Raw genomic sequence first — 132,500 nt, forward strand, 5'->3', positions numbered from 1 at the left:
CACCGGGCGAGTCATCAGTGCGACAGGGCGGTGCAGTTGTATTTAAAGGATATCAAAGTAAAGATACATTGTTGTTTTTTTCTCCGCAGAATGCATAAATTGATGAATGACGATGAAACCGGGCTGTTTGTGTTTATCTAACATCTGTGGTGTGGAGACTCAGTGGGGGAGCTGTTAGAGAGCTCCCATGGTGTGAATGTGCGTGTGTGTGTTTGCGTGCTGTACACTTCCTGGAGCAATGTTGGGTGTTGCCTTGGTTACCATTGCCAGTCAAAACCCAGGACGCCCATCACGGCCCTTTAGGAGTCACACTCACTCACACTCACACACACACACTTTCACGGTAACGCAGATCGGTTTCCTGTCCTGTCGTCGCCATGGTTACACCAGGCCATGCTACTCGAAAGCGCCTCAATAGTTATGTTGACAAGTTGGCACAAATAGGATGGAGTTGCTCATGTCTGATGTTGTATGAACTCTGGAGAGACTCTAGAGCCGTACTTGTGTGTGTGTCTGTGTGTGTGTGTGTGTGTATTAGCAGGATGACATTGTACATAATAGTAGATTTTGAGTCAAAGCTGCATTATGGCTTTGAAGTTATAGAAAAAAAGTCCATAGACAACCACTCAGACTGCTTCATCCTGTGTTAACACTGCATCACCACTAGATGGCAGCAAAGGTTACAGACGATACAGCCACCATTTGTCTCCTTACTTCTTCCTCTCTCTGTTTTTATACCTACAGAGCCTGCATCATCCTGGGTGTGGTTTTTATCCTGTCCTCCTTGTGCATTGTGGGTAAAGCGATCCATGACCTGGCCACCAAGCTGTTACCTGAAGTGGTAAGAAAAACACGATTTGGAGAAATTAAAATACAGCACAAGTGGCCCGATTATTGGGCAGGCTCACTAGTTTTGTGTCTTCAGTGCTGTTAAATGGCAGAAAAGTCAGATATTATCACACCAGATTAGCCTAGATTATGTCAGATTAGTATTTATTACGCCATGTTCTGTCTTCCACATGCAGCTGTCACCAGTTCTGACATCAAACTGTCACGTGTTATTACATTTGTAGCTTCCTGGCCAAAGTTGATAGTCAGATTCTGGAACGTTCCACTGTTTCATCTTGGACAGATAATAAACTTTTGTCCAGCTGGGACCCTGCTGTCCCTGTTGTGATGCCAGAACTGAGGATTTTCATTTAAGATGCATAAAATAAATAAAAGGCCCCTCCTGACCTCCTGCCAGCGTCTAATAATATCTGCTCATGTACGATCCAGGCTGTAGACTCAGATGTCAAATCTGTGACCGTGCCCACAAGGGAGCGTGTTTTCAGTTTCTGCTTGTCTTGGTCGCCGGCATGGTCGGTGGTTCAAGCTCAGCAGTGTGTGTGTGTGTGTGTCTGTGTGTGTGTGTGTACACAGCTCAGCATTACACTGAACAGGTGGGGGGTGTTGGACCTCTGTTCTTTGTTCTCAGCCAAAGGAAGATGCATTTTTAATTTTATGGTAATTTCATGGTAACTAATGTGGTTTGGTCTCAAGGAAAACTTCAGCTGCTTGCAAACGTGTCTAATCGTCTAATCCCCTTACAAACCCATGTTCATACTCCATTATGTATGGAATGGATCATGTTTAACCCTCATAATTCATCTCAATACCACATCTAGAGTCTGTTTTGTTGTTGTTATTAATAAATGGGTTATTTGCTCTTTAACATCGTTTGCTTTTCCTAGATTAAGTCGATATAGGTCTTAAAATCAGATTGCAGTGATTGTTAGGAAGCCAGAGTAAAGCCTTGTTAGAGTGAAGTGAAGTGGAAACATTTTATTTTTACTCCTGTCAGACGCAGTGACACAGTTTGTGGAGGTGGTGATGATCCATGTTAGATGCTGAGCGAGACGGCGCGGGAAGCTTATCTGCCGCGAGCAAAATCTCTTTCTCAGGGAGTGAACATTGAGTCTGAGCGTTTGCTGAAATATCTTTGCACAAAGTGAGACAGTATTCAGTCGCACAACAAACAATACAGCTCGTTTGTGACACTATCTGAAAACTGTGATCTGTTAGCAGCTCTCGGGTGTGTGTGTGTGTGTGTGTGTGTGTGTGAGTGTTGTTGCAGGATGATACATGTCACAGAACTCAGGTGTGAAGATCTGGTTGCCTGGCAATAGCCATCTCTGTAGAAATGCTTCAGAGGATTTGAACATAATGATGCTGATGATGCTGATGATGCTGATGAGTTAATATGGGAACAGGAGATTGCCGCTCTCGTTAGTTTTTTATTTCTTTATAAGCACAACTCTATAAGTACAGCTCTCTCTCTCTATATATACACATATATACTTCAATATACACTAAATATATTCACTTCATTCTACTTGTTGCTGTGAGAGGAGCATAAGTAGGTCACTGCCTGATTGGTAATTAGCTGCAGCTGTGGCAATTAGACACAGCTGCATCCAATAATCAATTTCACTGCAGTCCCACGTGACACACTGTTTTCTGTCCAAACACACACCAAACCATCCCTCACTGTCACAGGGACTACTTCCACTACGACTACTACGACTATTTCAGTGTATGAACTCCTCCCTTGTATCTTACTCTGTTATTTATCTGCCAACTGTTGCTCCAAGATGTGACCAAGGACAGACAGGAAAGATGCCTTGAAGTACTATTGCTCTATTTGGATACTTGAGTAGATTGTATGAATTCCCAACCAAAAAATGGATTTTTGGTGAAGCTGCCAAAAAAAAAGGAGGCTGAGAGTTTCCCATAACCTCTGCAACTCGCACAGGGTTTGAATTCAATTTGTTTTCCAATCCTTTATTGATGTATCAGTCCAACAAGTCTTCCATCTCGGGCTGCGGTGAGGCAGGACCGAGCAGCAAACAAAGCCGAGGTGAGGGAGCGGATTGTTGTTTTCCTGAGCCTCACCTGCTCCCCAGCTGTCACACACTCGGGTCAGGCCGTCGGTGCATCCGAGTCGCTGATATTTATAACCTCCCTCCTCTGTGCCGATGTTGAAAATCAGGCTTGTTTCCACCTCTTTTCTTCCCCCTCTTCCTCCTTGTCGCTATGAAATGTTAATAAGGTGCCAGCTGCTTAGGTATGCAGCGGCAAGAGAGGAAGAGGAGGGTGAGGAGGAAACGTGTGGAGGCGGATGGTTTGGTTTTGAGTTTGGTTTTCGAGTGTTCCTGCTCAGTTTGTCCTCAGAATACTAAAGCCACCGCATAACCTCAGCAAGTTTCCTTGGTGTATTTGGACATTTGTCCTCGATTTGTGGCTTGGTTAAATGATAAAAAAAAGCTAAATGTAGCCCCTTCCACAATTATTACCCATACATCCATTAAACATGAATGGTTTCTCCACGTGTAAGTGATTATAGTATATTCACATATAAACAGTCACGGACGATATTCTATACCGGATCCTAGTATTATTTCCTTGTCAAACTGTATGCCAGGCAGTGTGTTCAACTTCTCTCTCTCTCGTGTGTTTGTGTGTCTGTGTCTCTGTGGGCCGAAATGCCAGCCTGCCCAGCGTCTAGCAGAAGGTCAGGGGAGGGATTTCCCCTGATAACAGCCTGTGATTCAGAGCACGTGCTCCTTCCTTTCTACTCTGACACAGGAAGCTGAACTTTCCCAAAAAATTAAGAAATGCAATCTGCTTTGTGTTCTCACTAAAGGCCACTCTAAAGTGTTATAACAACCAAAAGCTGACTCCTTGACCTTGACAACCTCCCATAGTAACTTCAGTAACCTCCATGTCAGCTTGTAGCCCTGCTCCGCTCTCGCCTTTGCCTGAATACATGTAGCTCCTATCTGAAGATGACTTTCTGTCCACTAGATCCAGATCCTACTGTTCCAGATCATTGGCCCAAGAACACACACACACACACACACACACACACACACACACACACACACACACACACACAAAACATCCAAGGCTGAGGTAAATAATAGTAAAGTAAACACCTTATTGCCTTATTACACCTTTCTATTAGAATATAATCTATTTTTAGAGAATGTCTATTAAAGACTTTTCTGCACCTGCATTTCAAACTCGAAATCACATTTGGTTTAATAATATATATTTATAATAACAGGAATCTCAAGAGGTGTTTCACTTTAAACCATAAGCACAAGAGTGTTTCCTACATACAACCTTGGTTGGTGCTGCGTCTTTATTCCCGTTCCTGAGTGTGTGTCCTTTGCATAACATTTTGAGTGTGTGTGTGTTTGCTCAGGTAAACAGTGACTCAGGGCTGTGCATCACATTGAGATCATCTCCCTTTGATTCCTGTTACCTCGTCAAAAACAGCTTTTCATGCCTTCAAGGCTGTAGTGCAATATTAATGCTGCTGCAGAGGTGCTGAGTGCTCTGCAGCTCCCTCTCTCTCCTCCTCTATACTGACTCTGTACTTTTACCTTCTAGGCATTTAGCTGACTGACTAAACTGAGCTTAGTACGTACAGATTCACTTTACAACTTTGGTATACTCTGGTATATTAGATATTAATTATATGATCAGCTTACCTCATTAGTGGAGAAAGGACAGAGGATCCAGAATTGAACCCTGAGGAACACCGGGTCCAAGGTTTCATAGCTACAATTGGTGGCAGTTTTGTCTTAACAACCATTTATCTCAGTGAATACTTGTGATTTCAGTACTTTTTGGATACAAGACAAGCAAATCACATGACTCACATGAATGTCTCTCTCTGTCCCTCTCTCGCTCCCAGGACGACTTCCTGTTCACCGTTTCGATCGCCAGCGGTTTGTTGTGCATCCTCCTGGCGGTGATCAAGTTCATGCTGGGGAGAGTGCTCACGAGCCGAGCCCTCATCACTGATGGTGGGTACACACACACACACACACACACACACACACACACACACTTTCCATTCACCTCTAAGTGATGCTGTATAATTACTGGAAGGGTTTTTGTTGCAGGCGTCATTTCCCAGTAAGAGCAGCAAAGTGTGACTTCCAATGTGACACATGAATTTTTACGCTGCTCACATGTTTCTCGGACGGTCACGCTAACAGACAATGGCCTTAATGCGTTGCCATGGTGAAATGCTGACCTTCCAATATGTGACAGACATTAGAGGCATTTCAGGAATCCGTCGCGCCGATAGATAGACTTTTCGCGGGCTGGTGAGGAAGACCTCCACGCAAAATTAACACTAACGCTACAAAACCCTCAATAGCTGACTGCGATTTAGCAATCTGATGCTACTGTGGCCTTGTTTCTCTTTGCAGCATTTAATTCCTTGGTTGGTGGAATTATGGGCTTCTCCATTCTTGTCAGCGCCGAAGTATTCAAGCACCAACCCGATGTGTGGTACCTGGACGGGACAATAGGCGTCCTCATAGGCCTCATCATCCTCGCCTATGGAATCAAGTAAGCAATTTCGATCACATGATGCTTGAGAATATCCGAAACGTGACACCTGTAGGTTAATTTAAGTGTGTTGTACCTTCTTCATCCACAGACTGTTGGCGGACATGGTCCCGCGAATCCGCCAAACAAGAAACTACGAGCGTTTTGAGTGAGACACCTCAACTTCAGGATGAAGAACAAGAAAGGGAGAGGAGGGTTGGGGTTAGGGCATAACATGGGAGGGGGGACAGGGATTTCTGCTCCCTACAGTCTCCCCATTGACAATCACAGTGCACCCGGTCCTCAAGGTGCCGCTCAGTGTGTGTATGTGTTCGTCCCATTCACCTGCGTAGAGGAGGATTCTGGGATATTTTTCAGTGAGGGAAGACGGATATCGGCACAGATAAATGTCTTGGCACTTTCTCATTGTATTTTGGTGTATATAAAATCTTTATCTGTCTTTTCACTGTAGATGGGGCTGTGTGCTTGTTTCCATATTGTACCAAGGGAAACTGACTTCTAAAACGGTAGAGAGAATCGAGCACAGCAGGATTCTGGGTAATTGCTTCCTGGCTCCGTTAGAGGATAGGAAAATGTCCAAACAGGAGTGAGACAGGCTGGCCAGGCGACGTGTGGACACCTTTGAGAGGATCTAGAACTCCATCAAAGAGACACAAAGTCTGATGTATGATACCTCAGTTGCACATCATCGCTCTGGCACAACGCGGAGATTATTTTCCCATGGTTCCTTAAGGCTTTTGCTTCAGCCGTGCTCTTAAGTTTTGCAGCTTGACAAATCAAAAATGATTGATATATAGCTGCGCAATATTAAGAGTGCCATTCTGTATTTGTGGTGATTTAAGTAGTATGAGATGCTATCTACAATATTCTGCTGCAGGGAAAGGAGAGGAGTGAAATTCGTCACATTTTTCCCGTCACAAAAGGAAAACAGGTTAAACTGGTTAAATTGGAGGAATCCAAGGTGAGCAATATGACTCAGATTGAAGCCTACCTCTTCAAATGGAGTAATTCTTAGTATCTGGCGCCACCTGCCGGCTAGTAGAGGCACAAGGCGTTCTGCAGCACTGTCTAAATGACATGGAAAACTATTTTAAACTGGGATTCACCAATATCCTGCGTTTTCTTTTTTACCTTTTCATACAGCAAATTTAGTGCTCACGTTATGAAAGCCGAGCTGGTTTCCGAAAAAGGGAATCATGCTTATTTTCCGGCTGGAACTCCTGGGAGAATGATGGGACATCATCTCTTAATTCGTTTATGTTTACCTCTATGAAACCGGTCGTAGTTTACACACACAGTCAGGTACAACTGATCTCATTGCCAACCTTCTCATCTCAGATCTCGGTCTAAGGAGATGGAACTATCCCAAAAATTAGGATAATTAATTTTGGTGGACAGTAGATTTGTTTGTCTTTCCAGTATAATGTCTGGAGCTGCTGTTTGTTTTGGAGATATTAAACAAGGTAATGGCGACAATCTATAATATTGGGTACACTAACATGTGAATTGATGTTTTTAAATGCTGTGAAGATTTTTCCTCGTGTTTATACGCAGTGGAATCCCTGAGAAAGAACCTACGGAAGCTATTTTTACTTAAAAGCGATGTGCAAAAGTAGCCTGTTCGTGTGTGAACTATCACAAAAAGCAACTTTTATCTCTGAAGCCTTAATCTTACTGAGCAGTGTTTAGTGGCTGTGGAGCGTAAATGTGATTATCAGGTGGCGCTTTCCAGGACAGTGTTCATGTATTTTTCTGTTTTGCTGTACACACACACACATGTGTTACAGCGTTGTCATATTAAAGGGTTTTTTCTTCACGTTTTAAGGGGAACAACGGCGCATGCGCACACACATACAAAACATCAACGCACAAATAACGTGCTTTGGTACTTTCATCAGCTCAGTATTGCATTAAGTACATGAACAGACACACACACACACACAGATACAGTAGATTTCTGTTGTAAATCCTCCAATGTGTATTTGCTGTGATGTGTGAATTGTACACAGACTTTAATGAGTCAGGAGCCTTCTGTCACAGAAAAAAAGGTTTATTTAAAAATAAAGTTATATCCCTCTTGTCAAAGACTGAAAACAAAACATGATGTCGTTGCCTCTCATTGCTTGGAGCAATTCAAAACAACTGTTCCTCTTGAATGAAAACGGGACGGATTGCAAAGCAAATCAAGAGTCTGATATCGTATCGGGTTGTTTTGTTTTTTTAGTTTTTGTTTTTTTACAGTGGAGACATTCGAAGCTTAAGTTCACAAAGACGGATATGGTGAGGACACTTTGGACGGAAACGAGACGGAGCAGCCGATTCTTCACTCTCGTTACGCTCCAAGCACCAATAACAAAAACGACAGAAGCACAGCAGGCTTTCTTTCATCATCAATTCCAAATAAGTCCATTGTTACTTTGATGCGCCTCACTCCAACTATTTTACTATGTGTGTATAGTTGTCGGCTAATCGCATTCACCTGTGCATATTTTGAAAATATGTCAAATGAAATCAATCACAGGGGTAGCAGGGTAGCAGTCCACACAGAATAATGCTCCCAAAAACACAACTTAAGCTCAATTTTCCTCCATGATGCATTGAGCAGCTTCAGAGAGGATCTACAGCTGTAATATCCTTGTTTATTGACTTCTTTTCCTTCTTGTACCACGTGATGCAGCCCTGTATTCCTGGGAGGATATGACAGTGCGTGGACCCATTTTTCCCTGATTTTGTTCTGCACCCGATCCCAACTCCCGACTGGCTGTGCACACCAGCGAGTTTCTGGATTGAATAATATCTCATTCCGTTTACACTCGATTACACTACGCTCTTTACATTATTATTTTTGAAAGGATCATACCAGTGTGTTTGTCTTCCTGTGGTCGCTTCAAACACCAGGAGGTTATAGGCTCACGTTAAACCACAGTGATCCATCGCGTTTTCCCGCGGCGCATTGATTAAGCGGATCCATCTCGGGGAAAATCTATGAAACAGCCACACAGGAGAACTATCTCTGTTTACACGGCTGTTTGAGAAATCAGATTGTTTCCTTTAATGGAGAATAACTGATTATTATAACTGGTTTCTAGTCATGATCACTCTCTGCATTGACACACTGACACTGGTATAATCCTTTCTCAGATCTGAATGATTGATTTTAAGTTTCGATTAAAGGCGATCAATTAAAGAAAACCCAGATTACAAGAAAAGCTGATTTAGGAGAAAGATGTTGGCAAATCACATTACCTATGGAGACGAATCCGGAGATGAAGGCTGTGTTACGAGTGCTTGAACTACAATTTCAGCTGAACACATCGATCCATGACTTGCCAAAGCCGTGATATCTTCGCGCGACAGCACAGCGATGCTTTGTGGACACGTGCGAGTGAAGTGGAACAAACATAACCACATAAAAGGCACATCATAACTTGGCAGCAGATCAGCGACCTGCAAAGTAAACAAACAAACTGAAGGCAGGACGAGGAGGTGGTTCGAAAGTGATTCAGTCTGTGTTGACGCAAAAAGTGAAGAGCGGGAAACCAAAGTGCTCCTGCTGGCTTTCACCTCGAAACAAAGAGCGTTGATCAATAACTGATCGACTTATCGGCAGTGACGTGATGGGAAAGTTGGACTTTTGACGTTGACTTGCGGCTCAATAAACCGCTGGTGTGTAAAATGTCAGATTAAAGGCGCTGCTTGTTCAAAGCTTATCAGGAATTTGATCACCGCTATCTCGAAAAACCTTGAAGTCGAAAATCAATCACCCTTTTTTCAGATCACTGCTGAGAGACGAATCAGGAACGGACAGAGCTTCATTTTTTTTCTCCTTAGCCTTTTTTTTTTTTTTAAATTACTCTCGATAAATAAAAATCTATAAAAAGGAAAGAAAGAGAAAAGGACACCCCCTCCTATAAATAAAAAAGAAAACAGAGATATTTTTTTTCCAGCGAAACACGGAGATAAAGATCTGTGTACAAAATAAATAAAAAAGGAAAACCAAAGTCCATATGAACAATATACAGTGTTACTAATGTTAAACCTCTGCAGACAGACTAACGTAGTGCATTTGCTCCATTCAACACAACAAGACTACTAAATTTCATTTAACCGTAAAACATTTTTTTCTTCTTCCCCGCAGGCAAATTAACATCCAAAACGATTATCCGGACGAAGCGAAGGGATGGAGCTCGGTGCCATTCGTTAGCGCGTGGTGTTGCGTTGCGATACAGAAAGGAGCTAACGACGAACAAACGTCTCCGCGGGCTCGTCGGGGGGAGGGGCTCGTCGCTACCTGTCTAACACGAAAGCACAACATCCTACAACGTGCCGACGCCCTACGCGGCGCCCTGAGCTACAGAATGACCCCTGACCCCCCATCGCTTCATGTGCGGCGTGAGACAAAAACGAGCAAAAAGCTGCCCTCTACTGGCCTTTTGAGATGGACGCTCCCGCCTCCTGACAGCTTTAAAGCAGCACTATGGAACACCGTGACTCACATACATCATATTAATGTGCCAGTCAGATTATGGCAAGTTGGATATTACGTATTGCTTTGCGGCGTAAACAAAAGTGCCTATTTTGTCGCTCGGGGTGTCTGCAACTGAAAACGTGACGGTAAACAAATGCCGCTAACACACTGCTCCAGGGCGCCAAATTACAACGACATAATGCTACTTTAAATTAAACCTCTCCACGTGCAACTCAAACGTGAACGTACATAAGTCAGCCAAAGTATCGTGCCGGCATCGTGATATTTAGCTGTTTTTAAGGGAATGGCGACGCTAAAACTTCCAGGATAAAAATCTAGACGTCTTCATTGCGCGTTCGCTCTCGCCCAACCTGCTTCCAGAGGAGAGGAGCGGGTTGGTTACAGTGTAAAACTGGTTTCTTCTTCAGTCGCCGTCTGTTAGGCCTGTGACAGCCCCGGTGTGTGTGTGTGCGTGTGCGTGTGCGTGTGTGTGTGTGTGTGTGTGTGTGCGCGTGTGTTTGGTGGGGACTCGGGCCTTCAGACGTGCTAGTCCAGTGCAAACCTACCTAAGATTACAGAATAAACAGTTCTAAATTGAACCAGTAGTTGATGGGGGGAGGGTTGGGTGACGGGTGGGGTGCGCCCCAAACCGTTAGGTCTTGCAGTACCACATGTGGCCACGAGACTGCGTGGCTGCAGCAGAGAGCTCGGTTAAAGTCTGACCGCTCCACGCGTTGATTCAAGTAATCCAGAGTCTGGATAAATGTCCTCAGGGCCCACAGCGCCCCCTGCTGGTGAATCTTTGTGGTGACGAATGCTCAGGTTAACTGCAGCTGGAGGAAACAAACGGCGATAAATATGACAAAAACACACGGTCCCACAAAACAGTCCGGTTGTGGGTGTGTAAGCATGTTACAGGAGTGTGTGAGTGTTGTTTGCGTGAGTGTGTATCATGGAGTTTCAGCTGCTTGACTGCGGGGCCCTGGCATCATCTGCACAAGTGTGTGTCCAGACACCATTCCTTCAACCGAGCTCCCTCCAGTCCCCCTCCTGTCAGCCTGCGCGTGTGTGTGTGCGTGCTATAGGCAGTCCTTGCACAGCGCCACCTGGCCCTTCATGTAGTCGCGGCACGGGCAGATGCGCTGCATCGACTGGTGAGCGCCGGCGCAGCTGAACAGCAGCAGGTCAGACTGGAAGATGCAGTGGCGACGCGGCTCACTGTAGGCCGGGACGAGCGTGTCTGCGCTCGACTCCACTGTCTGACAGTCGATCCCAAACCTGACAGAGCGAGGACACACACACACAGACATAATGAGCCTTTAATGCATCCCAGTAGCTAAATAGTGGTACTGGTATTGTGTGTGGTTGTGTAGTTGTGTGTGTGTGTGTGTGTGTGTGTTTTGTCCCACCTGGCCAGGTCCTTGTCCTTGTTGAGATGTTGGAAGAAGGAGGGCTCACAGATGAGCTGGGCCTCCTGACAAACCTGCTTACAGGAGCGACCCGGCTCGGCCATCTTGACCTGCAGGGTGCTGAGCGGCGGCCACATCACCTGACCGTGGCAGAAGTCCTGACAACAACAAGACCGGAGTCACGACAGGGTTTGTAAAATGGGAAACGGGACGACAGTAAACAGAGCGCTGGTGTCTACAGGCGTACCTGGTTCTCAATGAAAGCGTTGACCCTCTGCAGCATCCCCTCACAGGTGAACTCATAGGGCAGGTAGGGCTCAATCTGAAGGGACGCACACACACACACAAATACAAAGACGTCAAACAAACACCAGGAGAAGCCAGAGTGTGTGTGTTTCTCAGCCTGGTGAAATATTATCCCGCCGTCTGCCCTTTGTACCGGCGTCTTTAGAGTCTCATCTACTCCACGCGCTCTCGTTTGAAGAAGGAAACCTCAATCGGGCCTATTGTTGTGTGTCAAGTCGGTTTGCCGCTCTCTGAAACCTTCTCTGAGGAGGAGGAGGAGGAGGAGGAGGGGGAGCGAGCCAAGCCGGAGCCTGGTAGGCTGCAGCCTGACACGGCTCACAAAGCATATGAGGCTCAGCGGGCTCGTCTGGATGAACAAAGCCATTGTTCCGAGCGGCTCGGCGGCGCACAACACAACACGAGGTCCGGGGCCTTTAAATATGCATGGGGACTCGGGACACGGAGACGGAAAAAGGATCCCGCGCTCTGTCCTTTCACTTTTTCAGGTTTCCACCCAAGCGGGTTTAGTGAATAAAGCTTCTGTTGTGTCAGATTTCCGGCTCTTCTGTCAGATGTTCTGTCTTTTGTGGCGACGTAAAGCTTTAAAGTGACATTAAGAGACTTTCTTAACTTATAGAAAGTGTCTCAACGCGTCTTAATGGTTGCACCTCCTCTATATAAACATAGGCTGACGTGTTGGGAGGATTTAAAGGAATAATCAGGGATCTTGTGGAGGAGTCTATAAATCAGCTTATATGTTGCGGCTTCATTGTTGAGCTGAATGCTAAGCGTTACCTTCTGGCTGAGGATGGAGCTGATGGCTTTCTCAACCTCCACCGGGTTATCGATGTCCACCGTCCACACGTGGGGCTGCCCGATGTACACCTCGGCGTACGGATGCTGGGAGCTGAGCTGCGGGAGGGAGGGAGGGAGAGCGAGAGAGAGAGCGAGAGAGCGAGAGAGCGAGAGAGAGAGAGAGAGAGGAGAGGTGAGTGAGCGACCTTTTAAGAAAAGCAGCAGAGTGGAAGCTTCTCCTGCGCCTCCTCGCCCCTCACCTCTCTCAGAGTGGGTTTGCCCTTGAAGAAGTCGGTGTTCTTGCTGCTCTTGGGCGGGGTGAACTTGGGGTTGAGGAACGCGCAGCCGTTGGCGATGGCCTCCAGGGGGGCGGGGCCCTCGTAGGGGAAGGACAGACCCACGAAGAGCTGAGGTGGAGAGGAAACACGGACACAAAGACACAAAAACACACATTAGACTCAGCAGGCCTGTTGGTATCATTGCCTCTCTGAGCGTTTCTCCTTCTCGTGATCGTCCTGGACGCTCACTAGTGGCTGCTCGTGACACTGAATCACTATCAAGCTTAACTACCGACTGAACACACACACCACACACACACCATCACCACAAATCCAAACACAGGTTGTGAAAAGGAAACTGCAGCGCTCGCTCTCGCTGCATTTACTGCTTTAATTGTGAGATATTTGTGTCTGGACGCGTCGCTTTGCTCGCCACGCGGCCACAGAAACCAATTAAACGGCTCGCGCTTCTCTGTTGTTTTCATACCGCCTCTCTCTCAACACCTCTTTAACAAAGGCGGACAGACGGGGAGGTTTAGACGCGGGCGGCTGGCTAAGGAACCAGAAGAACAGAAGAAGACGAGGCGGTGTGGGAGAGTGGAGTTTGTGCTTTTTTTGCTGATAGCAGCTGTTCGTCCTTGTTGAAACAAAACTCCCCTGTGTTATCGCCGCCTTTTCTCTATTAAAAAAAAGAGGCTTGTAAGAAAACAAACAGGTTTAATAGGACGACGCCCCTCGCCGCTCCACATCACAACCTCGGCTTGTTGGTGTTTAATTATCCCGCAGACTTGTAAAGCTTTGGTTAGGAGGAGTTTCTTTACAAAGTGCCTCTGTAACTTATCAGCTCTTTGGTCTGGTGCCTGCGTCTGCTGCGCTACGAATGAAACGCACCCAAAGTCCCCCTCGCACGCTTACAGGTTGCACCGTACGGGGGGCTCTGATAACACACACCGCCTCTCACAGACGGACAGAGCAAATATTTGCGAGGCTGCTGCAGCGTGCCGTGACCAGACGCAGCTCGTCCGCAGGAGTGTGAGACAGCAATCCAGAAAGAGAGAGAGAGAGAGAGAGCGAGAGAGAGAGAGGGAGAGAGGGGTGAGGAGGGTCGATGAGGGCGAGTGCTCGTTCTGTGGAGAGCCGAAGCTCGTTACAATGAGGAGTCTGTGTGTGTGTGAGTGTGTTTGTGTTTACTGGTGTGTGTGTTGCTGACCCATAGGAAGAGAGGAGGAACAGAAAGCCTCTTCAGGTCCTTCTCCTCATGCTGGAGTCTCACACACACACACACACAGTCTCATGTTCTCTTCAGGCTTTTAGAGAGAGGAATTCCCCCAAAAAGCCTCCATCTGACCTCATGTGGCTCACATGTGAAGGTAAACTGCACACTCATGACCGCTCAGTGCCAACAGGTGGCAGCAAAGCACAACTCTTCAGATGTATGTGTGTGTGTAAAAGCTCCTGGATGCTGAAGAACAGTCAACGACTCTTTGAGGAAGAACGGAGGAGGAGGAGAGCAATATCATAAATCTGGTTGGATAGCAGCAAATTTAATAAGGGAATCAATTACAATCACAGCTTAACACAGCTTATTATATCGCGTCATGGTGTGTGTGTGTGTGTGTGTGTGTCCTTGGGGTTTTTGTTTTTTTTGCTGCTCATATTCACGTGAAAGCACAAACTGAGAACAGAGCTGGAGGATTGAGTATCAAGGACGCCTCGCCCGCCCCCCATCCTCCCATCGATCCGCTTCTCCTCCAATCCCGCTGAAACCTCCTGGCTTTGTGTAAATTTATAGCCCGACCTTAAACCTTCCTCTCTCCGCCCGGCCGTAATCTGTCCCCCCCCCGGGAAGGACAAGTTGATAAGGAGGAGGAATATTAGACCGAGTGTCAATGAGACGTCACAGAGACCGACATCGATCCACGTCCGGTTGTTTGGGTTCAGAGTGAGGAGGTGAACCTGTGTGACATCCATCAACGGCCCGTAACAGCCAGGGTGTGTGTGTGTGTGTGTGTGTGTGTGTGTGTGTGTGTGTGTGTGTGTGTGTGTGTGTGTTAAAGAGGCACTTGGAGATGTGGAGAGGGAGCCGAGCTCAGTGGAGCAGCGCCGCCGCTTGAGCCGTTTGATCATCGGCGATATTCCCCTGATAATGCGGCGAAACGCGTCACCGTTTATTTCTGGAACTTTTGTCTTGAGAGGGAAATCAAAAATGTCAGACACGCAGCAGAGAACTCCACACGGCGCCCATTATGTTCCACTGTACCCAGAGTCCATACCTCCCTCAGGGCCAATTATGAGCCCGCTTGCAGGTACAGTAAGCGTGCGATCAGAGACGGAGACGCTTCATTAAAGAGAAGAAGCGTCTGGTCCGGCGCGTTTCACTTCCTCCCGTCTCCGACTTGTGTTCAACTTGGTGGCTTTCGACTCAGCAATCAGGTTTCCGAGTGGCTTCTGTTGTCTTTCCTGTCTGGGCTGAATGAGTTTGACTCATTAGTGATCCCACCCTGCAGCCTGTAGGGTGTTTCCTCTTCTTCCTCCCTTCCACCACACGCACCCTCAGGAACAAAGCGGGACTATCCGGTGCTGGAATGTTCCTCCGCTTCCCCTCCGAGTCTACGCTGCAGAACAATAACCAGGGTTTCACTTTCAAACCTGAAGTCTCAGTGAGGGCTGCGATCTTCCCTCCAACCCGGCATTGGTTTCCCCCCGAAGCGGTCCAACATCCGGACATATCTTGAGAAAGGCGTTGTTTGTTGGTGAAATCCAGCCTCGCCAACGTGTGAGAGAAGCTGATCTCTCTCCAATGTCTTTGGTTCCTTGGTTGAAGGTGCCAGCGCAGAGCCAAATTTCACAGCCTGAAGAAGAAAACCTATTTCTGGGCTGCAGAAACACTCGGTGCGATCCAAGAGTGGAAGTGAAGACCGGATTTCCAGCCTCCTCGTCTGTCTCCATCCTTCTTGCGTTTCCGCCCTCCCGACTCTTGTCTGATGTCTGCTCTCTCCTCTCAACGTCTGCCTGGGTTTGGCTTTCAAAGCTTGGAGCAGGTTTGGAGCAGCGCAGCAGGCTGGCGTCCAAACCCTCTCCTCCGTCTTTCCATCCGTCTTTCGCACCGGATCAAGAAAGACTCGGAACTCCCAAGATGTCAGTAGAAACGTAAATCGCATTTATGCTCAAAGTTCCCATATGCTTCAATTATTCACGCGCGTTCTAATGACCTTCCTGCTGCCTTCTGAGGTCTGTGAGGCCTCCACTATTTTTCCAAGCAAGCCAATTAATTCTTCTAGGACCCAGACGGCACGTGGATTCGTGAGACAGACGGACCTTGGTGGACGGACTGTCACATTGAACGGCACGTCGATATGACCGGACGCTACCTTGGATCCGGATCGTAGATTTGAACGACCTGCTGCTGAGGAGGACTCACCTTGGTTTCCCTCAGGAGGAACTGCAGGTCTCTCCCGCTCAGGATGCCGTGGTTCCGGACGTAGCTGGGCAGGTGCACGGTGCTGGTGCCGTGCACGGTGCCGTGGACCTCCGTGTAGCTGTGGATGATGTCCAGGTACTGCTTCTTGTCCTGAAAAGAAACGGAGAGAGAGAGAGAGAGAGAGAGAGAGAGATTGCGTGAGTGGATCACCTCGGAAACCTGCTGATCTTTTGTGTGAGTGACCTCTGGCTACAATGGCAGGCGGAGCTGAAAATAACTTGAATCAGTGCTTTGGTCATCAAAGTCCACCTGGACAAAGCATTCAGTGGATCCCTCAGCACCTTTACTTCCTTTTATCCTAACATACTTCCTAAATGGACTTCCTGACGAGAGTAAAACAGACAAAGAGGAGAAGCGACGGCCACTTTCCAACAAAATGAAACCCTGTGATGTCTGTAAACGATGACAAAATGGAAACCGGTTTAAAGTCCTCCTCCGGTTAAGACGCGAGAGAGAGAGAGAGAGAGGTCGACATCAGAGAAGATGAAGGTCAATTCTACCCCGTGTCCGCTCTGCTCGCAGGTAGGAGCGCCGGAGCGTTCATCAGCCGATCAAACCCAGAGCCTTTTCCCTTTCAGATCAGTCGCTCTGATCGCCACAAAAGCAGCTTTTTACTCAAACCCCTTTCTAAGCTGGGAGGGAAGCGTGTTCGCTCGGCTCAGTCAGGGCTTTGATCATGAACGCTGCAGGACGCTGTGATGTCATGGAGCTGAGGCGTTCAGGACTGAAGCAGGTTACTGCCTCAGTAAGGACGGGATGACGCACACGTGTACATTAGTGGGGATGTTATTGATCCCCGACACTCACACCATTAGTTCTTCTGTGTGTGTGTTTGCAGAGATACACATGCAAACAAACAACGCCCCCACACACACACACACAATCCTGCTGCTGAAACATTTCTGCCTCTCTCCTCTGCCACTCTGCTGGCATTTCCGGAAAAGTTAACCCCACCCCACCCTCTCTCTCTCTGTGTGTGTGTGTGTGTGTGTGTATGTGGGTGTGTGTGTGTGTGTATGCCTCAGTGCTTCCTCTAGGAGCTTAAATTCCAGGTAGCCGCTCGCCAGGATCCCTGGAGGCTCAGCTATCAGATGCCTCCAGCCAGCCTGCTGTAACTAAAGCAGTCCTCTGTGTGTGTGTGTGTGTGTGTGTGTGTCTCTGTGTGTGTGAGGGAAAGAGGAGAGAGAGAGAGCGAGAGATGAAGTCCTAATTAGAAGGTGAAATCTCTACCCTGTAATCTTCTCACTGAGCGCACAACCTGTTTGTGAACGCGGACAAAGCAATTGTGAAAGTAATGTTACTGTACATCTTTAAACAGACACACACACACACGCGCACACACACACACACACACACACACACACCTAAATCTATAGGCGTTTACACAGGGGGCCAGAACCTGCTGACGAAAAAGAGGAACGAGGCAAAAACACTACCAAGGACTTCATAAGGCCTCTCAGGGCAACAGGATGTGTGTGTGTGTGTGTTTTACTGGCTGCTTTGCACATGCACGTGTGTGTGCGTCTGTGTGTAAGGCTCAGGCTGTCCACACTCAAAGGCGTCCACACGGTCTATGGAGCACAGCTTGCTTCGCTAACTTTCCCTCACTCTAAACACACACACACACACACACACACACACACACACACACACACACACACACACACACACACACACACACACACACACACACACACACACACACACACACACACACACACACACACACACACACACACACACACACAGGCAGGAGAAACACCAGAACCAGTTCACGCGAGCGTCATACGTGACAAGAATCACAACGGCCTATCGATGGGGGCAGCACACGGGGTTCTGGAGGAGGTATCAAATCAGTGCTGCTGTCGGGGGTTTGATTGAAGCAGGAGAGGAGGAAGAGGAGGAGGAGGAAGAGGAGAGTTTTATGACCTTGTAAATCAGAGGGAATTTGTAAACCCCGTGGCGGAGAGAGGAAACAGGAGAGGCGGCGGCTGCTTTCTGTCGCCCGTGGGAGAACTGAGCGATGAGCACCCGGGGAGGAAGACTTACTGACTCAGACCTGAAGCGAGGCAGGGGAGGGGGGGGCTGCGGAAATGACACTTCTTCAAGGGACGCGGTTCTTTGAGGGTCAGAGTACTGATTTGGACCATGAAGGGGAAGAAAGTGCAGCTTAAAGAGAACAAACAGGACGGTAATCAGAGCATTCAGCACCGCTCTTCTGTTCTTTGGGGCTGAGAGCAGATTTTGACGTTTCAGCACTTTGGCTTGACAGGTAATGATGTCACCGCACTGGAGCAGGGAACAGAGGAATCTTGCTCCGTTGCACATTTCAAGCTCAAACTGTCAAAGTTCCCTTTTTCACTTCCAGCCCCGGTGCAGTTGACTTGCTGGGCTGTCGTGCTTTGATTCTTTGTGTTCTAAGGTGGATTTGATTGTGTTTCTGCGTTTGTACATCGCAGCATATTGGAATCCTTGACAGTCTTGTTCATATCCGGGCCTCCGGTGAGAAGAGATCCTTAACCTCAGACTGAATAAGAGCTACAGTATGGTACGATTCTACTGCAGCCACCTGGAGGAGACGGAAACCTCCTCAGAATGTAGACGGGTCCCGATCGGTTCCCCCCTCGACATCAAGCGCTCCTCAGATCCTCCTCCCATCTCAAACGATCCCCGATCGCCAAGACTGCGGAGCACAGAAACTGGAAGTGCGACAGATATTGACTTTGAGGGAAAAAACGGAAGAAAAAAATCTGTGTCCCCAGCGACCTCTGACACCTAATTACCGCACACGCAGGCCAACGAGCTGACTGGCCGACTCCACACACTGCGGCGAGCTGAGGGAGCACATTAGGGGCCGAGTCAGGGAAGCCTGGACTCAATGCGTGGACACTTTTCCAGCTTAATGACTTCAGGAGTGACTGGCGTGTCTGGAACCTGAAGTTAAACAAAAAAAGCAACGTCACGGCAGATATCATCATCGCGTCACCGACGGCTACGGACGCAAGGAACAGAAGACTGACAGACGGAGCGCCTAGCGGAACCAGCAGATCGTGATTGATGCACAGTTTAGTGAATGTAAATCTCATTAGACGGCCAAATTAACAGAAGCTTAATTAGCCCCAGAGGGCACGGGGGCGGTTGAACAGCATCTATGAGTGTTTAGGAGTGCAGTCAGGTGACGTTATGTGCTCCGGCGCCCTCGGCCCATTAGCTGTAATGGTGTAGAACATATTGGTGATTGGTGGCTGGCCAGAGAACGTTCTTGGCTGTCAGACTGGGATGGTTGCAAAAACGAGCCCTCCCTGCTGTGTGTGTGTGTGTGTGTGTACACGTGCTGGCCTCGCTCCTCCCCTCAGGGATTTCATAAACACGTCTGATCCAGATGTGACTTTCCCCCCCTGTCCTGTCAGCAGCCTCAGCTCTGTGCCATGAGTCCGGCTGCTAATGACACCAGGGGGTTCTTTAAAGCCATTTCCATGCAGCCAAGACTCTACTTAGTGGGACGTGTTGTGAAGGAAACGGCACATCTGGGAGGAGAAAGTGTGATTTCAGGCCTAATTATCCCAAAGCACAAACCCACACAGGAGCACTGCAGGTTCTGGGCTGATGCGGTATCAGCAGAGTTTGGTTCCTTATAATAACTATAAGTTGAAATACAAATTATTCATTACTAAAGCAACTTGGCTTACTTTTCCCAACTGTATCTATCAGCTCCTAGGAGCAGCGGGTTTATAAGAGCAGTGTAACGTGTGTGTGTGTCTAATGTGCCTTGTCCTCCTCCTCCTTAATCACAGCAGAGGATGTCCCATGATTATTAAATTCAATCCCATCTTAATCTAATACTGAGACGGGGCTCCGACAAATTAATAACCAACGTTTGATGGGCAGACATCAGATCGTCTGGTCTGAGTCTGATAGTGGATAAAGCCTGAGCGTGCTGCACCTGCTGGACGAGCCCCCGGCCTGATTCAATCAAACATCTGCCGTGGGAGGAGTCTCAACGCCGCCGCCACGTCTCCTGGAGCAGACGGTTTAATGTTCAACTCCATTCCGTTGACCATCATAAAAACAAATGAAAAGAGATGAAACGCAGCGTTGTGAAGCTTTGTTTGTGAGTGTGAGAGAGTGGGAGGGAGGGAGGGTTGGTTCAGTGTGCATGTGTGTGTGTGTGTGCCATTTGTCTTTCTCCAACACATCCTCTGATCTGTTGCCAGGGGCCTGAAGCTCTCCGTCCCTTTCTGCATCTCTCCTCACATCCTTCTGCACGCTCCCTGCTATTCCACGGTCCGTCTAGACAATAGCCACGGCCCCTTATCCACCTCACCAAACCATTACAATCGCAACAGAGATGCAGATAACCACCAGACCGCACGTGAGACGGGCTTAAGGTGAAACAACAGAGATGTCAGGATTATATAACACTGTCACGGTTAATTTTAGTATCTTCAGACACGGGCTGACACATTTAAGGTTTTCTGTATTGTTCGCTTGTGTGCGTGTGTGTGTGTGTGTGTGTGTGTGTGTGTGTGTGTGTGTGTGTGAGTGTGTGTATGGAGAGGAGGATGGAGCGAGGTAGAGAGAGAAGACAGGCAGTCTCCAGTGCTCCGTCTTCCTAGTGCTCCCAAATGGGTTGCTATGGAAACAGCTCCCAGAGACGGTGGTCTGGCCATTTTTATTTTGGGTCTCGCCGCCGACACCGCCTCCTCTTCAGACCAGCCGATAAGTCACAGGCGACCTCCGCCTCTGTCGTCCCCAGACCTCGTCGTGCGTCTCGCTCACTGTTCCTCCGACATCACATGTGGCTTCGTTAATTCGGCCCGGAACGATCCAGGATTTGAATCGCAGGAGGCTTCACACACTCGCCCATCGGAAGGGAGACACCGCTGTCAATATTTCATCTCCTCGCCTTTTTTTAACGGCCGCGACTCCGCCCTCGTGACTCAGATTTATATCTCACGCCCTCTTCCTGACACCAAAGTTAAACCCCCACTCTCTGTTTTTTACAACCCAATAAAAAACAAATGAGATAAGACTCGTTGGGGAAGATACGGCTTCCCCTTTTCCCAAAGTTCGGCCCCGCCCCCTTGATCCAACCAAATATTTTGATAAGGTTTTATGAAAATACTAATAAAAACCACAATGAGAAAATGAGGCAGGATTTTATGGGGACAGAAGAAGAAGAAGAGAGCGAGTGTCGACTTAAGGTGAAGGCAGCTTTACCGCAATGTTATGCAGAAGGTAAGAAGACATCACTCCTCGTTAACTCAACATTAGGACAGGCTCAATTTCACCTAGATACCAGTTTGCGGCAGTGTGAATGTTTGGGCGGTCTCGGGGAACATCGATCACGGGGAGAAGACTTGTAGGCCGCATCATCGCATTAAACCACCATTTAGAAATGAAACCCCCTCACGGAAGCTGAAGGACGGGGCGATGTACGTGAGAGGGGAAGGAGGCTCGGCGGAGAGAATGAGTAAGCTTCGCCCGTCAGTCCGCGCCAAAATAGCCCTTTAATTAAAAGCAGGGCGGTAATGAACACGTTTGGGAGTGTGATTAGCAGCTAATGCCCCTTGCTGTGATGGGCTGATGGGCTCTCCCAGCATGCCCTATTCTTTTACTGCTAAATGGAACATGCGACCGCAGCAACGCGCCAGTTAAGTCGCAGGGTTATAAAATGGAAAACGACTCGGCGCGGCCGGCGCTGCAGCGGAGGGCTGGCTGCGTTTGCGTAGCTTCTTGACGGGAGCAGTGTTCCGCGGTTCTTCCTTTTGTCCTTTGGTGTCGAGTTGCTTTGTCAGACATCCAAGTTAAGAAGCCCCGTTGGATCTGAGGAGACCTGTTCTCAAACACATTAGGTGTCTGTTGAAAGCTCATCAAGCAGCGCGGGCAGGAATCCAAACATCTGCCCTTTGCCAAAATGACGTTCAAACCTCTCCAAGTCCCCGAGTCGCGTTTTGTGTGTGTGTGTGTCTGAGATACAGTAATCCCCCTGTGGTCTGAGGGAGAATCTGAATGCGTTAGTGAGTCCACAGAGGAAGAGGAGATATGCTTGCATCTGAGTTGCGAAATCAGAGCCCTTTAAGTTCCCACTCAAACTTTTACCCAAGGTTGTTCAAAGAGTTTCACTGCAGAACTCTGGGCGGTAGGAATATGGGTTATCTTCAGTGTGCCGCTGAAGAGAAGAGAGAGCGAAGAGACGTCCCGCACACTCATCTTCAAGAACCCCTCACGAGTGTGTTAGAAAAGCACTCCAGTGTTTGTTTGGGCCGAGCGGATACATCTGAGGGCTTTTGTGTGGATTTTCCTCTTAAACTATTGAGAGCTGTGTGGCGCTGTTCCTTCGGCAGCATTGCCAAAGGTGTGTGTGTGTGTGCGCTTGAGAAGGATTGCCGTACCTTCCAGAAGTTGTCGACCTTGCCGTAGACGAGCGACTGATTCTGCCGCTTGATGTCATCGATGTGCCTGATGTCGCTGGCGTTCAGGTGCTGCTCCACCACAAAGCCCAGGAAACTGTTGTCTGGAGTGTGAGCTGCAGTGGGAACAATGGACACACACACACACACACACACACAAAGCAGAGATTAATATCACTCTTAGGGATTAAAAAGAACACGTTACACACTCTCTAAGGCCTCACTTCACTCTGGACCCGAGAGGAAACCGAACACTCGAACGAGTCAACGAGCAGTTTGGGAGCAAAAGAAAGGAAATGAATGAAACCAATTACATCACAGGAAATGCAGTTCTGTTTAAAACATCAAATTGCAGCATTAAGCATTGTTCAGTGCTCGCAAAAGAGGAACAGGAACAGTTGCGCAACCAAGAGGATTGTTGTTTTTCCTTCTTTGTTTTTTCTGTATTGCCCAACGATGGCTGGTTACTATAGGAACCACCAGACGAGTAGGTGAAATCTGCAGAAACTGGCTGCTTTCTACTTCACAAAACAAACCTAAGGATGTAGATTCCGGGCTGAGGGGGCGGGGGGGGGGGGGTGCGGTTGGTGAGGCTCGGGTTGCAAATCTACAGAGGCTTTGATTCTCCGTGATCTAATTAATTCTTAAAAGTAGCCGCGGGGCGTGAGCGCGACCACACGAGCGAGAGTGAAGAGCGAGGTCGCACGGGAGCAGGAGGTGTTTCGGTTCAGAGCTGTGGTTTTGTAGTGTCGGAGCCCCGGGGAGCCGCTGCGGTCAGCCATCCCCGATTATACCAGAGGAGAGGAGAGGAGAGGAGAGGAGGAACCAGAGCCAAACAATCAGTAACTAATGTTGATTTGAGGAATTACGGGCAGGAGCCATAAAACTCCGCCACAGTTGTCTCGTTTCCTCGCGCTGACATCAAACAGTAACGCCCGCTGTGTAAATGTCAGAGGGATCAAACAGAGAACGTCCCTTTTTCTAACAGATATAAAACCTGACAGGTAATGAGTTAGGGGCGTATTTACCGAGGTGTGGACAGTTGGGGCTGTCTAATTATCTTACAAACTCAATAAAGCGGTGGGTGAACAGCTGTGTTATCCACGTAGGTGCGCTGTTATCCCAACGGTTCATATTCAACCGCCACAAACACCCTGTGGACTGATGTGACCCCACGGAGGTTTAGAGAGTGTGAATGAAAGCCTGAAGACAATGGTAGAAGGACGCAGCGTGAAAGTGTGAGTGTGTTTGTGCTGAACGCTGTGTTTTGAAGGGGTGTTGGCTGGAATGTGATCTTTCCCACCCAACCAACAACACAATGTTTGTTCTCTCTTCACTTACTCTACCAGCTCGGCATACAAATCCTTAGGCAAACAGAGATATTGATCAGGGAAAGAGGGAATTCTACACCTTATAGCGATCCTAATTCAGACGAGAGAGAAAAGGTGAATAAATGAGAAATGTATGGGCTTCTATCTCTAATCGCGTTAATGGAATGTTCTTCACCCAACTTATCAGATAAGAGGCAAAGTATCTTCAGATGAGACTGAATGAACTTCGCACCCCGGGAGCGAAAACAATCTCCATGTCTTGCACTCAAATCCACTCTGTGCCTTTGACTTCTTCCCTCTGAACAATATAAAGTGGGACCTTTCACCCACTGAGCGCCGTTCACTCGGTGGTACACACACACACACACACACACACACACACACACACACACACACACACACACACACACACACACACACACACACACACACACACACACACACACACACACACACACACACACACACACACACACACACACACACACGTGGGGCAAAGCAATGGAATGTGGGTGTAGGTGTTTGTGAAGACGTCGCAAGAACTGCGTTGAGTGTGGGTGTTGACAGAACACACACACAAAAGAGAGGGAATAACGTTTCAAAGGATTGCAAAATGAATCAATATTGACCGGAGCTCCTTCAGACCGCATCCTGAAGTGCTAACGTGACGATCCCAGGCGCCGGGACCAGGATGTAGGACACTTCAACTGACAAGACTAACCGGCCGTTAGTTAGTTTGCCTTGGTCGTTCGCGGAAAAACACACGGACCGGGACGAGGTTTGCTTTGCAGAGGCGACCGGATCGACTTTGTTTGGATGGGAGTCGATACGGTGTGGAAGAGGATTCAGGCTGGGTTCTTTCTTTCTTTTTTTTTTAACTCTTTCTCTGCCCCGGCCATCCTAAGCAAACCTTTAAAGATCGACTCTTCCGGCCTTGAAGGTTCTTACGTGGCACAAACAGATCTCACACACACACATGGATTAAACTACAGGATTGTGTCTCTGATATTATCAATCAAACCTTAACGGGCGACGTGAAGGATGGAGAGGTCAACAGCGTGCTTGGCGAGGCTTCACAGATAAAGATAAACCGTATCTGCTGCCATGTTCAACCTCTGACCGGCATTAATCATCATTTCATGTCAGGGATTGAGGATTAAGATGCACGGCCACACACGCAGGGAATTATACAAACAAAGACAGCAAGATAACATCTAGTATACTGGATGGTGTATAAGCCGCACGTCCTGTCACCTTATATTCAAACGTAACAGAAGGAGGAAGAAGATAAGAGGAAGTAGGATAGTTCACTTTACATCATCATTCCTTTTTTTGAGCATTTTTCAGTTTGAAATTCTGTAGTCTGGTCTCACAGCTCCTTAGGTCTTCACGGCTTCCTTATTTTCAGTGACTTGTGGTGGGAAACAGAGCCGACACACACTGAGATACACATCACACTCAGACACAAATAGCCCAGAGAGCCCAGAAAACACACCCTGCTCTGCGCTGAATGAAATAGATTAATGTGGTCAATTTGGGCCGTGTCTCGTCTTATTTGCCAGAAGCCACGCGCTCTCCGTTCCCCAAACCAATGATTTATGGAGCTCTGCCTAATCGTAACAAACGGACCAATCTGAGTTGAGGATGAATTAGTCACTGCCGCCTGGTTTGTCCATCCTTACGTTGGACACTCAGGTAGGTGAGAGGATAAACTGCCAAACAGCGGCTGACGCAAACATTCGGCCTCCGCGTGACTGAAATGTCCTCGAGCGGTAAATTCCCTCCTCTGACCTGAAAAGAGCACATCTGCTAAGACACACACACACACACACACGGTGCTAGTGTGATATGTGAATATGACGTATGCTCTCATCACGCATGGCGGTGATACAGTCAGCTTCTATGTGCTCTGGCCTGGAATCCCAACAAAGGAGCAGCTCTCTCTTTCTTGTGGCTGGAAGCGGTGCCATTTTGTGGTTTTAACACTTGGCCGGAGCACGGTGCACTTGTTTCACTCCAGATATCATCTAACCTAGCGACTCTTAACTGGATTTCCATGCAAAGCCCCCGTGTCTTATGAGAAAGACATACCCTGTTCCCGGGACAAAGGCTCCATTCAGGTGCCGTGGTTTCCTGGACGGTTCCTGGCTTCGCCTCGTCAGACGGGACCGCCGGGGTAACATTTCCACTTTCTCGCGGGGGAGAAGGTCAATACGCGGGGGAGGCTGCCTCATTCTCTCCACCTGACCCTTTTGCATGCACTCCAAACCACCAACCACCCTGCCACCTCATGTGATACACTAACAAAGCAATCAAAGCTGTGTGAAAGCTCATGGCAGAACGTAACTGACCTGTGCCTGACCTCCGTCTAATGCCTGGTTCACATGACCAGATCTGACATATCTGATGTTAGACATGATAAAGTCAATGTTTTGCTCCTCTGGTGTGTAAGAGTAAACACACTTCAGACAGATTCCACAGCCAAGTCTCTCAAAACTGGAAATTCCACAAGAAAAGTGACGGACGATTAGAGGGAACAATTAGTGACGCAAACAAAAAAGGGGAGAGTGAATGAAGTCATGGAACACGTTGCAGTCAGCACACCGCTCCGATTGTCTTGTAGTGCCTTGTAATCTGCTCCACAGGAAGTGTTTCTGTGGTAATCAGCCCAGATTCTGATCAGCATCACATGATTTATGCTGTCGGAAGGATTTTTGTTGTTGGCAAATTGACTTCATGTGGTTACGAACAGAACAGGAAACCTTCTAAGAACAGCCTGTGATGTTACTATGGAGATGAGACTGTACATCATGCGGTGAGGAAGGAAATCTTCTGCCAGATCATTTATAAATCGCGCACTTAGTATTTGGAATGCGGAGGAATGTTTCAAACAGGATACTGCGTCAACAAATCCATTTTTTCCAAAAATCCAGGCTGTTGACTTACGGAACATGGTGTTGAACTGCTGCGGGTTAAGGTTCCACTTCCCCCAGGGGGTCTTATGGCCCTTCGATTGTGCGTAGTGGGCGTGGTTGAACTCGGGCTCCGTCCCAAAGGAATCCAGCACCCTCAGCATGCACCTGTGAGGTACAGAAACACACACACACACACGTTAAAGCTTTAACAGATGTGTGACAGAAAGCCTAAACTAAACATTACATCTTCCGAGCACGTTTACTCTGGCTCCTGTTTAAATCAATGAAAGCCATCATCGTTATTATACATCAACGCGGTGCAAACAGAGCGCCGATGTTATATCACACCGTTCGCAGCGTGTGCCCACAATTACCGATACAGAGCAAAGGTGGCGTGCGGCTCTATCCGGCCCTGCGGAGACGTAGAGCTGAGGATGAGCTGAGGATGAGCATCACGGCCGACTCAAAGGTCACGGCCACATGATTAATTAAACGATGAGCTGGACAGAGAGCGCCAGATGCGGGGAAACATTCACTCCTGACCTTTCGCTCGCTAACTACCTCGTCACATCACACCGTCTCCCGTTTCTCCTGAGGCGGCTTGATTGCGTCCGCTCCGCCCCTCCGTTTCCCACCTGCTCTTTCCTGTGACGTGAGGCGAGGGCCGATGGAAACTGCTTTTTACCGTTTATAATTGGAGATGCAGGCTCGTGTCAACCTGTTGCTGTTGCTGTAGCTGTGAATCTCTCTCTCTCTCTCTCTCTCTCTCTCTCTCTCTCTCCCTCTCTTTCTGTCTCTCTCCATCCCCTCACCCCCTCACCCCCCCCATCTGCTCCTCTCTCCTCTGCTCTCCTCTGCTCTTTTACGAGTGTGTTCCCCCTCCATCCTTGGCTCTTGCTTGTCTTGATTGCAACAAATCTTAAATTAATGAGCCGGTTTTACCGAGCCACCCTGACTCTGAGGAGAGAGAACATCCTCAGGGGCAAATAAAGTTATGAGAGTGTTCGAGTAAAGTATGTGCTGTGATTACACTCCAGCTCGTGTCAAAGTACAACACTGAACATAAATCACACTGATAAGGAGCCAGGTGGAAATGTATGCGTCTGCACGCACATACATGCAGGCACATCTGTACCTACAACGTTCCCTCCCTCTCCCCCTCTCACTCTCTGTCTCTCTCTCCCCCTCTCTCTCCGTCTCTCTGCTTGTGTCTTTGCCCAGGCAGATGCACTGCAGATGGCTGTGTGAACTGCGAAAGAGCTCGGCAAGAGGAGAGAAAGCTTGAAAACATGTTTGCCACGAGGAAACTTGAGGAAAAAGGAGAACAACAACATTTCCACCTGCTCGGGAGAAAAACAATCCTCCTCAACAGATGGGCCGTACTGTATGGAGTCGTACGCAAACGAGGCTGAGGTGAGAATTGTAGCATTTGGGGGGACATACGGTGATGGCGATGGGTTGACAGCGAGCATCTCAGGGGCTGAGGACAGAATGAGGGAGGAGCTGAAGCTGCTCAGCTCAACACGTAAACACAGGAAAGCGTGTTAACAGTGTTTGTTTTTAGGTTTTACTGCATCTATTTATGGAAGAGGACAAGCACTACCGCACTACTTCAAGCTCAGACTAAAGCACATACACACACACAGACACACACACACACACACACCAAACAAATTGTTTGAAAAAGGAAATGAGAGGAGAATGGAAATAGTCATGAGAACAAACCCGTGTGTGTTTGTGATTCTGAGAACAGGAAATGCAAAACTGTGACATCCAGACTGTGGTGGATGTAAACACTGATGGTTAATCATTTCATATCTGCGGCCCAGCTGTACTTCAGTAGTCAGCAGCGACTCAGAGGGAACAGGTTATCGCCGGCACATTTCCCGGAGTCTCGCTGATGCAGATGAAAGCGCGACGTCTCGCTCTGATTAAGTTACTGGACTGGAAGATTCAATTAAACAGAACGATAGCCCGGCGGTCGGCTCGAGTTTATACCTGGAGAACAAAGCCTAGCTGTATCACCATTCCTGCAGAGTAGTAAGAAGCTGGATGATATAGTAAGACTGATAACAAGAAGCCCAGGGCAACAATAAAACACATTAATCACTCCCTTTCCCCCAAAACACAAACCACACACAGACACAAAAAAGGAACAATAATGGAACAATTTAATGCTTGTTCACATTTGGAATCTGATATCCGAACAACTGTAAGCACCGGGCTGAGATGAGTTCAGATAGTTCAGCCCTGCCTCACAGAAAGTTCCAGAAGTTGAAGAATTTGAGACTCTCAGAGGCCAAAGAGGCCAATGATATAATTAACTCCTAAAGGGACTCGGCGAAATAAAAGACACTTCGGGAGGCGCGGGGATGCAGGGAGGGAGGGTGATGACAAAAAGACAAGAGCTGGGAAACCTTTGTGCAGTGAAAGAGTCTGAACTCTCTGACAGTCCTCCTTAAAGAGCACCTCCAGCTCCGACGGAAGTGCTGGGCAGAATTACTGCATCTGGACGGTTCGGGAATAAAGTTGAATCAGTTTCCTCAGGGCACTCGGTGAGCGGATGCAGTCTGAGGTGTTATGTCGCAAACGGACAAAGCCCGGTGACAGGCACAGGGAACCGAGAGGCCCATTAGTGGCCCAGACTTATTGTTCCCTTTCTTTTCCTGTCCACCGGAGCTGATGAGAGCTTTCTCAAAAACAAAACCAAGAAGGCCTCAGCCACCGCTCTCAGTGGAGCAATCAGACACGGAATAGAGCTGCTTGGGTCAAACATTGCAGACAACAGAAGCTACTTCGGTGTTTAGGGAAATGTTGCTGATGTGTGAGGCTGAAAATAGAACGCATTGTTCCGCCAAATGCCAAACAAAAACTAGTGTAAACCCAAAGTGACTCCAGCTTGCAAGAGAAGCCATTAAAATCACAGATAGCATCGATTCCACAATTGTAGAGAGGCCGATTCAAGTCACAGGAACTATTGTTGCTAAAAGGTAAAGGTTTGAGTTTATACTGATATTTCCACTGTGACATGTTTTCATTGTACTTACTGGTAGTGAACCCAGGAAGGTCCCAGTGTCTTCTTAAACTGGGTGAGGCCGACGATGTCAATGTAGATGAGCTCGACCACCTTGTCCCCCTGAGTGGGACAGCTGGATTTGTTCCCCATCACCTTGCGCATGATCCTAGGGAAGAAACGTTTGCCGTCAAGAAACAATTTTAATTTGACAAAAGCAATCCAGACATATAGAGGAAGGAGCCGTCCGAGATGTGGCAGTGACTGTTGACCATTGATGCTTTTTTTTTGGGGACTGATCTTCTTCTTGAAAGCCAGTGGCTGCGGCCAAACACAGCAGGGGGGGGCAGCCACGGTTAGATCAGGCTTTGACACGATTAAAGTCATCAATGTCAGGGTGAAAAGTACCAGTACCATCGCCTCTGGTGCAGCTGCAAGAGGGGATTTAGTGAGAAGATTCTGTTTTTCTAAGACTTGTGAATTATCTACAGTTAAGAGCTGACTAATGCATCCAATTGGAAACATGTTTTGCAATTTGAGGCGAGAAAAGCTGGCATTTCCAATCGCCTGCCTTTGGAAATGTGCTGAATTGGGGTTTATCGTGGCGCGTAAACGCTGCTGCTGCGGCGGCGGCGGCTGAGTGATGAGGAGGGTTTACACGTGCAGGAGATAACTCAGACACACAAACCTGACGCACGTGTCGGGACGGACCACCGGCCCTAGTGTCGGGAATCAAAAAAATTGACCTGGTGATAATTGGATCGTAATTTTTGTGAAGCCGACCGTGAGTGTGGACCGTTAAAAAATGTAATTACTGCCTTAAACCTGTCAACAGGAAGTAAAAGAGCTAGACACGGTGGAAAGAGTCAGAGCAGAAGTTCACATCCCGCTTGATATCACCGACACGCCACCCGTGACATAATCTTTACGACTGAACAGAGAACAGGAGTCTGCATTCAAATTCGGCTTGGGTAACACGCTACAGCTTTCGGTAGCAGGCAAACAAGTCAGCAAATACACCCAAGGGAGACAACTTTGCTTATCATCAGTCAAATAACCTCAGGCAAATACCTAACAGGGATATGTTGACTAACCTGGAGATCAGGACGCTTTCGGTAACATTGAGGGAATTATTTCATTTATAAAGCGGACCAGGTGAGCACACCGCCTTTGTCTTTACTACAGGTTGCGTGTTTGATTTTAACAGTATTATATTAAATGTTTGTTGCTACTGACTCTTTCAGCTCAGCCAGGGAGGCGGAGATGCGAACGTCGTGGCCCAGCAGGTACAGCGCGGTGATGAGGTCGCTCCACTGGACCAACTCGCCGAGGGGGCCGCCGCTGAAGGCGTTCTCTGCTATCTTGAAGCCCGACTCCTTGGTCAGGAGGCCCAAGTGGACCAGGATCTGATGGAGATAGAAAAGAGAGTCTGTCTGTGAGATGTAACAGAGATATCTAAGGTTAAGGGACTAATAGGTAAGACATCTGAAACACCCTCAAACCTCTCCTTTTGTAGATAAATGAACACCTAGATATTAAAAATAGACATGAATACAAACTAAAGAAGAGCTTTTCTTACGGCACCTCGCCTGCACAGCTTTCTCATTAGAACAGACTGAGACCTCAAGTTAACTAAGGGACTTTCCTTGTGCAAGCATTCCTGTAAATGATCCTGTAGAGCATTGCAGTAAGAGAACAGGCTGACACACACCCATGCACACTCTCACACTCTCTCTCATATACACACACACACACACACACCCTGACAAGGTGTTCTGAACACCACGTTTCACAACAGGAGCAAGGACGTAACACCAGGCTTCCTCTGAAGCCACGGAACACGTTTTTCCACTGCTGAAAGCCTGCGAGCCGCAAAAATTCATGGATTAATATGAGCAGATTAATATCCAGAAGGGATTAGGGACTGAAATAAAAAGCCACGCTGGAAGTTGACTCTTGCCAGTGGAAAAGGGCTCTTTCTTTAATTATAGGCTGGACAGACAGACAGACAGAAGGACAGACAGACAGGTGAGAAGGCTTCTTTTCCTCTGTGCCTGTGTGTTGCCACAGGTGATGCAGCTTTGCATCAGCACACAGGTGTCATGGGAATGTGAATTATTAACGAGGCAGGTGGAATGTGTGTGTGTGTGTGTGTGTGTGTGCATTATTCAGCGACGTGAGCCGCGACCACCTTGGCACACAATGGAGTATCCATGTGAACATGTCTCACCACCACCCTCATTTCCCCCAGCATGAGGGTGCGATTGACTGAATGGGTGTGTGTGTGTGTGTGTGTCAGGACAGTTCAGATGCTGCATTCTTGAGGCTGTTAACCTCGTTTCACTTCTCATCATCTGCCTTTACCTTCTTCCTCCGACGCTTGGCCAGGTTCTGCTTGCCGGCCAACGAGTGTACTGCGCCGACCCACGGCTCGGCCATGCGCTTGATCCTCAGCATCATCCAGCGGAACTCCTCCCTCTGCGACATGACGCGGTGAAGCTCCTCAAAGCTGGTGCGGATATCCGTCTGGACATGGGGAAACAGCGGGACAGGGTGTCAGTGTGAAGGCTGGTGCTGGTTTCTGCATTTATGCTGCTTCCACATGGACACAAAGCTTCAAAACTGACACATCTCTCCAAAAGAATACAGTGCACTACGACTCAAACATGATATTTTACGACGCGGTGACTACTAACTGCTTTATTATGCTTTGGTCTTCTGCCTCTATGGCCTCGTCCCAAAGCGATGGTTAAAATTTCATCTGATCTAATACAGAATTGCAATATTTATGACTCCAAATTGCCAAAGGCTTGTTTTCTCAGAGTAAATACAGAATGTTGGGCCATCCATGAGGAGAGGAGAGGAGGAGAGGAAAGGAGGAGAGGAGTTTAGGCTCCTGATAATTTCACTTATTGATCCAGTAATCTATATTTGTAATCTCTATACTCCATCACGTCTGTGTGGAAGTATAAGAGAGACGGGAAGGAGCAATCGAAATTGTAAATCCTCCTCAATCCCAACTGAAAATAAATCTATCAATAATTCACAATTCATCCAATTTGATATGGAGGAGTTGAGATTATACATTAGTTTAAACCAAATGTAAAGTAATGAATCTTCTGAGCGGTTTAATGTCGGCAGGCTGACTTGATGGAGCGTCGCCAGGCCAACCGTGCTGGCGTATATATGGAGTATGGCTCTAGAATCCATGACAAGCATTTTGAATAGATTCATCTGTTTTAATGGAGTAATTGATTACAGTCCATTAACGGTGACAGCCCCGCGGGAGTTACGGCGCTCTTGCTGATACCACCTTAAACTTAACAAAGACTTTTCAAGGACCTGCATACTCGGTGAGAAGATCAGCAAAAAAAAAATAAGGGAGAGGAGGTGAGGGAACGCAGCCCGGGAAGACAAAGAGCAGAGGAGAAGCCGCGCCGCCATTAGCAGCTGCTAAGGTGCCTGAAACAAGGCAGCTCCGTGGCATTAGCATCCCTCATTGCGACAGGAAATCACTTCCTCAGACTGAACCTATTAAAATCTTGGCCTGAATTAAAATCTGGAAAGCCTTATCAAACGGCATCTCAGCACCACTGAGGGCTCAGCGCGGTTGATGCATCCAGAGAGGGGATGAAGAGTGCTTAATATTGATCCTTCACCGGCACAGGGAGGGAGGGAGGGCGGGCGGGCGGGTTGTGTGTGTGTGTGTGTGTGTGTTTTAATGCGATGCTACTGTGGACTGCCCGCAGGCCCGCAGGCCGAGGGAAGCATCCTGAGAGGGATTGTAGTGAGATGCCGAGCTTGCAGGGCCGGGAGATCATTATTCCAGATATGTCCCCCGGTCCCGTCACTTCCAGCTTTGGTCTATGAGAATTGAGGGAATCTCTTGTGCCATGGAGTCACGCAGAGTCTCAGGCCGCCTGCTCCTTCGCTGCCATGTTTTTAGTATAGGATTATATATACCTGTCGGAAACAACCCCTCCAACTTTGCTCTGCTCCCATGACGACGACGCCTCGTAAAAATCAATTTTCTTCGGGGACTATCTTTCCTGACAACTAGAATAAACAGTGTATAAGAACGCGCCTGGCACCAGGTGTATTCGTGGAGTTGGAGTTTGTCGTGTCATTTCCTGCTGTAGTGTATAAATATGGTGACATTACAAAGGATGTTGGTGCAGAACAGGAAGATTCTTACCACAAGGTCTGGGGCCGACATTCTCACCTGTCTCCTCCTGTCCATCTCTTCATGCAGAGACTTTGTCCTCCAGGGCAGGCGTGGACACCAGTTCTCCACCTATCCCAACACACCCAAAAACACCAACACGTGACTTTGGCGTATCGCTTTAAGACTTTGAACACACACACACACACACACACACACACACACACACACACACACACACACACACACACACACACACACACACACACACACACACACACACACACACACACACACACACACACACACACACACACACACCGCAAAATCAACTAATGCCAATAGCTGTGGTTAAGCGCGAGGCCTCGTTAGCGCCACAAACCTCAATAGAAAAATACGTCAGCGTTACGACTGCCCACATTGTAAAACCGAAGCTGGGAAACACACACACACGCACACAAACACTGTTCGTGGGAAAACTGTGTCGGTGTCAAACATATGCCACGCTGTTGTTTGTGGGCACAGCTTGCCTGCGTCTGTGTGACACTGACACACCTCTCTGTCATAACACTGAGAGGGTGATGTAAATGAAGCGTCCCTCCTCTGCTGCTTCGTGTCCTCGTGTCCACAGACGTCCTTGCATGTACGAATGATGAAAAGTGGCTTTGCGTGTGTTCTGCTATCTTAGCGAAGGCTTAAGTCAGCAAAATGCCAGGAATGAAGGACGGATGTTTATCCTCTTTTTCAAAACAGCATTTACCCTGCACACACACGTACGCACACACACCACCCTGACCTCAAATAGCACACATCAATCATGATATGTTGCCCTCTGCGGTTTGCCGCTCAGCAAGGTTAACGCGATGGTGGATGAGTATGAATTATACATGGCAAAAGGTGTGTATATGAGCATGAGCATGAGTATATAGAGTGTGTGTGTGTGTGTGTGTGTGGGTGTATGTGTGCGAGGGCTACTCTTAACAGATGAGACAGATGAGACGTTTCTAAATGGAAATACATGCATATTACCATGGCGACTGTGAGATCACGTGACTACTGAGTGGAGGCTGAGGATTGTTATGCTGGTACTAGAGAGAGAGAGAGAGTGAGAGATGGAGAGAGAGACAGAGATATAGTGAGAAAGAGACAAAGTGAGAAAGAGAGTGAGCGTGAGAGACGGAGAGAGTGAGTGAGAGACGGAGAGAGTGAGAAAGAGACAGAGAGAGAGTGAGTGAGAAAGAGACAGAGTGAGAAAGAGAGAGTGAGAGAGAGAGAGAAAGAGAGAGTGAGAAAGAGACAGAGTAAGAAAGAGAGAGTGAGAGTGAGAGGCAAAGAGAGTTAGTGAGAGACAGAGAGAGAAAAAAGAGAGAGTGAGAAAGAGACAGAGAGAGTGAGAAAGAGACAGAGAGAGTGAGAAAGAGACAGAGAGAGTGAGAAAGAGACAGAGACAGAGAGAGAAAGAGAGTGAAAAAGACAGAGAGACAGAGAGAGAGAGAGACAAAAAGAGTCTATCCATCTGTTTTCACTCCTTATTGTTGTAATAATATTATGTGTGTTTCCATCTGCTTTGTCAATAGAAGAGGTCCTGGCTAAAGCTCACAGTAGCATTGAACGTATCTGAACTGAGCCCACAGAGGGAAGCTCTGCTGCTCGGTGTCAGGCCTCAGCCTCTGGGTTCCCTCTTAGTTCTCTGCTACGCTTTTGGGGTTCAAATACAATATTCATGACAGACGAGGAGGGAGAACTGCAAAAAACACCTATGTTAAGAATTCATTCAGTCTCACTCAGTGCTGACATCACACACTCTTTACGATACGGTCTTTAGAGTTTACAAAACCACACTTCTGCACGGATACTGAAGGGAGACGATTTCGTAAACCACAACTTGTTCGGGACAGAAAGTGTCTAAACACAGGTCACCCACTCTGACAGCGCGAAAGCTGTGAATTAAAGTTCCTTCGCTTAAACACCGGAAAAAAACAAAGGAATGTTTCCATTCCAAATGTTTCTGCATTCTGACTTCACTCTGAACAAATGACCAAAATTCCTTTTGACATTTTTGCAATGTATGAAGAGAGATCCATAACTAAACAAGAAATATGAAAATTGACAGCTGTGATCTCAGCTGTGATCTCAGCTGTGATCTCTCTCTCTCTCTCTCTCTCTCTCTCTCTCTCTCTCCCCCTCTTACGGGATGGAAGTCTCATTTAAATGATGCGTTTCCCTGGAAAGGACGTTGTGTGTAGTCTGTAAAACCTGTTTGGAAGCCGGTTTCTCCAGAGCAAACTGAATTTATGATTCATTTCACTGTTGTATGAAATCCAATACGCGTTGCTGCAACACTTTGCTACAGGGTGGTAACGTTTGATTTTCCAGGTCTCATCAGGTATAAAGCGCATGTCTTTCCGCAATCTTAATTATATTCATATAGTCTGATTCAAAGTTTTTTAAGACTTTTGGCCATGTGGGGTCGTCTGCCAAAGAGAGATCATGTAAAATTAAAGGTGTCAAAGTGTCCCGTGAAGAAACGTGAGTGGTCCTACGTTAGTGCGCTTCAATAATGGACGAGCTGGCCTCTGCCGCTCTGGCTTGTTTAGATACAGAGGCAGGACTGCAGAGTCACTCCACATCTTCAAAAAGCTCCTCGCCTTTCACCCCTCCCTCCCCACCAACATCTATTTCCTCTTTCTCTCTTCCTCTCATATCTTCCTTGTCAGGCTGGCTGTAATTTGCTCTCATTAAAAATGAAAGCCCCCTACACCTTTTCTTTGCTCTTATTTTTAGCTATTCATCCGTATGTGATCGCTCTCGGGTTACAGGGATCTTGTCAGGCTGCTCGGCACTGAACCTTGTATTTCTCACCGAGGGCTGCCTGCTCTGCCGAGTTGGTGATGTATGAATTGCAGTTTTTGCTTTGCTCCTGTTACACTGACAGTGAGTCACTGCAGATAAGAAGGACTAGAAGAGGAGCTAAATAACTCCAGGAGGAGCAGTAAAATGGGAATGTTCCCATTATGGTTCATCTTTTGAAGATGAACGCTAATATTTTACACTGAAGTTGATCTTCACTTCATCTATAAATTAGGCTATTGCAGTTTCCCCAGTTTTATTCTCCTCACACTAGAAAAAGCCTCTCAAGACACACACACTCTCCACTTGCAACACATTCTTAACATTTGTACAAATACTTAATTAAAGAGCTAAATTAATACGACAAAACAATAACAGCAGCTTCTGTCTTTGTGTAGCTGCAGGCAGAAGGCACTTACAATTATTTAGATTATTACGATGAGCGAACAATACCGTTTATTGTATTAGCACACACACACACGCATGCTGTACACTCACCTCGCTTAGGTAGATGAAGAACGAGCACGTGGATCCATCCACACCGTACTTGCCGTAGCAGGAGTCTGAGCGCCACATCTCCTTCATCCACTGAGGAGGAAGAGGAGGAGGAGAAGGCAACATTAACTCATGACTCAAACACACACAAACACACACTGGATACCTCCACATATTCCCCTTTGGGACTCACTAACCGACGCTTTGGAAAACATTTTCATCCCAACAATGCAGCTCTTTGTTTGAATGCGGAGGGCGTCAGGTGGACGGTGGCGTTTTGTGCGCAGGTTGTGAAGCTGACAGAGGAGACAGTTTCCCATTTGAAGAAGCCGCAGAACAGAAGCTGCTTAGAGAGGAGTTCACAGCATCGCCCGGCATATTCTGGACTCTCTCTCTTACTGCTTGGAGGCAGGACTGTGCTTAAAGGTCACTGCTACGAAGCCCGGCGCACTTCTGGGGCGGGAAATAAATGAGAAACGATTTCTTCTTCAGCTCAAGAGTCCAAAGGGATGACAGCGAGGTCGTTCTGGAGCTACAGTATAGTCTAGTGTGTAAATATGGGAAATACAGTAGAGGAATGTGAAAAGGATACTGCTGACTAAATGCAGGCACGCTTAGCCAGCCGTCGGTTGAATAACTTCAGGTTGTGTAAAGGATAAAAGATGGGATATCAGTGTCTTCACCTGAGGGAGTTTGTGTGTAATGAGATAAACAGGTGTCAAAGCTCCTCTGAGACGATTCACCGCAGGCAGACTTTAGTGTCTTTGTCTTTTTCCTTTGAATACGCCCAATGAAATACGACACTGACGACGTATTAAAATAAACAAGTTCATAGCTTTCCATAGGGAGGCGGAGCCGAGGGGCCGCCCATCAGAGAGGATTGGCGGGTGAAGGCATGTCAAATGAATTAAGTCCTATTTCTGTTTAAATGACAAGCTGAAAAGTCCATAAAAGGGAGAAAATGGAGATGTCAGATGTTACAAAGGCCGGGCTGTGTGATGATTAGGGAGAGACACTGTGGATTACGGGCACAGTGACAAGAAGGGGGCCGACCAGGAAACCGTGAGGAGTTGTGTTGAATATAACCCACAGCCAGAAGCCAGGGACGGATCCTGTTTCTCTCCTGAAAAAACATGCAAATACAGGTGAAATAAGAGCTCAGTGTGTCTGTGTGTGTGTGTGTGTGTGTGTGTGTGTGTGTGATAGTGGGCTGTCTGTGGAGCGAAGGCTTTGGCATCGCCTGGCACCCGGGCTGGACACGCCGACAGTATCATCGGAGGATTGAACAGATGGTGTGTGTGATAGTGCCCCTATCAGCTCCACCGAGACCAAAACAAACACACACCGAATATAAAGAGACAATGATTTGAAATACTGCTTGCGTTTGCGTCCGTCGAGTGTGTGGCAGCTCAAAAGCAAATGGGCGGTTTTCTCATCCCGCAATATAAAGATCAGAGGTCAACATGCAGCAATGAATCATGATATGCAGTCAATGTACATATGACCCCGACTCAAAGACTTCAGGGAGTGCTTCCATTACCCAGTTTTCAATTTGTAACATTTGCAGATTGCAGGGCAGTGGAAACCCTGCTGGGCTCTCAAATCTGTTGCCAGCACCTGCGGTTCTGAAATATTGTGTTCCACTTCACATCAACAGAGCATAAAAGTGTATTCCTGATGCCGTGGTTCAAAGGTTTAAGTGGTGATCTGTATGCGCTCAGTGTGCACGGTGCAGTGATGTTTTCTCCCTCTGAATTTCTTTTGGTTCCAAACCCTCTTGTTCAACCTCGATGAAGAGGGGAGGCTGAAGTCAAGGGAGTGAGAAAAGGGGGGTAGGCTTAGCTTTGTGTCAACATGTGATTCACCTTCAGCTTGCCCTCGCAGTGAGGATATCCATCCAGAGGCGGCAGCTCACACTTCTCCTGGGCTCCGTTTAGGAGGTCTGGAGAGAGAGAGAGGGAGAGGGAGGGAGAGGGGGATAGAGAGAGAGAGAGAGAGTGAGAACTCAATAAGGTCAACTGAGTCGACATGGGAGTCTTTCAGTGTTTGCGGCTTGCACAGCTTGTGTCAGCGTCACACAGGAGTTGCATATTTGAGCAGCCACGCACACACACACACTCACACACACCGACACACCCGTTAGTACACATTTGACAACACCAAAACAGAGTGTTAATGAGATCCATCTTTCTGTGGGTGGCAGAGGAATGTTGTAACGTCCGCTTAAAAAAAACCCATGACCTCTAAAAATGCCTACAGGGAGCGACGACAGGCTTCCAACAAATGTTATCAGTGCTTTCCAAGTCGCCCGGCAAGAAAAAGTTTGGATAGACCGCAGCAGTGTTACAACTCTTCCCATGACTTCATCATGGGGGCAAACGGGGGAAAAGGTTGAGTTGGATGTGTGAGTGAGAAACGACTGTAAGCAATCGGAGTGCCATCACGAGCAGAATGGGACAAACGTGCGTGACTGCTCACTACAAGCTGCTCTTTGTGTGTGAAAAACAATAATCCAAACCAGATGGAAGCGAGCTGGTCGGCGCTGCAGCCAGTACAGCTGCGCTGTTCGCTGCTCCATCCAAAACCCCGCCGCTTCGCCAAGCAGTTTTCTCGGTCGCGTCGTTGAATAATTAGCGCTCAGAGTTTCGGTTAATCAAGCTTTCCTAATTGACTATAATGACTCTTATCGCGGCAAAGGCATCGCCGACGAATTCAGGTCAGACGCTGCGCAGAAACCTTCACTGCTGTAATAACCGGGATCCAATTAATAACGTTATGGACCGGATAGAAATTATAGAGATAAGACAAACAGTAGCAGAACAATGGGGGGAGGTTATTCTTATTATTTTACATTATTATATCTTATTTTTGATTGAATTACACTCGTTGATAATAGGATATCGCAGTCGGGGCCGGGGTCTTAAGGGGTTTTTGTCACAGTAAAGGGATTTTCACTGCGTTTCCAGTGACAGCAGTGACTATGGAAACGACGGCTAATTTCAAAGTTAAAACAAGATTAAATGGTTGAATATTAAAACGAGGAGATGAGCTGTCGATGTTTCTGATCCCCTGGAAACAGGAGAGATGGGAAGGGACGGGACAGGAGAGGGGAGGAGAGGGGAGGGGAGGTAGGACAGGAGACAGTAGTGACCTGGTGTTCCAACAAGGTGACACAGTGGTAAGACCGGTGCGGTGCTCTGAGTGTGTGTGTGTGTCTGTGTGTGTGTGTGTGTGTGTGTGTGTGTGTGAGTGTGCCAATATCAGGCCCGGTCCAGTTCTCAGAGTCACTTTCCTTTTTACATTTTAGTTTGGCTCTACTAAGCGCCAAATGTGGGAAGTAGTAAACCTTAAATTGAATCTTCTAACACCCATGGCTGACATTATTGATGTGACAATATGTCCACATTCTTCTACAGGCGGGGCTGCGGAGCTGCCAGGACTTCAGGCCAGCTGCATATTCACTGTAAATCTGGGGGGGGGACGACAGCTGGAGGGCCGGACGGTCGTCGGCCAACTGTATCCATCTCTAATCTGAGCTCCATGACGACGGGAAACCACAAAGAGCTGAGACGATGCACCAAGAAGTATTGAAGATTTAGTAGAATATGAGCTTATACAGCAGGTTAGAGACGCAACATTGTCATTTTGTTTAAATAAATCCACTTCCCTTCATGCTCTGTGATACATCAAAGTGTTTGAAGCTGGTAGGGATTAAGAATCTCCCTGAAGGACACTTAAGTTGAGCTGTAGGACGCCGTAAAGGACCCATAACCTTCTGTATCAGCTCCTGACTGAATACCTTTAGTGCCTGAAGTGAAAGACCAAAGGAAGTACAGAATGATTTTCCTCAACGATGGTTCACGTGAAGGCAGATAACATATTTTTCTTAGAGCCAAGTTGACTCCGCGGGTGCTGAGACGGCGAGGGAATGTTCGCACCGCCGCCTTCGCAGCTGCAGCGGCGGTGGAATCTGATGGCAGACACTTCCCGAGCGTTTGTTTGCAACGCTGGCGCATGTCGGTGGAACTGATTCTGTTTCTTTACACCGCCGCCGCCGTGTCACGGTTTCACAGTTTACACAGGCGGCGGAGGATTTTGACGAGAATCTCTTTAAGGATCTCGTAACGGGTATGGATTTTTAAAAATAACTCTGCTGTGGTATAAAGTCAGTGAGTAGGAGTGTGGGAGGGAAAGGCAGATATCTCTCTCCTGTATGTTCCAGGAGGACAAAGCCGCCGTAGGATTAACATATTGTATGGGGCCATATAATCACCTCTTGATATCCCAATTCAGAGGCATTAACGTCATCGCCGCTGACCTTTATAGCCTGGAGATAAATAATGCAGGAGGGCAGGCTGCGCTGGGGAAAGATAAAAGCCTGGAGACAAACAGCAAGAGGAGGAAATGAGTTCCAGCGTAGGGGCTTTGGGATGGTGGGAGGCGATGAAGGTGTGCGTTTGGGTCAGGGGCGAGCAAAGGGTCGGGGGTGACGGGGGACGGCCTGGGAGGAGGAGAAGCTTTCGAATTTCTGAACCACGAGCGATTCGGACCTGCAGCAAAGTCTTTCCTTTCCTTCTTCCTCCTCTTCTTCTTCTGCTGCTGTCTCGCTTGAAAATCTTTCTACCAACGTCACACATTAGACAGAAAGCGATCAGCCCAGGTCTACTCGTCTTGTGTAGGTGTAACGAGTAATATCTGTTGTGAATTGCCACGTCTACACACAACAAAGGCTGCTATACTTCTTATCGCACTCTCTCAATATTTGGCTGGAGGTTTGGAAATGTGTGGGGTAGAAGAAGGCGTCGGTTCTCTCCCACTGCTTTGAACCAGGGTGGGACATTGAATCCACTTCAGATCCTAGTGGAGGTTTAGCCCGGTGTGGTTTTACGAAACAGCAAATAGCTGCGATTTGAACAAACACGGCAAAAGGTGAGGAACGCTCCAAACTGCAGCCGTTATGGGAGCAGCGCTGTGCCCCAGGCGTACCTGAGAAATTATGCTAAGCCGATTTCTTTACAACCTCTTATTAGTTTTAAGGCCTTTGCACCGGCCTTGTGCATGACTGATAAAAGGGAAGTGACCATGAAGCTTCATTTCTAATCTGTTCTTATTTTCCGATCAGTTCCAAACTCCAAAGTTTGCGGCCACAGAACAGATGGATCATTTCCTGGGTGCTCAGTCAGCTGGGGACAAGGAGCACAGAAGACCAGGAAGCTTCAGAGCAGCAACCAGGGCAGGATTGAAGCTCTCCATACCTCCCGCCGAGCCCCATATGTGTGTGTGCAATGCGTACAAACAAACCCCAACTGGCTTGTTTTTGCTTTTCCTGTGTCCTGATTTCCATGCATCACACTGACAACTCCATTTACTGAGAGTGGTGCGTAAAAAGAGCGCCGACGTGTTAGTTGTTATTTGGTCGAGTGTCTGTCCTGTACAGAAGGAAAAGCTCGAGCGCAGACGTCGTTATCTCATCCCTCATAAGCTCACTCACCCTGTCGGTCCAGCGACAAACACGCCTGCCAGCCACTCTGTCATTTGTTCTGTCGTTCAGCCGGTCGGCCGTCGAGTGCCAGAGCCACCAGGCGAATCTTCTCCCGGCTCTAATCAAGCAGAAGGAGCCGTTGCCAAGGAGCGTCTAAATATAGCTTCGCTCATAATCAAACGCAGCAGAGGTGGCGCTGTTGCCAAGAGGACCGATTTCTCATCGTCCACGTCCACCAAAACAAAAGCGAACAACAACGACGTGGACGAGACCTTTATTACAATTTATATTCATTTAAACGTGGCGTGGAGCGACACGGGAGGTGAACCCTGACTGCTGCAGCGTCACGCCGCATTAACGCAGCCCGGTGTGGACAGAAGGCAGAGGGAGACGCGCTGGCATGCATAATGACACTGTGTCAGCTGTACTCTGGCAGTCACGCCTGAGGGACAGAAAGGGGTGACGTCAGGTTTGAGTGACAGGCCGCAGCAATGGTGTGAGGTGCTAAGCCCTGTGCCAAAGCGTTCCTACTGTAGGTCTCCAGTGACAGCCAGAGCAGACACCAGCACAGTTGATTATTAATATATTTATACTGTCGTGTCTGATTGATGTAGCCCTTCTACAAAAGAGCTTTAACAAGAAAACAAAGGCCCACGTCATAACTTCAAATTGCTGACAACAACACCACAACACTGCAGCACAGTGTTGAAAGATGTAAAAGAAGGGCCGACACAGTATCAGGGCAGAAATAACAGAGTAGAAAGCAAAGGGAGAGAACCAAAAGCAGAGGTAGAAAACAGATGAGATCATTCAGACTTGTGTAAGACGACCGAGTGCCTCACGGTGCTGAGGTCACCGTACGCCTGTTCCTAGCACGCAGTGTTGGCCATCTGATAGCCCTTAAATAGCACAGCTGAACAATAAGCTATACTACACACACACACACACATTTTCCCCTTTCCTCTCTGTGTGTTTTGTCCAAGTCCATGAGGTAATTTGACATTTGACAAATCCAAAATCGGATTGACTCCATCTGGTTTATGTTACTCTCTCTCTCCCCTCTCTCTCTCTCTCCTCTCTCCCTTCTCTCTCCTCTCCCTCCCCTCTCTCTCTCTCCTCTCTCTCTCCTCTCTCCTCTCTCCCCTCTCTCTCTCCTCTCTGTTCCTCTCATTCCCAGTCTCGCTGAAAGTCACGGTGGTTTGGTCGGTGCAATAACAAACACGCGTGGCGTCGGCCGACTGCATTTGCATCACATTACCTTAGAACACACAGCTCATCAGCTTAATGACAACCTGGTTGGAAGGAAATAAAGTGACTTAATGGTGAAAGGTCCTTTCATCCACCAACTAACTATACGGGGGAAATTAGGCTTTTGGATGCACTCTGCGAGGAAAATCAAAGCCATCACTGTGCATGTGTGTGTGGGCGGGTGTGGGTGTGTGTGTGAGAGACGCAGAGAGACAGATAGAGAGAGAGAGAGAGAGAGAGTGAGTATGTGTTTGTGTACATCTCAAGCGGCAGAACATTAGTTGGATATAAGGTGGGCTGGCTAATGGACGGTGTGTTCTTCACCACAAAACACCAACAGCTGGGGAGGGAGGGAGGGGGACAGAGAGAGAGAGAGAGAGAGAGAGAGAGAGAGAGAGAGAGAGAGAGAGAGAGAGAGAGAGAGAGAGAGAGAGAGAGAGAGAGAGCGAGAGAGAGAGAGAGAGAGAGAGAGAGAGAGAGAATAGACGGAATTTCTCAGTTGTTATTGAGGAGCTTTTCTTCCCGGAGCCTTTTTAAGGATGCAGAAAGACTTCATCTAAGAGAACAGGAATGGAAATAGCCCAAGAAAGGAAACTGGCGTCATTCTAAAGGGGACAGGACGCAAAGTGGGGACGTTTTGGGACAAGAGCTGGACTCAGGGGACGTCATTCAAATACCCCAATCAGCAAATGTTACAAACTATAATAAGCAAAGTCTGAAACCCCTCATGTTGAGCTCCGTGATAGTGTTCTATCTCACTGACTATTCTCATTTCACCCGAAAGTCGGATCAAGTACCGAAAACAAGACGTTGGAAACCAGCAGACCTGCAGAAACGTAGCTGGGTAATGCAGACTAGAGTGGGGTGGGGGTGGGAGGTGGTGGGGCTTTCAAGAGTGAAAGCACACGTCTCACACCTTCTCCGCTCCACAATGAGGCAGAAACCGCATCCAAACTGTCCTTGCGTAACCCGACACTGCAGCCCGTTATCGGATTCTGATAGAGAGGAAAGGCTGTGATCAATCCATCTGTGTGTGTGTGTGTGTGTGTGTGTGTGTGTGTGTGTGTGTGTGTGTGTGTGTGTGTGTGTGTGTGTGTGTGTTTTAAGAAATCGGATCGGTGCCACGGCTCTCTGCGACGACAACCCAGGGGGCGATTTAAAGACAAGCTGGGGGTTTTGGCACGGAGAGAAAGCCTTGATGAAGCTCTCCTCATTGCACAGTCATGACTAATGTTCTGCTGTTGATGTGAACAAATGGCACAGAGCCGTGAGGTTTCGGCGGTGGGACACTTGTGGATGGGTGGGCGGATGGAGGGGTGTGTTGTGTCTGGGGAGAACTTTTAGTGAAAATGAAGAAAAACTGTAAAACAACAAACCGCGCTTCCATCAGGGAAACATTACCAGCCACCAGAAATTTGCATTTCCTGTTGGCGTGCCACTGCTGCTTTCGTTCACGGGCTTTGCAGCGTGACAAAACAATGTTCGGCGCGTGCAGCTAGCGAACTGCCGAGCCGTACGATGCGAAACCAAACGATTGTCTCAGTTGCAGTTTCTAGCTCCCCTAAAACCAAAGTGTGCGGGTGTCGTGCTGAGACGCTCAACTGGGTACAGGCGCTGACATTTACGTGTCCACCAGGGGGCCGGAATTCACTGATGGAGCGGCAGTCGGATTATAGGCTGCATAATGAGTGTGTGTGTGAATGCGTGTGTATGTCAATTCTGATTTGAATGATGCAAATTGGATGCACAGCTGGTTAGCAAAAAAGCAAATCTTAAGTCCCCTCTCAGTGAGCGACGCTACGGATGAAGAGTTATGTGAAAATACAAATTTGGTGCAATGAAATGATTAAAAATACAACAAAAAAACAACTTCAATACACTGCATGTAAATGTCAGACATTAGAGCGTTGTTACCCCTAAAGAAAGTGTTTTGTGTGATTTTCGAGCTGGGCTGGGTTGCGCCACCTGTAAAAATAGATCGATAGAATTTGCTTCTTTTGTGTGGAGACATTAAATGTGATTAATCATGCAGCAGTCTCGGTGTTCGAGTGTGCAGCAGAGCACTTAATCACTCCATGGGCTATTATACTCCTCCTATCACGGCGGCAACAGCAGCGCATAAATCTGAGAAATGAAACCGCGTTTGATTGCTGGCTGGAAAAATAAGGTCTAGATGAACTGATGCCCTCTCCTCGACGTGTCATGGCTGGCTCAGGAAAACACGCGGGGCCCGCTGCCAACCTCTGTTTTGCCCGTTCCGTCTACTGTTGTGTGTTTATGTTGTTGGATGGAGTAGCGTTCCCATGCCAACATTCTTAGTGGGGTTTGGGAAGACTTTCAAAAGTTTTCTCCTTTCCACTTCCAAGAGTGCTGGAGTCGGGCCGAAGCCTGGTGCGCCGGCCCGAGCCGCTCCGCCAAGGCGAATGCTTGGAAGACGTCGGTACAACGACGCGGAGCAGGCAGGACGCTAAGAGAAGACAAAATGGCTCTGCTGTTCCTCGCTGTTTGTACACAGCTGTGCTATGAGATGAGTTGGATTGCGCCCCATGTTGGAGTGGTCCAGCATTTCTGGGGATTTTTAAACACCCTGGCCCAGGACTTCAGACTTTTGGGGTTCTGGGGCCTAAACTAAACTAAAACAGGAGGAATCCAGTTCCATCACAGCCACAGCACTCAGGATTTCTATTCTCTTTTCCATTTTCCAGTTTACTGAGGGATGATGACTAACAGGATTCATGTAAGTGTTATAGAATGTATGTGGGAGAGGAAAGCATCACCATCTTAGGGCTATTGAGTGTGTGTTGTGCGTATACATAATTAGTATTGATCTTCAGCATGCCGAGGAAGTAAACAAGCCTTTCACAACATAATGGAGATCAAAGGCTCAAAATACAAGAGGCGGAGAAGATGATTCAGTATTAAAATGACCGCTGAACGGTGACTGTGTGCACAATGTAAAGAGCAAGGACGTTTCTCCATTAGCTGTGGTGGTCAGGCGGCGGTTGGAGTGATTGTCCTATTTCCAGAAGGTGAACTGGATCACGTATCATCGCATACGACAATGGTCACGCAGGCTCTTACGATGACAGGGGTCAGACGATGACATTATCAAGTAAACGGAGAACAAGCAACCACCAACGGCATCCCTGCACTTCTACATCGACTTTTTGCGTGGAGACCGTGGGCTTGGTTCTCGTCTTTCGCTGTGAATGCTAGAAGTTGACCTGCAAGCAGATCGGTAGCTGCGGCTGAAAAAACAGCGGTTAGCCGTGAGCGAGTCTCTGTCCACCGCACAAAGGATGGGTTCGGAGAGAAAGGATGCACACACATCAGCCAAACATTTGCTGGAAGCGTGGGTGAGGATTGGACGGACATCGATAGCAAAACACTTACAAAGGGAGGTGAAATATAACGAGAAAGAGAAAGAGAGAGAGAGAGAGAGAGAGAGAGAGAGAGAGACAGAGAGAGAGAGAGAAACAGAGAGAGAGAAACAGAGATAGAGAGAGAGAGAGCGAGAGAGAGAGAGAGAGAGAGAGAGAGAGAGAGAGAGAGAGAGACAGAGACAGAGAGAGAAAGAGAGACAGAGAGAGAGATCCAGTGAAATCTCTCCAGCACCAACAAAGCTGTTCATTCTGTTTCAACTTCTTGTTGGAGGGTGTGTGTGTGTGTGTGTGTGTGTGTGTGTGTGTGTCCCTCTATGAGTGTGTAGAACAGAAAGACATTACATTTCCATGGGCCAGGCTACAGATGAAACGCTGCTGGGTGGCTTGATTAGCCGTGTCAGCGAGACAAGGCGCCCTGGCCCGCTGCTGGACCGAGTCCCATCTGCCTCCTGCGACGAAGCAAACCGAGGACAGATTGACTTGTTTTGATCCTGTGAGGGACTTTTCTGCGCCTCTGGCTCCTGACTAAATGAAAGAGGACACCGGCCCTAATGGCTGAGCGATACCTGCGTGGACGGCATAGAGAGCGGAGCAGGTTGTCGACTCTGCAACTCTGTCGACAACTTGGCAGGTGTACGGTGGAAAAGGGGAAGAAGATGCAGAGTTCCACAAAACATACACAGCTGCCATTTTGTTGTAGGGTTAATTGGTGGTGGGAAATGTTCTGTTTGCTTTAGCTGCTATACTGCTCATGTCATACGACAGTTCAGCCTGTAAACTAGGGTTATGGAGCCTTTACGGACATAACCGTAAAAGAAGAGAAATACCAAGGTTTAATCTCTTACGCACAACAACAGCAGAGCCCAGACCAGCATGTAGGCAGGATCTCACACACACTCAAGCACACACAACCACCCACCCTGTCTCACTGGGAACATCAGGTCTAAGTGAGTGAGAACACGGGTGTCACAGCTATATAGCCCTGCAACTGGCTGCCCTTGACAAAAGCACAAGCCAGGGAACATTCTAGCACCAGACAGTCCGGCTTTCATCTGGTATAAATGTGTGGAGCAGGGTTTAAACGGATCAGTATGAAAGCTTGCTGGCTTTACTGTGCGAGTCTCTACAGTTGTGCAATAATGGACATCAGTTTTATAAACCCAGCAGCACCAGCCGCTATTGAGCAGGACCAGCGATTTTGATTTGATCATCAGCACGTAATGGGGAAGCGGAGACAAAGAGAGTGAGAGAGACGTGTGCGCTCTCACCGGCTACAATTATAGTGCAGATTAACAAGGGACATAACACTCCAAACGCTCCACTACAGGATGGCAGAGGCACATGGTAGCCCCTGTGTGTGTGTGTGTGTGTGTGTGTGTGTGTGTAAAGCCTCTCCAAAATTACCCATGACCTCAGGCTGTAGCTGTAAATAAAATGCCACTTAGTCAGCCTGCCTGCTTAAAGCAAAAAATCGCTAGAACCAACTAATAGGCCCATTTCCCAACGTTTCCCTCAGTATACGGATGATATTATTTCATGGAATACTAATCACAAAGGTGCAGTGGATTTGCAGTTGATTAGAACTTCCAACTGAAGGCTCTGGTGGACCTCAAGGTGAGCTCAGACTTCATAGCTGCTGATAGTGAAAGGACTCTTGATAGCTGGCTGGCAAAGCAGTTTGGAATTAAAGACACGAGTCCGCTTTCCTACCATCCTATCTATTGATCGCGTCGCGTTTGTAAAGGCGCTTATTAATGTGACAGGAATGTGAGGTTGGGCCCTGTTTTGGATCTGGATTCCAGGTCACAGGGAGACAAACGCAACGTTGAATAGTTTATTGGAAACAAACGCAGAGTTGTTAGGATGACTCATGTATGTTTATACTGCACTCTGTTTGTAATAAATAGAGATTTCTGCTTCCACGATAAGCAAATCATTAGAGACCCCGGAGAAGTGTCCCGCAGCATCTCACAGGCTTATTAATGTTTTCTTTCGCAATAACCTTTTCCATATTTAAGGGTTTCCACAACGCTAGCCCGGGGGGGAAAACCAAACAGACAAATTAACAACACGCTGTGCACGTTTTAATAAAACATAAGAAGAAAAAAAAACTAAAACGCTGTGTTTCATCGCTCAAAAGTGCAAACATCTTATTGTCTTAGCTTTAATAACGCGTTCTAAAAACTGCAGTGTGGACAATCTGGGCACAGTATTGTCACATATAGTCTCTGTTTGATGATGTCAAAGGATGTCAGCCCCGCCTAAATCAATCAGTATTCACTCGCTTCAGTCATTTACTTTAAAGGCCCTAGAATATGAACGAGCGAATGAAAAATTGATGTTCCCAAAATTGCCTTTGGTGGTATAAACAGATTTTCGCAGCGGCTGTATTGTCAGTCGGTGAATAAGATCTCACTCTGAGGTCAGAATACGTTCTAGGAATCATCTGCAGTAAAATGACGCAGCTTTGGCCCCTGACATTCTTCATTCGTTGGCTGAGAGAATTTAGACGTGGAGGAGGAAACGCTGCAGTCTGCTCGGTGCAGTCTGATCTTGATATCAAACCCCTTCTGCACGCCAGGCGCCGTCCCCTTTTCGCTGTCCTGATTTGTATCTTTGTAATTGCTTTAAAGCCAGGGAGGAGCACCGGCAGAGTTGGCAACAGAGCTGCCTGCCACCCACACCACTACGGGAGACGCGCGCCCGTGAAGACTCCTGGGCGCTTGGAGCCTTTAGTCCATTGTCAACAGAGATCAGGGTGCCACTTTGTGAGCTTGACCTGCATTCACAGCCCCGTGTTGTCTCTCTGGGGGCTCCGCTGGAACTTTTAAGTGAACAAGACAAGCAGGTCCATAGACATGTGTCACGGGTTCAGGTAACATCGCTCTAAAACACCGAAACTCGACCCAGAAGTGCCTGGATAGGAGCGTATGAAGTTACTGCCTCTTAGGGCTTTACAGCGATACGACTGAGGCTCACCAGGCATCACCTATTTATCACCACGCATTCAAAAACAAAGTCAATCTGTCGGTTCTAGTTTTAATACAAAACCAAAACAATTACATATAACCTTATATATTGGACTATAGATCTTTATAAAGTCATTATAGTCTCTTTCCTTTATCTCAAACCAAACATTTATGCTACAATAAGTGACCAAACAGCACCATTATAATGAAAGTAAAAGTAAAACTAGACTGAATGAGTATTTAAAGTCATTCTGATGAAATTAGGTGTAGCCTCTGATTGCTGCAGCGGAACATTCAAAAGGATGTGGCCCAGGTGGTTTTTCTCTTGCTTAACAACGCCTGCAGAGAAGAAAGGAAGTGAGAATTTCACACATTGCAAAACGTCTTAGACCTCCGTACCAATCGAGTGACTTTTGCATTTCTATACCTTCTGTCTCATTCCCATCGATTCGGCTCATACGACTTCCAGCAATTCGACTCCGACTAGACGCACCTGTCACTTTGCACTATATCCATTAGAAGCGTGGGTTTGTGTAACCCAATCAACCCTAATCCGATTGTGTGCGTATTGCTTCAGAGCGCCGACTTCCCGTCCCTGCTGCTTAATGCTGCGCAAACAAGTAAGAGGAAGTCCCAGGGACCCCGGGAAAAAAAAAAACACCTCCTTCTCTCCAACAGGGCGGAATTCATCATTCGATAGCTGGCAGGGAAATCAATGAAAACTAATAAAAGAGTTATGCAGCGTGAACTGGGGAGCCTGATTTGAATTATGTCCAGGCATGCGGTCTGGGCCTATAAAGCACTGTGTGTGCGCTGTGCAATAGCAGAGGAGTTGAGTTAGTTTAATGGCTGAGGTTAGTTATTCACTGTGGGGGGGGCTGTGAGACAAAATAAGGAACCGGGGTCGCTTCGGCTCATCCAATACCAGCGATCAATACGGTGTTGCTTATTCAACTGAATGAGAACGTGACTTACCGGCCACGTTGACCTTCTCTGCGTTGGTGGCGCTGGGGGCGGCGGTGCTGGTGCCGTTGGTCAGGTTGCCTCCCGTGCCGTTGTAGATGTTCTCCACCTTCGACTCCAGTTTGCCCAACCTCAGCATGATATTATCCAGCAGCACTGCCAGAGTCTTCTTCAAGTCTGCAAATCAGACATTGCGGTTACACATTACGCCACCAAATAACTTCCCCCATCTCACAGTTAAACAGACGGTTGGTTGGTTTCTGAACAATGCAAAGCTTCCCCTTAACATCAGGCTCATCGTTTCAATCGATATGTGCGTGTAATTGATGCTTCAGCCTGTTAGTCTGGGACGCTTTTGCTGGGGTTTTTGTCAGAAAAAGGAGACGCTGGGACCCTTCAGCTCACTTCTGCCATAAGATGTTGGATTTCAGGCAGTGGGCTCATTTCGATGTAAAACAGGAGCCGTGGTGTCTTTGCCTGTGACCTTGCTGCTCAATATGAGTCTTTGCATTTCTGTGGGCGTACTGTCTCCATAAGTATTTCTCTGCATAGGACAGAGCTAATGGTAGAAAGGGAGAGGGGGTGGGGACAGAACCTGAACCGTAACAGGAAGGACGATCCAAACAACACCCTCGCACTGTTGATATTCAGGCACCACATCTTTACTTTGGCTCTCGTGGTGTCGGAGCACCCAAGATAACATTTACAGAAGGACGTTACATTACAATCATTTGGCAGACGCTTTTATCCAAAGCGACTTACATTACATGACCACCCTTCGCAGAGGGGGGAGAAATTGAGGGTTCAGTGCCTTGCTCAGGGGCACCTCGGCAGGGGCTCGAACCGGCGACCCTCCGGTTCCCAAGCGGAAGCACTACCCACTGAGCCACTACCCTGGGACATCCTGGGATTGTCTTTCCTGTATTCTGACCCCGATACAGATTTCCCTCCTGCCCTTATAAATGATCAACGTGGCTTTCTGAGATGATGATAATTGCAGCTCGTCTGTCACATGCCAGCGCCACATTTTCCCACACCGTGATGCATTTGACACGCCAGTCTTCATCGCGTCACGGAGATTGGCGGCGGGCACAACGAGCCGTGGCAGAGCCTTAGTCGCGTGAGGAGGAATGCCAGAGCGTTTGTCTGATTTTGGACAGACGCTCCGGTGCTGGGGAAAAGCGGGGCAGATGCACGGAGAGAGAGCAGCGCCGTGAGACCGGGAAGAAATCAACTGGAACGCTTTGGAGCAGCAGCCTTGCCAAGTTACTGGGGTAAACGTAATTTGAAAAAAATAGGAGAGGAAAGTTTAACCCTGATTTTTCTTACCAACTCCAGAATCAGGATGATGCAATAAACTGCTGAGCTGACGTCATGAATGAGCCGTCACATCGGAAGGTCGCATGAATTTCAGATTAACATTTTGATAGAATATCTGAGACTTTTGAGGCTTTTTGCCATTTCTTCATTCTTGCGGTTTGTAAGAATGCGGCTCTCACACACTGCCAGCAGCCAGTGTGAGTGAGAGGTAAATTGTTGTGCATAATGCTTAAACTTGTCTTGTTGTACTCTTCTAAATGCTGCCAGGTAACCAGATGAGTAATAGCGTGCCTGGGGACGGATTTCTGCCTCTGTCTCAGTGCTACTTCACGTGGTAACATAATTAAAAAACAGAACCTGAAGCAGTAAACACGCTGCTCTGCTGCAGCATTTAACTACATTGTCATATAAAATAATAATATGGATGCACAATGAAATTGGATTTTTCATTAAGACCTTACAAGCTTCAGTGATCCCCACTGTTTAGTGTCATCTGTGAGGTAAGACCAAACTGAGCCTGGAGACAGCCCAACACTGTTCTCCATCCTGTCCCAGGCATTATTAGAGAAGCAACATAAGCTCACACCACATCCAGGCCGTGGGCTACGGGATTCTCAAGAACTCTGACATTGGCCCTGCAGCAGAACAGGGTGACAGCCTGGGTGAAACGAGCACGGCTCCGTTTCACAGTGTAAGACTATCGGGAAGAAGGCCGTGACAGCACGCCTCTGGACAAGTAGGAGGTGGCGATATGTTTCTAGTGTTCACAAGCGACACTGAAAGGATGGCCCCCAAAGCCCGCTGGGTGATACAGACGGCTGGGTAGGAGCTCAGCCTGGGCTGCTCTGTCGCAGAGAGAGAAAGAGAGAGAGAGCGGGGGGGGCGATGTGGTTCAGTCATGGCAGCATTAAGAGCACTTTAGGGCCCACTTCCAGCTTTATGAGGAGCACTGCAGGTAAATGTGAGGGAGTCAAGTGTTAACATTCCATAACCGCCAAAGGCTTAAGATTACAAGCTTTAATAAATCTGTTAAAGAATACAAAGCTGTGTAAGTAGCCTGCATCTTTCATCTGAACAAAAGACAAATACTAAGCTGATGACAAACACATGCAGATCCCTGAGAACACAGGCCCACAGGAGGACTGGCATGACATCATCAGAAGAACGCACAGGCCTGCCGTAAATTTGATTGGGGCTTTTTAATGCAATAACATACTGAGTCCAAAACCATTTATGGTATAAACAGGCCATGGCACTGAACAAAGCCAAAGATGCAACACAAAGCACTTGATGTCACACTTTTCACCAAAGTATGATTCTTCCAATGAGCCCAGACCAATGAGGCTTCGTCCCAACAGTGTAACAAAATGGGCTCTGGTGAGATAGACTGTTTAATCCACATGCATTAAGGTTTAATGGGTCATTTATGTGTTGCAAAGTAGAATGCCCAACTTCGCCTTAAACTTGTTACAACCGTACCAAGCAAACTCATCGACCGAGAAAGAGAGAGAGAGAGAAGAACGCAGGAAGCGCCGAGGATTCTGCTGCCTCACTCACTAATCAAGCACATCAAATGGATTCCACCGTGATATCAGACAGCGGCTGGCAGACTGCAGCTCCGACAGCATCATAACGATCAATCTGTCATCTAAAGGAGCAAGGCAAAGTGGACAGTCCACTTCGCCTGAAAATTAGCGAGCTCACATTACAGCGGGTGAACGTGGCGGTTCCTCTCGGTCCACCTGTGTTGCTCCTCTGACCCGCTGTGATCTTTGGTCATCAACAGCTGGAGAAGTGAGAAAACCTGATCACGTACGTCTGCGTTGGTTTCTTTCATTAGTGCGGCTCCTATTTAAGATCTCTGGGAGCTGATTGAATCTCCAAGAGCTTTACTGTATCCCGTTGTTTCTCTGGGCATTAGAGGAGAATCAATTCCAATCTCAGGTTTCTAATGAAGCTTCACATTGAGCCATACGGGTCTATTAATGGCATGAATAACTTATTGATGGCTCTTCTGGACCTATGCTATTAAAGTATTAAGATCCAGTGTAGCAGTATCAGCATTCACCTGCCCGAGACAACGTCTGCCTGTTCTAGATGCATTCAAGTGGAACTGATCCACCCAAGTTAAAGAAAATAAGATGAAGCAAATAAACTGAATACAACAAAAAAATACTCTCCTTTTTTTTTAGGAATTTAGGAAATACTTTCAATTTACAAACGCATTTCCCCTGGGTCCAGTCCACAACAAACACCTGTTCCCTCTCTCATTCTTGGACTCTTCCTTCTACTTTGCTCTCAACAATGTCCAAAACTTCCCTTTGCCTCCCCCCCTCAACTAATATGGGAGGACCTTCAGGACACCACTAAGAGGGACAGTTCCAGAGATTTATCACCACATCCTGGCTCTACGGGACCAATCTCACTCTAAAATAAGGGCTATGAACTGCTAAATGTGTGATAAGAAAAAGGACGAGAGAGAGCAAATGCAAGCTTGTATGACAAAGTAACCTTGTTAGGAAACGCTTCACAGAAACAGTAGCAGTGAAACTTACAAAAGAGAAAATTATTAGTCCTGTTACTTTAGGGCAATTATTTTTCAGGAATACAGTGAACTACTCACCATAAGCAGTCATGGTGCCCACATAAGGCCCATCCATGACACTTTGGTTCTCCTCAGCCAGGGCCTTGATGTATCGCTTGCTGAGGTCCAGGATTTGCTGCCGCAGCACGGCGCTGTTCTCGTGGCTGGCTCTCTGTTGGATGGTGAAGTGTAAGAGCATCATGCCCCAGATGAACCCAAAGCTGACCAGGAAGAAGCCCAGCTTCTGGGATGACAGCTTCCACAGGAACGGGGTTGCCATGCTGACTTGACAGAGAGCGGTGCTGCTGTGCTGTGAATGTGATTTGACTGCAGGAGGTTGCAGGGGCCAGGGAGGAGACTCAGGAGGGTAGGCGGGGCATGGCCGCCTGAGATGGTGGAGATACGATGGCTTCTAGGGGCGGTGTACAGCTTGTTTGTTTGCCTCACCGACCTAATTTCCTTCTCTGACCCATCCTGGTGGTCAAGTGCATCTCAGAAGGAGGGACTGGGGCCGATCTGCTGCATTCTGCCAGAAAAGAGACAAAGAGACCATAATCGATGAGGTGCCTGGGTGATTGGAGGACAAACCATCATTCTCAAGCTGAGAATCATTTATTTAAACATTACTTGTTTATTTCAGCAGAAATGCCGTAAGCCTTTGATATTTGCGGTTACATTCAAAGTGGTTACGTTGTGAGACACACACACACACACACAACTCCACACACACATAGATTGGTGGAACAAAGTCATACTCCCATGGAACTAATGCAGAAACCTTATTGTTCCCTCGCAATTCCAAATATGGGCTAAGCTACAATTCGTCTTCCTCACTGACAAAAAAAAAAGGATTTCAATGGAATTTTAATCACGTTAGATGGCGGCGCCCAAATCTGCTGTCGGCTTTTCATCTTTTTTTTTTTTCACAAAAATTCCACGCCGGCCTGACTGGCAGACGTACAGTATGGAGGCAGCTGCCACACTTGGAATGCGGAGAATTGAAGTCTGTGGCAATTTCCTTACCCACGTGCTCGCCCGTGTGTGTAAAGCGTAAAAGGCTTAAAGGTCAATGATTTACTCCAACTGAAGTAAGAGACCTCAGCGGGAGGGAGGAAGTTAGATAGTTAAGCTGCAGGTTTGGCTCTAACTGTGCGACTTGAGAAAGGCAAGCGGCGGCAGTTAAACCACAAATTGTTCCATTTCCACCTCGGCCCACTTTTCGTCTCCTCTTTCAAACAGTGGAACTCTGACTGAAAATCAAAGGGCAAAGCGTCGCGCAGCTCGATAAGTGCCATCAGGTTGCGGCGCGAAGCAACAATCAAAGGTGTTTTTCTGATGTTCTCACCTTTGCATTCGGCGGATGTCGTTGCAAACACTCCTAAAGCGCGAGGGAGGGGATTTCTGCAGCCTTGCTTTGCACTGTATCTCTCTCTCTCACTCCCCCCTTCTCTCTCTCACGCTAGTTCAAAGCATCTCTAACCAGGCCAGGGCTGCACCCGCTCCGCAGCAACACTTTTTGCGGTGGGAGTGTGCGAGAAGAAACCCCCGACGTCCGCCCCAGAGAGCGCACATCGCCTCATCTTCAATCTTTCAATCCTCTTTTATTATTAATACCTTCCTGCATCGGAGGCGTTCCGTGTGCCAGTAGACGGACACATCAGCACCGTGCAGCCGGGAGGGAAATCCTAACATATTCACAAGGAACACACAAGGCAGCCGTCACGTACAATAGGCCTCTTTTCACCTCAAACCCATCAACATCATAAATAGGTCAGTGACAGCTGCGAGCGGCTTCTGACAGGGGCCACCATCTGATAAGAGGTTACGACACAGCTTACTCCTTTATACGTTTAACACAAAGGGGCCGTGTTTGTTTTTTTTACGATGGGCATTAGGTGAGGTAAAGGGACACAACAACTGCGTGACACATTCCCATTCCTTTTCAGATTACACTAATTTCCTTTGTGTGCTAAACGAGCCTTTCAGCGGGAGAAGAGAAAGAAAAAAAAAAAGGAAAATCTCCGCACTACACTGTGAATTCATGAGACGAGCCCACGGCAACAGAGCTGTGCAATCTGCAGTGCCGATAACATCAGCTGTCTCTCACTGCTCGGGATTCTGCCGGAGGAGAGCGAGGGAGAGAGAAAAGGGCTGGCGGTGCTGACTGGTTGGGCGCCGATGAGGATGAGTGGTTGTGAAGCAGTTTTTTGTCAGACAGGATCACCCATGGTACATGAGTGTAAGAAACACAGGCCAGAGAACGCCACTGAACTTTGCTTTCACAGCTTCAGGCCCTGGCACACAGATCACGTTTAACCCCAATTTCAACCCTTAAAACTGCATCCGCCCGGTCGGTGCGGTGCGAGGGGCCCGACTGACCTCCCGATTTAGCTGTCGCACAGTCAGATAAATTTCTGGCACGTCAGGAGTTTTGACGGCACGTCAGGCGGTTTGAGGAGCCTCAAGAGTCCGTTTCTCCATTTCCTGAAAATTCACTGCTCAGCTTCCTCGCCGAGTCGGTGCAGTGCAAAGTGTACCAGCAGCACCCTGAGCTCAGACAGCATCAACACGGGGCAAACACAAGTCCGGCAACTGACGTGTAGCCTGGGTATTACTATAGTATTACACGTCATCAGTTATAGAGGACGACATGTTGCTGTAATGTATTAGTTGCCACCAAAGATTGCTCGCCCGGATTGAGCTCCTGAATGAAAAGCTTTTTCGAGTCAGAGTGGGATTTCTCGCCTAAACCGTTTTGCCTCGTGCATCCATCTTATTCCAGACGGAAACTGGTGATAGGAAAGCACAACTTTGACAGGAGGCTTTCCTACCGCCGCCCGTGCACCGTAATCTGTGGAGAAAAGGGCAAAGCAGCAATTCACTCCCCCGGTGAGGATCTATCTCCTCTCAGTTTGCCCCTTGGTTTCTAATTCAAGATCTTAATTTGTCTGGCAGAGAGCCCTCTGGCTCTCAGCGGCACCGGCCTGGTGGAGCCCTCCCGTGTGTGTGTTGACAGCCAGCTAAGGTTGCAGCGTATATGATACTTCGCAACTGGAGATGATAACGTAACAACCTGCTGAGTAGCTTTTTCATTGTCGGAAGCGGTACCGGCGCACAAAAACCCCTGTAGGTTTCCAAGGTGCTGAAGACAGAAACAATTGAATCATTCAAGCCGGGGAGAAATCAGCGTCGCGCTCGGAGCGCCACCAGAGACAATATCAGTGATTTTCAGCTTTAAAAGTACAGTTGTTGTTGGGTTTATTGCATCAACCAGGCTGTAACAAGCGGCGTGAGCAGAGAGGAAGTCTATCCTAGTGCGTTCTGCGACCTCCGGCTCTGTTTCAGACCCGTTTACTCCTACTCTTCCTCATCCTGGACGCTTTTATTCTCCCGTTTGCGTGCCGCCGACTATCGGATTGCAGTGAAACCGCGGGGATTTAGGAGTATAAACAATCATAGTGCATCATTGTCGGCATAATCTTCAGTGGAGCCTTTTAATATCTTTCCAGAGAAATCCTAATCAGAGCCTTTGCCCAGATTCCTCTCCAGCATGTTGAATTGTTCAGACCGGGGCCAGATGGCTGAAGACTCTGTTCATTTATTTCTTTGCATCGGTGACTGAAAGTTAAAATAGCTGGGAGCTCTGGAGTGATGTCCTGGGGCGGCCGGCTCAGGGAGGTCCAGATTAATTCCGATGCATTACTCCGGGTCTAAAATAAAGAACATTCTACTGAACTGGAATAACATTCACTAAGAGCCTGTTGCATAAGCGAAGAAGTAGTGAAATATGCTCTAAATGCAGGTTTGTACATCAATTATAGATCAAACCTGAACCTACAGTTTTCCTTGAATAAAGACAGGCTGGACTTTTCACACACACAGGTATGCATCTTCCGTGTTTTGCGGTTATTCAGTTAACAGCAGTTGCTTTAGCTCCAGTGCCAGTGACATTGGACTGGATCGGGTCTTGAATTTCTCCAAGGCGGTGCTGCTGCCATCCCCAAATCCAGGAAAACAGAATTCCTCCATCCTGTCTACATCCTTCCACTTCCAGGGCGAGTTAAGAGCGTAGCAGCGAGTGCTAGCCTGCCCGCTGTGTGGCTAATGGAGAGGTGATATTGATAATATGGCTCTGCTACCATGGTGACCAGCGTGACTCTGCATCTTAATGAGCTTCTTCACATTAGCTCCGCCTCTTAATTATTCATTAAGCCCTCCAGAGTAACAGGCATTGCTCCGGCTTCTCTCCCGTCGTAAGACACAAAGAGCCGGGCGTGATGGTTTCCCACAGAGTCTCACAGAAGCCCGGATCGGGAAGCTTATCAAAGCCGTGTGAGGTCCTAAGATCAATGATAATGTGTTCTTCAGAGAGTCGCTGATGGCCTCAGAGCTTTGTTCTAAAAGCAAACCGATCCACAATTTAACCATACAAATGTGCTCCTGTTCACATAAAGCACTTCAAAGAGACGAATAAGATCTGCAGAAGACACGGAGAGGATGAAGAAATGCGTCCTCTAGCGAGCTTCCCTGTCAGGCGACGTGCCAGAGGGACTCGACTGACAAACCGAGGCAGGAACGCGGGGCAGGCACACACTCAAAAATGTTCATTCTGTATTTCCTCTCCCTTTAATTGTGTCGTTATCATTTGCAGGAAGTTAGATGATGGCGAAACACTTAAACACCGTTGGCTGAAGAGACGAATGACACAAAAACCCAACCTCATTCTTTATCTCCTCACTTCAACCACACTCATTGAAGCCGTTTGGCAATATTGGATCACAAGTCTAAAAATGTCATCATATTACCCCAACAAGCTCACTCAGTGTATCTCTCCACATGGACAACGCCGCCTTTGTCACGTAAATAGAGTTTGAGTTGCATAACTTTCTCACTGTAACACAGACCCTCGATTGATTGACGCACGGAGAACGGCGCGGTTCAAAGCCGAACAGCCCGTGACCTGGCGGCGAGAGAGCAGCTTCCCCCGCACCCCTCCTCAGGAATATCAAGTCCAACCAGCTCCAGAGTGGGTGAGTGAGTCGACATTCTAGCATTCTCCTCATAGCTTGACTTACCAGGAAGACGATTTCACCTGCACAAAATATGTAATAGTCAACAACAGAGATAACCTCAGTAAAATATCCCCTCCATCAGTCAGCCTTCACGGTGCTCACTGGAAAACACTTGATTTCGCCCCTTATCTCTTTTGTTTTTTTCTGTTTTTCCCGTTTGTCTCCCCCCCTTTCTTCTTTTGTCCCTGCTGATATGGTATGATACTCTGCCTGTCTGTCTGTCCGTCTCCCTGTCTCTCCCCCTCCCTGTCTCTACACCTGTTGGGTTTGTGTGGTTGGAGGTCATTTCGAGGAGAGTAGAGTCTTTGGACAGCTCAACACTTCAAGTGCCACCAAAAGTTCCCACGCTGGAGAGAGACAGTGAACCTCTCGCTGTCCTCATGAAACGAATTTGGGGCTGCTAAAAGGAGGAGGAATTAACCAGCGTCAAAGGGCAAAAGTCTAGAGTAGAGTAGACTCTACGTTTATTAAATAATATATAATGTATTTACAGTATATGAACGTGTATATACAAATCGCATCATGGGCTGTGGTGAAGAGAAGAAGGGAAGAGAAAAACAAAACAAACAAAAACAAAGAGAGGAAATCCCACCCAAAGACCCAACCCAACCCCGCAGTCACACAACCCTGCAGTCACACAACCCTGCAGTCACACAACCCCGCAGTCACACAACCCTGCAGTCACACAACCCCGTCCTGGCCCGCCTGGGATATCAAAATAAATGAAAAATAAAAATAAACTCTCTGGTTTCTGATGATTTGATTTGACCCATTTCACTGTGAGCATGTGACCCACAGGCTCTCTGAATCAATGATGTCACTATACTTCATTCTATAGTGCTGCTGAAGGACAACAAACTGTTGTGCAATCCGACGTACGCACACAAACGAGCTCACTGTAACCACAACCGATCCCGATTGTGGACAAATGTGGGGAATATTTCCATCTGTGTGAAGCCGTTTGCTCGTCCTCCGTGAAAAATTATTGGCTCATCGTTAATGAAGAGATACACACACACATTAACACACATGGCTTAATGCTGATCCTGTCCAGCGTGCCGGCTCTCTGATACCGGTCATTGTGTGTGTGTGTGTGTGTGTGTGTGTGTGTGTGTGTGTGTGTGTGTGTGTGTGTGTGTGTGTGTGTGTGTGTGTGTGTGTGTGTGTGTGTGTGTGTGTATCTTTGTGTTGGCATTGGTGTTGCTGCATCCACTGGAGCAGGACAAAGCCATATGCCGAGGCCCAGACACCACACAAACACATACAGTACACACACACGTGCACACTCTCTATTCATTCTCATACGTCTGTCACTTCAGCCACACACACGCACGCACGCGAGCGCACACATAAGTACAGAGTCACACTGTCAAGCTGTCTGGGTGAAGACAGTTTCGACTTCACTCTAACACTGCTTAATCTCCAAAACACATTCATATGAACACACTCCACACACACACTTAACAACACGGCGCTCCGTAGCTGCCTTGATCTACTCCTCTCTCCCGAACATGACCTCACCCAAACCCCTGTGTTTCACAATACTTTTTGGTATCAATTAATGAAACACTTTCGATTTGCAAGCCCCTCTCCCCTCCGTCCGGCCTACAACAACAACCTGCCGGTTGTTGGGAGCGATGGGCCTTGTGTGGATGCGGCTTTTAAACGGCATTCCCTGCAAAAGCGTCCCCGGCTCTTGCTGCGATCGTTTCTCAATGGTGCAGATGTGCAACACTAATTAAGGAGCTCGGCGACTGTAAGGAAGGGAGTGTGTGTTGCAGCCTCGTAAGGAAGTGGAGAGTGGGCGACCGACTCGAACACAATCTCTCTTAAATCACTGAGTTTAGCCCCCAATCTAATCCTCACGGCTTCATTTATACTGGTGATAGAACACGTAGACTGGGTTGAGTGTGCGACAGTGTGCAGGTTCTATACGTGTGTGTTATTCCTCTTCTAAAGCAAAGAGAAGAGAAGCCCTGAAATCACAAGAAGGTGAAGTGTTCCACCTCACTACAGCTCCCGCCCATCTTTAATCCATCCTCCAACCCAACCGCATCACTTGTTACACTTGCAGTTGGTTTAACATTGTTGCTTACACGCTTTGTGTTGTTTCAGCTATGTTTCAATAATCATTCACATACATTAGAGTCAGTTGACAGAGGACAAGTCTTTTCCCCTCTTATCTCCCTTTCTAAACCTCTCCTGTGTAGCCTTTGCCCTGTGCTCTGCTTATTTCCTCCACTGCTCATTGCTTCCGCTGACTCTCCCACCCAAGATAAACCAAACGCACCCCGCCACCTCCTACCAACCATTTCTTGCCAGCGAAGCATGCCACTGGAGCAAAGCTGCTTTTCCTCCAGATATATATATAATCCCCGGGGGCACCGGCGAAAAAGGCATCTGAAAGAGCTCTTTATAAAGCCGGGGGCAGTCCGTGGAGGCTCACTTGTGGAAGGCCACAGCTCCGAACATTACCTCACTGTCCCATCGTAAGGCAGGAAGGAGGACGTTCACACTGCATCACAGTGAATAAGACTGAATATCAGAGTTGGGATATTTCTGTGTGTTTGTGTGGGAGTGTGTGGTCCACACCCAGTCAAACATCTGACAACAACAAGCACCCAGAGAGACGTGCAGGCATCCAATTAATCGTACAGCATCTAAGAACTGACATATCATCACGCTTTGCCTTCTACCCGGAATAACGACGCAAGATTCAGCTCCGGTAATCAGATCAGTATGGATTACATAATCTGATTACATCCTACTAATGGTTGCAGACTCCAAATGACTGACTACACTGTGTGAGCTGTGTGGCTCAGCACTGTGGGAGAGGCAACATGAGCCTGCCTGACAAGTTCAACACAAGAGACACATCACACACTTGCCAATAAAAACAATTTAGATCATATCCTGATTAAATTGTGGTGGTAATAGTCATCACAATAATCAAGATTGCACCATGTTAGAGGAGAGATTTGTCCAGGAATACGCGTCAGGTTGTTTCTACAGTTCAGCGTTTAAAGTAAATGGCATATTATCTTTCATAAGTGCTTTATTACAGCTTTGACACTGTTTCACCTCTTTAGATCTGTCAACACACAAGGGAATGAAGCTGAAAGTGACACTAATGAGAGTGAAGAATGCAGCTGGACCTGTTCTCTTCTGCACGCATGCTTGTTGAAATAAGATAAATCAATCAGCCGGGAGCTCTTCCGAATTAAACACTGAACGTCGCTTTGAGATAAAAAACGCCGTTAAGGAAGTAGCAAGTCAGCGCACACACAGCAGCCATGACTTGGGAGTTTCTTCCTTAACAACCTGTTCCCGGTTCCACGGTGATGCTAAAGCGGGCAGAGACAGATGGACCCGCCCGGGGGGACTGAAGGACGCCCGGGCTGGACCTTGTATCACTTCATTTAGAAGCTAGCTAAAGCCGCCGTGTCATACATAACAAAGAGACCCTCTCGCTCGCACCGCTGCGGCGCTTGGGATTCCAAACCCCGACTGAGATTCGGCTCGCTTCGCCCTTAGCTACTCAACTCCCGCTGTGGTTCGACTGCCGTGGTGCCGTTGGGCCGCATTTCACGGCAAATTAGCTTTCACGTTAACGGATCCAAATGGCTAACACATACACATTTCACAACAACGCGCAACGCCGCAGTGACAAGTCGACACCCCCCCACAACGCCTCCTCCGCCACCGCCGCCTGCGTTTCCGTCTCTAAAAACAGGGGGTATTTATTGTCATACATGGTGGTTTACCTTTTTTCTCTTCCAGATATTCCAGAGTGCCGTAACAACGCGCAGGTCGGGGGCTAAATCCGGGCGAAGCGCCGCCGTTCCAGGCGCTTGTTGTGTTCCACCGGACTGGAACGATGAGATTCAGCCCGAGCACGAGCTCTCTGTTTGCCCCGCCCACTTACAGAACCGAGCAGGAGGGTTAGGGACCGTCTGCAACGTAACACCCACTGAATAAAACGTATAATTAAGACGCGGAAAAGGGAAACTATCTGAAGTATGTTACAACAAGGAATGTGAGCCGCAGCTGCGTCTCATGAGAAACTGTTGGTATTTGCTGAATCACAGGAATTATTGTTTTGTTTTAATCGTAAGTTTTTTGTCAATTAACCACTACTGCATACTTAAACCAACTGACACTAGTCTAACGTAAAAAGGTCAGCATATATAAATATTAAGCATTTTTTTGCTGGAAAATCCATTAAAACCTAGTCAAATGTCTTCACATTTCCTTCATGGCTTCAGGCTCTTCTAACTTCTTTGTACTTTCAGGGAGAAAAAACATTCAAACTTGTTCAGGCCTTCAGACTAGAAGATCTAACTTGTGACATAACTGATCGGTGTGTCCCCTCATAGTGTAATTAGATTTCATATGGAGAGCATTTTGAGTTGCATTTGCTTTTCTTGATTGGCTGAAGAAATATAAGTTAGTAGCGACATAAAAAAGCAAACATGCAAAACAACCCATAAAGAACATTAACTGGCATTGCACGTGTCAGGTAAACTACATCGCATACCAGTACATCTTTATTTACATTATACAATGTACTGTATGTATATACTGTGTGTACTGTATATCCATTTAGCCTATATCATAAAGTTCTTATAAAAAGTAACGTGCAATGACGTCTCATGGCATCAGACGATCAAACGGGAATTATCCACAACAATGTGACGATCCCTAACAAAATCATGCTGTCCGGACTGATGAAGTCTAGTTGCCATCTGCTGCTACCTGCTGGTCATTAGACGCAACTGGCTGTTTATCTTCACATACATGCGTCACCCGGACTGAAAATTGAAGAACTTGCAAGTCACAATTAGCTCTCAGCCATTGGTCATCGTGATCAGTGGACCTGTGGCCTCCTGGTGAGCGCTGAGCCCTGACTCAATCCCTAATCCTTCACTTCTTCTCAGTCACACCGGATAATGGATAATGTTGAAAAGGAAGTGTAAAAAGGACGATGCAGAAAACACAGCAAACCTAACTTTGCATCCATTTGCATAAACAAACTAGCAGGTTAGCTTTCTTCTACTGCAATTTCCTTTGAACGGAATGATTCGCACTATGGACCATAATAAAAACCTTGTGTGACAATCATTACACACTCAGTCTCACTTGTGTGTTTGTGCCGGCAGTTACAACTCTCACCGTCATTCTCTGAGAAAATAGATTTATTATTCAAATAAGCACATTTACACGATGGGTTCACGGTTCTAATAATTACAATGGAGCTGCAATCATTTACAGACACATTATGTTTGTGTGTATTTTCATTATCACCCAGCAACATCAATAATTAATCTTTCACATTCATATCATAGTCAATCATTTATAATTTACTGTACAGGAATAAAGATCTGAAGGCAGACCAGAGCTTGATTCCCACTAAGGCACTCATAATTAAAATGACATTCGTTACCATCAGTGCACTGACTACATGACAACACAGCAGCTGGGGTAAACACGGTTTGTTTATGCGTTTTGTTCTCTTTGTTTCTGGTTGAAAAGGGTCTTTTCTCTCCAATACCGGGGGATTAATTATTCTGAAACATACTACATAACCTTTTCAGGCAACGGTTCACAGTATGAGTTTGTGTCAACGCCAGCATGGAAGAAACAAAGTATTATTTTAAGTAAGTAAGTTCCAGCAATACATGAATCTTCTCAAGCAGATCAATCTAGTCAGAAAGTAAAGGGTTAAATAAATGATAATTGGAGGGATTGACATTTTGTGTTAATACCCTAATATCTAGTTTTTTTGGCTGAAACACATTCTTAACATTTTCACATTTGACTGTAGAATTCTGCTATGTGGAAATTAAATTATACACAAATCCACAGAAGAAGAAGAAGAAAAGCCCAGTTAAAATGATGCAGACTGTGCTTCATCCCATTATCACTTTGTAGGGAAATTAGCATTTAAGGCTCCACTGAGATTTGACCTCAGATCGCTGGATTCAAAGTGTCAATGTTGCATCATGGAGCCAAACATGACAGACAAAGAGGTTATTAAGATTGTAACTGACTGATTAACTACGAGCGGGAATGACCTCAAATAATCAATACTTTAAGGCAAGTTTGGCGCTTGAATTTCGCTGATGAATTAACAAATGGAGGGAAGATTCAAACGTTTCTGTTATTCTGTCCTCTTCATCAAATCAGCCTTCTCCTGACTACACTCTTAATTTGGAGAAATGACAGCTATGATTATGTAAACAAACAAGGCATCATGGGAAAGGTGTCATCTTCAACCCGCCTGTATTTTTCAGATTTGGCGGGAAATTGGTTGAAAGGTGGGAAACCAAGAGGGCGCTGTGCTGCCAACACAACCCAGGCTGTGCCGCCGCGTCATGTTTGTCCTCTTCTTCAGTGAAGGCGAAGAAAGAGAAACGCTGTGATTGAAACAAGGCGTACAGAAGCGTTGGTTGCGGGTGGCGGTGATGGCGGAGCGCCGTCACTTCCCCAGCCTCTTGGCCACGTCCTTGTAGGCGAGTTCAATCTCCACGTCGGCCGCGCAGGTGTTGGTGAACTCATCCCGGGCGTACGCGTTGCCGAGGTAGCGCCACACCCCTCTGAACTCGGACGGGATGTCGTAGTTTCGGAATTTCTTTGAAACCACCTGAAGGAAACAAACGCAACATCGTCAGAGGAGTGTTGAGAAATCGAGCGACGGGAGATCTGTTACCTTGACAACGTGAAGTTTGGGCAGGAGGTTGCAGTCGGACAGCGTCACTTCGTCTCCGTCCAGGTATTTACGGTTGGATTCTTCGATGGGGCGTCCCACCTGGACCTCGTCTGGCAGCGCGTCCATCAGATACCGATCCAGCTTAGCCAGGGCTTTGTTTAAACTCTTCTCCAAGGCTGGTAAAGGCCAAAGGTCAAAGGTCACAAACCGAGAAAGTTAAACCTTTCATGTATACCTAACCTACATAAAATCATCAATCTGTCACTCAAATTCCGGTCCGTCGCGCTCACCTCGGTGTTTGTCCGGTCGAGTGTTTTTGACGTAAGCGGAGAACCTCGCAAATATGTCGTTTCCTGCCGTGTTGGATTCGCGGTTCTTGGCGGCGAGTTTGGGATACCTGAGGGATTCATTCCATGTTAGCCAGGGTGCCAGTTTGTTCTATATTCCTGCATGTGTGTGTGTTGATGTGTGTGTGTGTGAGGCCTACTTGGGTGGAGCCAGCATGACTTCCAGGTACTCCTCTATCTTGTTGACGTCGGTGAGCACCTCTCCCTGGAAGGTGAGGAAGGGCGGGTGCGTGCCGGGGGCCAGGTTGTGGAGGTCGGTCGGTTTCCTCGTAAATAAAAAAAAAAAGAAGCTATAAATCTACAATTAAACCTTGGATTTGACAGTAAAAACAGGTTAAAATGGCCTGAGACGGAGTTGATCCGTTCATGTTGCCTATCTTGTATTTACCTTTTGAGGTCCACGGTGGTCACATTGAAGACGACTCCTTTCAGCCAGAGGATCATGAAGAGGCGCTGAGAGAATGGACAGTTCCCGATGCTCTCGCCATCACTCCCAGCCTGCACACACACACAGAGACACACACACACACTTTAGGTTTACAGCGCAGAGTTCAATAGTGATGCGATTCCACATATTAGGTTTAAAGCCAAGGACAAAACTGAAATACTGTCAAGTTGTGAACCGAGCTGTACGCACACACACACATTCATACAGAGAGACACACACATTCATACATATAATACAATGTCAGACACATACACCTTCCCCTGACACATACACACATACAGTTGCAGCACATGGAGACACACAACATGCAAATGTGACAAAGAGAAGCAGAAGAAGACGGAGATCAATCAGTGTCTTTTAAACCAAATGAACCAGGTTTGAGGTGGTTGATGGTGTGTGTGTGTGTGTGTGTTTGTGTGTGTGTGTGTGTGTGTGTGTGTGTGTGTGTGTGTGTGCTAAGCTGAAACAGGACGCAGTAAGGAGACACCAGGTCCAGCATGAATAATCCACACGGCTTCCATTAGACGCCTCACTGCCTATTTAGACTGTTTCCTTCAGGAGTGTGTGTCAGCGGCAGGAATCATACAGTATTTTGTCTGACACACACACGCACATACACCCACACACACCCACACTCACACACAATGCACTGAAAACACGATCTAAGACAATCTGTAACTTGTTCTTTAATGCATATATGAGTACACACACACACACACACACACACACATCTTCATAGTCTAGATTGTGATACTGCAACATGTGTGTATTAGCTGTAGATTTGTTTACACACACACACACGCACGTCTTAACCTTAGACCGTTTAAAGGTGCTGCTCTGAAAGGACCCCAGTAATAATTCAGTGGATATGAGAGAGAGATCGAGAGAAAGAGAGAGGAAGAGAGAGAGAGAGAGAGAGAGAGAGAGAGAGAGAGAGAGAGAGAGAGAGAGAGAGAGAGAGAGGAGAGAGAGATTGTCTGTACACGTGAGTTTCAGGTTACCACATGGAAAATCAACACGCACCAATAACAACAACAACATGGTAAGCACACGCTTAAAGGAGACCCCCCCCCCCCCATACACACACACACACACACACACACCATACTATAAAACTGAATTGTCACTCTCAAAACACAATTAAATCTCAAGATTTTGACAATTTTACAGAAATGCAATTTCAGAACTAGGACTCAAACACACACACACACACACAAACACAGACACACACACATACACCCACATCATCAAAACACACTTTCAGTGCCCCCACCTTAACAAACAGCTCAATATCAGGGTCCTTGTCTTCTTCAGCTGCAGCATCCGTCATGGTCAGTGAAGAAAAAAAGCCTCACTTGAGTGTTTAGGTTCCAGAAGTGTGTGTCTGTGTGTGTCTGTGTGTGTCTGTGTGTGTGACCCGTCTCCGTTTACACCAGATTCTGCTGCAGGTCCACTGGGTGAAGCCTGCTTGGTCCCATAGTGGCTCTGTCAGTGTGTCAGCTGAGTATGAGTGTGACAGTGTGTGTGTGTGTGTGTGTGTGTGTGTGTGTGTGTGTGAGTGTGTCTGTGTGTGTATGTGTGTGAGGAGTTCAAGTTGTACAAATGGCCTCAGCAGTGGTGTGTGACAGCGTTGGTCAAAAATAACCCTTAGGGTGGAGGAGGGGTGTGTATGTGTGTGTGTGTGTCAGTGGAAGCAGTAACGTGGCAGTGAGGAGAAGGCAGATCCAGACACCCATGGGTGCCCCCACCCCACCCCCGATTAACCGGGTGACACTGAATCATCATCAGTCCCATGCTGTGAATTCTTAGCTGGGGTTTGGAGGTTTCCACTTCTAACTAAGGACAAATATGATTGGTTTGTTTGATGGAAGAATGCAGCTGATTGGATGAAATGCTGCAACTCTGCTGATGAAAGAAGAAGGTGCAGCATCCGTGTGTTTATCAGCAGGATTACTTGAAAAAATGTGAACCGATTTCTATGAAAGTTGGTGGGCAGGCTGGACGTGATCCAGGGAAGAAGTCATAAAAGTTTGGTACCGATCGGCCTAGTGGTGGCGCTGTAATGACCTTCATCAGTGAGAGAACTGGACTGCTGGGGACTTGGCAGAGGTAAGTCAGAGGTAAGTTGGATCTTGATGCAAAGTGTCTGATTTATGATGGTCAACTGGACTTTAGTGTGTGTGGAGGTAGTTAAACAGATAGATAGATAGATAGATAGATAGAACATCAACACCCACACACACACACACACACACACACACAGAGGGAATTCACATGGCCATGAGAGAGGAACCGTCTCCAACTATCCCACCACTGAGTCAGAACATTCTTGTCAGTTCAATTTATTTTTAGAACTAGAGTAACTCCCCCGTACACAACATACACACAGAGAGAGAGAGAGAGAGAGAGAGAGAGAGAGAGAGAGAGAGAGACAGACAGAGAGACAGAGAGAGAGAGAGAGAGAGAGAGAGAGAGAGAGAGAGAGAGAGAGAGAGAGAAAGAGAGAAAGGGGGGGAGAGAAGGGGAGAGAGGCAGAGAGAGAGAGGAAGAGAAAGGGGGGGGGGGGGGGGAGAGAGGGAGAGAGAGCACCATGGACAATGACCTATTAATTGACTTCTACCTCCATTGCTGAAATATGCGCACACACACACACACACACACTCTGAAGATACACTGATACACACTGACCTTGAACATCACCAACTGATATGAATGTACAATTGTGTGTGTGTGTGTGTGTGTGTGTGTGTGTGTGTGGGGGGAGGCATGTGTGTGTGTGTGTGTGTGTGTGTGTGTGTGTGTGTGTGTGTGTGTAGACTTTAATGTCCTGCAATTTTATAGCTCATACCACAGATAAGATGTGATACAAGAGGTCAACTTTAACACTCACACACTCACACACACGACTGAATGTCAAAAAGAATACAGTGTTGGCAAATCACTTGATAATGTCACTCACACACACACACACAGCTTTTTGTCTACCTTAGTATATAGAGTTATAGATGGTTCCGACGTCTTCACAGGTTCCTCTTTCTCAGAGGAAGATGAAGAAGATGAAGAGGATGATGAGGACCTGCGTGACGCATTGCCTCTGTCCACCTCCACCTCTGGGTACCCACTGCCCCACTTCAGCTCTCCACTCTTCTTCTCCACCTCCACCTCCACCTTGTCCTCCCTGTCTCTCTCTGCCGCCCCTCTCCATCCTTCCATCTCCCCCTTCTCTTGGTCCTCAGCATTGGAATGGGATGAGGCGGACGATGATGAAGACGATGAAGACGATGAAGAGGAGGACCTGCTTCTCCTCTCCCCCATCGGAGGGAGAGGTGGAGGGAGTGCAGGCGGAGCAGGTATTCTTCCCTTGGTCCGTACGGTGTTCAGGTACTCCGCCGTAATACTGGAGGGCTCGTCGCTCGGCACCTCGTAGGTGTCTTCAGGGACCGAATCGTACATGCTCTCGTCGTCCGGGGTCTCATAGAACTGAGGGGTCTCGTACAGGTTTGCACTCATGGGTTCCATCATGGGCGAAGGGGCAAAGAAGTGGAGGTTGTCTGGAGGTGGCAGTCGTCAGGAAAGAGTGACTGCGATGCCAACCGTGCCTACCTTATCGTTAACCATCCCTGGACTTTGGACCAGGAAGACGTGAATGGAATGCCAAGGAAAGACAGCGTTGATCCTTAAAGGAGAAGACATTAGACACATATTCTCCCTCCAGGTGACCTTTCACACCTGAACCCACAAACTAAGAGAAACTGGGTTGCTTGTGCAGTTGTTTGACCCCACTGTGCACTTTTAAAGGACCATCATCTAAAACGTGTTTGCTGCTGCTGTTTGTGCAGAATTCCTTACAGGTCATGAAATTATACACTTGAAAACAGAACACTGCATTTATTCATTTAGGAATCCTTTAACTCAAACTTACCGCCATTCAACTTCAATACATTCTATAATAAGGAGATATTGTGGAAAAAATAGAATGCTTAAAAGGAGCGGGTTGGATTTTATAGTTTTACTGAATTTAGTTGCCTCCAGAAAAATCTCAGATGTCCGAGTTTCCCCACAAGTACTTAAAAGCACCAATACAGTCGTCGCTCTCATGTTGCATTATCACTGATTGAAAAATACACAATTTACACAATTATAGAGACAAAACAATTAATTAAATGTTTACCCCTTACATTATTACATTATATTACATTGAAACGGAGTCGGAATGATTCTAAATCATTAAATCATACATACGTTGTGAGAGAAGAAGAAAACACAGAAACACATTTCATAATATCAGTGTTTTGTGACTCATAAATGTTCAGATAAATTATTTTTAAAAGAATAAAACTACAGCTGAGTTTACCACTACCTTATCATTATCACTATCACTTTTACTAAACTGTGTGGTGTTACGCAGGGGTTAAAAAAAATATTTATTTTGAAATGGCTAACCGGAATAGGACCATTCTTTGACGCTGGCTCGACAACACCGACATGGCTTTATTTTGAGGAAGTTGATGCGGGGAATGCTTCTTCGAAACTTGGTGTTGTCGGTGTGGTGATGTTTCCGGCTGGAGGGAAACTGTGATCCTTTGGCGAAACAACACATTCTCACAGGTAACGCGAATAAACCACTGGTTAGCATTAGCTGCGGGAAGATTGCAGCGTCTTTAGCCGCAGACAGCTGACGGCACCTGTTTGTGTGTACGTACGAATGCAAATTCACAACAACAACATCAAAGTAGCTTCTTGTATATCTTAAGTTTTTTCCTTTAACAGAAGTTAATTTAACTTAGTCATTAATGCCTTCGCTTGCGTGTTATTGTTTTGATATTGACTCCTGAAGAATGCTTGTAAGGTTAACAAGCTCTCTCTCTCTCTGTGTCTCTCTGTGTGTGTCTCTCTCTCTCTCTCTCTCTCTCTCTCTCTCTCTCTCTCTCTCTCTAACTGATAAATGCATTTAATAAGTTGTTTTTTCTTCGCTTTGTACCACGTAATGCTTAACTTCTCCACTTGAGAGTTCACTCCTTGAGTAAATATGGCAAATGGCTCAAAGGCATTTAACATTCCTGCTTATTCTCTTGGATCTGTTGTATTTCGAAACAAAACTGATAGAAAGAGGATAAACATTCAGGTTATGGCTCATCAACGTCTGAGTCGTCTCACAGCGATGCTGCGTGGTCAGATTCCTTTAGTAGCTGTGTCCATGGGAATGTGTTCACAATGTCTCCACTCAGGTCAGGTCATGCCGAGTCAGCACAGGGTCGTAATGTGATGATGGTGAAACTCCTCAGACACAAACATTTGTCAACAAACCGCAGCGTTATCCTGTTAAAGAGTTTCATAGAGACGCCGTGGGAATCTGGATTTACACCAGCCTGTGTTGAGGTGCACACTCACAGCTCATGCAAAATAAATAGGAATGTGACTTGACCTGTGGGTGGCGCTGTGACAAGCAGAGTGAGACTTGACCGTTAAAATGTCATCATCCAGAGAGCCGTCATCACTCTTGTGTCTGATGCGATGATGAAACTTTATAAAGTTTAGGTCGACTTGAACCCTCATTTCCTCTTTTTGAGGTTTCACTCGGTTTCACTCGAGGTTTCACTCGGTGCAGTCACCTGCACGTTTTGGTTTTGTTACAAATGCAGATTTAGGGATGTAAACATGCACATCTGCTTTGTGTTGTTCTCCTTTCACTCCTCTTCAGCATGTCGCTCACAGCACTGCTGGGCCTCCTCTGTGCCTTCGGCCCCCTGGCCACAGCGGATAACGTGACGATCCCCAGCTCCCATCAGGGCCCTCCGCCGCTGCTGGTGGTGTCGTTCGACGGCTTCCGCGCCGACTACCTGCAGAGGTTCCCCATGCCGAACCTGAAGCTCCTGTACAGCCAGGGGGTCCTGGTTGAGCAGCTCACCACGGTCTTCATCACCAAGACGTTTCCTAACCATTACAGCCTGGTAAAGTGTTTTTCCTCACACTTTGTTTGATGATGTCAACGGTTAATAATGTCTGAATGCACTGGATGAAGTATTCTGTGGCGTCATCTTGGCTCTTTAGATGACGGGGCTGTACGCCGAGTCACATGGGATGCTGGCCAACCGCATGTACGACCCCACCACCAAAAAGCACTTTAGCATCGGCAACAACAGCGACCCGGAGTGGTGGAACGACGCCGAGCCGCTCTGGGTCACGGCGCTGGACTCCGGCTACAAGACGGCGGTGGCGATGTGGCCCGGCTCTGACGTGATCATCCACAACCGCAGGCCAACGCACTTCTTCAAGTACAACTCCCACGTGACTTTCCAGGAGCGGCTAGGGAACTTGACGAAGTGGCTGGTGGGGAGCGAGAAGGTAAAGAGCCACGTCACGTCTAACAAACAAAGCAGGTCTTTGAAAATGTCTCCGTCTGACATTGTGTGATTTCCGTCTCATATCGTCAGGAGGAAGCGGTCATGTTCGCAGCCATGTACTGGGAGGAGCCAGACCGGTCGGGTCACCGGTTCGGCCCTGACAACGACACCGCCATGGCCCAGGTGCTGAAAGAGGTACGGACGCGTGTAGGTGGAAGGTAAAACCTCAGAGGAGCTCGCTTGGTCCTGAAAAACTCTTTTCCCCAAAATAGGTTGACGACAACATTGGCCTGCTGATGTCGGAGCTGGAGCGCGTGGGCCTGTGGGGTCACATCAACGTCATGGTAACCAGTGACCACGGCATGGCCCAGTGCTCGGCCGACCGCCTCATACGGCTGAACGACTGCCTCCACCCCGACAACTACACCGTGGTGGACCTCTCGCCCGTGGCAGCGCTCATCCCTCACAGAGGTGGGCGCTCTCCAGTCACGTCACCAAGGCCATCTGGCGACGACAAGCTCTCATGTGTGTGTGGGTGTGTGTGTGTGTATTTTCCACAGACCCAGATGCCGTCTTCGCCCTGCTCAGTAAGTGCCACCCCCACATGACGGCCTACCAGAAGCAGTCGATCCCGGACAGACTCCACTACCGCAACAACGTGCGTGTGCAGCCCATCATACTGGTCGCAGATGAGGGCTGGACCATCGTGCAGCGGGGGAACAAGCTGCCCAGACGTAATGGACTTCACTGGATTCATTTAAGCTTTGCTGTATATTAAACCATTACCAGCATGGGGGGATAACAGGTGTAGCTGCATGTGAAAGCGTCTATAAGAGGAGATGTGGCGCTGGTATGTTAGGAGAGAGGAGAACGGGACTTGATCCACTCGTCCATCTAGACCTCATGGCTCTGAGTGTTCACATACGCTTCAATAACCTCTAACCCTGCTTTGCTCCCTCCCCTTCCTCACTTCAGTGGGCGACCACGGCTTCGACAACGCCCTACCCAGCATGCACTCCTTCCTGGCGGCGACGGGCCCCGGCTTCCGCCAGGGTTACCGGATGTCCTCCCTGCAGAGCGTGGACCTCTACCCGCTGATGTGCCGGCTGCTGTCCGTGCCGCCGCTGCCCAACAACGGCTCCCTGGCACGGGGGCGCTGCCTGCTGGCCGAGGAGGCGTGCAACTACGTCTACCTGGTGGTCGGCCTGGTGATCGGCACCCTGCTGTTTCTCATCACCATCTTGGGTAAGTCGGCACCATTGGCTGATGCTTTTTATTATATCATCTTCACTTCATACCTTACCTCTTCTGCTGAGTCCTGTTTGTTTGTTTTAAAGTGAGCAGACTCCAGAGCCAGCAAACTAACCAGGACGTGTTTTCCTCTCAGTTCTGTTCAGGTTGCCCTGCACCCGTCGCCCCTCGGCTTTCGAGCGGCTGCAGGTGGACGACGAGTCCATGTTGGGCTAAACCAATCCGAACTATCTGTCCAATCCCACGTCTTCCACTTCTTGTGTTTGTACTCTCAGAATTGTTTTTAGATGACGATTTTCCTCCTGAATGCTTCCACGTAGACTTGAAAAGGCCAGTATGGTTTTTCCTTCAGCTTTACTGTTTGTCTTTGTCCACACACACACACATACACACACACACATACACACACACACATACATACACACACACACACACACACACACACACACACACACAAACACACGTGTGAAGTTCTCTGATGACTATAGGAAATAGTTAATATTGAGAGTTAATATTGAGTAACGTTACAGTTATAGAAAGGAAGACTTGAACCTATGACCATTTTACTATGGAGCTCATTTTGAGGGAATGAGTTCAGATACACAGGATGGATCATTTAGATGTTATTAGTTAATTTTATGAAGACTTGAATGTTTAAACTTCTGGTTGGAGAGATTTTGTCTTTATTTTCTTGATTGTGTTTGTTGATGTTTGATGTTACTGCTACTTTAGCCACTAGGTGGAGCCCTCAGCACATTTCAGACTTCCACAGAAAACTTAATAACAGATCAAGCAGATCATTTTGCTGCTCAATCATGTAATAATGCAAAGATCCCAACCTTGAGGCCTGGGATCGCTGCTGTAAGGGGGAAAAGTGATTTGAACTGCTAGTAGTCGAGTTAGAATCCATGTGTCAGATATTTATGCTGGGTAATTTTGACCAAAGATATATTGATCATCTCAAAGAGATAATCGATTTGAATGACAACAGTGATTATTTTTGTGGTTTTCTCTGCCACTTTTAGCAGCTGAATGTTCAGCGTCTTGCTCAGGAGCACTTAGACACATTACAGGGATCTGAACCGTGGCCTTTTGTGCACAGATGGCCTGTGCGTTCTGTATGTCAGGGGTTCCCAACCTGATGATTGTGTTTCTGTTTGTTGTTGGGTCATTTTCTCTCAGAGTTACTGAAAGAAGAAGAAGAAACTTTATTGGGTCAAATCACATGCAAACACGTCATTCTGAAATTTGTCTTGCATGCCCCTCTTACACACACACACGCACACATACATGCATTACAGAGAGGTCAGCGCAGGGCAACCATGATACGCCGCCCGTGGAGCAGTTGGGCGTTCAGTGCCTTGCTCACAGGCACCTTGGCAGTGCCCTGGCGGCAAACTGGCAACTCTCCAGCTGCCAGTCCGCTCTCTTGGTCCATACAGGGACTCGAACCCGTGACCCCCTGGTTCCCAGCTGAGTCCCTATGACTGAGCCACTGCCGCCCCAATTTTTCTCCAAATTTTCCAGAAAATGAGTTTTCTCTCAAAGTTACCAAAAGGGAACAGAATCAGAAGGAGAAACCGTTTTTGTTCTCACCTCAAACATGAAAACAGCAAAAGGGGGATATTGTTCTTTTTTTAATGGGACATAAGCCATAAATGTAAAGATCGCCGCTATACTGTATGTTCATGATTGTATATTTATGTGACAAGGAGTTTCTATCGTGTTTGTGTGTGTGTGTGTGTTCTTATGTTTCTGGAAATGTTTTGGGCAATGATTTAATATTCCACCAGTTTCAGAAAAGGTCATGGAATTTCTCAAGTCGTCTGCTGTTGCGTTACAAGAAGCAAAGAGGGCAAGACACACATTTGGAAAAATTACTTTATATTCCTTTTTTGTATTTTCTCTATCGCAGTCACAACATTACAATGTAATAAAATGGTAAATATATAAAATCGAACTCAGTACTGACGCATATACATCTCTGTTTCGTGTTCAAAACCAAATGAACTGTACATGTTTTCATTTATATCTGTTTTACATCATTTAAAATCTGATAAGTTTCTAAGTTGTCATCTGCATTACTGTAAATCTGTCTCTTCTCAGATAAATAGACTTTATTTTCAGGAGGTATTGTAACAAAAATAACACCTTTGCTAACGCTGGCTGTCTGGAACCATTGAAAATATCATTCAACTCTTTACCCAGAATGCCTCAGGATACTATCCTAAACACAGAATACACGGACAAACCGGAGGATTTCACTCCCGTTTGGTTCTGAATGTCGCGGTTTTGGCGTGAAGCGGGTAAACCTCCGTAGGCCAGGAGATCCCCCGATGTGGTTTTATGAGTTTGAACACTTCGATGACAGCAGCCGCAAAATAATGAGACGTTAGCTAGACAGCAGGAGAGAAAATGTACACGAATACTGCGAGCTGAGAGGAGTTTCCTTCTTTGACTCGTTTTTAGCCATCTGAAGTCTTTTCGCAATTGCAGGACTCGGCTTGAAAATCTCCATCTAAACAAGTGATTAAGTCTCTTATGGTCTGTTTGTTTGTTTGTAAGTAGAATATTTCAAAAAGTTATTGATGGATTTCAATGAAACGTCATGCTGGTTGGACATAATCCAGGGAGGAACTTGTTAAAATTTGGTACGAGTCGGCCTGATGGTGGCGCTGCAATTACCACTTGCCTACAACTTAAGTCAGAGAATCTAAAGACCTCACATTCATTGGGTCTATCTGCGTCTACCAATATAGGCCACGCCCACATTTGACCTAAACTTTAATTTTTATCAAATGTAGAATGTCAACTCAACCTGTCAAATTACATCAACCAGAGACGGAATTATAATCTGATGACTACTCTGCCTTGGCAGAGGTATGAACTGTAATGGCCACCATCTGGTTGTACAATCAAGAAAATTCTTAACCTGATTTTAGAATGATATACTGTATATATATTTAATATCTAAAATTATAAATGAATCCTCACGCCAAAACAAATAGTTGTCAGCTGCTGTTGACAGGCCTTGTTAGTTGTTTACAGGCTGTCAGTTGTTTGCAGGCCTTGTTTGTTGCTTACAGACTGTCAGTTGTTTACAGGCTGTCAGTTGTTTGCAGGCCTTGTTTGTTGCTTACAGACTGTTCGTTGTTTACAGGCTGTCAGTTGTTGCTTACAGACTGTCAGTTGTTTACAGGCTGTCAGTTGTTTGCAGGCCTCGATTGTTGTTTGTGGGACTTGTTTACATGTTGTCAGTTCTTGTTCACATGCCTTGTTTGTTGTTTACAGGTGGTCAGTTGCTGTTTACAGGCCTTGTTTGTGGGCCTTGTTGTATACAGGTGGTCAGTTGTTGTTTTCAGGCCTTGTTTGTGGGCCTTGTTTACAGGTGGTCAGTTGTTGATTACAGGCCTTGTTTGTTGCTTACAGGCCGTCAGTTGTTTTCAGGCCTTGCTTGTCAAATACAGACATTTAGTTGTTGTTTACAGGCTGTCTGTTGCTGTTTGAATGCTTAGCAGAGCCTGATTGTTTAACTTGTTATACAGTATCTTACATGCCATTGTTTTGCTTAGTTTTGGACTATTTTTTAGAATATTTGTGGCTTTTTTCACAGAAGAACAAAGTTTATTACTCAAAGATATTTATTTATTATTCTGGTGTTATTTTTGTGCATTTAAGGAGAAACGGAGACGCCGCAGCTTGTTTACGTCTGCCTGTCTGGCGAATCGTCTCCAAAACGTTTTTGTCTCTTAGATCTAAAGTTGGTGTGCTTATACTCAGGACAACACGATGGCACAGACTCCTACGAAAACACAGTTTCCAGTCCCGTCTTACATTCTGGATATTTATAAAGGACATTTACTATCGGTACATCAGGTCTAATCCCAACAATCGAACGTAGATCCAACAGAGGAAGGATAAGCAGGAAAACGTATTTACAATCAAAACGGCAACCACGAGAAAATAAAAGCTACGTCTGCACATCGAATCTCTAGAACTACGTCAGAACACATTATAAAAGCGTGACCCCGTCAAAATAAAAGCTCATGGTACATCTCCTATACGTCCGTGTGAGGTTTAGTTTGACCCTGCCATGTGCTTATAGTATCCAGACCCGAGTCGGAAGAAGCGCGAAAACCTCCCGTCTTGCTTTTGAGCGTTTCCGAGCCGCAATCTGGTGGAAAGTGAGGACACTCCGATCTGGACGGGGACGGATTTCGCTCGCAGTTGGACTCAGGTCTGGAAGAAACTGGTCTGAGATCGAGCTTAGCGTCTGGCCTTGAGTTCTACAAAATGACGCTGGGAAACGATACTTTCTCCGGACCAAGCGAGGAAATACTGTGGCAAAAATAAAAAAGAATAAGCATATGAAGCGTTACTGACACACACTCGCGCATACACTCAGCCTCACCACGAGCCTCATATGCTTTGCAGACCCTGATAGTGGAACATTTATGTGTTTGTCCAAAGATAAAGAACTCATGTGTGGACATTCCTCAGTCTGGAATACCGCTGCATCATCATCATCATAAAGGTACATTACACAGTTTTTCCCTTCTGACCCACATAAACACAGGATACATCTGGAAAATTGTTACGCATTGAACAAATACAAAACACAAGACACATTTGCATGCAAGGTTGGGGTTTCGTAAACCTGTCAACCTCATGAAACCAAACCAAACCGGTGAAAAGGGAAAACAGTGATGTGGCGTTTGTAAAGGTTATCCAAGCCCAGAAACTCTCTGTGCGTAAGCTTGCATAGTTGTGGATTTGGAGCCATAAATCAGCAGTAAAATCAGAACAGAACTGTGATATAATACTAAGCTTGGCCTGGCAAAGACTCTTCTTGATGATGGCGGGAAAATTGAGTCTTCATGTGCAGCCATAAAGACTCAAACGTAGCCGAGTTCTCCGTGGTGCCACACGTAAGTCAGAGTGATACAAAGGTAGCATGTTAAAAATGTAACATAGAAACACTAACGAAAAAAGATGGAGACGCTACGCTTGAGTCTGAATGCTCCACGCCAAGAGTCGGAATGCTGGATTTATCGGCAACGGAAAGGTCAGAGATCTCGCTTATCAAACCTCCCCGACGTAAATACTTGTTCGCCGCGACCTCAAAATCTACGACAATCATGCAAGAAATTCACGAGCTGTGAAACTACGCAACATCAAGTCTGCATTGTTTTTGTTTGTTTTTTTCAGGTTTAGGAACGTGTGCTAAGATGTTGCTTTTTCAGGCGAGGTTCTTTTAGCTTTCACTTCAAAATGAGGAAGATCCAGAGGCGGACTTTACCATGAAGCAGCGTTAGCACCCCCCCGAGGCCCTCAGTTAAGATGGCCTCCAATTACTATGTATACGTTATGATCTTTAGATCAATGATGATGTTTCGATTGTACATGAAGTCATGTGTTTATACCTTTTGAACCCACTAATAATCATTCACAACATTCAGTACGTTTAACATCAGTCCCTGTATTGAGTACGAGTCAATGTGACAGTGACACAGGTTCCAATCCTTGTTTTGAGTTTTGGTGACGACAGAACCTCTACGTTTACCTTTAGATCGTTGGTTCCTGAACTTTCATAACCACGGCAGAACATTTGGTGGCGCTGTAGGACAAAGTCTCTCTCAAACCAACCTCAACGTGGGCGGAAGTAGATTCGGTTTTCCGGGTTTAGACGACCTGGAGAGTGGCTGTCGCTTAACGAAGAAGAAGAGGAGTTGGTTTGGTTTGCTTGAGCTGCGAGACGTAGAAAGACGCATAACGTTGACGTCGTCGCCACGTCCTTTGAATGGAGCGGGAACGACGGTTAGACAAAAGCTGGAACTCAACAACTAGATGCGTTCTAGCGACGTTTGTTGATTCTTTGCTGTTGGCTGTGACTTTGCGGATGCTTGACCTTACGGAGGCTTCGCGAACTAAGGTGGCGAACAGGCGAACACTGCGCGACATTTACAGCCGACATCTACTGCAAAAGTCGGACAAGAGCCGATGGAGCCGAAATTCAGCCAGACCCTGAATTTGGTTGCCGACTGGAAATTTGGGGCTAAATCGGAGTGGAATCGTCCAGTTTCTGCCTGTTTTGTAAAAATCCCGTCTTCTTCTCCTCCAAATGGCTCAGACAGATACAGAAGGAGTTGCTGATTTTTATTTACGCTCTCAAAGTTAGTAAGACCGTGTCAATCAACCTTTTTAAGGTCGGTAGATCTTATTTGGCTAAATACTTCGTACGGCGCTAAATCGGCGTACGACCGGTTTTCACTCAGTAGCACCATATGAATATTGTTCCCAAATTATAAAGGGGTGAGGGATTATTGGATTTTTGTGTGTGTGTTCGAGAGGTGAGGTACGTGTAGGTCAGTTGGTGTATCTCCCTGCTGTGTGCGTGTGTGTGTGTTTGTGTGTTTGTGTATGAGCGTGTTTACTAAGCACATCTCCCTGCTCCAGAGAGTTGCATAGCACAGGAAGAGCAGACAGAGCCTCGGCCGGTAACTGAAGGCAGTATGCAAGTTGCACCATAGATTTCAAAGAGACAAAGTGCCCTTATTGCACCATAAGTATGTGTGTGTGTGTCTGTGTGTGTTTAATGTCTGCACCATATGAAGAGGGGTTAGCAGCCAGCTGACTCCAGAACGGGAGCGCCGAACGCCTATTAAATCTGCTTGCCGGTTTGCAGCGAATGAACGGATTTGTTTACCTTGACTAGCACCACGGGAAAAAAACGACTAAAGCTCGCTCAGCAGTTGCACCATTTAGGAACTTAAAGGGGCACGTCGACATTTTCAGATTAAGTCTCTTTGTTTTGCTGCGGAACACCTCGCCGCGTTGACTCTACATGGCGCCATTTCTCACGCGCAGCTCCCTGTTACAGCAACCTCCACCCTTCCTCCTCCGACAGGTTGAGTGAGCTTTTGGACGACTCTGCGCAAATCCATACGTCTTCTTCGATGACGCACGAATGTTTATATACAGTGTATCGATGATGATTCCAACAATGATTGGGCTTTGGTTGTAACATCTGCCAATCTTTGTGAAATGAAGGAATATAGAGTGACACATGAGGAAGAAGTGCCCTCTAAAAGTCGCTGTGTGGATTTGACTGTTTCAATGGACAGGTTTTTGCCGAGCACACACACATCTCAGCTAGCAAACTAAGAGAATACGTAAAAGACCAAAATGTTAAGTTGCATCTCCTGGCAAGAATGAATGCATCAACTTCCTTCACAACAAGAAGCATGGGCTCGTATCTCTCTGGTCTCGTTTTTTTTTCTCTCCCTTCTGGCCGCCACACGGTGTTGAGTGATGTTCCTGTCAATGAGCTGACCGGCGATGCGTCGGCTGATCTGTTGTCGCCTGCCAATCTAACAGCTTGGATCGCTGGGATAAATAAACACGCTGATAAATAAGTAAGGAGCCAGGCCTCACAGCTCAGACGTGGGCGACGTCGGAGGAGGAGGCCGGCGGGTTTCAGGCCAACGCGGGGGGGAGCGGGGGGGGGGGGGGGGAGGGGTGACGTGACGGTGACGACCCAACAAGTCCGTGGCTGTTTTGTGTGTCGGTTTCAGAAAGCTGAGACTTTGCCCGAGTGATTATCAGGTTCCACCGACATTTGTGTGCAGTTTGCTCATTTTGTTGATTCGTTTTCATTTTGTTTGCGGTAGCGAGGACGCCTGGACGATATGAGTGACAACAAAAGCTTTCCCATAATCCTCTCTGAGCTTAAAAAGAACTGATAGAGAAGAGTGGAGACCGCCCATGCAACATCGGAACTCTTACTCACTATAGCGTCTTCTTCCGCCTACACGCCCTCGCAAACTAACACGCAAGCCTTCTTTCCCATCATGCCTTGTGACTAGCACTCCCCACCTCCCCCCCAAACCGACACGTTCCTCTTTGTCCCCAGTCGACAACAACGAATCGGTACAAAAGAACGTCCCCTCTGTACATATAAAATATACACACCACCTTTTACCAACCCGCGCCACTTCCTTTACTTCTTTTGTTCACCGGAAACGCGTAGAAGTGCGAGAAACGTAAGATGGCATGCAGCGCTGTGACCTGGAGCCACGCTCTTTTCTCCATTTCTGTTTTTCCTTCACAACGGGGCACAAAACACACGAAGAAGAGCAACCGATGTGACAAGATGGAGAGAAAGAGAGAGAGAGAGAGAGAGAGATGGACTCCTGCTGAAGCAGCTTGTTGAGTCATGGCCATGGACTGACAGGTCAAAGATGCCTGCAAGGAGTGTGTGTGTGTGTGTGTGCTTGTGTGTGTTTATGTGCCTTAGTTTAACGTAATTGCTTGTTGTGTGTGTGCTTCGTGCTTGTATTGTGCCTTACTGTGTGTGTGAGCGTGTCGGCCTGTCTGGCTCTAGCGTGTGCATGTATCCGTGCTGATGTGTGTGTGTGTGTGTCAGAGTGAGGACTCATACTGCAGCAGTTCGTACAGCAGGGGGCCGTCACGGTAACGGATGCCCACGGCAGCCGGTGTGATGTACTGCAGGATGTTAATAGTCCTCCGCAGGCGCCGGTCCACGTAGTGAGCGTCCCAGGCCGGGTATCGCTTCCTGGGCATGTCGATCTTTATGAGCGGACCCTCGGCTTTGGCAGAGGGCGGCGCCGACCTCACCTGGAAGACGGGCAGGCAGGAGTCCCCCACGTCCTCCTCCGTCTGCGACTTGGTCATGTGGGCCGGGGTGGGCGGGGCGGTGGGCGGCGCCGACGGGGGCAGGGGGAGGCCCCATAGCAGCTGGGCGCAGCAGGAGGAGGCGGGGCTGGGCTGCATGTGGGCGGTGGCCGGGTGCAGGAAGCCGTAGTACAGCAGCATGACCAGGACGCCGCCGGCGAACGTCAGATAGACGCTACACAGCGCCGTGACCGCGTAGGAGTCGGTCAGCGCCGGGTCCCTGTAGGCGTACCTGGAGGAGCGGAGGAAGGGCGTGGGTTCATGAGGCTTAGGGTTTGATCTGTAGCTCTACATTTGTCCGGTCATACGTTCGTACTCACCACAGTCCGGTCAGAAACGTGTTCTCGGCCAACACCACCATGTAGTACGCGATCATCCGGTACCGCGTCTTCCCCTCCTTGACATTGAACCAGCAGAAGATGTAAACAATGCCCACCACCATGTTGAACAGCACCTCCTCCCACTTGGACATGCAGAAGTCGGTGCCGCCGTGCACCACCCAGAAGGCCATGGCGCACCAGTGCAGCATCACGAAGATGCCGAAGTAGATGTGGAAGAGCGAGGCGAAGAGGGCGAGCGAGAGGACCCGCGACGAGATGGTGAAGAGGCGCCAGAAGAGGTGCAGCAGCGCGCCGCGGTAGCTCATGCCGCGCTGGTCGTCGCGCGAGTCCCGCAGCAGCTTGTGGTACGACGCCAAGACCCAGGCGAGAGACAGGAGGGACGCCAGGGAGGAGACGCCTGCAGAGAGAGAGAGAGAGAGAGAGAGAGAGAGAGAAAGAGACAGAGGGAGGAGGAGGAGGAGGTGTCAACATGTCCTTTGACAATAAAGACATGCCGGCGTGAGCGTTCGGTGAGCAACGTTTTGGTGACGCTGGCGGCGCTCAGATGGAGGTTATTTTTAACGCAGCGTCCCAGATGCTGTCGTCACATGTTTGCGTTAAAGTAGTCAGTGGGCGGGCGGCACGATGAGATGACTCGCTCGATGATTTTGGGATGAATAAGCGAGAGGGGGCCGGAGGATTCTTGGCAGATCGGCTTCTGGACTGCACGAAGACGAAGGACTTTTAAAAAAACAACAAAACCAAAACAAAACAGCTTCAACCGGCCCCACAAATTACAAAGTGCGATGTGTGCAAATTGCTAATTACTGTTTTTAGAGCAGTGGATCTGTCAGTAACACAGAAACCTGGTATTATGTATTTGCGAGTGCGGCGGCGGCTTCCTCCCCGTTTCCACCTACACTGCAGCGTCTCGGCCCGGTTCTCCTGGATCATGATGCACAGCTGCAGGACGAGCTGCGGCGCCGACTCCAGGAACGTCTCCAGCAGCCGCAGCATGTTGACGTCGGCGTACTCGAACATCATGGCCCAGTACCAACGCCGCTGGTGCTCCTTCTGCCGCCGCGACATCACGCCCAGGTAGAGCGTCCTGATGTACCTGGCGAGGGATCAGAGACATCAGCGTGTCAGACTTAGACGCTTATATCATCATAAATATGTAAATAATATGGATATGTGGCATGTTGTTGTTACATACAGTGCTTTAACAATGACATATGACCTTTGACCCTGTACTGAAGGTGAACGGAAGTCGTCCTGACCTACAGATTGAACGGAATACCAGATGGGAGCGTGCAGCGTATACGTGGGTGGGATGTAGGAAGGGAAGATTTCAATTAAAAACACCTCGGGGCACGCGTTGGAAGCATGTTGGCGTGCGAGCATCTGTGTGTGTGTGTGTGTATGTGCGCTAATGATCTCCTCCCTCTTCCCAGTGTATACGTGACACACTCCTCTGTACGTGCAGGGGTGTCATGGCGTGCGGCGGCGGCGGCTCCTGCATTATGCATGTCTGCGTATACGTATGGATAACACAGCCATCTGGAAACACGCACACCACATCAATAATGCAGCCGCCGCCGCCGCCGCCGCAGAAACGCCCCCACGCACGTCCACGCCGCGCTGATATTGATCAAGTGTATAAGTGTTTAGGTTGTGCCTGTGTGTGTGTGTGTGTGTGTGTGTGTGAGAGATTGAGGCTGTTTGCCCTTCAGGAGCGCTGAAGGAGAAATATCACGTCACACACACACACACGTTTATTTGGGGCTTTTTTTCACGAGACCCCTTTCCCCCCCCCGCCTCCCTCCCCCCCAGCTGGTGTTTAGGTTGTGGGCCTGAGATCTGTCGTGGCGGCGTCTTGGCGGCTGACATGCACTTAACGCAGCAACATGGAAGGATGTGGTTTCCAAAACGTATCCGCCGAATACAGTAAACCTCACAACCCCACCGATCTCCTCCTCCTCCTCCCTCTTTCTCCGCTCCCCTCCCCCCTTTGACTCCCATTGTGCATGTGCAAGCTTTTTCCCCCTCTTCCTCTCCTTCCTCCTCCTCCTCCCCCCTTCCACTCCCTCGCCATCTCTAAGCGATCCGTCTCAATCAGGCCGTACCATTTCCCCACTTATAAACAACCCTCCTCCTCCTCCTCCTCCTCCTCCTCCTCCTCTACGCCCTCCACGGTGGGAGAGTCCATTTTGCAGGCCGATAGGGTGATGGTGGTGTGTGTGTGTGGGTGGGTGTGCGGGAGTGTGTGTGTGTGTGTGCGTGAGAGCCAGGGGGGTCAGATTTAACCCTACAACAACAGAAAGACCAAAGCCAGAGGAGCTGTGTTGCACATCTCTAGCACAGCAGGATGCAATCACACGCACAAACACACAAACACACACGCACACACACACACACACACACAACACTCCTCTCTCTCTGCTGACCGCCCTCAGGCATGTGGACACCATTAAGGAGTCTTCACTTCTCAGAGGGAGGGGGGGTTGGGGGCTGGAGAGAGAGAGAGACAGAGAGAGAGAGAGAGAGACAGAGAGAGAGAGAGAGAGAGAGACAGAGAGAGAGAGAGAGAGACAGAGACAGAGACAGAGCGAGAGAGTGATGGTACAGAGAACTACGAGGCTAAACACACACGCATCCGTGGCACTGCTGCTTACCTGTGCTGTCACAGCTACACACACACACACACACACACAAACACACACACACACGCGCGCGTTATGCACACACACGACTACCTACGATGAAATAGTGCTGGCAGAACGGTAAAAATCCTCACAAATACACTTCCAGACCGGATGGTTGGTGAGATAATTGCAAGACACTGGTGGTTGTCTGTCTGTGTGTGTGTGTGTGTGTGTGTGTGTGTGTGTGTGTCCACTTAAAAGGCAAGCAGTGAAAGTGTGTCCAACATATTTTTTTTTCTGCCAGTACTTTTTCGCACCACAATTATCACCTACCCATGTCCAACTCTGTGTGTGTTGATGTGTGAGTGTGTGTGTGTGTGTGCATATGTGTGTGTATATGTACAAAGGGGGGGGGGGATCTGCATTGCCAGAGGCACAGATGCTTTTCCTCTTTCTACTCTCCATGCATGCTGACACTCATGGGAAGAGCCGTGACACCGCTTTTCCACCAGTCGCACACTGGCACGCATGAGCAAACACACCCACGAACTCACACACGCACACACACGCACACACACTCACGTGCACGACTGAAAAATCCATACAATTAAAACATGAAGTGCACAGAGGGAGGAAGAGCTGTCCGCGGTGCTGAATCTGTTTCAGCGATGGAGGAAATAAAGGGCAAAGGCCAACGTGGCTCCTATATTCTGCACAAATTTGCCCCTAAAGACTCAAATAATGGGACACAACCCCCTCCCCCCCCTCATGTGGCTGAGTGTGATGTAATCAGCCTCTATGAATGTACAGAATGTACGCCTAATAGAAATGAACCCATGCCCTCGTTTCCACATCGACGTTCACAAGCTTTATACATTTTTTGGTTCACGATTGAGCTCTGAAAACACAAATGTGCTCTTTCCTGTCAAAGACGTAGCGGGACAAGTCAGCGAAAGACCAGGACGACACACACACAGGGACACACCAGTCTCTCACAACCTAAACGTTCAATCTATACCTTTCGAAAAATGGATTTCAGACTGGTAAGAGATCCAAGTCCGACCCACATTTTTGGTCAGCGGGGGCCGAACCTGCCCCGGGAAAGACCTGATTGTTTCCGGCCCTGACCAACACACATTTATTTATTTATAACACCGTCTGTGTTTATCTCTGTAGTGACTTACGCTGTCCTACAGAGTAAGTCGTGTTTACTGTTTAGTACCTCGTCTGTGTGAGATTGTATATTAAGGTAAATGAACCTCAGATGATGAAGTAAGTCAGTGATATTGTGTCTTATATGATGAAGATTATTACAAGAAAGGAAAGAGGAGAAGTGAATGGGGAGGAAAAGAAAAGAGGAAAAATGGGGGGGAAATTGATTCTGTAGATTGAATGAGGTTTTGTAGATTGGCCACACTGCCTTGTTTGTGTGTGTTTGTACTTTGATTTAAGAAAGGATAGAAAAGAAAGAACATTGTGTTACTTCCTCCTCTTCCTCTCTGCCTGCTGTATACATACTGGAGCAGTGGAGAGGTCACAGAGTGCGTATCTTCCTCTGCTGCCTGTCAGTGTGAAGCAAGCTTTCATTTCTTCCACTCGGTCCATTAGCAACAATAAAGTGTGTGAAAGAGAGTGTGTGTGTGTGTGAGAGTGAGAGAGAGGGGGGTGAGTGTGGTCAGAGGCTGTGTTTAGGTGTTTGTGTGTGTGTTTGTTTGTTTTCCGTCTCCCTACCTCCACACCTGTCCCAGCTGGAGGATGTGTATGGTGATCTGCCACAGCCAGATCGAGGCCAGCTGCAGGCGGTCTCTCCCCGGGTAGAGGCACCCCAGAGCCACCGCGCCCCGCTTGGTCAGCCCCTCCACCTCACCGAGCCCGCCGCCGGTGTAGTCCTGCACGAACCAGCGGAAACTCAGAATCTGGACCAGCACCGATGGCACCAGCACGAAGAAGAGAGTGAGGCCGAACCAGAGGTAGTTCTGCCTCTGGTAGTAGTCCAGCGCCAAGCATAAGTCCGTGCCGACGTCCCAGAAGAAGACGAGGAGGGCGAGGATGATCCAGAGGCAGTCCAGCCACAGCTGCTCCCGGGGCGGGCAGTGAGTCTCCCTGACACCGACCCCTCCGATGGGCTGGCCCCCACCGAGCAGGGAGCCGAGGCATGCGGAGCGGCAGCCCCAGTAGCAGGCGGAGGTGCGGCAGCACTGACAGATGTGGATCGCGGCGGAGTCCAGCGGCTCCTCGCCGTCAACATCGTACAGCTGCGCGAACCCTCCGCCGCCGCCGTACCCGACCCCCGCTTTGCCGCCGTCCGACTGCGCGGCCATATTCCCCTTCCCGCTCCTGCCCTCCTGCGAAAAGCACGACCGCACCGTGGTGCTCTGTCGGTTAGCACGTCACTTCCCAGATACCTGCGCTCCTCTTCCCACTCGCGCCGAGCCGACCGCTGCGTCTCTTTCACGCCCGCGGCGCGAGGAGCCATCAGAGCCGGCGGCCGCGCGACGGCGGCTCCCCTTCTTCTTCGTCCGATGGACAATCCGCCACCGGGCGCACGCGAGCAGCAGCAGCAGCGGAATCCGTTTCCGTTCTAGTCCAACAGTCCAGCATCATACCGACCTGCGCGCGCGGTCATCTAGGGCGACGGGAGGCTATGACGTAATGCATCTCCCGCTGTTCTTAAGACGTGTGAGTGTAATGGTGTGTGTGCGTGTGTGTGAAAGAGAGAGTGGTTTTGTGTGTGTGTGTGTGTGTGTCTGTCTGTCTGTCTATCTGTCTGTGTGTGTGTGTGTGTGTGTGTGTGTGTGTGTGTGTGTGTGTGTGTGTGTGTGTGTGCGTCAGCGCGCCCCGGACACTAGACTGCTCTCTCCCCGGTCACTAAACTCATCCCACCCGCACACAGGCTGTAAGTACCCGGTATCCGCTGCGACCCATGTCGGCTCCGCTCCGCTCCGCTCCGCTCCTTCCCGCAGCTCCAGCTCGCTGCAGCCCCGCTCTCCCTCCTGTGTACTCTCGCTCTCACACTCCGCCCTCTACCGGAAAATGGGCTTCAACCCCGTAACCACATCTGCACGCGGGCGCGCACACGTGCACGCGCGCTAGGGGTCGTGCAGTATCCCAGCGGTGCTGTATGGGACTGGTTTGCAGTGAGAAACACCTGGATTCACGGAGCAGGAGGAGGAGGTGGAGGAGGAGGAGGAGGAAAAATGAGATTTCTATCCTCTGCCACGAATCTCTCCATCAATCTCTCCACCATTCCCCGTTCATCCCTCCATCCATCCTCCCTCAGTATTCCCCTCCATCTTTACACCCGTGCCCCCTCACACTTATCTCCTCTCCTTCTCTCCCTCTCTCCTTCCACTCCAATGGACCGACTGTCCCATGGCTCATCTGGCCTAATCAGCCATAACGTGTGTTTGTGTGTGTGTGTGTGTGTGTGTGTGTGTGTGTGTGGGTGGTGTGATGGGGAGATAGAGAGGGGAGGATTTAGGATAGTGGGAAGCTGCTGAGTGTGTGTGTGTGTGTGTGTGTGTGATGGGGAGATAGAGAGAGGAGGATTTAGGATGGTGGGAAGCTGGTGAGTGTGTGTGTGTGTAGGACCAAAGAATGTTGGACCACGTGAGAGGTGGAAAGAGGGAAGGACTTAGTAATAAGAAGAGGGATGAAAAGAGAAAGAGTGAGAGAGAGAAAGAGAGAAAGAGAGAAAGAGAGAGAGAGGTTTGGGATGAAGCAATCTTAAAGCATGAAGGGGGCGAGCATGGAAGTAGGAGGAATAGTTGGAAGCGTGAAGCTGAAATGGGTGTGTCAGCATGCATTTTTCAGGGATGTGGACACAAAAGAGGGGAGAAAGAAAGATTGGAGTTAGAGAAAAGAAGGGATGAGGGAATTATGCAAAAAGAGGAAGGGGGAGAAGTTTTGAGAGGGATGAATGGCCGTGGAAGAGGAGTGGATTTGGGAGAGGAATCTTTCGAAGCGTGAAAGTGAATTTCAGGATTCCAGGATACATTTTCCAGCATGTGGACACAAAAGAAAAGAGGAAGAAAAAAAGACGAAGGCAAAGATGGAGAGACTGGAATAAAGACAAGGGAAGATGGGTGTATTTGTGAATATGGAGAAGGAAAAAGCTTGTTTGAAATATGAGTAGTAGTGAATATGAGAAGTCTTTTCCGCTTACACACTATGGAATATGCACGCGCGCACACACACACACACACACACACACACACACACTCCTCCTTTTTCTCAGGAGCACGTTGCTCTGCACGCACGTGTACGTTCCCTCTCTCTCTCTCGCTCTCTTTCTCTGTCCACTGGAGATTAGCCCCTCTGTTGTCATGGCGACCGTGGCTGCGCGGCTGAAGGACAGAGAGAGATAGAATCGATGGTTGTATGGGGGAGTGCGTGTGTCTGTGCGTGCGTGTTTTGCGTGTGCAGGTTTCTGCATGAGCAAGAGGCAGCGAACAGCAGCAAAATTCTTCAGCTGTGCGGTGTGACTGTGAGCGTGGGCTGCTTCCCTGACACCTGGATCACACACTCATTACACATAAATCCTTAAATACCACCTGAATGACACCAGTGTGTGTCAGCAGCAACTTGGAAGATTTCTGTAATTCTCGACCACAGCAGATGTTAATAGGGTGGAATTATTGAAACAAATCGCCTCTAAAGGAGTCCCACACTTCCTGTTTTGTTGGATTACGATTTTCGAGTGTTTGCCTCAATTTGCCATAAACGTGTCTCATTAAGAGAATAAACATATTAAGGGAAACCTAGAGATTTTGAACATTGTGTACTGAGACACACATGTTAAACACGTAAACGTTTAAGCTTTTACCCTGGTCACATGTTTGTTGTTCTACAGAGGTTATTCTGACAGTCAGCATCTCATATAATACATTCATGTAATTTTTGTTTAAGCCTGACCATTGTTCGTGAAGTTACAGTCGTTTCTCGCGGCCTCGTCCAGAACTCAGACCAAGTGTTCACATCACAAGAACCCCACAAACAACCTGGAAATCCCCTTAATCACCAGTTTTTAAATGGGGTATTTTCTGTTAATGGCAATTTTTTTAGATACATCTAAGAAGAATGTGATCAAATATGAGGTACCGGGTCTGCTCAAGCCCCCAGAACTGAGGTCCGGATCAATCAGGTCCTGCTGCCCCTAACTTGTATTGCTCAACCAATATTTTTATTGTGTTCGTAATGAATGTAAACAGAGAAAAGGGTGATGTTTCATGAAATCCAAAACTAAATAGATGAAATATGCTCGACTATTAGGAGAAGGAACAGAAAACAACACTTTTCACAGCAAAAATAAGTGTGTAAGGAAAACCTGAGGGACAGTAGGCAGATTGAAGCGATTAAAAAGTCATTATATGAGCGACAGCCATTCATTTTGTGTTTATATTAGTATACATTATGTTCGGCTCAAAGGCTCAGTGGGAGGCTTTGCTCGTTTTTATACCTTTCTTATATCTACACATTTCTATCTCCATTCAGGCCTTTAGAGCCTCTTTGGATTTGAAAGAAAATAAATGGAGAAAGAGATGATATCTTTATAATCACACTTATAGATTAATGCATTTTCAACACAATACTGGAGGGTTTTCCTTGATCTTTCAGGTGTGTTGGGTTTGTTTTCCAACACACAGAACCCAACAGTAGCAAGTACAAAAGCAGAAAATGAAACAGGGCCACCAAACAGAGCTCCGAAATTTGGGATTTTCTGATGAAGAAAGTCAGGATGTCTTTGAACAATCTGTTTACTGTGATGGGGACTTGTGAGTGATTACGAGAAGCATCAATGGGCGTTGATGAGTTCTTTCTCCTTCGGGGGTGATTTGTGGATAGTTGAAGGCGGGGAAAGGAATGAACTGTGGGAGCACAAAGCTTCCAAAGAATCAAAGGGACTTTCATGCTTTGGTGCCAAGGTCAGCGTTCACCAGCAGTGAAACAAAAGGGCCGACTCAGGTAAAGTAAAATGTATAATTCATGAGGCGGCTCGATGGAAAGCAGTTTAAAACTTTAACTCTAAAATCTTCATCTGTGTGGAGCTCAGATTCCGTGGAATTATGTTTTTTACGAGTAAGATTTTGAGATTTCATAGAAAAGTTGCTGGGATGATCCAGGTCAGTCTGAGGCAAAGAGACACTGAGCCTGAGTCATATAAATCTGTATAAATTAAATCATGCTGTGATTGAATATGATGTCATTTGTCGCGCATGCGGCATTCAGCGTGGACGATGTTCTTCTGTCAGTCGGTGAAAAATGCAGTCGAGTTGGTTTGTTGCTCGCAGACGCAGAGGCTGAACAGGACGCTCATTAAACACACACATTTACATTTTAAATGAGCTCGTTCGATCCTGTGGAGACAGAAAGCAGAGGAAGAAGTGAGAAAGCACTACAGGGCTGCAAAACAAAAACAGTTATAACTGATGGCAAATAAGTCTGTTCTTCCTGTATCCAGTATTGATCCCCCTAAAATCCCTTGGAGAAGAAAAGGAAATAAAGGGTAGAGAAAGAAGAAGGAGAAGGAGAAGGAGAAGGAGAAGGAGAAGGAGAAGAAGAAGAAAGGAAAAATGACTAAAATAGTAAAGAGTTTATGAATGATTCAAAGAATGAAGGAAAGCAAGAATTAGAAAACTGCACTGAAACACAATACTCGAGTTACTGCGTGTAGTTACTGCTGATCTTATCCCCCGGTGTTCCTCAGGGTTCATACCTGGGTCCTCTCCTCTTTCCTCTGTATGGTTTGTGTTTGTCATTAAATACTTGCGACAATCACACTAATGACGCCTTTAACTGTAACATACATGTATAATGGCTACTTATGGTGCAGGTCCAGCGTGTGAACCGAAACATTTAATGATCATGTGTCTACTGGAACCTGGGTTTTCACGATTAAAGTGTCCGTGTCACTGACTGTCATTATCCAGTTCTCATTAGAGACGAGTGTGAGCCCGAGGAGTGTGACACGTCTGCTCAGAGTGATGGAATATATTAGAGTCCACAATCTGCTGTGGTGTAAATATTTCTGCCCTTGTGAGAATAACTTGGATTGTTTGCGCTCTACAGCAAAAGGATGTTTGGAAATTATTAATGGAACACACTGTAGAGTGAGTCAGTCCTTCCAAAGTTCAAAGTATCTTGATATTATTCTGGATGCTTTGATTTCAATTTGATTGCTTTGATATTTTCTTCTTCAGTATTTATCTCCTCTTTATTGTTTTCATGCTGTATCACACCTTTTTATTATTTTATTATTTATTTATTTATTATGAATTTAGAATCCAGAGGGTTAAAATCAGTGTGACATCGTCTTTCCTGAGTGAGACCCATGTTCCTGCTTCCATATCTGGTCTCAAAGGTCTTTTATGTGAACTTTGTCACTGCTAGCTGAGCCAAGATTTTCCTGCTTTTCATCCGGAAGGAATCCGTACGCATGGCAGGATCAGAGCGGACCTGTAGCGTCTCTGCCGGTCGGGAATGGGAGGTAAGTGGAACAGAAAGAGACACTAAACATGAAGGAGTCCACATTTGACTTGCAAACCTGTGGCACTATTCCTTTAAACATTCCTTTTATGTCTCAGTCAGTGGACTACGAGCCGTGGCTTCCTGTTTCAGAGAAGTCCAACCCCCTGACACGTGACATTGACCGAGCCCCAGCCAATCAGATTGTGAGGATGTTACAGGCCTGCGATGCTCAAATATTTCAGGAGGGGGCAGACAGCGGCTACCAGGTAGAGGTCAGGGGTCAAAGGAAGGAGTGTTATGTTTGGATACAATCTGGTGAGGCTGAACAGTGGAACTGATTTTGATTTCTAGAGGCTATTGAGTGATGAAGTGGTACAGACCATGGTGGACGTCGCACAAAGGGTGGAGCTCATTCTGAAGGTATCTCTCTCTCTCTCTCTCTCTCTCTCTCTCTCTTTCTTTGTGTGTGTGTGTGTGCTAAAAGATTGTCTTCCATTCCTCTGACAGGATCCACAGGACAGTGCTGTGGTCCTGAGTGGGTGTGGCACTTCTGGTCGAGTGGCTTTCCTAGTCGCGGTAAAAGTTTCCCCAAAAAGATCTCTATTTTCTATTAAAGATCTCCCTCTCTTTATTATTTATTTACCGTTCTTGGTGGACGTTAGTGTTACAAATACAAAAATAAATGAAATCATGTGCTTATTTAGATGTGCATGTATGTATGTAAGTATGTGTACACTTGATTCTCTCACTGTCTTTGTGTGTGTGTGTGTGTCAGTCTGCCTTTAACAGAGCACTGAGGCAGGAGAAGAAGACGTCAGTTTATTCATACGTCATCGCAGGAGGAGACAGGTGTGTGTGTGTGTGTGTGTGGCTGCTGTGTGACGTTAGAAATGTTGTAACACACTCTGTTCACACCTACACACGAGCTTCAGCTGCTTCTATTTTAAATCGTGATGCACAAATAGCATCAATGAGTAAGAAACATGTCCTAGATTAATGTTGAATATGTGTTAATATATTTGAGTACACACTGTCCTTTTCTATGGTTTCCCTCAGAGCCCTGCTGTCCTCCCAGGAAGCCCCTGAAGACGACCCCACACTGGGCAAGCTCAGTCTGGAAAAGGTCAGGGACATGTCTTGCACGTGTGTGTGTGTTTGTTTGTGTGTGTTTCTCTGTATCCTCTGTATCCTGCATTAAACTTCAGTATCTGATGCATTTGATCTGTAATCACTGTGTGTTTCTTTTGCCCCAAGCTCTGTGAGGGGAAGAGGCGTGTCCTGTTCATCGGCATTTCCTGTGGGTTGTCTGTACGTGTGGACGCCCCTGATTGGTTAAAGTCTAAAATCTGTGCAGGGATCGAACTCCCACCTCACCTATGAATCAATCATTTGCGAAATTGACAATAATTCAAGAGTTATGAGTTTGAGAGTGATGATGTCACTATGTCTTTAACCCCCCTTCTTCTCTATGTGTGTGTGTTTCTGTAGGCTCCATTTGTTGCAGGTCAGCTGGACTTCTGCCTGCAAAATCCAGAGGTTTACACTCCTGTACTGATTGGCTTCAACCCCGTGCATCAGGCCAGGTGTGTGTGTGTGTGTGTGTGTGTGTGTGTGTGTGTGTGTGTGTGTGTGTGAATGCGTACATAGTTCACATTTACTGTAAAATGACTTGATCTGAGAGGACTGAATTAGATTTTGAGGTTGAATGATGTTCTAAAAATCAAAAACGTGTGTGTGTGTGTGTGTGCGTGTGGATGTGTGCGTGCGTGAATGCAGGGATGACCCGATGCCAGGCTGTACTTTCACTTTTCGCAGTGTGGTACAAAAGATGCAGGAGCTCGCCTCTCGTTCCTTGGCCTTCCTCATCAATCCAGCAGTTGGGGTAAGAACCGGGCCTCATCTTCATCAATCAGCTGTGACAAGGTGCATGGCAACAGTGTGTGCTTTGGAGACAATGTGATATCAGGAGCCAGGAAAATTTTACAGAGATGTGTGTGTGTGTGTGTTGATTAGCCAGAGGCCATCAGTGGCTCCTCCAGGATGAAAGGAGGAAGCGCCACTAAGATTGTCTTGGAGGTCATTCTCTCTGCCGCCCACGCTGCCTTCTACAAACACACACCGATCACAAATGAGTAAGCATGCTGAAGAAGTTATTTATTTATCATCAATTAATTAATCTTTTCAATAACCTTTGCTCCACTCTTCCGTCAGAACTGCTTTTAATGTACAGTATTGATAAAGTGATCAGTGATCTCCATTTTAAAGCTTGAGCCATGATCTTGCGCTTCATCCCGAAAGCCAGTAGTTTAATCTGTTCTTTGTTTGTTGCTGCCCTCTAGTGGTCAGTTCACAAACATGATCTTGCGCTGTTCTATACCTCATATTTATCCAGAAGAAGATATGAATGGAAAATATAGATAAAGAAAGATCGTCTATACTAAAAGATACAGCAATACATTTATAGCATTGGCTTGATTGATTTTGAGTCTGTTGTTGGTAAACTCTTTTACATGCAATGCAGAAAAAGACAATAGACGAACTGCCCACAGGTGGGATGAACCAAAACACACTGAGGGGGAAAAAACGTTCCTTATAAACATACCATAATACATAATCGCTAGATGGTTGTAGATGCTTGCCTACAAAATCCAGAGTTGGTGGCCCATCGCTATCCCTTCCTCGTTAGTATAGTGGACAGTATCTCCGCCTGTCACGCGGAAGACCGGGGTTCGATTCCCCGACGGGGAGTCATCTTTTTTTTCACGAAAATGATCGGTCAAGAAAAGTGTGTGTTGACTATATGTCTTTTACATTACGTGAATTACGTTCAAGCTGCCCTGCTACTGACAACGCTCGACGGATGTATCTGCCCAGTGCGGGAACATCGTGTACCTTTGAGACTGCGTCCCGTAAAATTAGACAGCTGCGGAGCTATGTTGCTGTATAAATTAGCAATAGAATGAAATAGACACGGGAAAGTAGATAGTAGATAGTCGTAAATTACAATTAAATAATTATACATTTCCATGTGAAAAAGTTCCTCCCCGTCGGGGAATCGAACCCCGGTCTTCCGCGTGACAGGCGGAGATACTGTCCACTATACTAACGAGGATAGATACCATACACGGCAGCCACATACAATAATATGCTAATACACAGGGAAATGTCGGCCAGATAAGAACAGAGACACCAGTAATGCAGTTGTTCTTTTAGAGTTGCAGGACGCCATTTTGTGTGATTCATCATGGGAGACTTTCCCTTCTTGTTGTTTTGTTTGAACAGAGGCATCGTGCAGCACATTAGACAACACCAGGAAGCTGTGGACCTGACATACACACACACTGACTCCATATCTGCACTGGTGGAGGCTGCTGGACAGAGGTAGAACATCCTGCTTATGTATCTTTACAGGCCAAAATGTACAGAAATATACAAACAACAACAAAAGTATTTATATGGCACCAAGTACCTTTAAACACGTATATGCCCACAAATCCTTGCCTGACTGAACAGAAAATTCAAAAAGTATGTTGATATATTAACACACAGGGCATGGATGTGTGTGTTGTAGTTTGCAGCGTGGGGGCCGTGTGTGTTACTTGGGCTGGGGCTCTCTGGCTGTGCTGGGCCTCATCGACGCCAGCGAGTGTAATCCCACTTTTGGAGCAGGTAAGAGTGTGAGAGAGAGTGTTAATTTGTTTAGACATCACATTTCTACTTTAATGAGACAAAAGTGCTGATAAATGTGTGTGTGTGTCAGACTATGAGGACGTTCGAGGCTTCATCAGTGGAGGATACAGAGAGCTGAACAACACTGAGGGTCCTCTCACTTCACTGGTGAGCGATGGGATACACATCTAACATTTCATTTACAAGTATAACATTTGTCTTGTGTGTTGAAATAGTCATAGTGGTGCTTTGAGGGTCGGATAAGGCCAAACATAAAGAGTTTAGAGTCTGAAATCCGATTACAAATACATCCAGGTCTTATTTTCCAGCATGTAATAACACTTAAGCCTGTCCTGCCTGTCACTCATATGTGAACCCAGAACAGGATTTGCCCCAAAATGTCGCCTGATACCTGAAATCCTCCTTATTCTGCCTGTTTTCTTTTTAGAGAGAAACCCTTCATTTGTGGTTCACTGTAACTAAAATCTGTCATTTCTTGCCTTTGTATTCTGTGCCCTGCTCCCCCTGAAGGGTCCTGAATTCTGGGTCGCACACGAGGACTTTGTGCGAGTGGTTCTGCCCTCTCTCTGTGACCATGACACCGTTCTGCTCTTCTACACACAAGCTGGTGAGACACAAACACACACACACACACACACTAACACAGACTCCTACGTGTTTTTCTTCTGTCATCGTGTTTTGACAGCTTCTCTCAGGGAAGTGGCGAAGCTGGCTCGCCTGGTGAGAGAGAAGACGTCCAACATCCACGCCGTCTGTCACAGGGTCGAAGGAGACGCCTCGGCTGTGCAAGTTGGTCCATTTTAGTTTGTTGTTTTTGTACTTGTTCTGCTTTATACTTAATACTATACTATGCACTTTATTTTATACTACAATTGTATACAAATATCTGTGAATATTGTAAAATGAACGTGTTGACTGGTATCATAACATTGATTTCTGCAGGATGAAATCAGTGAGATGTGCTCATCAACTCTAAGAATCACCTGGTCATCGCCTGTTTCAACAATGGTTCAATACACACACACACACACACACACACACACACACACAGACACTCACACATATGTATATATAGAGACAGCAAGAGTCTTTGTCCGTCTTATTTCAGTTGATGGACGAAAAGGAAAATCTCTCTCTCTCTCTCTTTTTCCCCCTCCCTCTCTCTCTCTCCCTCTCTCTTTCTCTCTCTCTCTCTCTCTCTCTCTCTCTCTATCTCTCTCTCTCTCCCCCCCCCCCCCCTCTCTCTCTCTCTAGTGGGAGCTGTCCACTAAGCTGGTGCTGAATGCCGTAAGCACTGGCGCTCACATCCTAAAGGGGAAGATTTACCAAAACCACATGATTGATGTCCAGGTCACCAACAGCAAACTGTACCGCAGAGCAACACGCTTACTTCAGGTACACACAAACACACAAACACACATACACCAGGGTTCAGAATGTACACCTTTGACCTCAGCAAAGTGTTAGAGTGATGGCTAAATGAATCAGGAGGTGAAGTGGCTCTCTCCTCCCTGCAGAGGCTGTCTGCTCGCCCTGAGGCTCAGTGTGAGGAGGCCCTGCTGAAGGCCGTCTACAGAGCGGACCAGCTGACGGCGGACATGATGACCTCTGACCTCAACGCACACACGCGCACTGCCACCAGCAGGAGCAAGGTGAGGAGGCGCATAAAGAGAATATAAGCAAGTAGTTTAAATAAAATGTACTGTACTATCCATAGTAAATATAATGAGGAACCTTTAAATTTAGTTTACATGTTTGGAGGAGTTGATGAATGGAAGGAAGAAAGGAAAGAATGAAGGAAAAGAGGAACAAAGAAGGGGAGAAGGGAGGAGGAATGAGGGAACAAACTACAGTAAAGATCTTCCTGTGTTGCTCTGTGTAGGCTGTCCCTCTGGCCCTGATCTGCTTACTGACTGGTCGCTCTCTCTTGGAGGCGGAGTCTCACTTGGAGCAGCAGCCAATAGTGAGGGACGCCGTGGAGGCTTGCCTGCCGTAACTGACGTGGCATGATGTCGTCAGAGGAGACAGAGGAAATGCTTATGTACCCATTTGTGTTGTTCTACTGAGTTCATTCCGGTCGTCAGCATCGCATCTAAAAGGTGTGTTATCCACACAACATTCACAGGGAAGGTTGTCATAGTGATTTAGAAGACAAAAACTGAAAAACAAAACAAAATCACGCATTTGTTTTGTAACTTTGCATTGAATAAAGAAGTCTCAAAACACCTTACAGGTCCACGTGATGTAAGTCAACCTCAATCCCTCTGAAACCCACACAGGTAATGGATTAGTGTGACGTATGTGTGTGTGTGTGTGTGTGTGTGTATCCTGAGCAGCTTTAAAGGTGCTGTCTAGAAGGACAGTAATGTCAACCATCACCATCATGTACATTCATTTTTATTTTTACCAACATTATTACATTCATATTGTTGAACCTTTGTGATGTCACATCTGAACAAACAGCAGCAAGGGTACACACACACACTGTCAGCCTGAGAGGTAAGCATTTTTGCACTGTCCGGAACACACGCTGAGCAATTTTTGGAAGCCATTTGGGGAAACTTTGTGCTCTCTGCTTAGTTTTGAAAAAATCTTAAAAATAGATCTTGCAGCATTTTGAAGGTGAACAGGTTTGAGCCATCAGATATTCTTTAATCCTCTCCTGAGAACCACTAACTAACTTAGGTAGTGATGGAAAATACAGAAATACAGCTGCGATCCCCCAACCCAAGCGTTACCATGGATACATTAAGGCATCAGTAACACACATCACCACCATTTTCCAGCCATTGTTGCACGTACCATTATGCAAACGCATCCTGAATCATGAAGCATGTAACACAAACCGTTGCCAAGAGGATCTGTAACGTCATTCGCTTATTCCCACGGGTATGTAGCGTCACGGTGATGCGGTGAACGCATTGTGCCTTGTTGTGACTGGGCTGTTGGGAAACGGGATGGACGTCCGGTAATTTGATTACCATAACTAGATTATATAAAGAGGTACAGCATCTGAACAGAACACAATAATCTGATTATAGACGCAGGTATAAAGGGAACTACCTTATGATTACACATCTCATAAAATTATTTACAGACCTGCGAATGACTCTTTGAACAATCCATAAACCATACAACCATCAAAGCGGCTCTGCTGGACTTGGATTACATCATCAAGATTAATTTACTATTTAATTTAATTCAGATTTTCATCATTCAGTTTCAGGTTTGTTTTGAAACTTTGTAATGCTTAAATGTGGGAAAATCATCTATGTTGTTCTATTCTCCCTTCCTACAGCACTGTTTTGCGGCACACTGAGTGAAAACAGGCTATTTTTGGTCCTGCAGTCCTCCCCTGTACCTTCCCATTACTACGTTGATAGTACAGTGAATTAGTTTTATCCAAAAATATGTTACATATTAAAGCAAACAGTACAGTACAGAAACAGACGTATCACTTAGATGTACATAAATATATTTTACATCAAAATTACCAATTCAAATATAATTATACGCATGATTTGATAAGGTGGTGGTTCAAGTTCCAGCTGTCTATAATTATGTGATAGTTCCCCGTGAAGTGGATGTAGAGTCATAAAGTGCTTCAAGTGTTTGGGTCTAATCAACCTCAACAGTTCAGTTGTCACTGAAAGAGCAAAGGCTCATGGGAGTTTTTTTAGTGTCACAGTTTAGTCTTGTGTCTGTCATCGTAATCCTCCGATCTTTGTCTATCACCGAGACTCACAGCTCGAAATCGTCCAGTTCCCTGTCCGTCTCTTTGGGTTTGCGTCTCTTGACCCTGGCTGGTGAGCGGCTCCTCCTCGGGCTCTTTCCTCCTGCGGACACGCCAGCAGCCATTTTGGTCACAGTTTGCCGCACCTCAATGGAGGCCACAGGGTTCGCGGGTGAAACCGCATAAGTTCCCTCCATGGAGCCCGGTTGAGACTCTACGGAGGTCCTGGTGTACTGATGGGCGAGTGTGTTCTTCATGGTCTCCACACCTCCCTCCTCTTCTTCGGGCTTGAACTCCTCGATGGTATCTTGTGTCACTTCTCCTCTGACCTCATCTCTTGTGATCTCAGTCATGTCGTCGCCTAAATCACTTGGTCCTTTACTCTCTGAGTCTTCAGCATGTGCCTGTTCTCCCTCCGTGACACAGACAGACGGAATTGCCTGTTGGCCCTGAAGGTTCAACAAGACAAAACAAAATAAGGATTGAGCCATTACATCATATGAGGACTTGTCACTTTATATACAGCTCTTAAACTAGCATCTAGCCGTTACCCAACAAGAAGACTATGTCCAGTATTCATCCAGTTCACTAGATTGCATTTCACAAACTTAAATGTAGCTAATTTATAGCTGTTGTTTACGCAGCAGTGCAGTTGCTAGGCTAGCTCAGAGGCGAGAAGCCGTATTATGTGTCGCAAGAAAGCAGTGTTTGGTGTTCCAGGGTCGGTGCTTCATTAGTTGTTACCAAACCAAACAGATTTGTTCACTTTGCCTAATTGGATTGGAAGATAAGCCTTTCCCACTGGCTTAGAGCTAACTCAGGGATGGTTGCGTCCCATTTAGGTTTGACCTTAAGCTCAGTCATGTTCTGACGCTCGGAGATGTTTAAGAATAGAAATTCATGACTCAGGTGTCCGCAAGTGACTCTGCAGGGTCCTTTACCTGTGTCGCGCCTCCTTCCTCCTCTTCCTCACGCAACCCTCCTTCTCCGACGCCGTCAACCAAGTCATCTTCATCCTCTGCCTCCGCAAACTCCTCCACCGGTGATGATTCTTCGTTTGTCGCGTTTTTTGCAGCATCCTCCTCCTCTCCTTCTCCTTCTTTGCCCGATGACGCCACTTCTTCGCTTTCTTTGGCTGTCATTTCACCTTCCTCAAGCTTAAATTCAGACTCTTCCTCCTCCTCCTTCTCTTCATCTCCATTTTTAGTCTCACCTTCACCTCCTGCTGTCTCTTTTACTGTTTCCTTTTCACTCACCTCTTCTTCTCCTGTTCCTGTCTCTCCTTCCTCCTCTGCAGTCTCTATCTGTCTAGTCTCCTCAGCTTCCTCTTCCTCTCCTTCAGCTGTCTCGAACTCTCCTTCTTCTATTTTGTCACTCTCCTCCTTATTTCCGTCCCCATGACAAGTACATTCTGCCTCCTCCACTTCTTCCTCCTCCTCTTTTTCTGTCTTTTCCTCCTCAGCTTCCTCCTCACCTATGTTTCCCTCTTTCTGCACCTCATCCTCCTCACTCCCGTCTCCTCTCTCCTCATTCTCCTCCTTCGTCTCGGCCTCTTCCTCGTCTCCTGCCATTCCTCCCACTAACTGGCTCGTCTCTCCATTGTTTCCTGTCTCCTGCACTTCCTCTTCATCCTCCTCAGGGATAGTTTCCTCTAAAATAACATAAGGTTTGATATCCTCTTTGGTTTCGGCCTCTTCCTCTTCCTCCTGCAGTACCTCTAAACTCCTAACCCCTTCCTCCACAAACACCGTGTCTGCTTCCTCCTTCACAGCTTCTGGCGAGGCTGCAGGTGGAGCTGCTGGACTTTTCTTCAGCTGAAGTATCTTGCGAAGGTCGAACTCCATCATCACTGGAGCATCAACTGCGCTAGCCTTTGTTTTGAGAGGCCGGGCAGCCATTTTCTTGCGGACACAAGCATCACAGGGGCAGTACTCGTCCTCACTACGTTGATCACTGAACTCCCCCGTCATCTCACCGTCACTGAGGGAGTCGGCAGTTTTTACTGATTGGTTCTTCATCACATGGAAAAAACAAATCAGTAATAATTCAGTCGATAATTCGGGATAATTGAGACCTTAATATGTTAAGAGTTATGTGTCTGCTACTTCTGTCACCTTTAACAGTCTGCGCCTCCTCTCTGTCATGGTCGACTCCCTGGAGAGGTTATCTCTCCGTGGCGGCCTCGGCGGTCTTCCCCCTCTCCCGGCCCGACTCTGAATCTTCTTCACCTCCTGCTGGACGCTGCTCTGAATGCGCTGGCCCACCTCGTCCCTCAGCTCGGTGATCATGGTGTCTAGGATGAGGTTGTCGTCCAGGTCCCAGCGAACTTTGAACTCAGCCATGGCATTGATGTAATGGCTCATGAACTGTTTCTCCACTTTCTTCAGGAGGTTCAGCACCCACGTTGGATCTGGTTCTTGTGAAAGTCGGTTGGCTAGTGGTGCTCCGACGTCTGTCGGGGGCGTGGCCGAGCTGGAGTCCTCAAGTGTGTCTCTGTCGTTATCAGTGGGGGATTTGGAGCTGTTGTGCATTGAACTCTTGTCTGATGACGAAGGGTCCTCAGTGGCTTTAGGGCTGTCCAGTGCGACTGCATGGTGATGGTCTACACGCGCAGGTTCCTCTGCTGTCTCAGCTTTGTTCGATTTTCCATCTGCCATACAGTCCTTATCTCCAGCTTCATTGCTTCCTTCCTCTCCCGTGACTCTCTCCACCTCCTCATCCTCATGCAAAGATGCTCGTTTTGGTGGCGTTTCAACTTCCCCTCTGTTCTCCTTACCCGATCCACCAGACCCACTGCTCGTGCCCACACCGGATGAGGACCTGGGTGGCGTGACCTGGTCTTTGCCCTCATCTTTGGCCTCTGTTCCCTCCGTGTCCCTGGGTTCAGTGAGCCAGAGGGATTGAAGGATGGACATTATTTCTTGAAAGTGCTGGTTGCGGTCTTTGAGTTCACAGAGGGGATCAACTGCCGGCTGAATGAGATGGAGCTGTGCCAAACAGTCCAACAAAACCTTAGCAGATGTGCTCAGTCTACGTCCATATACTGGAGACACCTAGGGGGGGGACAGATGACAGAGAAGTTACAAACAAGCATATTAAGTCTTATATGAGAACCATAAACATACAACCTTTGACTTACTTCAGGAAGGCTGTGACATCTTCCTATAGAAGAGCTCAGAAGAACCTTCATCACTGCTGCTGAAGTGTGGCAGCTCCTGTGTAGAGCTTCAGCAGCAGGGTGAGAGGCAGCACCAGCTGCTACTTCCGATCTCTTCTCTTCCTTCGCTCCATCACACTCAGCTTGTTCCTGTTTCACTTCCTCCTCTTCAACCTGAGCTTTCCCTTCCGTCTCGCCTCCATCCCCAGGTTCCTCCTCTTCCTCCCCTTCCTCCTTTGTTACATCTTCTCTGTGCTTCTCCTCTTGCTCCTCTCCTCTCTGATTCAGCTCATCTTCAGGTGTGAGCATGCAGCTGTTTGCAGGAATGCTCCGCAGCCAATCGCTGACCACCTCGTTCGCGGATGTGCTGGGTAGACAGCCAGGAGTCACCTGCAGCTCCTCCTCCTGATCCCTCTGGTTCCTGTTCCTGCTTTTCTCGCTCTTGGCCATGCCACTGGCTCCGCTGGCCTTTGACTGTTGACTGTTTGGACGTGCTGCAGACACTTTTTCCCTCAGGAGGTCAGCAGCAGACAGAGGGTGCGAGTGTGAGCTCTCAGATGACGTCACCCCTTTGATCGGGGATTTGGTGGCTATTTCTTCCTTTCGTGATCTTGATGTTTTGACAGATCGGATGCTACCAATATCACTTCCTGCTCTGGATTTAACTTTTGAGCTTGAACGAGCAGAGGCCGCCGACTCAGGCCTGAGGGTAGCAGGACCCAACTGGGATCGGTTTTCAGCGTCATTATTTAACAAATCTCTAGATGTTGCTTTGTCGCTGCTTGGTGGTTTTGGACTTACACGCAGAGGTGATTTGCTCCGGACTTTAGCACTGGATGATGATATTGCAGATAGAGGCCTGTTTTCAGGGGTGTCCAGTTGGCTTCCTGTTTCAAGGTCATTTCCTGTTATGGTTGGGCTGCCTGCTTTGCTGCACTTACAGGTAGACTTATGAGACTTGCTGCTTTTAACAGAGTAACCACTTTTGGCTGAAAATGCACTGACTGCTCTTTGTTCTGTTTCATCTCCCACTTCCTCAACTCCTCCCCCACCTCTTGGTGTATTAATAGTCGGGATATTGACTGTTGTTGAGCCTTGAGTGCTCTTAGTTGTCTCCAGCGCCTCTGCACTTTTAGGGAGATTGGGAGTTGTGGTTGTTACTTCAGCCTCACTCTTCTTATGTATATTAAAAGAAAAATGAGATTTACCACTGTCTGAGTCAGCTGTGTCTTGTTCTCGTGCCTCTGGCAATCCAAGAGAAATTGAGCCTGATGAGTTACGACTCAGCACTTCTCTCACCACCCCAGATTCTCTCTTTGATCGTTTGGACGAGGATGATAGGATGCTGGGTGCCCGCTCAGAGGAGTCCTCATTATTCAGCTCTTTATCCTTCTCAATTGCTTCCTTTTTCACTCCCTCCTCATCTTGTTCTTTCATCTTTTGATGTGGTGAAGCAGCTCCACAGCGACACTTGGACCTGTTAGATATAGCAGAGGTCGTGGAGTGAACGGACAAGGCACTGGGCCCTCTAGTCTCATGAGAAATACTAGACTTTGCTGAGGATCTACACTTTCCAGACATGGCACTAGACACCCGCTCTTGCGTCTCCTCTTCATTTGTGTCAACTTCATTTGGACTGTGGCATCCTGCAGTGCGGTTTGTCTTCTGGGACTTGGAGGACCTCCCTGACATGGCACTAGGGGTTCTGTCCACCTTTATCTTGGGCGTGTCGTTGGCTGTATCTCCATTCTCTGCATTGTCTGCTTCTATTTCACAACTTCCTGTCTTATTGCACACAGATTTACAAGATTTAGAGGAAATTGCACTAGCTGGTCTTGCTTCGTTTTCTGATTTAGCAGACTTTACGCTCTCCAACCTCTCCTGTGCTTCTTTTCCTACTGGCTCACTTCCTATTTCCTTGCGAATACAGTTAGACTTAGCAGATTTGTTAGACTTAATTGATCTTGTAGACATTTTACTGCCTGTCCTTTCCTCTCCATCCCCTGAGCCTTCTGAATCATTGGTGGGCTTATGGGATTTGTTGGATCTCCCTGACGTGGCACTTGTCGCTCTCTCTTCTACCTCTGTTTCCTCTCTCCCATTATCAGCATTATCACGTGGAACACTATCAGGTCTGTCTTCCTCTTGTTGTCCCTGTATTTCTGGTGTTTGTTTTCTTTTTCGAGATGCTGTGGATGCATGACTCTGGCCAGACTTAGCAGAAAGTGCACTGCATGCTCTTTTATTTGTGTCATCGTCTTCCATCGCTGTATATTGAGTTGGGGAGATCGCTTTTTCTGATTGACAATTGGACTTGTGAGACTTGGTGGTCTTTGCCGAAGTGTTAGATTTGGCGGACACGGTGCTAACTGGCCTCCCTTCAGTGTTCTCTCCATGTGCATCCTCAGGTGTCGTGATGCCGTTGGACTTATTGGACTTTGCAGACTGAGCTGACATGGCGCTGGGGCTCCTTTCCTCCTTTATTTCAGCTGTGAGACCAGCGGTGCTTCTGCCTGAGGTGGCGCTTGGTGCCCTTTTTTTCTCCTTCCCTGTTGCCGCAGGCACCAATTCGTCTTCTGCTGCAGGGGGGCCAGAGGTCTTTGACTGATGTGAAGTTCTGGACATGGCACGAGAGGCTCTGCCTTCCACCACATTGGACATTTCAGAAAAGCACCCATGGTTGGTGAGGTTTGACTTGTTGGATCGTTTTGATACTGCTGAACCATCTGAACCATCAGACATACTGCTGGCTGCTGGCTCATCGTCACCACCATTGTTGGCATTCTCTTGATTTGATAGAGATGAGGAAGGCTTTGGAGCAGCATGTAGGGAGTGATCAGATCTCCGTGATGCTACGGAAACGGTGTCGGTCCCACTTTTACAGCCCCCACAATGTGGACAAGCACTAGATGACCCTGACTGGCGAGTTCGTGCTGAAGCCTTTGAATGACCAGACAAGCCACTAACAGCACTATTCACCTCTACATTCTCATCACGTGCTGCCCCTCCTTCATCTGATTTCGGGGTCTTGATTTTGGTGGACTTGTTAGAGTGCGAGCTGGCTGCTCCACAATGGCAGGATGAGGTCGCCCTGCTTCCCCTCGCTAAGGCGTTGCTTGTTGGTTTCCAGTTGAAGCGAGTCTGAGAGTTCTGTGATCGTGATGTGTCGTTGCTGCACTGTGAAGCACTGGGTGGTAGGTCATCGTCTTCATCATCCTGGTCCTCTTTCAGTGCTTGAAGGACATGCGAGGAGTCGCTGATTACAGATAGTGGTCGCTCCTCCTCCCCCTCAATCTCAACCGACTTCCTGCTGTGAGGTTGCAGATTGCTGTCCATGGCGGTCACTTCACTACGACTGCAGGACCGACTGACCATGCACACCTCCACATGGGTATCTCCATCTTGATCCACCTCCACTCTGCGTTGGACCTCCTCTGTTACGCACACCTCCTCCTTAACAAGCTGACTCTGCTCTGAAACTGACGGACCACCGCAGTTTGAGAGTCTCGCTCTGCAGCGCACCACCCTCCGAGAATGACAAGACGAGGAGGAGCTAGAGGAGTGTGTATGTCTCGTCACCGTGTGGGTGTGGCTGGAAGTACGTGGGGGAGGGGCAGGAGTGTGTTTATTGTTGTGTGCAGGATTTTCCCACAAATCGTACTGATGTTCCTGTCTGTGGTAGCAACAAGTGCAGTGGTTGCTCTCCAGTGCGTTGTGGAAAGCCTGGTTGGCATACTCAACACCGTCTGGCTCAAAGGTTGTAGAGTCTGGGTCAGAGCAGCTCTCTGATTGGCCCTGCTGCAGGTAATGAGACTGGTCTTGGGTCAGGCCACAATTGTCATCGGTCAGAGACGGAGATTTTTTAATCTGCGTAGACCACTGCAGGGTCTCATCTTTGTGGAGGTGAAAACGAACCCTCATCTCCAAGGAGAGGCTGCCATCCTTATTGACCAGGACTCGCTTTTCAATGTCATCATTCATAAAAGCCGGCCTGGCCTGGCCTAAGGTGCTGAGGCCATGGCTGCACGACTTCTCTGAAGACATGGAAAAACGAGCAGAGCGGTTTGAAGAATCAGAACGGGGGTGAATGATGCTCTTCTTGGTTTCCAGGCCAAAGTTAACTGAAAAGTAAAAAAAAGGCAACTGTAAATGACATAGTTCTACTTCATCCATTAGTAAGTAATTTGTAACTAATCAGTTTTGAAGACTTTTGTCTTGCCACACATTAATTACATAGAAATATAAATTGTGGATCACCACCATCTCACAATAGCTTCAAGCAACACACCATTTTTCTTGCTGTCTTGGCCTTCACTATAGTCGCTGTCTCTGGACTGAGCTCCATGCGGAGGGGACCTTTGTCCTTGAGTGGTTGGAGATCGGGCGCCGTTTCCAGGGGTTCTTGGGCCAAGACCAGGCGACCTGGTGCCCAGACCAGGTAGTTTATCCTCAGAAGTCTTTCTTATTAAGTTCACAAGCACTGGACTGAAGGCTTCTCGGCCAACACACACCAAAACACCAGGACAGGTCATCAGGCTCTGCACGCTGTCAATCTGTTTACAAAATAACACATGTAAGAGTTTCATCTGTAGAGCTCCTCATCGACAACACACAAGGTTGTTTAGTTGTTTTGAAATATGTCTGACAGCAGTCCCACATCCCCACGTTCCTACCTTACGTCCCTCTGGAGTGTAGAGCTTCCGGACATGAAACTGCATCACCTCTGACACCTCATCAAGAAAGGCCCTCAGGCTCCTGGTGGACCTCTTGCTTAGCACCACACTCCTCCTCAGCCCCGGCTCACTGTTTTTCACAAGCAGGATTCGTCTCTGCCTGTGGCCAGACGGAGCTTCTTCAGGCCTGTGGGGCCGACGGCTGTGATGGTACCAGGTATTTGGCCGTTTGTTGGCGAACTCCATGTTGACGGGCTTAGCGTGGCGTCTGTCAGAGCAGAGGTAGCAGGCTCCGTCCTGGAGCTGCTCCAGGTGTTTGATGTTGTGGGTGCCACGGGGGGTGGTCACAGTCCGCACACCAAACGGCAGGGGCACCTGTATGAAGTCACACACATACATGCAGTGTCACATACTTTCCAAACCAAATCTCCCTGCAAACAGTTCTTAAGTTCTCCCTGTAAAATGTAAAGTACCTCTAGTTTAGAACAAAGCAAACAATCAAAGCAGGTGTGGATCTGAGCTGGTTTATTATGCTATTACACTTCCATCTCTGATATAACTGCCATAGAGTCTTGAGGGAGAAGCTGAAAGTGTCGTATCCCTGCATGTGTTTAGGCTGCTTGAAAAGAAATCAAACCATGAATCAGATCTCTGATGTTTGTCCCACTGACCTTTTGGGAAAGGTCGTCCAGCAGGGCGTCAAAGCATTTGAAGCTGCGTTTGTGGACGGCCATCCTGATGCCTCCAAACTGGCTGTCGCCACTTTTGTAGAAGGTGATCCGCTTGGCCGGAGGGGCTGTGGTTAGCCATGAGTTGGAGAGGGGGAGGTGTGTGGCATGTTTAGACGGAGGCCGTGGGTCCCACATCCCTGCCTGGACTGAGTGAGTGCTGCACTCTTACACACACCTAGGGAAAAGAAATGGAAATTGAGTCCCATTCAGAGAGCAGTTAAGTCTTCCCATTAACGATTTAACCTATTTAACTAAAGAATACTGCTACCATTTACACCTGATCAGAGGCTCAAACTAAACTCAATGCTTAACAAAATCAAAAAAGTGGATTATTGATTCTGGGTTTGATGGGTTACATAGAGCTTGGATATGAGATGTATCCAGTCGCAGCAGCTTTAAGAGTGTTCAGTGTGGCAATGACTTTCAAAGGTGAACACATGAAAGGTGTCTTAATTCCCATGAGACTAGACGGCAGAACAAATCAGCTCTTGTAGCTTTAGACAAGTCAGGACCTGCTGGTTAATCCCTCTCTAACTCTGACCTGACTTTGTCCCTCTAACACCACCATGTTGACTAGGAGGGACTTCCTCTGGGTATGGACAGCAACCACCTTCCAAATTTCCGACTGCTACAGCGCCTCTCAGTGGACAGTCTGGGTAATTGTTTTGGTTGCATTTTTTGATTGTTTTCAATTTCTAACGATGCTAAAATGGCAAATGATGGAAGTCGGGACAAAAAGAAGAAATAAATAAAATAATAAATACAATAATAAAATGACAAATACTAAAAGCAAATGAAATAAAATACAAAAATAAAAATAAAAATAAATCAAATGATGTAAAATTAATCTAAAAATTAGTTAAATAAAATAAAATTGAATGCAATAAATAAACAAATAAATATGTATTCCTGTCCTATTCCTGGCTACTGGAAAGAACTCCACAGGTTAAGAGCTCAGAGTAAATTTAGTTTACCCACAGAAGCCTGAAAAGGCAATTTAATCCCACCTCATGAGAGGTCATAGGTCACCGGTCATTAACATGGACATACAGCATGCATCCATGTCATAGATGATGTAATTTGATAACAGAACGAACTGTCACATGTCACTGTCACATCTTGAATAAACCTGTTCTTGTTCCAGTTGTTACAATGAAAGATGATCAACACGGTACGGTGTCTGTCATAGCCTTTTAACATAAAGTTATATTTAGTTAAAGTATAAACCGCAGACAAGGCAACAACAAGCCATTCAACAATCTGTTTTCTAATCTCGTTTAACCTTCACGCTCACTATCTACGACCATTAGAGAATCATTTTTACCACTTTTAGAAGACTAAATAATAGCTGCAGAACCTCCATTTTCATTACCAAAGAGCCTTCTTCATCACTGGTCCCATTAGTTTTTTAGCAATTTATCCTCGAGTACTCACATAGTCTGGATTCATGGTCCAAAGAGAAACAAGAAAGCCGCTGAGTTTTCGTATCCGACCTGATGCACTACTGTGTGTGTGTGTCTGTGTGTGATAGTCTGTGTGTTTGAAAGTGTGTGTGAGCCTTCTAAAGACATGCACAGCAGAGCCCCTGGTTCAAAGCTCTGAGGGTAAAATGGCGGTTGGTAATCGGCCAGTAAAGGAGGAGGGTGGAGCGAGAAGAAATGAGGGAGGAGAGGCTAAGGATAGTACGCAAAGCCTGCTTAAGAAGCTCTGTGTGTGTGTGTGTGTGTGTGTGTGTGTGAGCAGGGGCGTTGCTATGGTGAGACCTAGGCATCAGTGAGACCAGTGATGTTCTTAATGTACTCTGCAACCTACACAAAGACAGCATTTGCTAATTTGCAATATTTGTGGTAAATCTCAGTCTAGTTAGTGACCTTACTAGATATCAGGTGGGAAGGGTTTGCTTAATGAGACAGTGCACCAAATGTGTGTGTGTGTGTGTGTGTGTCATTCTGTGGGATGACAGCTATAAGAAAAAAGGCTTTTACTTTAATATCAGAACAAGCTTTTACCACATCTTGCTCATCGTCTCTAATTATCTCCCATGTTCTTTGTCTCTGTGTCCCTCTCAACCTTTGCTCTCCCTCTCTCTCCCGTCTGAGACTGAGACACACACACACACACACACTCTCTCTCTCTCTCTCTCACACACACACACCTAGGCCTCTTGTAGTGGAGGGTCCTGATTACAGCCAATCTGTCTCGCAGCAGAGAGTCTCTTGTCTAGAAATTGCTGAATTCACTGACTGAAATTATTTAACTGTGCGATGATAAAAGCATTATTAGGATTATTACAACATAAAAACAGATATAGCAAAGCAATTTAGACAATTTTTGCCTGTTTTACCTTTTATTTACATGTATAACGTGACGGTTTACTTACTTACTTACTTCCATAGTTTTTTGACTGAAGGAACTTGGTACTTTTATGGGGAAAAATTGCAACGCCTGATGACACAAACTCTTGCATAATGTGTGTAAGTCGTGTTCCATCAGTGTCTAACATAGCACCATGGCTTGATTTCACCTGAGAGACAGAGACAAAGAAGTGTAGGTGGGCCTCTGGGAATTCTGGAAAGACAGGAAGTCAGGGATGAGTGGCTGTTGCATTGACAGGAGCATTGAAACAGGAAGTTGGCCTCTGGGGATGAATCAACTAGATATGTATCACGGTGGCGTAGCGGCAATAAACATACAGTTTAAAGCTGGAAACAGCTGGATTCTGTGTGTGTACACCAGTTTAACCCTTTGAATATCAGAATCTGCGTGTGTGGCAGATTTATTTAAGATCAAATGAGATTGAAATCCGTATTTTTGGGATATTTTCATATCTGATATTCTTTCTCTATATTCATCACATATTGCTCAGCACCTTTATCAGTATTACTATTCAATAAAGTAAGCAGTCAGTTACAGTAACAATAGTAGTAGAAACAGTAGCAACAGTTGTGATATAGTATAGATTCTGTCTGTCCTATATGTTCTCTTGCATCACCGTCCAAATGGACAATAAAGTTTAATTTGACTCAACTTAGAGCAAACTAGCAGAAAAAACATTACTGTAACTTCATGTAATATGGTTCATAAATATCAATACAAATGAAAATATCTGATCATTTGGATAATTTTGGATGTGTGTGGATCTGTCCCGCACACACACTTATCCTATAGTCTTATGTGTGTGTGTGTGTGTGTGTGTGTGTGTGTGTGTGTGGTGTCATATGTAAATATAGATCGATAATTCTACATGTCTCATTTGTCTATACAGACTCTCTGATGCATGTACAGCGGCAGAGCAGGCAATTATATTATTGTGTGCTGTCTTTAAAACACACATACACACACACACGCACGCACACGCACGCAATACATAACATGAGTTTTAAACTGCCGATTACCGTAAATACCAGGAGTTATAAAAGAAACAAATCTGTCTCACCAATATGGACGCATCCTCCCAGAGCGACGATAGAATCAATAGAAGCAACAACAACAACAAAAAATGACGTAACAGCAAAAACAATAAGGCATCAGGGTCTGACCGAGTGAAACCCTGCGGGGGGGCCGACACGAGGCGCGGACGCTCCGGTACGCAGAGAGGAGAGCCGAGGCGCGTCTCACCGCAGATCAACAGACGTGCCCCGCATGTTCACATATGCGTCCATCAGCGGCACGCACGGGACTTTGCGGAAGTGCCTTATGTCTTCACAATAAAAGCACCGACTCCACGTTGAGATTTATGATTCAGGAAGGATCTGCCGCACCTATTTATTATTATCATTATCCTTATCCTTATCCTTATCCTTATCATTATTATTATTATTAGTTATAGTAATGGTAGCAGTAGTAGTATAAGTATAATCGTGGAATTTTTAATCAATGTAATTAACTTATTATAGTTGAGTCAACAGTCAATAGTCAGTAGTTTCAGTCAATACGCTGCTGTAAAGTACTGATTGATTGTTCGATTGATTAAAAAGAAATAAGACAATTAATGTTGCTTGAGTGTTCCACCAATTTCCCCACATCTTTTATTTTGAAATGCAATACCGGAAGTGTTTTCTTAACATTATGTCTGGAGTTTAAATGAATCGGTTATTTTAGTATCAGAACAATATCTCTCACCTCCTCTGCTTTAGTGTCGCTAGTGTGAAGCAGGAGGGGGAGGAAGAGGAGGAGGGGTTTACGGGTGAGTAAGAAAGCGGATTAGAGGCGCCTGAGACCATCTGCGGCCCCGGGCAGATAAACCTGCTAGTTACAGGACGGATCAGTGAACTAACTCATAAACAAAGTGGGTCTCTCTTTAACAGACTCTCTTACTTATTACACTATTACATCATCAAAAGCAACCACAACAGGTGCCCATCAACACATCACAATTACGTTATAAACATTAATCAGCTGATAAGTGACATTCTAAGTTTCATTCTTGAGATTTTGTTTTTATTTCTGATAGTAAATATATATATATATGATGATTTCCTAACTCGGAGTTGTATACAAACGTCATCGCGCAAATGAGGAGGAAGAGGTTGGTCCATTTGTTTGCGTCCGTATCCAAGGCAACCGAGTGCAACTACGGCGTCTGTTAGCGAGCTGGCGTCAGGTACAAACACGTATTAGCGTCAGATATCAAACTTTAATACGAGAACGCTACTAGCAGTTAAGCTGGGAGCTGTTTTACGCGCTTAAACACACTTTTGAGCTTTTACGCCCTCAATTATTGTTTTATTTCTGGCCCAGGGGCGCTCGCAGTATAGTAAACATCTGACGTCATCAACTTCCCTTCACTCCTGAATGAATGGATTCCCTCACGGAGGACGAAATAACACAGATAGCTAAACTCCAGGTAAGCAGACATGGAATAAACCTGGGATGTTGATGATTTCCCTTTCTTCTGTTTGATTGATAAGTTCTTAGCCTGACACAGGGACACGTGTGGGCTGGTGGCTGTAGTTCACTGGGCCTCAAATGCATCTTCAACCACAGAGTGAGATGACATTGAACGCCACATGAAGAACCCCAGTATGTGTTTGTGTGATTGTGTGGCAGACAGAGGAAGGGGTGCAAAGGCTCAGCAGTCACTTCCCATGGCTGGAATTCAGTGATGAACGCCAACGCCTCCATCAAGACTTTGTGTACAACGCCGCCATGTTTGCGGTGGAGCGAGGATTCTCTTGGCCCAACGTGATCCAGGTCGCTGGAGTCGCCAAAGGACTCTTCCCCCAACTGGACGGTGAGTGCAAAAACCAGCCCAGAGGTCATGACCTATTCAGCCGTAAGGTCTCTTTATCTTCTTGTCTTCCGTCTCCCAGGTCTGGATGTAACCAAGCTCATGTCTGTGCTGAGGGCTGCGCTGAGCGAGAGTTTGCCAAACCTCACGTCTGTCCAGCAGTACGAGTTTGTCCGGTACCTCACTGAAACCGTCGTCATCCGCCAGCGGCTCCTCCAGGCCGCCGTGAGGGGAGAGGCAGACATGTTAACGGAGCAGATTCATCTGGAGGTGGAGCTGCCACCCACCCCCTGTCCTCTATCAGAGGTGATGGAGCTGCACTTGTCTTTTCCAATGTTTGATTGCTATCTGTGTTCTCTGTGATGTTTCCTGATGCTCTTCATGCTCTCCTGCTGCAGGGCATGGAGCTGGAGGAATGGGAGGTTCACCACCAAACACACCAACTCACCTTGACCTTACAACAGAAGGAGCAGGAGCTGAAGAATCTCAGAGAAAGTTCAAGGGTCACGCTGGGAGACGTCGATGTCCCCGAGGACGCACGACTGGACAAAGAGGTTAACACACTCTCACACTCACACACACATCACAGGAAGCTTAGTGAAACATAACGATGACTGTGGTTGTGTGGGCCCGTCTCTGCAGGGGGTCCTGCAGCTGGTTAGAACAGCACTGTCGGCCGCCAGAGGCCAGATGGAGGCGAGTCTGGACCAGGAGGTCTCGCTGGTCGGTGAGATCATGCAGCTCAAACTGCAGCAGGCAACTTCAGCCACTAGGAGCGCCACTTGAGCCCCAGCACACAGGATACACACATGACTGACGTACCGGGCAGAGGGAGGCGATCTCCATGTATTATATGCAATGCTGACTGGGGTTAAGCAGCAGAAATGAGAGCAGAGGAATCCATTCTTCATTCTTCAAAGATTTATTGTTCAAGTAAGTTCAAGTTTTGGTTTTGACAACAAAAGAGGCAAACTATGACATCATAAAGAAAACGATACGATTAAAATAATTTAAAATCATAAAGCCCCACTGTTTATTTGATACATTCTGAACAGTGAAGAGCTCCGACACGTCACACACACTCATAAACACACACAGTATAGCACCAGACCTTCATCTGCCTCAAGGACAATCAAACAATCAAACAATCAAACAATCGAACAATTGAACCACACAAGTGCAAATGTAAAGTTACTCTTAGAATATTCTCTTAAATACTAAATTAAATACTTCAAACGTCTCCCACTGGCTTGACTTCACCAGTATCTATGGTAACAGTGGCCGGGTCCATCTGTGGTTACAGCAGCATACAGAGCAGACAGATACATGGTGTGACAGGGACAGGGACACACACACACATACACAGCTTCAAATGTCAACCCTTCATGCTGGACGGACGGACAGACACAGGCGGAGCAGATGAGGAGAGATGAGGAGAGGAGAGGTCGGAGGTAGGAGACAGGAGTGTGACACGGACGTGAACGAGGATGCCGGAGTGGTCGGGAATGTTTCACCTCTCCCCATTGTCATCTCTCACACACACACACACACTTCAGGACGCTCAGCAGGCCTGTGCCCGCTGGTTGCCTACCGTGATGTGAGTCAGCATAGCCTGCACCAACCCGGGGAGGTCGTACTCGTGCTTCCAACCCCAGTCCCGCCTGGCCGCGCTGTCCTCAAACGCCATTGGCCAGCCGTCCGCTAAAAACAAGGGAGCAGAGCGGACAAAGTCACATATGGAGGACACAGACACCTCCCTCCCCCCGAGCGTATCAGCAGGCTCAGCTCTCACCTATAGCCTGCCGGACGGGGTCGATGTCGTAGGTGACCTTGAGCTCGGGCAGCATTTTGTGGATCTCTACGATGAGGTCGTGCGGCGTGAAGCTCAGAGCGTTTATGTTGTAAGTGCGGCTTTTTAAAACGTCAGCCGGAGCCTCCATGAAATCCAGCGTCGCCCTCAGACAGTCATCTGAAGAAGAGGGGGGAGGAGAGAGCAGCTTGAGTGACAATGACGGACAACCAAACATCACAATCTCCACCAAACGTTTGGAACATTGGAAAACCAAACGTGCCGTACCGATGTACATCATAGGAAGCCGCGTGTCGCTCCGCAGGTTGCACTCGAAGTGGCCGCTGGTCACGGCCGCATGGAAGATCTGGACGGCGTAGTCTGAGGAGAAGCAGAGACGGGCGGTCAGCGGCGAGGTTCTCATCTTTCCTGCGTCTTCTCAGGCTCCGTGCGGCCGTTCAGCTCACCTGTGGTTCCTCCGCCGGGCTGAGAGTCGGCGGAGATGATACCTGGATACCTGAGGCAGCGGAAGTCCAGCTGGTACCTGTGGTGGTAGTACTGAGGAGGAGAGAAGGAGCAGACGTTGGAGTCGACACACACACAGAGTCTTTCACGCGGCAAGACCGAGCCAGACGTCTCACCTCGCCCAGCAGCTCGGCGTGGACTTTGGCGACGCCGTAGATGGTGCGCGGTCTCTGCACGCACAGCTCGGGGGTGGGATCCCTGGGCGAAGACGGACCGAAGGCACCGATAGTGCTGGGGACAAACAGACGCAGACCGTGTTCGGTTGCTATGTCAACTATGTTATGGAGACCTACAAAGAGAAACAGGCTCCGCATAAGTGACTCTGCAGATTCTGGATCCTAGTCTGGAACATCTGACATGATTGAGGACTTGATTGAGGACTGCACCTGTGATGTTGACCTCTTTGGCCAGCGCCACATTGTTCTCTCCCACTGCAGACAACACGGCCGAGTAGTGGATCAACCAGCTGATGTTGTTGTTGACCACGATCTCCCGGAGGTTCTTGTAATCCAGGACGTCGGAGAAGATGAACGGACCTGCAACACACACCTGGATGAGTGAGATGAACCACACACACACACACACACACACACACACACACACACACACACACACACACACACACACACCGTTATGGAAGACGTGGTCGGGGGGTTTCCGGATGTCCGACAGAATCACGTTGTTTTTACCAAACCGTCTCCTGTGGATGAAATGAGGACAGATTGAGTTCTGGGGGGATTGAACTAACACTTTCTGATTTCTGTGGTTTCCATGGGAACGAAGCTTGTGCCTAAAACATGTAATGTTTGAGAAAGAAAGTTGGGCAAACTCCAAACCTCAGCAACTTGGCGAGCCCGACCCCCAGCTGTCCCAGTCCTCCTAAAACGGGAAAAAGGAAATTGGTTGCTATGGAGACCAGGCCATGATACCTTCTCTTTCATCTGGACGTTGATGCAGAAAGAGTGTAACCTGTGATGAGGATCTTGGGGTGCTCCGTCTCGGCGCAGGGTCGTCGTGGGGACGAGCTGATCGCCCGCCGCACCGCCAGGAAGGACGGCTGCACTCTGTACAGGGGCCTGTACCCAGCATGCATCACTGCGCCGCTCAGCAACCTCAGCACTAGCATGGCAAAAGCCTCCTGGGAGCACAAATCAAGCCACTCTTAGTCATTACTGTCACAGCCAGCAGCCATGTTAGCTTCTTTACACGCTGCTGCTGCAGCTGCATCTCATTGTACAAGAGCTTCACTCATATTACAGACTCGCTTTACGTTCAGACAAGCTTATATAACAAATTAGAAACATAAGAAAATATAATAAAGGATAATATTGGCATTTAGGAGGGAAAGGACCCAGTGAAGACATTTCTCCTGCAATATCAGGTCATTGTTATTGTCACGTAATACAAATAAACGATCAATTTGATCTTATGAATCACCGAGAAATCTAATATTTAGCTTTTGATCTACTTTGATGTCCACTAATGTTACGTCCACTTTGGCTAGCTGCCTCTTCTATGTTTTAACAACTAAAACGTAAACACACCGGCTTTAAATTGAATGGAAAACTGTTGAACTAACAAACGCATGAAGTAAACGTAATATTTTAGTAAATCTGTAACTTACTTAAACGTGAAACGGAGAACAAACGTTGCTACAATGAATTACCGGCGTCATCCCTCCTTCACCTGCCAATGTGTGTGTGTGTGAGAGAGCGCGAGAGAGCAGAGCTGCGCCCTGATTGGCTCACAGCAAAGAGGCTCAGAGACATGACTTCCTGTTAACACCTCCAAAATAAAACTCACGAAGGCAACGTCAACGTTACAATAGATTAAAAGCTCTTATTCTGAAAGATAACATGATCACGCTTACTTCCTGTATTGATGTAATATTATACTATTGAGCAAAACTAACGAAAAAGTAATAAATAGGAATGATTTGTGTTTGTTTACATACGCAAAAAAATGTAACAAGGTAGTAAATGTACCTCCTCTTGCTTCCTCTTCAGTGTAGATGTGTCACTTATTAGGTAAAAAGGCAAAAAAGAGAACTTTTGTTGCGTGCTCAACAACGGTAACTTTACTTAAAATGTCTAATTCAAGAAAACACAATCAAAAACGTGTGTTGGTTACTGCGTCTTCTTCTCAGACTGTAAAGCGACTTAAATAAACAATGGCGATGTCATCCAAACATACCATAATGACGTAATCTTTACGCGTTACTAAAATCGAGTTCTTTAGCTCAGCTGTCACTTATTTACGGATTAAAAACGATATTTACCTGCATGTTTACTTTGATTAACCATTCATAAGTTCCCGAAAGAAAAATCATACGCAAAATGAATCAAAGGAAAAAAAAAAAAAATCCAAGACGAATAGTTCACTTAATAATGAATAAAGTGGACAATTTCCTCTCATACTTAGTCATAATAATAATAATAATAATTGAACATTCAGCAAGAACTGTGACAGGTTTTTGGATTCATTCATCTGGGCGTCAGCGCTGTAAGAAAATTAAATTAATGGACGAAATCTCCTTCCTGTAATTAAGATAAAATCACGTCAGTCCATCCCGCTAATTACGCACTGATGATTTATGTTGTGTCGCATCAAGGGAGATTAATCATTGTCTTTCTTCGCTAATTGAACCCATGCACCGTTATGTTCCCATGGAGACACGCTATCAAACAAGTGCGGGACGGAAACACGCTCTTTATTCGTAATTTAGCAGCCGGAAATACGTGAAGTTTCATCTAAGCGTCACATCCCGGTGTTTTTCCTCTAGCAGCCAGTAGGGGGCATTGTTTCACAAACGTCGAGCTGGAAAATGGCGTGTTAAAATAAAACATAGCCTGTGAAATCAAACAAACAAACCAACTGACGCGTTTACTTGAATAATAACAGAAAAACAGCAATGTACGACGAAGGACAACAAAGGGGAAGTTATTCATGACTGCAAAGTGATTTTAGTATAAGTTTGATAAACTCTAAATGGACCACAAAACGAGTCTGAGCAGATTTGGACACTTATTCCACCGAGGAAAAGACGTAGAATAACATCAGATTTACGGTAAGACAACTTTTCATTAGTATGTGAAAAAAGTTTGGTGTTGTTTCTGATATTTGCGCGTTAAAACATGGCGCTTTCGATAAAACTAGCGTAAAGTTAAGACTACACTTAGTTAGCACAGGTGCTTTAACTGCTGTAATGAGCTCGGTGTCAGTTTAATTTTGTTCATAAAATTATTGTTTGACCCTGCATAAATATCGTATATTACAACATACAACTACATACAACGTATAACAAATTACAACGTAACTAGACACTACATTGAGAAGATCCACTTGAAAACATTGTAATTCGTCTTTAAAAACAGCGACGATTGGGCTATTAAACAGAAAACACTCACATAAGCTAAACAATGTGCTTATGCAAAACTCACAGACTTGTAGAAGTTTATTTTATTCTATTTTTGATGCATTTTGTAGTTTTGTAGTATGCCTTACAGCCACAAGGGGGCACCACAGTCACACGAATCGACAGCCTGCTTCTCTGCTCATGGCAGTTTGAAATAAACAAAACCCACCATTTTCTATTATTGTTGTCATTATTATTGTAATTATAATTATAATATAAAACCTTATGGTGTAGCAAGTCTGATTTCAGCTCCTGATATAGTTTTCCTCCATTTCTGACAGTTGTGATTCAATGTTCAGTTAGATCACTTTACTTAAAATAACTATGATGAAAAGTAAGACAAAATAAAAAATATTATGTTATCTTTTATACATTGTAAAAAAAGAAAGAATATATTATAATGCTGAAATTTCATGGTTTTTGCCAGCGTAGGATTAATATAAGGGAGTGTAACTAATGCTCTGTCTTCTCACACACACGTCCACTTATGACCCAGTTATTGTTCTGGATCCACTTATATCCATGCAGAATGGGCCACAATAGATGATGCATGTCTTATTGTCCGTCCTCTACATTTGCTTAAATAGCCTCTGTTGTTTGTGCCACCTGGAGCTCAGCCAGATATCTGTATACACCTACTCCAGCCGTGTTTGCTTCGTGTTTGCCTGGAAATAATAAGTGCTCCTGCTGCCAAAAAACCGGGCCCGCTGTTTATTTATTGTGGACAGGCTTTGCTCTCCCGGTGAAAAGGAAGATATTCCTTTTGATTGTGTTCTTTTGTTCCGTATGGAAATGTGGAGCAGGAGCGGCTTTAAGCAGAACAACAGCAGGATGAAGCACGAGGCCCCCCGGCTGATGTATACCCGCTGTCAAAATGTCACCCACTTCTTCTCCTATAATGTTGTAGCCTCTTCAAGCTCTAGTTTTCCACCGCTGCCTTTGCTTTAGGGGCGAATCATCCGTGGTTGTTCGAGGTGAGGAAATCGTATCGATAACACACTTTGGGCTAAGCAGGTTATCTCAGCTCGCACGGGGCCTTGAACGCATCACCGTCTGCTGCCTCGCTCGAGTTAAGAGTTCAAACAACCCGTCTAAGAAACCATTCGGTCTCAAAATGGAATAAAATAAAAGGGAAATTCTTGTAAGTAAGAGAGTGAATCATGACATAAACATAATCTTCATCCTCGTGGTTCCTCAATCTGAGCTCCGTCCCAGTTTTGTCAAACGTCTCTTTTTAATTCGCCATCACGACTCCGGCCGCTAATGGGATTGTAGTCGAGGCTATTTATTGCCATTAGGGAATTGAGGCTACATACAGTGGGTGAAGGGTTAATTAGAAACAACTGAAGAGGTCAGAGGTGTGTGTGTGTGTGAGTGTGTGAGTGATCATGAGGGGGCTGGGACCTGTGGTAATAGGGGGTGGATTTAGAACCAGGGGAAGATTTATCTGCGGGCAGTGACACGGGGACAAATAGCTCTGATAGGTGAAGGCCTCTCGCTGTACAATCCACCACCAGATGAGAAATGTGTGTGTGTGTGTGTGTGTGTGTGGATGAAGGGGGGGTAGGGGGGACTGTAAATGGGAGGCCAGACCATATTCACTTATCACTGAGTCAGGTCCTTCCACGTTTCTGCTCTTGACATCCAGCGTTGGAGCCTCTCCCTCGCCTCTCTTGTTTCATCCCCACCGCCTCTCTCTCTCTCGCTCTCTCTCTCGCTCTCTCTCTCCCCCCCTCACCCCCTCCCCATCTCCTCCACCTCCACTCCTCTCTCCTGTATCTCCCCCCGGCCTCTCATCCTCCCCCGAATTACGCCGCCAGATAAGAGAGAGAGAGCGAGAGCGGGCGGGCGAGCGAAGGCCCCGGCTGACAGGAACCCCAAATTAATTTACAAGCAATGATGCCACTTCCAGGCTGATAGACCAGTCTGGGTACAATATGAAGGGACGGGGGAGCGACGCCTCTGAGGCTCCGCGGGGACGCCGGCGTGACCCAGCTATCTTTGCAATTACGGGGCCGAGACCTTGATCCTCCTCTTCCTCTCCCCTTCTCTCCTCCTCTGTAAGTAGCGCGGAAACGACCCGGGAGAACTAAAACGGCGAGCTCACAGCGATGGAGAAATCAGCACTTGTACCTTTTAGTATCGGGGTGTAAAGTGAGCTCGTGTCTCTCAGGGTCCTTATGTTAAGTTAAGTTATTTACTGTATTAAGATGAAGAGGAGCGACGCCTGTGATCGCCTCCAAATCCTCCAGTTTGACACCCGAATGACTTTTTAATGACTAAATCTGTGACTTGATGAACTGGATTGTGTAACGTCCTTCGGCCTCTCAGTCATCCTGAGTGAAAACGAGCAACGGATGGCAGCAAAATATACTACAATCAAAACAAAAGTATAAATGATAAAAAAATAGAAATACCAATCAGTATAAAGTGCAACTCTGCTGTACTCGACTATAAATCTGATAGATTTGTATTGTGCAAGTATTTAATTCAAATAACCGACAAACCAAACGACTTAAAGGAAAGAGTCCTACAAAATAAAATATGAAGTCAAGTGCTTCCAAATTGTAAACAGCTCTTTTAATTTGTAGCTTTAAACCGTTACTAGAGGTCAGTAACGGTGGTCTCCTCCTCACTCTTCTTCCTCCTCCTCCTCCTGACTCTCCCTCCTGACTCTTCCTCTTCCTCCTCCTCCTCCTCCTCCTCCTCCCTCCTTTGTTTCCTCTCCGTGGCCTAATAGGCTTATGCTGCACCCGGCCCATCTAAAGACGTGTAAGTGGATTAAGGACATTTTCAGTTTTTCCACTTCATACCTTCATAGCGTTTATTTGCCGCTGCCGTCTCCAGGAGCGATTACACTCTGCGTTCACTCTGCGTTCACTCTGCGTCGCTGGCGTCCGCGCTTCACGCTCCCCCGACAATCCTCAAGAAGCCAGCCGGTTAATAAAGGAGGTCCGGATCCAAAGCTGGCAGTCACGGTTCGGCCCGCGGGTCTGCCTCACCTCGCCACACACACACACACACACACACACACACACACACACACACACACACACACACACACACACACACACACACACACACACACACACACACGCACACACACACACTAATTTGCCTATGCAGAGACGTCTTTGCAGCGGAGGCGCTTACACAAAACCGTCGGCTAAATCTGTGCTGCTTCTTCTTCTTCTTCTAAAATAGAGAACCAAAGTGATCAGATATTGATTTCTAAGGCCTTTACTGCACTGAGGTTGGGGACAGTGAGTGTGTGTGTGTGTGTGTGTGTGTGTGTGTGTGTGTGTGTGTGTGTGTTCTTTGTTGGCGTAGTTTAGAGGCGAGTGGCTTTGTGGGCTGTGAAATGGGTGATTTGTTGAGGGCAGTTTGTGGGGCAGCTGCACACGGTTACACAGTCCTGCCCTGAGAGCGGGCCAGCCATCCGACACACACACACACACACACACACACACACACACACACACACACACACACACACACACACACACACACACACACACACACACACACACACACACACACAGGCCCACTTAGCATGTACAGGCAGGATCGTGTGTGTTATCATCTCTGCTCCTCCGGCTCGCGGCGTAATGAAGATTTATATAAGAGGGAGAAGTTTGCCAAACGTTCTTCACGTCTGCCTGAGCGGTGACGTCCATCGTAGATCTGTTGGATCCTCACAGCTCGTCTGCCCGGGGAGAGATTTACTCAAGTGGATTTAAATGGATCGGCAATAACGGCGGCATAACAGCTGGAGCGCTGTAGTTTAGGAATAACAACGGTGAGGGAAGATCGGGTCAAAGGTCACTTAAGTTTAAATGCTTGTCCACATTCTGCTGCCGAAAACCTGCAGCAGGCACACGGCTCCTCTCCTCCTCTTCCTCTCTCCTCTTCTCTCTTTTCCCCTCTATCCTCTCCCTCTCTCCTCTCTTCCCTCTCTTCTCTTCTTCTTCTTCTCTCCTCTCCAGCTGCGGCGCTCGTACAGAAGGAGAAGTGTAAATCCAAAAGCTGAAAACTCCATTAGGCTGAGTCAGCCGTGCATCCATGTGCTGCAGCGCCAGACAGCTCAGTAAATCAGCCTCCCTTTCTCTAGCCTCACTGAAGAAAACAATATGGGCAGTGTTTGGGTACCGAGCGCTGGGCCTTTGGGTTACACACACACACACACACACACACGCGCACACACACACACACACACACACACACACACACACACACACACACACACACACACACACACACACACACACACACACACACACACACACACACACACACACACACACACACACACACACACACACACACAGACACGGGGGCCTGGCAGCTACAGAGCGAAGCCAAATGCTCTGATCCAGGTTGAACTAACCACTGACATGTGCACCTGTCAGACACTGGCTGTTGAAGGCGTGTGTGTATGTGTGTGTACAGTATGTGTGTGTGTGTGTGTGCGTGCATTTGTATGTGCATATATACCGGGGGTGTGTATTGTGTCTGCTCACGCTGGTGTTTGACTGTGAACGCCTCACAGATTTCATGATTTCCTCATCGACATGGATTTGAAACCCTGTCTGTCACACACACACACACACACACACACACACACACACACACACACACACACACACACACACACACAGACACAGACACAGGCTGTAGAGTAAATGGATTTGGAGTGTGTCCGTCCATCCTAATCTGTGGCCCAGTTAAAGCTGACTGAGGCCAAGCAGGTGTGAGACACTTGTCTGTGGAATGTGCAGGGCCAGACCTCAGACCTCCCACCAGGACTCCACTTCCTCTACGCTCTCTCTCTCTCTCTGTGTGTGTGTGTGTGTTGGGGTGGAGGGTTTGTGGGTGGCGGTCACCACCTGCTCTCCACTAATTCCAGTTTTCTCAGCGAAGAAGACTGAAGTCTGAGAACACACCGATAGAAACAGAGCGAATTATTTAGTGTACATGATTTGCTTTGAACGGTGTGTGTGTGGGTGTGTGTGTGTGAGTGTTTGATGGACTCCCTCCCTCCCGTTCCGCCTCCACGTCTCCTCCAGCGAGCTCAAGTGTTTGGGCACATTGGGCCAGTAGGAGGCGCTACAGAGACGCCAGCCCAGGACAGAGGTCCAGCAGTAAATCATATTTTTGTGTTTTGGCCTCATCCACTGAAATGTGAGGGGAAGGAGAAACGGCCGACGCTGAATGACGACTCTGCGTTGTTGTGAGACGCTCTTCATCGCCCCGGACGGTTCCTCTCTGCGTGTGTTACTCTGCTCACGTGTGTGTAGAAAATGAATAGGACAGGGAATTTTACCATTTTGCCTTTCCTCCCCTCCTCCTCTTCCTCTTCCTCTTCCTCGCCCGCTCTTCCTCCAGGCTTATCAGCGTAGCAGCACGCGGCCTCCAGCGAGCCTGAATCAGCAGAAAAGCAGCGCGGTGCCACGTCTTTAATGTAGATTAATGCTACCTGCTCTCTCCTTTTGGCTGCTGCTACGGCAACCAATTAAGAACAATAATCACATTTTGTGGTCGGTTCTCTTCGGAGGTCATAACCCTCCAATTCATAACCCCCATCCTCCCATCCCCCCATCCCCCCATCCCCAAACCCCCCTCCATCCCAGGATCTATAGAAAATCCGAGGTAATGAGGAAAGTTTGGACCATCTTTGTCTTTGAAACTATAAACAATGCAGAATATTCATGAGTAAGATGCAGTTTGAACCTGTGTTTAAGTGTGTGTGTGTGTTTGTGTGTGTGTGTGTGTGTCCGCGTGTTCTGAAAGAAGGCAGAGGGTCGAGCTGCTGATTTATTTCTCTCCCTTTTTCCCTCCCTCTGTCTCTTTCCCTCTCTCTCATTTTCCCCCCGCCGAGTCAGAATGACTGATTGTGGCCAGAAGAACCGGGCGTCCGGCGTCACCCCTCTCTCGCCCCCCCTCCCCTCTCCACAACCCCCCCCTCCTCGCCGACAAATGGCCACGGCCCCGCTCGGCCGGGCCTTGGACCCGGACGGAAATCAATATCTCACCATTTAAAATCTATCAAGAGAAGATTTTTTTTTTTTCTGAGGGCGCTGCTGCTGCCAACGCGTCGCCTTCCAACCTCAACCCCACGCCCCCCCTCCCCTAAAGCCGCCGCACCCACAAGCACTGAATCAGGCACTTTGTAGTTACAACGAGTAATCAATAAGCCGGCCCCTTCACAGATCTCAACCGCGGTCGCCTCGGCGCAGTGATGGATGACGAGGAGGGCCGCGATTCGTTCTGTCAGGCCATTACGCCGGCGAATCCTGTCCACTGCCGGCCCCTGATTTCATCCCGCAGACCATCATTTTTCACACTTCATAGGAAGCAGAGAGAGCGAGAGAGCGAGAGAGAGAGAGAGAGACAGCGAGAGAGAGCGATGACAGAGGGATAGAGAGGCAGAGAGTAAAGGGGGGATGAGATGTAAACGTGTAGTTTTAGCCGCGTGTTGCTGTATTTGTTAAGCTAAAAGCAAAACGACATGCTCGACTTAGCGTGTGACCTGAGTGAACTTGTTTCTTTTACCCGCGCGTACGAGCCTGTTGGTGTGTGTGTATGTGTGTGTGGACCTGTGTGTATTTGCGAGGCTGTGTGTAACCAAATCAGTCAGGGGGGAAATTGATTTTTTTTCTTCCCCCTCTCCCCATCGCTGAAAGCATTTTATCGCCATAAAGCACACAAGAGTAAAGTAACCATGAACAAGTTGCACGAGTCGAACATATTGTGTTTACAAAACGGCAAAGTGGTAAATTAGTCGAGGTAAAACGCGCCGTGTTATTACTCCACTCTCTGTTCAATTGTAAGAGCAAAACAGCGGCTTGTACTCGCACACGTGAAGTACAAAGTCGAAATCCTCCCTTACTTTCCTTCCTTCCTCCCTTCCTTTCCTTCCTTCCTCCCCGTTTCCTATCCTCCCTCTCTTGGCTCGGCTCCCAAAGACCCACGGTGTTCTTGTTGGATCCGTCTTCCCTCGGAAAACAAGCGACAGCTGCTGTGTGTGTGCGCGCGGCGAGTGTGTGTGTGTGTGTGTGTCTGTGTGTCGGCGTGACTTGTGTGTCTGCGCCGGTGCCGTCCCTCCACCGGGCTCTCGCCCCATATGTTGGCCCTCACCTGCTGGCGGAGGAGGATTATGAGCTACAAGCCCTTATTAAAACTGGATTTGTTTACCCCCCCGCTTGCTCGCGCGCGGCGACAACAAAAACAGTGTGACCGCGTCCGTCGCTGTGACGCGGGTCAGCTGTGACGACAGAAGAGGAAGACGAGTGAGAAGAAGACAGTGAAGAAGAAGAGGACGAAGCATGGGGAAGTGAAATCACAGTGTATGTTGATGAATCCAAAATGTATCTCAAACTCACTGAGGCTCACATTGGTTGCTTTTGTCCCGTATTTAGCTCGACTCCGCCTCTGCTGCCCTCTAGTGGTCACCGAGTGTTACTGCAAGACAAGCAGTCTGAATGGTTGTCTATAACCTTAAAGTAAATGCATTAAATTGCTTCAAGTCAATGATCCAGATCCGTATTAATCCATTGATGACGTTTTGACTGACACACAAACACAAACTAACTAACAACCCAACCAACAATCTCTCTCTCTCTTTCTCTCTCTCTCTCTCTCCTCCACTCGTCACCTTCCTTCACTTCTTTCCTCACTCTTTCTCACTCCCCTCAGTATCTCTCTTTCTTCCTCTCACCCCTTTTTTATCCCCACATTCATCCCTCTCTCCATCTCTCCCCCTCGCTCGGGACGACGACACAGCTGCCTCTTAATAGGAAACCATCAATAAAACCACATTTGACCAGTGAGTCTCCTCCTCTCTGATACCAGAATCCCTGTTAACAGTGGCAATTATAGAGATACCATAGACACACACACACACACACACTCTCACACACACAGTCATTCCGTACCTGCTCACCCCTCCCCCTGCACGGAATCGCTGCAAAGTCAGCATCTGTTTTATGGGAATTAATGGGCAGTGTGATGGGATATGGAGGATCGAGATGGGAAGAGTGAGACGCAGAGAGGAGGAACAAGGAGAGAGGGAGAGGGAGAGAGAGAGAGAAGAGTTAAGAAAGGCCGGGGCGGAACACAAAGAGGCGGAGAGAGCGGGGAGGGGCGAGAGAAAGAGAGGAAAAGAAATGGAAGGATAAACGTAACGACAGGGCAGAGATATGGCGAGGGCGAGGCGGAGGGAAGGCAGAGGGGCGAAGTCAGCATCTGTCACGGAAATTAATGGAGAATGTGACAAGTAATGGAGGAGAGAGAGAGAGGGAGAGAGAGAGAGAGGGAGAGAGAGAGAGGGAGAGAGAGAGGGAGACACACTGGGTTTGATTTCCATGCTTTTCATTATTTTTGCCTCCCTTCGTCATATATTAGCTGGCTTTGCTTAGGCAAGTTTGTTTCTGTACTTTCGTGGGTCTGAATCCTTCTGGAGGAATCGTCTGCTCGCTCTCTCGTCTGTTGGCCTGCAGAGGAAACACGACTCAGCGCGTCTCATTCCTGCTCTCATCACAACTGTATCAGCCGGCAGTGTGAGTCTGAGCTGCCAGAGGGGGGCAGAGAACAGCTGGGTCAGTGTGTGTGTGTGTGTGTGTGCGCCAGTGTGTGTGCAGGCCCAGCAGAGCAGCTTAAGGCCTCCACCTTAAAACACAAACAAACTGCATCTTTATGAAAGCGTTATTGTGCTTAAAATACATAATTTAGTGAGAATAAAAGACTATAACTATATTTGATGACGTCACACTTTTATATGCACACCACACGTCTAAATGATTGTTGTGGCTTTCACTTCTATTCAACAATAAATTCTCCCTCACGATCAATGAATCTGATTTCATGGTTTCAACACACGACTGTTAAATACTTTAATATAAAAATTACACCTGGACTAGAATTTATTTATTTTAGTATTTGAACATGGAATTAAATCTAAATTATTGGGAAAAAAACAGAACAAATGCAGTAAATGACTTTTGTAAGACATGATTAAATGGAATAATATAAATTACAAATGACAACATTTAATATTGTTACATATTATTGAATAATGACTAATGCTGGAAATAGATGAATTACATATAATGGGTTAATGGACCAATTAAAAACAAATATGGATCCATGTTGCAGAATCTGTGTGTGTGTGTGTGTGTGTGTGTGTGTGTGTGTGTGTGTGTGTGTGTGTGTGTGTGTGTGTGTGTCAGTGCATATTTAAATGTGAAGTAAGTGAGGACTCAGGTTAAGCAGCTCAGAGGCGGAGACAAAAGACAATTTCCTCTCCGCTTGTCACCTTTTGTGCCAAAGCACATTGGCGGATTGAAGCTGCCAATCAAGACTTAAACCAGCATGTTGTCACCGCGGCGACACAATGGAAGGGAGACGGAGAGCTTTTAACCCTTTGAAGGGCTTTTAATGGCTTTTTAGTGAGACAAAAACTAACATTCTGTCCACATGACAAACAACACGCAGCATTCCGTGTCCTAATGTGTGACAGCAACAGATTGTATAAATAAGAGAGAGTAAGATTGTGTCTGTGTGTGTGTGTGTGTGTGTGTGGCACTCATATCATAGATTCTTCTGGAGTAGATTTGGTTTCTTTTACCAACACTTCAATTTGTAAAATCCATAAAATTGTCATTTGTTTCGTGAATTTTCCAAATCCAGTTATTGTGCTGATTACATGTATTTATTAATATTAATGTGGCACTAGGACACCCAGATTCTTTGGGCCTTCTCTCAATCGAATCTCATTTCTACCCTGAATCGTGTCGTCTGAACCAAACTGAACCTGGATGATGTCATTGTTTTGCTTGTAATTCGATTCCTCTTCACCAAACGATCGCCTGTCAGGTTCGTCAGCATGATGTAACCTTTAAAAACGTTTCCCCAAATTAGAATAAAAGGTGTGTGTGTGTGTGTGTGTGTGCGCGCGCTGTTAGGTAACTGAATAATAAATGTGTGTGTGGTGTGTCCATTTCTCGCATTTCTGGAGTGTTTGGATTTCTGAAAGAGAGAGAGAGAGAGAGAGAGTGAGAGGGGGAAGGAAAAGGAGAGCGAGGGGGAAAGGGAGCAGATTGAGCAAACTTCCCTCGGCCGGCCAAGCATCACACACATCAAAGTGAAGACATTGTTTGCGAGGAACAATGGCCGCCGTCACGGTCCAGGAGTTTGTGTGTTGTTGCGTGTTTGCGCTCCCAGAATCCCCCTGTGACGGCCGAGCCGCTGGATTATCAAAGCAGCAGATGCAAACCGCTGAGAACCAAATCACCTCAGAGGGGGAATCCTCCCAAAGAAAGACAGAAAGTCGGGATTTCACCCAAATAATGACATTTAAAACTGCAGCTTTCATTTAAATGAGTGCATAGAAATGTAAATTTGAAAGAATAAAATCTGCTACTGGATCAAATTAATCTGATTAAATCTTTTCAACCCCACAACTATTGAACTTCTATGAATAAATATTGAACAGTAAAGGAAAGAATTCATGCATCGTACCCTCATTACCGTTATTATTACTACAAATTCATAAATAAATGGAGAAATAAGGATTTGAAACTATATTAAAGCACTTAAACCATAGTAAGAACGTACAGATACCATAGAAGAAGTTGAACCAATCAGATTGTTTGGCTGCTGTTTGCACTTGTTGAGTTGTTGTTGAGTTTTGATACCGACCCTCTGCGACCTTCCTTTTCCCATGATGCACTTTGCGGCGTAGTCGACCCGCTCACTGTGACAGAGCTAACGACAACACCATGTATCCTCCTCACAAACATCTGAGCATCTAAACATCCTTTAATGTTCCATCCCATCGCCAGTGAATCACCAGAAAATATACTCAACTTCCTGTCACACACACCCCAAACGTAGCGTTGGCCATGTGGTAACCTTTAAAGAGGCGAAAACAAACGCTAAACAGTATTAGGGGATGCCATCGGAGTAAACTCTGAATCTTCCCGGGAGCATATGGGAATGCCATCAAAC

General features: G+C 47.2%; 8 protein-coding genes and 2 non-coding genes across 12 annotated transcripts in view; 5 read left to right on the plus strand and 5 right to left on the minus strand.

The window, feature by feature from the left end:
- LOC143002347 (transmembrane protein 163a) overlaps positions 1-6,253 on the plus strand; it is a 13,510-nt gene extending 7,257 nt beyond the window's left edge. The window contains exons 5-8 of the mRNA XM_076152403.1: positions 745-841; positions 4,745-4,856; positions 5,268-5,409; positions 5,501-6,253. Coding sequence (XP_076008518.1) covers positions 745-841; positions 4,745-4,856; positions 5,268-5,409; positions 5,501-5,561 — 412 coding nt within the window. The 3' untranslated portion in view covers positions 5,562-6,253. The remainder of the gene's footprint in view (positions 1-744; positions 842-4,744; positions 4,857-5,267; positions 5,410-5,500) is intronic.
- A 4,060-nt stretch (positions 6,254-10,313) lies between these two features.
- Positions 10,314-64,230, minus strand: mgat5 (alpha-1,6-mannosylglycoprotein 6-beta-N-acetylglucosaminyltransferase). 2 transcript variants are annotated; one of them, XM_076152402.1, is made up of 17 exons: positions 64,090-64,230; positions 55,293-55,779; positions 51,362-51,526; positions 39,170-39,246; positions 37,308-37,397; positions 34,020-34,091; positions 32,162-32,323; positions 31,034-31,203; positions 29,832-29,966; positions 26,816-26,949; positions 22,521-22,654; positions 16,066-16,215; positions 12,627-12,773; positions 12,367-12,483; positions 11,534-11,608; positions 11,287-11,444; positions 10,314-11,155 (listed from the first exon to the last, which is right to left on the minus strand). In XM_076152402.1, the coding sequence occupies exons 2-17, from the start codon at positions 55,531-55,533 to the stop codon at positions 10,957-10,959; spliced, it is 2,226 nt and encodes a 741-aa protein (XP_076008517.1). In that variant the 5' UTR covers positions 55,534-55,779; positions 64,090-64,230; the 3' UTR covers positions 10,314-10,956. The 2 variants fall into 2 exon arrangements, with proteins under 2 accessions (XP_076008517.1, XP_076008516.1); XM_076152401.1 differs by having other exon boundaries at positions 33,993-34,091.
- A 2,196-nt stretch (positions 64,231-66,426) lies between these two features.
- Positions 66,427-69,159, minus strand: clic5a (chloride intracellular channel 5a). Its single transcript, XM_076152480.1, has 6 exons — positions 69,103-69,159; positions 67,770-67,879; positions 67,522-67,647; positions 67,325-67,431; positions 67,035-67,210; positions 66,427-66,968 (listed from the first exon to the last, which is right to left on the minus strand). Exons 1-6 carry the CDS (start codon positions 69,157-69,159, stop codon positions 66,804-66,806), a joined length of 741 nt encoding a protein of 246 aa, XP_076008595.1. The 3' UTR covers positions 66,427-66,803.
- Positions 69,160-72,297: 3,138 nt separating this feature from the next.
- Positions 72,298-77,379, plus strand: enpp4 (ectonucleotide pyrophosphatase/phosphodiesterase 4). 2 transcript variants are annotated; one of them, XM_076152450.1, is made up of 9 exons: positions 72,305-72,437; positions 72,789-72,852; positions 73,531-73,780; positions 73,881-74,174; positions 74,264-74,368; positions 74,446-74,644; positions 74,734-74,907; positions 75,149-75,418; positions 75,561-77,379. In XM_076152450.1, the coding sequence occupies exons 3-9, from the start codon at positions 73,532-73,534 to the stop codon at positions 75,638-75,640; spliced, it is 1,371 nt and encodes a 456-aa protein (XP_076008565.1). In that variant the 5' UTR covers positions 72,305-72,437; positions 72,789-72,852; position 73,531; the 3' UTR covers positions 75,641-77,379. The 2 variants fall into 2 exon arrangements, with proteins under 2 accessions (XP_076008564.1, XP_076008565.1); XM_076152449.1 differs by lacking the exon at positions 72,789-72,852 and having other exon boundaries at positions 72,298-72,437.
- A 5,185-nt stretch (positions 77,380-82,564) lies between these two features.
- Positions 82,565-89,404, minus strand: LOC143002376 (XK-related protein 6-like). Its single transcript, XM_076152451.1, has 4 exons — positions 88,815-89,404; positions 85,359-85,555; positions 84,439-84,856; positions 82,565-84,350 (listed from the first exon to the last, which is right to left on the minus strand). The coding sequence occupies exons 1-4, from the start codon at positions 89,402-89,404 to the stop codon at positions 83,846-83,848; spliced, it is 1,710 nt and encodes a 569-aa protein (XP_076008566.1). The 3' UTR covers positions 82,565-83,845.
- A 5,035-nt stretch (positions 89,405-94,439) lies between these two features.
- gckr (glucokinase (hexokinase 4) regulator) lies at positions 94,440-100,466 on the plus strand. The gene is made up of 19 exons (XM_076152368.1): positions 94,440-94,569; positions 94,667-94,816; positions 94,902-94,970; positions 95,058-95,126; positions 95,326-95,399; positions 95,607-95,673; positions 95,805-95,858; positions 96,039-96,133; positions 96,327-96,432; positions 96,564-96,682; positions 97,833-97,931; positions 98,122-98,219; positions 98,311-98,387; positions 98,751-98,847; positions 98,926-99,029; positions 99,183-99,248; positions 99,495-99,635; positions 99,758-99,892; positions 100,123-100,466. The coding sequence occupies exons 1-19, from the start codon at positions 94,519-94,521 to the stop codon at positions 100,234-100,236; spliced, it is 1,785 nt and encodes a 594-aa protein (XP_076008483.1). The 5' UTR covers positions 94,440-94,518; the 3' UTR covers positions 100,237-100,466.
- On the plus strand, positions 97,227-97,298 carry trnad-guc (transfer RNA aspartic acid (anticodon GUC)). Its single transcript has one exon. It is a non-coding gene; the product is annotated as a tRNA-Asp (tRNA).
- Positions 97,591-97,662, minus strand: trnad-guc (transfer RNA aspartic acid (anticodon GUC)). Its single transcript has one exon. It is a non-coding gene; the product is annotated as a tRNA-Asp (tRNA).
- Positions 100,467-115,097: 14,631 nt separating the features above from the next.
- Positions 115,098-117,087, plus strand: cunh8orf74 (chromosome unknown C8orf74 homolog). The gene is made up of 5 exons (XM_076152500.1): positions 115,098-115,380; positions 115,584-115,767; positions 115,847-116,070; positions 116,163-116,318; positions 116,407-117,087. Exons 1-5 carry the CDS (start codon positions 115,333-115,335, stop codon positions 116,548-116,550), a joined length of 756 nt encoding a protein of 251 aa, XP_076008615.1. The 5' UTR covers positions 115,098-115,332; the 3' UTR covers positions 116,551-117,087.
- Positions 117,088-117,265: 178 nt separating this feature from the next.
- Positions 117,266-119,773, minus strand: LOC143002415 (L-threonine 3-dehydrogenase, mitochondrial-like). The gene is made up of 10 exons (XM_076152502.1): positions 119,703-119,773; positions 119,048-119,216; positions 118,915-118,957; positions 118,708-118,778; positions 118,465-118,614; positions 118,195-118,367; positions 118,021-118,111; positions 117,842-117,934; positions 117,557-117,733; positions 117,266-117,465 (listed from the first exon to the last, which is right to left on the minus strand). Exons 2-10 carry the CDS (start codon positions 119,202-119,204, stop codon positions 117,326-117,328), a joined length of 1,095 nt encoding a protein of 364 aa, XP_076008617.1. The 5' UTR covers positions 119,205-119,216; positions 119,703-119,773; the 3' UTR covers positions 117,266-117,325.
- Between the last annotated feature and the right edge of the window lie 12,727 nt (positions 119,774-132,500).

Source organism: Genypterus blacodes, unplaced genomic scaffold, assembly GCF_046128005.1.
Source record: "Genypterus blacodes isolate CSIRO-AG114 ecotype Tasmania unplaced genomic scaffold, CSIRO-AGI_Gbla_v1 ptg000056l_1, whole genome shotgun sequence".
NCBI lineage: Eukaryota > Metazoa > Chordata > Actinopteri > Ophidiiformes > Ophidiidae > Genypterus > Genypterus blacodes.

Excerpts from the sequence above, each read along its gene's own strand:
- LOC143002415 (XM_076152502.1), bottom strand. The coding sequence starts at position 119,204 with ATGCTAGTGCTGAGGTTGCTGAGCGGCGCAGTGATGCATGCTGGGTAC. Across the intron at positions 118,958-119,047 it reads CCCCAAGATCCTCATCACAG|GAGGACTGGGACAGCTGGGG; the intron begins GTTACACTCTTT and ends TTCCCGTTTTAG. Across the intron at positions 117,935-118,020 it reads GCCCGGCGGAGGAACCACAG|ACTACGCCGTCCAGATCTTC; the intron begins GTGAGCTGAACG and ends GCTTCTCCTCAG.
- gckr (XM_076152368.1), top strand. The coding sequence starts at position 94,519 with ATGGCAGGATCAGAGCGGACCTGTAGCGTCTCTGCCGGTCGGGAATGG. Across the intron at positions 95,400-95,606 it reads GTCATCGCAGGAGGAGACAG|AGCCCTGCTGTCCTCCCAGG; the intron begins GTGTGTGTGTGT and ends GGTTTCCCTCAG. Across the intron at positions 95,859-96,038 it reads GCATTTCCTGTGGGTTGTCT|GCTCCATTTGTTGCAGGTCA; the intron begins GTACGTGTGGAC and ends GTGTTTCTGTAG.
- cunh8orf74 (XM_076152500.1), top strand. The coding sequence starts at position 115,333 with ATGGATTCCCTCACGGAGGACGAAATAACACAGATAGCTAAACTCCAG. Across the intron at positions 115,768-115,846 it reads ACTCTTCCCCCAACTGGACG|GTCTGGATGTAACCAAGCTC; the intron begins GTGAGTGCAAAA and ends TCCGTCTCCCAG. Across the intron at positions 116,071-116,162 it reads CCCCCTGTCCTCTATCAGAG|GGCATGGAGCTGGAGGAATG; the intron begins GTGATGGAGCTG and ends CTCCTGCTGCAG.
- clic5a (XM_076152480.1), bottom strand. The coding sequence starts at position 69,159 with ATGACGGATGCTGCAGCTGAAGAAGACAAGGACCCTGATATTGAGCTG. Across the intron at positions 67,648-67,769 it reads ACCACCGTGGACCTCAAAAG|GAAACCGACCGACCTCCACA; the intron begins GTAAATACAAGA and ends TTTATTTACGAG. Across the intron at positions 66,969-67,034 it reads CCAAACTTCACGTTGTCAAG|GTGGTTTCAAAGAAATTCCG; the intron begins GTAACAGATCTC and ends TGTTTCCTTCAG.
- enpp4 (XM_076152449.1), top strand. The coding sequence starts at position 73,532 with ATGTCGCTCACAGCACTGCTGGGCCTCCTCTGTGCCTTCGGCCCCCTG. Across the intron at positions 74,175-74,263 it reads GGCTGGTGGGGAGCGAGAAG|GAGGAAGCGGTCATGTTCGC; the intron begins GTAAAGAGCCAC and ends TCATATCGTCAG. Across the intron at positions 74,369-74,445 it reads TGGCCCAGGTGCTGAAAGAG|GTTGACGACAACATTGGCCT; the intron begins GTACGGACGCGT and ends TCCCCAAAATAG.
- LOC143002376 (XM_076152451.1), bottom strand. The coding sequence starts at position 89,404 with ATGGCCGCGCAGTCGGACGGCGGCAAAGCGGGGGTCGGGTACGGCGGC. Across the intron at positions 85,556-88,814 it reads CAGCTGGGACAGGTGTGGAG|GTACATCAGGACGCTCTACC; the intron begins GTAGGGAGACGG and ends ATCCCTCGCCAG. Across the intron at positions 84,857-85,358 it reads CCGGGCCGAGACGCTGCAGT|GCGTCTCCTCCCTGGCGTCC; the intron begins GTAGGTGGAAAC and ends CTCTCTCTGCAG.
- mgat5 (XM_076152401.1), bottom strand. The coding sequence starts at position 55,533 with ATGGCAACCCCGTTCCTGTGGAAGCTGTCATCCCAGAAGCTGGGCTTC. Across the intron at positions 39,247-51,361 it reads AGAGAAGGTCAACGTGGCCG|ACCTCCTAAACGGAGCCCAG; the intron begins GTAAGTCACGTT and ends CTCTCTCTCCAG. Across the intron at positions 37,398-39,169 it reads ACTGCGAGGGCAAGCTGAAG|TGGATGAAGGAGATGTGGCG; the intron begins GTGAATCACATG and ends CTTCCTCCTCAG.